Raw genomic sequence first — 128,838 nt, forward strand, 5'->3', positions numbered from 1 at the left:
AGTAGCAGATTGTTTTTCGTCCGCAGTCCTTGCACCTCTCCTGTGGGGGGGGGGCTTATGGGGGAAACAGTTTGTGTGTTTTTTTATTTTTTGCATATACCCAGGCCTTATTGATGGCACGGAGGACGGAGGAAGAGGAGAGAAACCGTGGGCCATGCTTTTCATACATGTGGGAGGATTCTGGGAGATGACTGGAGGTTACCATACATGTCCTGCATGCAGGGTTGCAAATAGGGACGGGGGAACTATAGACTTGCAATATTGAAAAGGTCTCTTCTCTGCATCACAGCCCGCCTCGATGTCACACAAACAGTCTTGTTGATCTTTCTGGAGCCAAAAAGAGAGGCGGGGGGAGGTGGGGGAGGATGGGGGGGGGGGGTATTGCTTTTTCTGCTTCTATTTCAGTCCAATCTGATCCTTAGAAAAAAAAAAAAATCTTTCTTTTCCCACTTTTAAGACAAAAATCATCTCTCTCTGAATTAAGACAGTCATTTGAAATGTCAGACGGTTCAATAAGACTTCTGACCTGCAGGTGCTGTTGCACCAGAGAAAAAAAGTCTACGCAGACTAAGTGATCCCACGTGCCCACCTGACAGGTGAGCGTGTACAGAAGTTTAGCCAAAACATATTTAAGACTCGACAATGCTCACAAGGATTACTTTTGTGCGCATCTAATGCGTTATTTGTTTGCTTGTGTTATTGAAGTCTTTGTCAAAGGGAATAACTGTAAACAAAATACAAAAACGCAGAAAAAAAACATATATATATATATATATAATAAATTAATGCAACAAGGATGCTTAGGTGGGATTGTGTAATTCAGAGTCTATGCTACAAATCGTCCAGTCTCTCACATGAAGAACTCGGCCTGTTTCCCGGACGGATCTCTCGTGTTCGCGGCTCCGCCGACAGAGTAGGTCCGGCTGGCCAGCTTCTCGTACTTCTCCTTGTAAAGATCCCTCTCCTTGGCGAGGCGCACCACGTCCTGCTTCAGCTGCTCCACCTGGGTCTGCAGGCTGCACTTCTCCGTCTCCAGCATGTGCCTCTGCTGCACGCGTTTGAAGCGGCAGGACTGCGCGTAGCCGCGGTTCTTCAGGGTGCGCCGCTTCTGCTTCAGGCGGATCACCTCCTCCTTGCTGAAGCCCCGCAGTTGCCGGTTCAGCTCCCGAACCGTCATGCTGACCAGCTGCTCGTCCGAGAAGCGGTCCTCCAGGCGCGCGTGGTGGCCGTGGTGGTGATGGTGGTGGTGGTGGCCCTGGTGGTGGTGGTGCGCAGCCGAGGCCGCGGACAGGTCATCCCCGACCGCGTACTGCTGCCCGCGGAAGCCCTCGTAGGCCTGGTGGTGGTGGTGGTGGTGGTGCGCGTTCCCGATGAGGGCCTCCACCGCGTCCTCCGGGGTCAGGTTGAGCGCCTCGGGGTTGATGTGGTGCTGGTAGCTGGGGATCCAGTACAGGTCCTCCAGCTGCGGCTTGCCCGCGCCGCCGCCGCTGTGATTGTTGTTGCCCCCGCCGTTGCTGCTGTTGCTGCCGCCGCTGCTGCTGTTGATGCCGCTGCTGGTGAGGCTCTGGTTGGGCTGCGCGCCCGGGCTCGGGGCGCAGAAGCTCGGCGACGAAGGCACGGACGAGCAGGGGGTGCTGATCGGGGTGGAGGACAGGGAGCCCGACGGGAGGCGGTGGCAGTAGCGCTCGGCCTCCGGGGGCTCCTTCTTCACCTCGAACTTCATGAGGTCAAAGTCGTTGACGTACTCGATCGCCAGAGGGCTGTTCGGCAGCTCCGCGCTCATGGCCAGGTCGGTAGCCATGTCAGTCCATGCGACGACTCCTGCCCTCACAGCCAAACCGACGGCGGGCTGCCCTCTCGGATACAGATTGCGAAGAGTAATAACAGCCTGTACGGTGTGTATGTATGTGCGTGTATATATATAGACACGTGCACAGAGCTGCTGCAGGTCCGGCGGGTGGGAGGAGAAACTTATTAAGGCTGCTCGTCCCAACTTCTATAAATAGTGGCGTGAATATACGTATGCATGTACATGAACTTGTACACCTGCCAGTTTGCCTCCGCTCGCTGCTCTTGTTGACAACGTATCCCCAGGTCAAATGCACGCAGCTTTAATACCAGGAGGAGCCCCCCCGGGGGTCGGCTGAAACTCGAGCGCGCGGTGAATTTGGAGACACCAACCTGTCTTGTCCTCGGTCACCCCTGCAGCCCCCCTACTTGCCTCCTTGTGATTGACTGTCCTCGGTTTCTAATCGGTCGAGTGACTCGAACAGACCCCTGTCTCCTCCGCTCGCTGTGTTGTTATAAATATTTTCCAAGCATCCTTCTTCGCCCTCCCGCTTTTTATAGGCTACAACTTGATCATCAAGTCCAGAAGCAGAGGGGGAAGGGGGGGCTGAAATCACTGCAGCATGGCATCGGATTGAAAGTTTCTCACACAATCAGATCACAGCGCACAGTGTGCGACAGGCGTGCGTAAAAAGTGTGCCAGAAAAAAAAAAAGAAATGTCCCAGGAATCCAAAAATAAAAAAATTAAAATGGAATGACATAAGTTTTCAAAGTTCACATGCATCTGAGATGAATCAGAAGTTGCAGGTAGTGCTCCTACTTTGAGAGACAGGAGAGTGCGGTCCCTCCCCCTGTTGTGGTGCTCGGTCCAGATATTGTATTCAAAGCAGCGGATTACTGACAGCTTCGGTCCCCACGGTCCTGGTCCCCCCTCACCGGGGCGCTCTGTTGACCTCACGTGTTGATGTGTGTAATATTATGCAAGAGGTGATAAATTCCAGTTGGTTTTCTCTCTAACTGCCCCCCCCCTTACTTTTCTAAGAGCTTCACGGTGCGAGCAGAAAGTGACACTGAGACGCTGCGAGGCAAATGTGCTCTTATAAAGACGGCGTGGCCCGCGACCCTCCTACACAGAGGTGCGGCGGGCCAATGGGAGGAGATCACAGCATTTGCGTTCTCCTATAGCAAAGGCTCCGCTCGGGCACCGGGCCGTCCGAGCGGAGCCGAGCGGAGCCGAAGGGAGCGCGCAGGCAAGGGGAGAACAGGTGCAGCAGATCCCCCCCTCTAGTGACCGAGCACATGCTACTGCACGGTCCCGAGTAAGATGAGAGCTCCGGTGGTTTACCCAGAGAAAGAAATGTTTACTCGGAAACAGAGAAACCGTTTTCACCGTTTCAGAACTGCGTGTCAGGTGCGTAATAAGGATGGGTTTAGTGTTTAGGCTACAGCACGAGGGGGAAAAAAAATGACTCCAAGGCTGTTCATTTATGGTATTTATCAATGAATCAATTCATAGGGACTTAGAAGTGAATATATTTGATATATATTTGAGTATTACGCACCTTGAAACCCTTTTAATCTTTTATTCCAATTCTGTATTTAATCATCTATGTTAGAAGCTTTTCTATGTTATCACGGTCCACACATTATAAAAAGTTGTATTGCAAATTCAAGTATTATAAACTTATCATAAGCTCATGCAATATTTAACTTATGTAAGGAAACTTTTTCAGAAAGTTACATAAATCCAGGTTATTGTTTTTATTTGCAGTAATATGTTCTGGATTATATGACCAACTGATTCAATCAAATGTACACATTTGACCCCTTTAAAAAAAGGAACCACTGAGGTCAAATGAAACCGTGATCGTGGCCGGGGTGGGTCAGTGGGTAGAGCAGGCGCACACATGTTTAGAGGTTCATGTCTCGACGCAGAGGTCCAGGGTTCGACTACGAGCTATGACGATTTCCTGCATGTCTCTCTCTCCCCCCCCCCCTCTCGCCTATAGCTGTCCGGTCATTAAAGGCGGAAAAGGCCCAAAAAATAATCTTAATCTAAAAATGAATAATGAATTGGCCAAATATGCATGCCACATGAAAAGGAGTAGCTGTCACTAATGTGGTCCTGTATAGTAATATAAGAACAAGCTATGTAGGCTACAGCAAATATATACAAATCTGTTATAAACTTGTTAAAGATGAACAATCCTACTAGAGCCCGCAGGTCGAGCTGTTACTGGAACTGTAGCCTGCTGTACCACCAGAAGCGTAAATGTAAAACCGTTATTAATGTGAACGTATTAAGGCAAAAGATTAAACGTGGCTCCAAAATCAACCACGTTGCGCCTTATTAGCTTTATTAAAAACAGCTTAATGTATCTATCGGACTCATCGAGGTCTCTGAGAGGAAGCCCGAGGAGGATTCTGACACCACAAACTACCAGATCTATCAATGCGGATCGATTTAAGGCCGCGCGCCCCTTCTGCCAAAAATCAATCGGCATTTCCGCGAGGCTGAGGAGGCCGCGCTGTGGCTGCGCGCGGGTTAAGTATGATTGGATAGTCCTGGCGGTGGTCTCCGGGCTTTTCATTAGCAATTAACCACAGATCGCATCCCGTCTCATCTCCGCGGATCGACGGGTAATTAAGAGAGAGAGAGAGAGAGAGAGAGAGAGAGAGAGAGAGAAAACAGAGAGAGAGAGAGAGACAGAGAGATAGAGAGAAAGAGAGAGAGACAGAGACATAGAGAGAAAGAGAGAGAGATGGAGAGTCAGAGAGACAGAGAGAGACACCGAGAGTGAGAGAGAGAGAAAGACAGAGATGGAGAGATTTTTTTTTCATTTTTACAAAAACACTTTATTTACATATTTATAATTTGTACAATTTCACAACTAAATAAAGTGCTAATGCATTCAAATCTCCGTTTGTTTAACAATAACATCATCCAGTAAAAACCACCTCTTCGTTAACAACAGAACAAACTATATCATTTAAAAGCATCGGTGTCTCCCATGTGTTAATAAAATCCGAAGAGATGGAGAGAGAGATGGAGACAGATGGAGAGAGAGAGATGGAGAGAGAGAGATGGAGAGAGAGATAGATGGAGAGAGATGGAAAGAGAGACGGAGAGAGAGATGGAGAGAGAAAGATGGAGAGATGGAGAGAGATGGAGAGAGAGAGCTGGAGAGAGAGATAGATGGAGAGAGATGAAAAGAGAGACGGAGAGAGAGATGGAGAGAGAAAGATGGAGAGATATGGAGAGATGGAGAGAGATAGATGGAGAGAGCGAGAGAGAGATGGAGAGAGTGAGAGAGCCAGAGAGAGATGGAGATGGAGAGAGTGAGAGAGAGATGGAGAGAGAAAGATGGAGAGATATGGAGAGATGGAGAGAGAGAGATAGATGGAGAGAGCGAGAGAGAGATGGAGAGAGTGAGAGAGCGAGAGATGGAGATGGAGAGAGTGAGAGAGCGAGAGATGGAGATGGAGAGAGTGAGAGAGAGAGAAACAGAGAGAGAGAGAGAGACAGAGAGAAGGACAGAGGTTTGGATTGAAGCGGAAGCTTGAGCAGGATGTTGATGGTACCATGGGACACGGCTGCACCTGACCCATTCAGCCTTTTCAGCAGCCCCAGAGTCCCATCCACCCACCGACATAGGAGTGATATATCTGCGTTATAAAACGCCTATCTGCGGGGACAGTAAGTTTAAGTTGGTCAGATGTGAACAGGAAAACCTTGCACAGCTGCTGAGCTTAACTTCCAGTCCGAAATGGCCATGAAATACGCGCCACCCCCCCCTCCCACCCACCACCCCCCGCTCCTCAAATCTGCTGGCGAGGATGAAAAGAAGAGTAGCCTATAGAGATGAAGGGACGGAAATCATATCGAGGTATTTTAAGTTTAGGTGCGCTAAGTCATAAAGAGGGGGGTATTTTTTTTTTTAAATCAAATAAGCAGGAGCTGGCCCTCGAACGCCAAGCTAAGCAGTCTGCATTGAAACGCCACCTTTAAGAAGATCTGCTGTGGTCCATTCATTGTCAGGGGAAGGGGAGTGTCTGCGGCCGAGGGCTCGAGGCATACATTTTTTGAAGTCAGGGTTTCCATTGTGCCTTTCCACATTGGGACTTCGCTGCAAGTGCAGTTCTACCGATTTAAGCAAAAACGGACATCAGCAAGGTGGAGGATCGACGGCGAGCTTTGAGCCAAAGGTAGCCAGCATCCCCTCCCGAAACCAAAGAGGGGACCGGCTCCACCGAGGTGGCTCAGGGTTATCTGAGGCCTGGAGGGTTTTTTTTTGTCCCTGGCGTTAAGTCACTAATGCCGCTGTGGAGGAATCAGCTTTAATTGTGTGCAGGGATGTGACACGCGCGCACGTATGCATGCATGCATGTGCACGGACGAGCGAAGCTAACAGGAAGGCTTAGTTTAGAAAGCAGGAGTTTCACCACATGTAGGAGGCCTCGCCTGAATAGAAATCACGTTTGTTCGCCGGGGCGATGAAAAGCTTTCAAAGAAGCAGGGAATGTGACGGCACAGAATCTGGGCTGAAAGGAGGCAATGTAGAAAAGTAAACTTAACTGGTGTATCACACGACGGGGTGTTACTTTTGGTAGTTTTGACCACCGTTTGTTTTGGTGAGGACAGCACTCACCGAAGATCAGGGAACAGGGTGACAGTAAAGCTGGGGACGGAGCCGAAGACTACGTGGAACCTACAAAGACTGGACGACAACAAAGGGCAAGTTCCCACCATCGCACACAGATGGGTTCAGCCTCGACTGTCAGAAAAGGAAACAACTAAGTAACACAAAGACAACAGGGTGATTTGTAGGGGGTGGGACGCAGAAACCCATTCTTCATAAAGACTATCTCTTTTATTTATACTGCAGTCCACTCAGAAAGAGGAAAGACACGAAGGGGAAATGGGAAACTTGGATGAGATCTCTTTATATAGGCTACACAGGGTTCAACGTTAAGTTTAGGGCTGCAACTAACGATTATTTTCATAGTCGATTAATCTGTTGATTATTTTCTCGATTAATCGATTAGTTGTTTGGGCTATAAAATGTCAGAAAATGGTGAAAAATGTGGATCGGTTTTTCCCAAAAGCCCAAGACGACGTCCTCAAATGTCTTGTTTTGTCCACAACTCAAAGATATTCAGTTTACTGTCACAGTATGAAGAAACTAGAACATACTCACATTTAACAAGCTGGAATCAAAGAATTTTTACTTTTGTCTTAATAAAAATTACTCAAACCGACAAATCGATTATCAAAATAGTTGGCGATTAATTTAAAAGTTGAGAACTAATTGATTAATTGTTGCAGCTCTAGTTAAAACATGTACTAGGTTCTCCAGTCAGTGGCACTGGCCCAGATCTGGAGTTGGTCTCCGGGGCGCTGTGATTGGCTGCCCACTGCTCCCTTGAGAGATGGGTTAAATGCAGAGAATGAATTTCGCTCCATGTATGTGTATGACAATAAAGTACCTTTACCTTTTTACTGGCCCCTAACAAACTGTGGAGGAGAGGTTGTCGGCAGGCCCTCTTAGCTACCATGCAAGCGAGATGCTGCTTGCTTTTTATCGTGGCACTCCGGCATTTGTTTTCTGAATGAATAAGCTTCTTAAAAATAAAAATAATGATCCTCGGACTCAAGCTCGTGGCAAACTTCCCAAAAACTGTAGTTTGTTTTTCATCGACACCCTCTACTGCCACCCGAGAAAACTCACAGCTCGCACGCAGCCATCATCGTCTTCTTCTTCTTCTTCTTCTAACAAGACAAGACGCAGTCACGTGTCACTAGCGCCAGCTCAACTCTTGATTGGTCAACGGCACGTTCAAGTCAAATCATTCAACAAGCATTCTCCGATGTGGGCGAAGGGGGCAGGAGAACCATAGCGTTATTTATGATACGACGATTGGGAAAAATTGTTATTGAAACTTTTCTTTTAACCACTTGCCAGAAGGGGCAAGTTGGTTGTTATATTTACTTGCCGACGTGGCGTTTTAATTACCCCGGGGCCATCGGGCCAACCCTTATTGTTGAACCCTGATACAGTTTATGGATGAGGTGGAGAGATGGGGTCAGCCCTATGTTCCCACAGCCCTATGTTCCCACATCCAAAGGGTCCCACAGCCCTATGTTCCCACATCCAAAGGGTCCCACAGCCCTATGTTCCCACATCCAAAGGGTCCCACAGCCCTATGTTCCCAACATTTCTAAGAATTTTTTTTCACTGAAAATGAGGCCCTATGTTCCCACATTTCTAGGGTCAGGGGTTAGGGTCAAAATAAAGATAAAATCTGATACAAATTCATGAAAAAGCAAATGTGGGAACATAGGGCCTAATTTTGGAAAAAAATCTTAGAAATGTGGGAACATTGGGCTATGGGGACATAGGCACACTCCCAGAGAGATAAGGAAAAGACGGGCTGTAAACTGTGCAGAGGTCTGGAGGAGAGAGAGGTGGACTTCAGGTGAACTGTTTTTGATCAGTTTAGGTTTTACATGTGTTGTTAAAGGTACTGATTCTAAAATAAGAAAATCACAGGGGGTTTGGGATAAATCCTTGTGGGTCTGTACTGGTCCGATGGGGGTTAACCCTTGTGTTGTCCTCAGGTTTAAATATGACCCATTTTTCAACAAAAAATATATATATATCTCAGAAATATAGGGTTCTTTCAACCGAATTGCCCCCAAAATGACACGGATGCATGCATGTAACGTTGTGTGCAACCCATGCACAACTCTTTGCAGGTAAAATGAATGATTACTTTCATTGAGTTTTGGGTGTTTTATTAAATTTTATAGCATTTGAGAAAAAAATTTAATTCCTGGATGGGAGGAAAAACCAATCACAATTGTCTTGGGCGGCGGACAGAGCCACGGTGTCTCTGCAAAATAGCCTCTGGAAGGAACTTGTTTTGGTGGAACGTGTGTACGTTCAAAAGTAGTTTTAGTCGTGCAACAGAAAACTCCGATTGGACAGATAGTCTAGCTAGCTGTCTGGATTTACCCTGCAGAGATCTGAGGAGCAGTTAACCATAGTCCTCAGAAATCCACCGGAGTTTAAACACACGCACACAAACCGGTCTTTAACAGACTCTCCAACACACACACTCTCACACAAACACACACGATGAAGAATCACAGTTGACCTTTCTTTTTGTCTCTCCGAATCTCCGTGGACAGATGATTTCTCTCCTTCTGTCTTCTCTCCGTCTCGTGCGCTTTTACTAAAAATTGAAATATTGATCTTAATTAGAGTTTGCCGAGCTCAGCAGCTCGCGTTGAGGGTTTTAGACAAGAGGCTGCAGACATCTGTCTAAGGCACTTACGCCTTCAGCGCAGGAGTGGAGCAACGTGGGTGAAGAGGAGGAGGAGGAAGGGGGGAAAAAAAAAACGTGTGGTGAGAAGAGTGATGGCTCCCTGTCTCCTGCCTTTTCTGAGAAACATGTCGAGCTCTCCATCTCCGCTCGCTGCTGTCAATACATCTGAGAGAAGAGAATTGAACAGTCGCCAACACACACACACACACACACACACACACACACACACACACACACACACACACACACACACACACACACACACACACACACACACACACACACACACACACACACACACACAGTATGTATTCAAGTGGCAGTATGTGACCATCTCTACATGAACTAAAGTTCTCCAAGTTGCTGCACAATCCTCAAGCCACTAATCTCTCTCGTGTGTTAGAGGTCAGGTTCACAATAATGCTGATGCATTTGGAAATGCATGCACTACACAAGCATTTTTATTCTTCAAAAGGAGCTTTGTGAAAACAAACTGGATCTTACTACTACTTCCAAAAGTAATGAAAAACTAAAAGGACAGAACAGACCTCGGTCAAGGCCACCCAAATGAAAATGAAGTTGTGTATCCTCCCTGGGACTCGGATCCGCTCCAAACGGTAATGGGTTCTTCCTTGGCCCATGCTTCGTCCTTCCACCAAGTTTCATGAATATCTGGCAAGGGGTTTTTCCGTAATCCTGCTAACAGACAAACCGAACTGAACCGACTGCTTTCTTTCTGAGAGTGAGATGAGAGGATTGATGTCAGTCTCGTATCCGGATGTGTAGCCTAACTTAACTTATCGCATAAAGACTGGAAGCAAGGGGAAACCGCTAGCTCTGTAAAAACGTGAGACGATACACCTACCAACGACAAAAAAAATCAGCTGTGAGCAGTTATTGTGTGCAGCTTCCTTACTGTAAGTCCTCATAGGGATGTTGCCAGGTTTGACACCATAGTCCCTGCACACAGAGCAAAAACCAAAACTTCACAGAGCTGGAAACTAGCCTTTAACACGGTTGGACGCCAGACTGACACGTAAACTTATGCATTAGGGTGGACGTAACATCACAAACAGATGTGCCAAAACCATAGACTGTATATGAAGAATAGCCATAGCATTGGTGACGTCACCCATTGGTTTGTGGACTGCCATGTTGGCGCCAGGAGTTAGCATTTTGGCCGTCGCCATCTTGGTATTTTGGAGCCAGAAGTGACCTTATTTAGGCAAAAGAGCAGAGCTGGGGAGAATGGTCAAAGTTTAAGATGAAAACACGTACAACACCCTAAAACTATTTCAGGTGTATTTTAATGTACACGGTGTCATGGTTAGCATCGCTAAGGCTGCCTTGAGACTGCCTGCATCGGCCGGCCGACAAAAACGCAGGTCTTTTTATTCATTTTGAATGGGGGAAGTGCGTTTAGGCTGCGGCAAATCGCCACGCAAAAAAAAAGTTAAGACCGACCATAGACTGTATAATATTAATGGACAGCGCATGTGTGGAGGAGCTGCTTACACTCTACGTTAGGTTACACACTTTCACTGGCAATCACGTCATAGCCACGCCCTAAAACACCCCCTGCTTTATCGCCGATTTTAAAATCAACGAGCCCATAACTCTAAAAATGATCATTCTGTGTTGCAGAAGACTCAAAACTAGCAATTGAGACCATAAACTCATTATGAAGATGTTTACTGAGGTAATAAATCAAGAGAGAAGTGGGTCACTTTCTCATAGACTTCTACAGAAACAGACCTCCTTTTGCAACCGCACATGTCGACCCCTGCTGGAATTCAGATAGAATTCAGGATTAAGGCACTTCCGCATTTGCAGCATTTCGCCGAACCGGATGCATTGTTCATTAATATTAACAGTCTATGAGACCGACTCAACTTCTGGAGAAACACAACCCCACGTCATGCTGCGGTGGCCAATCATGTAACTGGAGATCTAGTCTCGCTTTGCCAGACCATCCACACACAGAGGAGGGTCTGGCTAGTCCACACAGCATCCCGGGATGGGAGGAAAACATGCTCTGGTTTATTGGCATTTTTTTAAACCAATCAGAATCGTTTTGGGCGGCACTAAGCTCTGCACGGAGCCGCTACAAAATAGTTGTGCGAGAGAAAACCGTTGTCTACATCCATGGAGAACACAACAGATTGGACAGATAGTCTAGCTAGCTGTCTGGATTTACCCTGCAGAGATCTGAGGAGCAGTTAACCATAGTCCTCAGAAATCCAGCGGAGTTTAGAACACCAACACAAAGAAAGCGAAAGGTAACGAAAAATATATGCATCCGGAGGAATTTCCTGTGGCACCGGAGCAATCCCGGAAGTGGAACGTCGTGGCTATAGACTAGCGGCGAGTGTTTTGAGCTATGGTTTGAAGCGATAGGAGAGTCCCGTAAAGGAAACAGAAAAACCTCACTGTCTTCATCACTGCCACAACAAAGTTTTAAAACACTATGAGGGTAAAAAACCCGAATCACAAGCACTGAACTTGTAATAGCCGAATGTTTCCTCACTATGTCTCGCTCGTTTCCTTTCTTTCTCTCTCTCTACTGTGAAATGAAGCTGCCTTCAAGTGCGGTCCGATAGGTCGATTCTAACGTTTCATTGAGACTCTCCCACCCGCTGGACAACCCCAAATCGCGGATCGCTTTTCGTGGTCTGAATGCCCCGTAAACCTCGGTCCTGACTGACAGGTCCTAAAGCATCCCCTACTTTATCGTGTATTTTAAAATAAATGGGACTATATTTTGTAATATGAACATCATGCTGTATTGAGGAAGACTTGAACGATTGAGACCATAAACTCATCAACTGAGAAGTAGGCCCATTTTCCCCATAGACTTCTTATGGATGGAGCCAGTAGAGTCGCCCCCTGCTGGACATTAGATAGAATGCAGCTTTAAGGCACTTCAGCATTGGCTTCACTTTTCAGGCACAGAAGCTGTCGCTTGGTCAACACACAGAAACACACACGCACACACAAACAAACACACACAAACACACGAGCACATCTGTAAATATACAAGGAGGCAGTACATATACATGTTTGTGTATCGTGTAGTCCTAGCTGTGTATTAAGGTCATGTTGCTCGACTGCCCCCCCCACCACCACCACCGAGTGTGTCACGCTGCTTGTTTGTCGCCGTGACAACGCCTCAGTTAAACAGTGTGGTAATGCTGTAAATATGAGGATCTGCACACAAACACACTCACACACACACTCACTTACACACACACACACACACACTCAAACACACACACTCTCTCACACACACACACACACACACACACACACACACACACACACACACACACACACACACACACACACACACACACACACACACACACACACAAACAAACAGTGTATTAATAGTTTTATTAGCAGAGGTCTGTACTCTGTGGATGAGTTGCTTATTCCATCATCCTCTCTGTTCCACTACACTGATGGCCATTTAGATCACAGAGATGAAGAGAAATAATCAGCAGGGAAATAATAAAGACAAAGGAAGGATGGAGGTAAGCGTGGAGAGCTATAAAGTTATAAAGCGTGTTTGTATGATGGTTGTACATGTCAAAGAGGGTCCTACTGATGACTTTACCCTCCACGGTCAAACACCACAGCACTAGAAAATCTAGTAAATTGACTTCCAAGTTCCAATGAACTTTTCATGTTTAATTATGATAACTGTAAAATCTTCATTTTCTTCCTTTTGGGCAAAAAACTACATTGTAAGTTACTGCTTTTATCTTGGGTTACACCACATTAAAAGGAACACGCCGACTTATCGGGACTTTGTCTTATTCATCGCATCCCCCAGAGTTAGATAAGTCCATACATACCCTTCTCATCTCCTTGCGTGTTGTAGCTCTGTCCGACGGCCCCACCACTAGCCTAGCTTAGCACAGATCCTGGAGGTAACCGGTTCCAACTAGCCTCCCAAAAAGTGACAAAATAATGCCAACATGTTCCTATTTACATGTTGTGATTTGTAGAGTCACAGCGTGTACAAATAACAAGGTCACATGAGACACAGCCATCTTCTAACAGTAAACAAACTGGGAACTATATTCTCAGAAAGGCGAAGCACTGCTACTCTCTGCTACTTGGGCGGAGTGATTTGCTCGCAGCCCCTGAGAAGCCCCGTGGTGAGGAGCAGAGAGTACCAGCGGTGCTTTTCAGGTGTTGCGCTAATCAAACACCTTTAACCAACACGTCAATCCATATATGAATCAGCTCCGTGCAGTGTAGGATAACAGGTGGCAAATGTGCTATACGCCAATAAATTAATTATTAAATAAAAAAAATATGTTTTAGGAGGAGAATTAGTGTCCCCATTCGGACTGGATTCATTTCTCGAGGGGAGGTGGGGGGGGATTTTAACATTACACGTCAGTGATCTGGGGTGTGTGTTTGAGTAAATTGTCTCTCCGACCCCGGTAGGGTTAGTGCGATTTTCAGAAAAAAAAAACTTGCTGTAACTTTTGTGTGAACATGGAAGAAGTCAAAATGTTTTTCCTAATCACATAGATGGAAACATATTAAAGGGGAACTATGCAGGTTTTTTAGCTTAATTTACCTTAACTGAACAGCTTCGGAGTCATTGGAATGGTTATATGCCTTTTTTCTGGTTGAATGGTGGTCGTCTCGCTTCCCCCTAGCGCCTGTGAGCGGAAAAACCACCCTTGCAACTTTCGGCTGGCAAGCCGGCGGCCTCAGCATCAGGAAGTATCGCGTGATATCAGGTCTCGCGATGTAACAAATTGCTTCACGGCACTGCACACATACGCCCATTCAGGAACCGGCTAACAAGGTAGCGATTTTTCACACAATCGTCATGGCTGAGCCGGCAAAAAAAGAAGCAGAAAGCTAGGAAACCGAGAAAGAGGAAACGGCAGACTGACCGAGCGAGGAGTCAGACAAAAGTAAACATCGGACCTGCTTTTTCAGAATGGCGAGAACTGAGACAAACGGAAGCCTGCTAATCCGATGCTGACCTGGCGTTCTCGCTGTTGCACTTGTAAGCATCTTTAAATCAGAAACTTTATCTGCCACAGAGTTTCCAGTCAGCTTGATGTTGGCAAACGCAAGTTGCTTCTACTCGGACAGCGTTCTAAGGCCATTGTAGGAAAAAAGAATAATGTTACGGACCCGGGAGAGAAGGGTAATATTTCGAGAAAAACCTCAGTGGACATGGCTCTGTGCGTTCGCTGGCTTCTTTGAAAACAAATGCACATGACCAGAGGGAGAAGATGGGAGGGGGGAGAGTCGCCAACAAGTGTTTACGACAGTGTTGCCAAATATCTATTCCGAAGCTGTAGGGGGAGCTCTATAGAGAAACCTGAGAGCAAAAAGCAAGAAAAAATTGCCAAAACTGCATAGCGCCTCTTTAATGCCAAAGTATAGTATTTGGGAAGTGTAAGCCATAAGGAGAGTAAGAGCTCATCAAGCAGAGGAGAGAAAATATGTTTTCAAATTAACAGTTTCGTTCACTTTTAAGGTACATGAAGTAAACATTTCCAGACTCTCCAAGCTGTTGTTATCACATCCTGGGATTGTTACATTTCAAATATTAAAAGATCGTTGGTTTAACATGTGTGATTGTGTAGATGGAATACCAGATTATTATTTCAATTAGCATATTTCTAACCTTAAAAATCTTGTGATCTGCAAGTGTCTTTAACATTTCAAGTGTTAATTGTAAAAATAAATGTTAGGACTAGGGTTGGGTACCGAGACACGCTGCTAATACGGCACCGGTGCCTTAGCGAGCGGTATCTACCGGACCCAATAGCAACGCGGATTTCGGTGCCTCATTTCGGTGCCACCGTTAATGCCTGCGCTTGTCTCTGATGCTCCGAAACGGACGTTAGCCTACCGTTAGCTAGCAGCTGGGTTAAACACAGTTAAAATGCTGACAGCTCCACGGTGTAAAAGTGGGACTGTATTTCACTGTAGAGGATTCCAACAGCGGGACATTAAGCAGTGTGCAGCTTAGCAGTCGGAAAAACAACACAGATGGTGCGTTCACTTGAAACTGGTAGCCTCGCGGTGCATTCAAAGTTATTGTAAAATACCCTTTTCCCATCTGGTGCTTGTTTATGTAGTTCAACAGCAATTTACTGGTGAAATACGTTATTGTTATAAGGCATAGTGATAACTATATTATTTAATCATTTCATTTTGACCATATGGCCTTAGCAATAAACTGTCGCTGACTGTTGTTTAGTACCCTTCTTTTTTTTTTTTTTTTTTAGAACTGTTTCTTTACCGTTTAAAAGTATCGCTTTAGCACCGGTATCGGAAAAACCCCAAACAATACCCAACCCTAGTTAGGAAATAAAATTCACCCATCTGGGATTATAAAGTCTAATTTGTCTAATAATAGACTAATTTCGGTGTGTGTGCACAGTTTATCAAGTCACATGCACACACACACACTCGCAGCATGGTGAGGATGAAGTCACAGTCCGCTTGTGTGTCTAGGCCTCCAGGCTTTAAAGTGAGGGGCACTGCTGCTCCTGTCACCACCTTCCAAATGAAAACTCTCACAAACACGCTCGGCTAATGTGACGACACCGCCGCTCCCCAACAGAAACGTATAAACACTCTCACAGCACTGACTTCACATGTCAAAGAAGAGGCCGTCAAAACGACACACAGTAAGAGTTAAGATATTTTATTTGTCTTTTTAAAAATGTACAAAACCTGATGAGGAAAAACAAATCTGTACTGTAAACACCCGGATTGATAATGTAAAACAGATGTATATAGTATAGGTATAGAAAAATAAAACTTTCAAAGCCCTGAGTGAAGAAATTCAGACACAGATACACCTGTCAGGACAAACCTGGAGCACTGAAATCATCGACCATCGAGCGTTTTCCACGTCCAGTGCTGCGGCTCTCTGTAGTCTCACAGCCGAGGCTTGATCTGCAGCTTTTTCTCTACCGAGGGAAAAGAAAAAATTAAAAATTAAAAGAAAAAGTATTGGAAGAGATGAAATGAACAAAAAGACAAGCGGGGTGTGTGTGTGTGTGTGTGTGTGTGTGTGTGTGTGTGTGTGTGTTCAATCATGTGTAACGGACACAGATCTTCTGTGTGTCAAATCGTGCTGAAATGCTGAGTGATGACATCTCAGCTGATGAGTAAATGAGGAAGAGAACAGGACAACAGGGACGGATCAAGGTGTGTGTGTGTACAGAAATTGTGTGTGTGTGTGTTTGTGTCTGTGTGAAAGATGGCAGTCTGGCAGTGATACATTGCGTCTGAGCTAATTTATGCAAAGTGAGGAGAAGCTTGTTTGGCTGAGTTCCACCTGTAATGAGGCTCTGGGCGCTGCAGTGTGTTACTGAAGGACCACAGTGTCATTAGTAATACTTAAAAGCACAAACCAACCGGACAGAGCGGCTGGAGGGACAGCGAAATGATCACGTGTGTGTGTGTGTGTGTGTGTGTTTGAGAGTATGTGTCTCACAGGGAGAGAACGTGTAAACCAAAAACGTAAAAAGTAACGCTGCAGCCTGCCAGCTCCAACTCGGTCGGGTTCAGAGGTGGAAAGTAACAAAGTACAATTAGTCTTAAAAAGAAAAAGAAAAAGATGCACGATAGAGCTGTAATGGGGCCTTAAAAGTTAGGCCCGACAAGGCCCGACAAGGCCCGACAAGGCCCGAGCCCGACCCAAGCCCAACGAGTACATTTTGATTGACGGCTTTTTAAAAGCCCGAACCCGTTTACAGCCCGACATTATTCAAATGTGCGCGTGCACAGCTCTTTTGCCTTTTGTCAAAGAATGAGTCATTTATAATTTTTTTAACATAATTTATTCATGATTAACGGAGGCTATAGGCCACCTGGAAGAGTCCAAAGTTTTCCACACCTCAGACTTTGCTTTCTTTGCCGGTGCAACCAAAACGTAATCGCCAGAGGCCGGCCTCCGTTTCACCTCCTCAGCATCCATTTTCTTTCAAGATTATTTTTTGGGCATTTCAGCCTTTATTTTTGATAGGACAGCAGAAGACATGAAAGGGGAAAGAGAGGGGGAAATGACATGCAGCAAAAGGCCGCAAGTCGGAGTCGAACCCGGGCCTGCTGCATCGAGGAGTAAACCTCTATATATGGGCGCCCGCTCTACCAACTGAGCTATCCCGGCGCCCTTCAGCATCCATTTTCGCGCTAATCGAAATGCATCACCTGACCGCTCATTTACTGCGCAACCCGGAGCGCAAGCCCGAGCCCGTGTAAAATGATAGAAATTAAGACAGGCAAAGATCGTCAGCTCTAATGCACGGACCTCAGCTGTCTTTTTCTTGATTTCTTTTCCACAACTCTTTAAATAGTGCTATTGTTCAACCACTTTCTTCTTGGCTGAGGCGATTTCAATCTGTAACAACACATCTCCATCTGTCGAGCTGAAATAACACTCATCTGAAAGTAAGAGATGAGCCGGCGAGATAGGCATTTGCAATTGATGTTCTGTCATCAGAATAACAAGGTGCATAAGTGGCCAAGAGTATTAAGCCATGTGATATATTCAAAAGTTTAACAGAGAGACAAAAATGGAGCACTCATGTTGTCATACAGTAGTTTTTCTTTGAAGGCTTCTGTATGTTTCCGTGTCTTTATAGATTTTTTTTCCCCAATTAAAATGTCATTGTATGAAAAAGATTAAATAAAATTACAATTACTCATGTCTGTACTTCTCCTTTTTAAAGTAGTTTTTTATGTGTGCTCTTACTTAAGTGTGTTTTGTTTGAAGTATTGTAATTCATACCGAGTTAAAAAAGAAAATGTAAATGCTTGGAAAAAAATCGCGCCCCAGGAACCCTTACGTCACTGCAGTGAATGATGGCAAGGATGGGCAGTTTGTGCTCACTAACCCTAAAATCACAAGCAGGATGGAGACGGACAGGTCAGACACAAGTGGTGCAGACCAAGCTAAAAGCAAAACGCCGTTAAATTCTGACGAAGATGAACTTGAATGAAAAGCATTTTACTAAACTATACAAATGTCTTTCTAACTACCACTGCAAAGCATTATTTAACGGTACCTCTACATGTCAGTTTTTATAAGTTGCTAGTTTGGTCTCTCTGGGGAAACACAGCTTACACTGCATTATAAAGCTGTTGCCTTTCTTGCACTTGAAGCCGAAGTATGGGCAGGCGTTCCCATACTTCGGCTTCAAGGGCAAGAAAGGCAACAGCTTTATAATGCAGTTCAAGCTGTGTTTGCCCAGAGCAACATGGCATCATGACTTTGCGTAAACATACACGCCACTTTCCTAAAGCCAAATGGCGTGCTATCTGTACGCATTTTGAGCTATCCACGTGTATGTCTACTTTGTACACAGTGAATGTAAACATACAAACCATGTGGCGTCGCAAGAATGTGCCGTGCAATCGCGAGAACGTCACGCGTGTAAAAAAAAAAGTAAAAAAAAGGTTGGGTTTAGGAAAAGGCTTTAGTAACACAAAAACACCCATCCGCCACCCCGACCAACCTCCTTTTGCGGACCTCCGTCCTTTCATACTACTCGCTACGGCGAAAATTCACACATATTGTAGGTCAATGGCGGACAAACGGTGTTGATAAACACGCTAAAAAGCAATTATGCGTCTTGATAACACGCCAAAATGGCATAAGAATTGGCGTGTCATACATACGCCACTTTATGATTTCAGTCTGCCCAGAGAGACCCAACTAGCAACTTATAAAAACTGACATGAAACATGGGCAAGCATGTAGAGCTAATTGTAAATAATACTTGGACCAGTTTTTATTGTTTAAGAAAAAAGCTTTTGCTCTAATTAGCCCAAAAGACATCGGTGCATGCTGGTAGACACTACACCTGCGATACAATTAAAGACCTAAAAGTGTATGATTCTGTCAAAGAAAGAGTGAGAACATCCGGGAAACGCTGGGTGACGTGGTGCACAGGTGAAAGGGATTATGTGTTGCTGTGCAGTGCCAGCCAGCCAGACAGCATGCATGTGTGTGGAGCAGGTGGATGGTCGAGCCTGGTGGGGAGGAGGTTGGAGGGGAGGGGAGGGGCAGCCTCTCTTCTAATCCTCTATCTGTCAAGTCTGTCAACAGAGAGCTCAGCTGTGCCTCCGTCCGGCCTAAAAGCTAAATATTATTACCTCTGTCCTCGGAGCATTACTCCTCCCCTGAGCATCATCGCTCTACAGCCCGGCTCTGATCATCATTATCTGTCTGCGGCTCAGACCAATCACCACTCCCCATTCTCACGAAACCCCCCAGGAATGATCCTGTGGCTTTCATGACAAACATGATCCTTCCGCAAAACATCTCTGGACAATATGCCAGACGGTCAGCACATTTGCACTAAGTAAAGCACAGTTAGTCCTCTTAAGGAACATTTCATTTGTTGACAACCTAATTTTCCCACTTTTTCCCCCCCATAATTCCTCCTCCTAGGGCTGCACGATATGAGGAAAAAATGCGATAACGTTGGATATCACAATAAATGTATTACTTGCGATAAGTAAAACGACTATTAAAGTTAATTTTAGTATAATTGAAGTTCTGCCTTTCGGCGGCTTTCAGTATTCTGCTAAAATACAACACATTTCTTGTTGAATTTGAAACAAATGAAAGGAAATCATTTCTCAGATTCTTTTATTGAAGAAAAAAAAAAAAGAAAGACATTTTAAAGTGCAGTTTTCTACTGATATTTTCTTTCAACTAACAAAAAAATCTCATGAATCTTTCGCGATATGTCGCAGCCTTTCACGATGTGTATATTGCGCCAGTTGATATTGCGATGACGATAAAAAAAATTAAAAACTATTTATTGTGCAGCCCTAATTCCTATCAATTAAAACATTTTAGTTGCCAAATCTAAATCTCTAAAGATGTGGAGTCCAAAAAAGGCATAATTGGCAGCTGTCAGATCATCAAACATGTTGTAAACAAATCCCATATTTACCAAATTAGGTAAACTGCTGATTTGGAAGTGGAATTAAATGTGGTCCTAATGTCATAAACCCTAATGCACAGAAAATAAGTGACATCGTAATATTGTAATATGGTAAGTGGTGTCTTTTCCTGGTTTTAAAGGCTGCATTACAGTAAAGTGATGTCATTTTCTGAACTTACCAGACTGTTGTAACTGTTCTATTATTTGCCTTTACCCACTCAGTCATTATATCCACATTATTGATGATTATTTATCAAAACTCTCATCGTCTAAATATTTTGTGAAAGCTACAATAGTCAACACTACAATATCGTTGCGGTATCGATATCGAGGTATTTGATTTTCTCCATATATCGCCCTGCCCTACCTTGACTACTTTCTTTTTTCTTTTTCTCATGAAGTCTGCAAAACTTAATAGATGTTTACAATGGACAGATGTTTACAACAGAACAAACTTTATACTTTTTGTATTTGGTCTTAAAAACCTGTGCAACATGACCGCAGTTTGGTTTTGTGTTGCGCCACGGGACTCCGCGCTGCTCTAGGTTTGTCGGGTCATGTATTTTCGTACCTTTAACCTGCCAGGTCTCAGCCGGCAGCGTGTCCGGTGCGTCGGCCTCCTCTGGGGAGCTGGAGAGGGAGATGAAGGACGGCAGAGCCAGAGGACCTCGGGTGGGCGTCACTGGAGCTGCCTGAGAGCCCTGCGGCATGACGACAGACAGGCGGGGCCTAGAGGAGAGAAGAAACATTAGACAGAACGCTTGAGGATATTGATAAATAAAATGAATTTAAATCACGGTTCAACGCTAAGGGTTTTTTCACTTGTCCTGTTGGGCAAGTAAAAAAAAAAAAGAAATTCTACTTGCCAAAAGTCAAATTTTACTGGCCGCTATACAATTCTCCCCGCTACCCCCCAGTCAAAAAGCATCAAAAATGTAAAAAAAAAAAAAAACAGCTTAAATTTTTTTTTTTAAATGCCAAAAGCGTTGAAAACAGCGCCACAAAAAAGCTAAATGTAAAAAGCGTAAAATAATAAATAAAAACCTCTACAAGCGCCAAGCACTGACTCAATTCTTGATTGGTCAATGGCACATTCAAATCACTTAAGCATTCTCCGACACGGGCAAGAGAACGATAACGTTACATATGATAGGATGATGCTCGAAGGTTGAACCCTGCAATTTAATGATGATTCTTGTCAACTAAGAGTCTGCTTCCCTGACCTCTTAGAGGGCTCCTTGGTTCGGGCTCTCTTGGCTGAGGGGGTGGCCGTGGCGGTGTTGCTGGCGCTCCGTTTGGCTCGTTGGCGGTGCTGCAGCTTGCAGCGGGCTCCTCGAGGGCAGGACGCCGTCTTAGAGAAGTCTGGACACACCAGAGTGTGTTTCTTCTTACACTGGTGGTCAGAGACATGGGAAGATATGAAGAAATGTACGGCTGGAAGTCACTTACTGCTCGTCACGGAGCTACACAGGCTGGGTTTATGGCGGCTGATGGCTCTGAGGCCATTTTTACCGGACAAGGTGCAGCCAATAGAACAAAACAGTGTTCCCTCATGATCATGGCTTTCTCCAAAATGACTAATTCAAAATTGGATGTGTAGTGCCTTTTAAAGCCACAGATCTAAACGTTCACATGTTTAAACCTTAATGGGACGCTCTAGAAAAGATAATGCTCTTTCTTGTATTCCCTCAAAGAGATGAAATGGGTTTTTTTCTGTATTGAGTAGTGCTCTAATGATCTCACCACACAAAAGTTAAGGACTTGTGTGGCAGCATTTCAAATAAGCAAAGGAGGACATATCCTGATTTACGTACTTGATATTCTGTCCCGTTATTCCATCCACTCTTTTGTAAGTTAGGACTTCCAAGAGACTCTCTTTCATCACCCTCTCCTTTAACACGCAAGTTGAGCAAGTGTGGGTCACAGTTAGCGTCATTCTGGCGAGCATTGTGCCATGAGAGAGCGAGCTTTCACATGCATGTTTGCAACCGAGTGTGTATGACAGTGTAATACGGGTGTAAATTGGTCGCTTCATTCTCCACGAGATCCGATCCCTCCCACCTGTCAGAAAAGCTAATTATATTCACTCTGGGGTGCAGGCAGCGAGGAGTGTGTGTGTGTGTGGGGATATTGAGATCGATTACCAGGAACACTATGGACTATGGGTCTACTCTCTCTGGAGCCCAGCAGCCCTGACTCGCTGCCACCAGAGCCTCTCTCATCGCCCTCACACCCATGTTCCTGCACCCCTGGGTGCCAGGGCAGCCCGGGGTCAGCTCGCTGTCAAATGTTTCTCCGGATCATCTTATAGGGCTGCGGTTTTGACACAACGTTTTTACTCAACATATCGGATCTGCTGCAGGTGTCAGTAACGTTCATCGTCTTATATTTGGTGTCTGACATCACTGCTGAACCTGTCAGGTCCACATAGGGCCGAAATATAGACTCATATTCTTCATTTGTTTGAGTTGTGTTGTGGACATTTTCACGTGATTTATCTCCCAATTCTTTTTTAACCATTTATGCGTTAGTGAAAAATGTCCATCATGAGTTCTCAGAGCTGACGATATCTTCAGACAAAAATCTAAATGTTATAAATCCACATTGGAGAAATTGGAACAGAGAATGTTTGGCTTTTTTTGCTTGATGAATGACTTAAATTATGAATAACATAAAATAATAAAAATCTAAATTCTTGATTCACTTTTTTTATGTAGCATAAAGTTTTTTTCATCTAATTGAACAACCAAAAGCAAAAAGTACTTTACATTTTTCCCTGAATTCTTTTGAAAAAAGTGACAGTAGCTTTTTGATGTCCTATTTATTACCAGGCAGTGGAGAGAGTGTCCACTTTTAAATGTATTGGCACCACCATATGTCAGTCCCTGAAGTGGTGGGTCAACACCAACCTCATTATAAACAAAGCCCACCAGAGGCTTCCCTTTCTGCGCCAGCTCAGGAAGTTTGGTGTAGCCAGGGATGCAATGCTCCAATTTTACAGAGCCACGGTGGAAAGCGTGCTAGTCTCCTCCATCGCTGTTTGGTACGGTAACTCCACCTCTTCAGAGAGGAAGCAGTTGGAGAAGGTGGTGCTCACCGCATCCAAAATTATAGGACATGCCATCACATCTGTAGCCTCCATCTACCCCACGCGGACCAGCCATAAAGCGCAAAAAGTGTTAGACGACCCCTCCCACCCTCTTCCAACTACTGCCCTGTGGAAAGAGAGTTCAAAGTCTCAGGGGCAAAACATCCCGCTTTTGTAGCAGTACTTAACCTGCCACTATTAGGCTCCTTAAAAGGAACACGCCGACTTATCGGTACTTTGTCTTATTCATCGCATCCCCCAGAGTTAGATAAGTCCATACATACCCTTCTCATCTCCGTGCGTGTCGTAACTCTGTCTGACACACCCACCGCTAGCCTAGCTTAGCACAGATCCTGGAGGTAACCGGCTCCATCTAGCCTACTGCTCCCAATAAGTGACAAAATAACGCCAACATGTTCCTATTTACATGTTGTGATTTGTATAGTCACAGTGTGTACAAATAACAAGGTCACATGAGACACAGCCATCTTCTAACTGTATATAAACTGGGAACTATATTCTCATAAAGCGAAGCATTGCTACTCTCTGCTCGGGGCTTCTCCGGTGCTGTAAGCATATCACTCCGCCTAAGTAGTTGAAGTAGCACTGGTTCTCCTTTCTGAGAATATAGTTCCCAGTTTATATCTAACTCTGGAGGTTACGGTGAATAAGACAATGTCCCAATAAGTTGGCATGTTCCTTTAATGCTCAGGCAACTTGCAGAGTAAACCTGTACTAAATGCACCTAATTCTAATGCACTTTATAGACTACACAATACACTTCATGGGAAGTTGCAATAGCACAAGGTCATTACAGCTTTTTACTGGTTTTAACGGTTGTCTATGTGATTGTCTGTGTATGCATTACCTTTTTTAACCTGATTGGCACCAAGACAAATTCCAATCAACTGTGTTGACATGGCAATAAAGTACTGAACTTTAACTATTTCCATCAGGACTGCGGCGCTGAGTCTAACATAACTGTGATCCTGACTTCTGCTTATAAATGTTTTATAAAACTTCACTTTCTGTGATAAAGACACTTTACGTGCATTAAACTGAGCATTTCTTATCAACAGGCACACTGGCTGACCAATCAGACATTTTTAGGCACTTTTTTTTAATCACAGTCGTGGCTGCAGACCTGCATATGTTTTTTTCTGTGGAAAGACAAATCCTGTATTTAGATTGCAAGCTGATGTGTTCTTCTTAATATTATAATGATACAATTCACTTTAATTTATGTGTGGCTTTAATAAAAGCGTTGATTTGATGTTAAAAAAAACGTGTTTTTCTGTTCATTTGATTGCATCCTTTCAAAGATCGATGTGTAGTCGTGGATTACAATTATGATCTCAGTATTGAGCTTAATTATTATGATAACCATATTAATCATTTTAGCCATAACCGTGAGGCCAAAATGACCATGCAGTCCATTGTGACGTGTAACAACTACACAATATTCCATGTTACATTGCAAACCTAAACGCATTGTAATATACTGTATAGCAACATCATGCTCATCCTATGTATTCTTTCACATATCACTCAAGTCAAGACTACCTCCGAACCTACTTTGACTTCAAGAGAAAAGTGTGATGACGGGACAACAGAAGTTAACAAAGCCGAAGCACTTTCAGTGTGAGAAACAGAAAGTGTATGAGAAATTGACTGTAAAAGCTCAGTCTGCTCCATACATCCTCATTTTCATAAAAAGACAGACAGAGAGAGAGAGAGAGAGAGAGAGAGAGAGAGAGAGAGAGAGAGAGAGAGAGAGAGCGCGAGCTGGGAAATGGGAGGAATAAGCTAAAGTGGACAGAACATCTTTATCCCACCCCAAGTTAACAATTTTCCACTTGATTTAAGGAATGCAGGGATGTCTCTGGGGCCTATTAGAGAGCTCTCTGCTGGGCCAAAAACAGGAGGAGTCAGCACATTTAACAAGAGGCTAAGAGAATGAGCAAAAGAAGCAAAAGAGAAAGAGGGAGAGGGAGGGTAGGAGATGGAAAAGAAGGCAAAATAAAAAAGGACCTCACATGCATTTACATCTTGGGCATAAAGCCGACACTCACGTCTAGAGCAACTTACAGTGAGTAGAACAGGATTATAAATGAGCTTGGGTTGCTGGAGTATTAACATAGAGGGGGTAATGTTAAGAAAATGAAAGTTCACACTGTTACTACTATCTTAGGTCGTGTTCAGACCGACATCAGCAAAAAACATTGCAGCCTCCTTTTCTCATTTATTTGAGATGAGAACACTGTGTTGATGCAGTGGGGATGGGACACAAATGGATCCTTTGAATAGCTGTAACATCATCCAGCAGCTTTTGCAGCAATGCAAAGCAACGTCATTGGGGAACGCACCATCATGGCCAACCACGTATGTGCAAGCAAACATTTCAGTTAGAAATCTTTGTAACCATAACTGTAAAATGTTTACTGCATGCTTCATACAGACATGAAAAAGTGGTCAAGTTACTGTAGCCTGGGACAAGTTACTGTAGCCTGGGACAAGTTATAGTCTGGGACAAGTTACTGTAGCCTGGGACAAGTTACTGTTCCCCGGACTAAGTTACTGTAGCCCGGGACAAGTTATAGTCTGGGACAAGTTACTGTAGCACGGGACAAGTTATAGTCTGGGACAAGTTACTGTAGCTCGGGACAAGTTATAGTCTGGGACAAGTTACTGTAGCCCGGGACAAGTTATAGTCTGGGACAACTGACTGTAACCAGGGAAAAGTTACTGTAGCCCGGGACAAGTTACTGTAGCCCGGGACAACTGACTGTAGCCCGGGACAAGTTATTGTAGCCCAGGACAAGCTACTGTAGCCTGGGACAAGTTATTGTAGCCCAGGACAAGCTACTGTAGCCTGGGACAAGTTATAGTCTGGGACAAGTTACTGTTCCCCAGAGTAAGTTACTGTAGCCCGGGACAAGTTATAGTCTGGGACAAGTTACTGTAGCCCGGACAAGTTATAGTCTGGGACAAGTTACTGTAGCCCGGGACAAGTTATAGTCTGGGACAAGTTACTGTAGCCCGGGACAAGTTATAGTCTGGGACAACTGACTGTAACCAGGGAAAAGTTACTGTAGCCCGGGACAAGTTACTGTAGCCCGGGACAAGTTATAGTCTGGGACAAGTTACTGTTCCCCAGAGTAAGTTACTGTAGCCCGGGACAAGTTATAGTCTGGGACAAGTTACTGTAGCCCGGGACAAGTTATAGTCTGGGACAAGTTACTGTAGCCCGGGACAAGTTATAGTCTGGGACAACTGACTGTAACCAGGGAAAAGTTACTGTAGCCCGGGACAAGTTACTGTAGCCCGGGACAAGTTACTGTAACCTGGGACGTGTCAATCCAGGGAACAAATTTGATAAAATTGCTGTGTTTCTGCAGATAGCAATGTCGGGGGAATAGGACAGTGGCCGTTCCTGAGTTAACGCATGTCAAGATGCTGCTAGTGTTTCCCTTCAAAAAAGAAATCAAAAAAGTATAAGACAGGAAAGTGCAGGTTTTACAGGAAGAAAAATTGATCTTTTCTGGTCTGTCGCCTCGTCTTCTATTGAAAGCTGAATTTGAACATGTAAAAGAGAATGAAGCTACCACTATGTTTTGTACCTGCATGGCAGGAGTAACTCTCAGTAGTTATGTGCGTGCCCGTGTGCATTTCCAAAACAGTTTGTTTAAAACTGTCTCATCACACGCTTGGAATACAAAAGGGCTGAGAGATTTAGGGCCAACTGTTAGTCGGACCTAAATCTCCTAAAAATGTAAAGGTGAAGTTTAGTTTTGAGGTGAACAAATAAAGAGAAACTGCGTTAAAAAGGGTAAAACCACAGATTAATTTGGCTAAATAGCCAATCAGGCCGCTCTCTAATACCGACACTGACACTGTTACAACATGCTGAATCAGTAGCCATTGATGAGAGCCAATAAGAGATGACGCTCTGATGGCTGACTGTCGGCTTATCGTGTCAGGAACCTGGGATAAAAATGGACCTGATACAGGAGCCACATTTGAGGTAATGAAGAAAAAAAAAAAAAAAAAAAGGGGGAAATAATTAAAAACGTGTGGAGTAAAGAAATGAGAGGGACAATTAGGAAGGCAGAGACAGATCCTGTGAGGTGGAGGATGAGCGGGAGACAAAAGCCAGGAGGAGGCAGGAGGAGGATGGAGGAGAGGAGCAGACTTAACCCCTGAGCTGCTGGAGTGTCTGCCTGCCTGGCCCATAGTGCCATCCTCAGCAGTTTTCCCATCTATAATTACTGCCTGCTATCCATCATAGAGCCACCAGAGCCTCACAGCACAGCGCTCCATAAACACACACACACACACACACACACACACACACACACACACACACACACACACACACACACACACACACACACACACACACACACACACACACACACACACACACACACACACACAAACATACACACACAGGGGGAAAATCACAGACCTAAGCACTTCAGCTAATAGAATAAATATTAATATCCCTTTTGTTTTCTATATCCTCATTTCCCCATACACTATTTAAATGAGGTCTGACAGTGTGAAAAAGCATCTGTTTCACACTCCACGCTCAAAAAGAAGCAGAGAAAGGAGGAGAGAGGGGGGAGACAAAGGGAGGTAAAAACACAGTAAGGGGGGAGCAAGGGAGGGTGTGCTTGAGGTGGATGCGGGGACAATGTGTGTGTGTGTGTGTGTGTGTGTGTGTGTGTGTGTTTGTGGGGACTCGGGTGTCCTCAGTAATGTGTAGGTGGCTCTCTGTTACCCATCAGGCCTGCAATGTGTCACTCAGACACTACAGTTATGCCATTATGGACTGCCACCCCCTGCAGCTGTTGCTGCCTGTGTGCCACTGTGTGTGTGTGTGTGTGTGTGTGTGTGTGTGTGTGTGTGTGTGTGCGTGTGTGCGTGTGTGTGCGTGTGTGTGTGTGTAGGGAAGATTGGTTACCAAACTTACTTGTTTACCTGAGCCTCAGTTTAACTTCAGAGGAACTGTATACATGTTAGACAATGTAATTAAAGGTTAAAGTGAACTACACGGCTTAGACAAAGAACTTTACGGTCAAGTAATGACGACAACACAGTGCTGAACTTCGCCAGGTGTTTCTGGGGGCATGTTCGTGGGGGAACAGGGAGTGTAGTATAGTATATACAGTGCCTTGCGAAAGTATTCGGCCCCCTTGAACTTTTCGACCTTTTGCCACATTTCAGGCCTCAAACATAAAGATATAAAACTGTATTTTTTTGTGAAGAAACAACAACAAGTGGGACACAATCATGAAGTGGAACGAAATTTATTGGATATTTCAAACCTTTTAAACAAATAAAAAACGGAAATATTGGGCGTGCAAAATTATTCAGCCCCCTTAAGTTAATACTTTGTAGCGCCACCTTTTGCTGCGATTACAGCTGTAAGTGGCTTGGGGTATGTCTCTATCAGTTTTGCACATCGAGAGACTGACATTTTTGCCCATTCCTCCTTGCAAAACAGCTCGAGCTCAGTGAGGTTGGATGGAGAGCGTTTGTGAACAGCAGTTTTCAGTTCTTTCCACAGATTCTCGATTGGATTCAGGTCTGGACTTTGACTTGGCCATTCTAACACCTGGATATGTTTATTTGTGAACCATTCCATTGTAGATTTTGCTTTATGTTTTGGATCATTGTCTTGTTGGAAGACAAATCTCCGTCCCAGTCTCAGGTCTTTTGCAGACTCCATCAGGTTTTCTTCCAGAATGGTCCTTTATTTGGCTCCATCCATCTTCCCATCAATTTTAACCATCTTCCCTGTCCCTGCTGAAGAAAAGCAGGCCCGAACCATGATGCTGCCACCACCATGTTTGACAGTGGGGATGGTGTGTTCAGGGTGATGAGCGGTGTTGCTTTTACGCCAAACATAACGTTTTGCATTGTTGCCAAAAAGTTCGATTTTGGTTTCATCTGACCACAGCACCTTCTTCCATGTTTGGTGTGTCTCCCAGGTGGCTTTTGGCAAACTTTAAACGACACTTTTTATGGATATCTTTAAGATATGGCTTTCTTCTTGCCACTCTTCCATAAAGGCCAGATTTGTGCAGTATACGACTGATTGTTGTCCTATGGACAGAGTCTCCCACCTCAGCTGTAGATCTCTGCAGTTCATCCAGAGTGATCATGGGCCTCTTGGCTGCATCTCTGATCAGTCTTCTCATTGTATGAGCTGAAAGTTTAGAGGGACGGCCGGGTCTTCGTAGATTTGTAGTGGTCTGATACTCCTTCCATTTCAATATTATCGCTTGCACAGTGCTCCTTGGGATGTTTAAAGCTTGGGAAATCTTTTTGTATCCAAATCCGGCTTTAAACCTCTCCACAACAGTATCTCGGACCTGCCTGGTGTGTTCCTTGTTCTTCATGATGCTCTCTGCGCTTTACACGGACCTCTGAGACTATCACAGAGCAGGTGCATTTATACGGAGACTTGATTACACACAGCTGGATTCTATTTATCATCATTAGTCATTTAGGTCAACATTGGATCATTCAGAGATCCTCACTGAACTTCTGGAGAGAGTTTGCTGCACTGAAAGTAAAGGGGCTGAATAATTTTGCACGCCCACTTTTTCAGTTTTTTATTTGTTAAAAAAGTTTGAAATAGCCAATGAATTTCGTTCCACTTCATAATTGGGACCCACTTGTTGTTGATTCTTCACAAAAAATTACAGTTTTATATCTTTATGTTTGAGGCCTGAAATGTGGCAAAAGGTCGAAACGTTCAAGGGGGCCGAATACTTTCGCAAGGCACTGTAAGTATAGTCTTTTCTTCAAGACGCATAGAATATTGTAATGGTATTGTAATTGGGCAGCAGTAGCTCAGGCCGTGCGGACGCGGCTTGGCCCCGAGGGTCGCCGGTTTAAGTCCCCATACAGCTCAAGGTGAGAAAATAACCTACAACATGGGCGAGGAAAAGACAGCAGGCAAGCAGAGAGAAGTGAAAGGTTACTTTATTTGGTGCTTTGTCATTCCTTGTAATTCTGTATTTTAGAAGAGCAAGTTCTAGACCTCCAGTTGTAGACGTGACAACCAGAGATCATTAATACAATGTGATGTCATCATAATGTGTCCTGTCTGGATGTGATGATCTGTTTTAATGTACCACTTCTAAGAGCAGTTCTTTTTTTTTTTTTTTTTTTTTACATGCAAACCAAAGACACATTTCTGGTCTTTTTTTAAGATGGGGGCTTTATCCTTTATTGTGTAAAGACAGTGGATAGATATGAAAGGGGGAGAGAGATGGGGGATGACACACAGCAAAAGGGCAGCGGGTCGGATTGGAACCCTGCGCCGCTGCAGGACTCAGCCAACGTGGGGCTCCCACTGGTTGAGCTAGAGCCCGCCCCCCCAAAAAAGTATTTTCTATTCTATTCTATTCTTGTGTAGGGCTGAAACTATCGATTATTTTTATTGTTGATTAATCTGTAGATTATTTTCTCCATTAATCGATTGGTTGTTTGGTTTGCAAAATTTCAGAAAATGGTGAAAAAATGTCAATCAGTGTTTCCCAAAGCCCAATATGACGTCTTGTTTTGTCCACAACTCAAAGATATTGGGTCCTATTTAAACAAAATAAGTGCACGGCATGAAGCGCATGGCGAAGTTGTGTTTAAGGCGTGTACAAATCCACTTTTGCTAGTTTAACGGCGGGAAAAAGGGTCTGTGCGCCGGGCACATGGTAAAAAGGGTTGTACTTAGTGTCTTCATTAATCATAGGTGTGTTTTGGTCGTAACATGCAATCAACCAATCACAGTGTCATCTCCCATTCTCTTTAAAAGACAAGCGCATTTGAACTAGGGGTGGGATGGGGCCGAATTTTTCTGTCCGAGCCCGGCCTGCGTCCGACAGAACCGTAGCCGAAACCGGCTCGAGCCCGACAGGCATCAAGAGATTTATGTCCGAGCCAGGCCCGGCACCGTTAAAATCAAAAAAAAAATTTCATACTAATGACATGTAGGCTACGTGTAGGCACTCAGAAACAGATGAGCGAATCAGCACAGTGAGCGCGCACACGGGGCAACAAGCGCACGTTACGCTGCATGGCGGAATTCCCGGTCCTCTTGCTGTCATATTTCACGATAACTCCGCAACCCCTACATTGAACATAACCAACAGGTTCATCACTATCGGCCTTGACAACTATGTGGAAATACTTCCACACAGTAGACTTTCCTTCATTTTCAGTGGTTTTAAAATCTCCTGAGGCCAACTTCTTTTTAACATCTTCCATCGTTGCGCTCTGAGCGCTCAATGCGCTGCGGCATGCAGTCTGCCTGATATGCACGCGTTTCGTTGTCAATTAAAGCTATAAACACATTTCCGCAATTCTGCACACAGGAAGACGGATGTTACGTTAATATTTTAAATTTATTTTAATCACAAAAGCGAACCTTTGCATCAAGTGAAACAGGCCCATTACATAATAAGCGGTTTTAAATTTTAAATGTCCAATGCCTTAGGCTACCGCGCTGATGTGACCGTCCGAGCCCTGCCCGAACTCGTCCATTATTTCTAAATATCTGTCCGAACCCGGCCCGGCCCGTCGGGACCCGTCAGGCTCGGGTCGGGTATCCCAGCCTTTGTTTGGACCTTAGAGCATTGCTATTATGAAGGAGGATTTGCTGAGCAGGAAGGAGAGATGTTCAGGAGAAGAACCTGATCTGCTCGTGCGTGAAGTGAAAGCCCGCTAGCAGATCATATCATAATACTATTTCACATTGTAATATACTATCTTTTGCATGTGTGTGTGCGCTGCTGTGCGTCCCTGTGTTTGTAACAAGCATAGTGTGCGTGCGCTGTGCACGAGCCTAGGCACACTTTACTAATGCGCTGTTAAAATAACAATGAAATGCTGCGTTATTGACTTTAGACCAGGTTTTTGTTGGTCAGTGGCGCGATCACTTCCCGCTGCCTCAAGATAGCGATACGCCAAGAATGCACCTGAACACACCTCGCTGTAAGACCAGCACGGCCATGGGCGCACAGATGGGCGCAGGTGCATTTGCCATTTAAACGACGCGGGCGCTGGATGGGAAATTGACAACTGTGTCGGTAAACTGAAACTAGCAAAGACACTTGCATCGGGCTTTGCGCTGCAGCTTTAAGAAGATGGAATCAGAGAATTCTTTTTGACTCAAACCGATGAATCGATTATCCAAATAGTTGGTGAGATAGAAGTAGTTGACAACTAATCGATTAATCTATTAATCTTTGCAGTCTATTCTTGTGTTCATGTTGTTTGCTTTGGCTGGATATAAGAGTGCTCATACAGTACGGTCATAATGAGCCTGCCTCAGATTGACTGTCTTTGGTGTGTTTGTGTGGTACCTTCTCTCCCTCAGGACAGTAGCCTTTGACAAAGTCCTCACACACTTCAGCTTTGCGGGACACGTAGACGTGACTGTAGGGACAGTCGCTGTTGTTACAGATTCCCTTCAGGAAGTAGGAACATACCGGCATCTAGAGAGAGTCAGACACAAATAAGGAAGCCATTTGAACCTGAGACACTGTTCATAGCACTCGACAAAGACAGGGTGAAAAGAGGCGTCCTATCAAACATTTAGTGCATTCTACAAAATGAAACATTTAAATCAGAACATACAGAGCCCTACATGGGGGAATTGGAATACATAATCCCCTTTTGTCATGTCAAAATATAATTATAAATCTGGCTTGTGTTGGTGGGGTTGAAGCTGCCCATAACTTTGTGATTATTGGCAAAATGTCCAAAAAGAGACTGAATTGATTTTGGGTATCAATTTGAATCGAGCACTTTTGTTCCTTGGCATTCTTCCTGAAGACATATCAGAGAAGAAATTGGGATTTGCATCGGACGGCAAAAAAAGAAAGAAATGTGTTTTGTCGTGGAGGAGATGACACCGATACGCCACTTAAAAACAGTGTTTCTGTTTCCTTTACACATTTTATTTTCCATTTTGTTTGTGTTCTCCATCAAGACCGCCTCCCCACGAGCTGTCCAATCAAAAAGAAACCAATGTAAAGAAAGAACACGACACGGAGAGATTACATCAGATTACACCAGTTTGTTAACAGACACGCGGTCCTAAAACCACCGCCATGTACCAAGTTCAGACATGTCCCGCGTGCCAAGCAATCCGTCACACTGAGCAGTTAAATGACCTTAATTGCGGTTGACAGCGGCAGAGTGAGAGTGAATGTGTGTGTCGGGACAGCACGTGTGCGGTGTGTGTGTGTCTGTGTGCAGAGAGATCTACTGTTTGGTGTGCGGGGGGGCGAGTCTTGTGGATGCCGGTCTAAATATACCTCAGAGGGAGTTCGGTGAAGAAAGATGGGGGAAGGCGCAGCGTGAGTGGGACTCCTCCTTGTTGGGACGGGATCAGTTCTACCCAATTAACTGCTACAGAAATATTTATCCAGGCTGCAGCTTGTCCAGCTCACATGTTGCGTTTATGTGCTCTGGATGTGTGCACAGCCCGGGCCAGTGGTGGAGGGAGGGGGAATGGGGGGTGTCCCCCGTCGGTGTGTGTGTTGTGTGTGGGGGTAATGCTAGGGGATTAGGCTCAGGGGGTGTCTGGTTTAGAGGTATTTGTGGTAGTGTGGGGGCAGGAGGGTGGGGTGCAGGACTGAAGATTCTGGCTCACCTATCCTCACTAGTGCCCGGATTAGGTTTGGAGGCCTGATGCCCCCCCCCCTTAAAATCAACCCCACTTCTATCCCAAGACCCCCATACAGTTCTGTTTAAGGGCTCCACGTGTAATAAGAGCAGGAGTATCCTGTGGAGGGATGGGCCAAATGGGGTGAGAGGGAGGCTGTTGGAGAGGTGGCATTACAAACAGACAGCTGGGCTCTCAGCACTTACAGGCAGCACTGTGACAACTGACGCAGGTGCAGGGCATTGTGTGTGTGTGTGTGTGTCTGCGCGTGTGTGTGTGGAGGGTGAGGCAGAGCACCTGTTCTAGGCTTGTTTGTCTTAAGGGAAAAGAAAAAAGAAAAAAAAGCTTTCCCTTTTTAAGTGGCTACACTTTCCCCTAGACTAGCAAGAGTGCTGGCACACGCACGCGTGCACACACACAAAATATCAATATGATTAGTTGTTGAGATATTCAAGATCGGGTTTCATTTTGCTGTATTTTCAAACCAGTCCGACACCCGTTCTGCACTCACACATTTGATTAGTTTTTTTTTTCTCTCAGCAGTGCACACTCACACAGCTACACACTTTGACATGATGAGCGAGGGGAAAGCAATACACCTGCTGGTCTGTAGATTGAACAGGTGACCCTCAGTCACCAGCTCTAACCTCCAGGCTGCCCGTCTACCCGTAAGAAACAGAATCAGATTTATTGCCAAAGTAAGTTTTCACTTGTATGGAATTTGCCTCGGTGTGTTTGGTGCATACGATACATCAAATGAAATAAAGAATAAACAATAGAGCAAAGTACTGCAACAGTTAAGGAAATAAATAAAGAACATACATTTTAAAACATAAAAATATGTAAAAGACAATGTAACAAATATGTACACTATTACGGTTTTAAGGCTGTACGGTTTTGTGCAGTGTGCAAAATATTCTTCTTTTTGGGCTTTTCCGCCCTTTAATTGACAGGACAGCTAGGTGAGAAAGGGGAGAGAGAGGGGGGAAGACATGCAGGAAATCGTCACAGGTGGGACTCAAACCCCGGACCTCTGCGTCGAGGCATAAGCCTCTCAGTATATGTGCGGCTGCTCTACCCACTGAGCCAACCCGGCCACTCAATGTGCGCAAAATATTAATCTGAATGTGCAAATGTTCAAAGTATACTATATATAATATGTGCAATGGTCAGGGATAGTGTACCAGTATGTGTATTAATGTAACATGAAGTGAGTGTGTGTGTGTGGGGGTGTGGGGGTTGAGAGTCTGTCAGTGGGGGTCACCGGGCCTTGTTGATGAGGCCCACTGCAGCCGGGAGCCCCTCTCTGAACCCTGCATCAGGACAAGTCTGCCTCACTCCTTCCTGTATCATGGAAAAAGGAGCCGTGCCAAGAACACAAATAGGATCCACGATGACTGTCCCTAATAGTGGGTCACCCTATACCTACATACGCATTGTACCCGGCCCTGGCCTATAAAACACTATGTTGTGGAAACATAAGTGTGCGTGTGGGAGCACCTTACCTTCTCCTTAGCCAACTTATGGGAGAATGGGCAGGTCCCGTCTGCCTGCTTGCACGTTCCTCGCAGAAACCTGCACAGAAACAATGGGAAAAAGAAGTCTGACAACGCAGAAACTAATACAGAGGCAAAGTGATAAGAGCTGCTGGTTTTTGGAAATGTTTTTATGTGCGTTTTAACTTGCCATTTGAAAGTTTTTGTTTTGTTTTAATGATATCTTCAATGTACCTCAACAGAGAAACACAGGCGTCTCATGTAGAATCATAGACTGTAAAAAGAATGGAACATTTTTCCAGGGCTGAAAAGTAAAGCCAATACGGAAGTGCCTTAACCCTTGTGTTGACTTCGGGTCAAATTGACCCGTTTTCAATTTTTGTTTTATATCAGAAAATATGGGACGTAGAAATAAGCGCTGAAAATGTGTAGAAGAAAAGCAAAAACAAACTGTGAAAAAAAGGCGTCAAAAACGTCGAAAAAAAGTTTTTTTCAATGTTGACGGGAAGACAACACAAGGGTTAAATCTGCATTCTATCTAGTTTCCAGCAGGGGGCGACTCTACTGGTTGCAAAAAAAGAAAAACAAAGTCTGTTTCTATTGAAGTCTATTTATTAACTCGGTAAACATTTTCCTAACAAGTTTATGGTCTCAATCGCCAGTTTTAAGTCTTCTTCAATACAGTATAATAATAATTTTGTAAATTATGGTCCCATTTCTTTTAGATGATAAATATAGACGATAAAGCTATAGGACCTGTCAATCAGGACAGAGGCTTAGCAATGCTAACCGTGGCCCTGTGTACATTAAAATATCCGTCAACTTGTTTTTGGGGCGTTGTTCACGTTTTTGTCTTAAAATTTGACCCTCTCACAGTGTGTTTTTACTGGTGTGTTTAATTGGAACATTTGATTGCCAAAAAATGTCTTTCATTCTGATCAGAGTTAGGGGTGCATGACATATCGACTCAATATCGTTATCGCAATATCACATGGTGCAATATTATATCGAAAGAGTCGCAATAAGTATGCAATATTTTGTTTATTTTCTTTTTATTTATTTATTTATTCATGTTGGACCAGTCCAGTCAGTTGAAATAAACCTTGTGTTTTAAGAAAACTTGTTTTATTTGTTATTCTATTTTCATGCGTTTTCCCGTAACTTTTGTAATTTTACATATGTTTAAAACTGTCGAAATTAATAACAAACCGCAATATTCATAATCGATATTGCAATATCAGATTTTGTCAATATCGTGCAACCCTGAGTTCTGCCAACCAAGCTAGCAGCGTTAGCTGGTAACCTAAGGGAAAGTCTGCCGATTTTCAACAAGCTACGGGTACTGCTGGTTGAAAATCAGCAACTTCCCCTCTTTAGAGTTTAGCGCAGCGCCATTGCAACCGCAAACCCTGGCTTGGCAGCACCATCCTACTTGGCTCCACCCTCTCGTCAAAAATCATCACATCCGGTTGCAAAAAAACTAGATTCATAATCTCAAAGTGACCTGATTTGAACCCCTGAATATATATGTTTCCAAGTGTACCAAGTGTAATCTAGTAGCTTCGCACAAAAAATCTTAAGCCTAAGGGTCGGATGTTTGGTACCAGAATACTCTTTGGAGCCATAGTTACCTGACTTTAAAGCCCCCACTCAATAGAGTGTTTGGCTTCCCGTTTCCTCGCTTAGATGTTTGAACGTCTCTGTACAGCATGATGCGAGTTAGAAACTGGCAGGCTGTTTTCCCATTCATCTGCTGATGGAGGAAACCTTCCCTGTGCTCGTCTTAAATCTCATTTTAACACATGTACATGCCTTTTGTGACATCACGACGCCACGGAAGCCAATCGCGGTCCAGTATGCCAATCACTAGACCATGACTGTGGAAACCTGAAGCATCGTTCTCAGTAAAGTCAAGCCATGTTGTGTCCAGCAGCTCAACGTTTGAAATCCACAACATATGGCATATTCATAGATTCTGGATTTTTAACGGACAAAGAAGGAGTAGATACATTTTTAACTTTAATGTATTTTAAAAAGGAAAAACAAGAAATGCAATATTGTTTAAAAAAAAAAAAAAAGTCTTCTTCAAGATCCCCTCTAGACATGTTTTGTGTACACAGACATGTTGATTTTACATTTACGGTTTAACGCAGCTGCTTATCTGAACAGAAACTCAAATCTCACCATATTTTTGCGACGATATTATAGGGTTGAGTATATTTTTGAGCTTTCACAAAATTAACACAATGAGAGTTTTGACAAATGATCAGAAATAACGTGGATATAATGATTAAGAGGGTAAAAGCAAATAATAAAACTGCAAGAACAGTCTGGTAAGTTCAGAAAACTGCATCACTTTACTGTAATGCAGCCTTTAAAACCAGAAAAAGCAACACCTATGCCATATTACGATATCCAAACTAAGACAATATCTAGTCTCATATCACGATATCGATATATTGCCCAGCCCTACACTTGACGCCCAAAATTACACTTCACAACTCTATTGGTACAGTGGCAATGGAAGATTGTCCGTGTTTACCGAGGACCGAAGACCAGAACATCTCCCCACCCCGAGCCTTCACATATTACAAAATCAAATCACATGTTCTTGTTTGTTGCCTGACTGTTACCTGGTGCAGACGGCAACCTTGTCTGGGTCGTGGATGTAGGGACAGCTGTTGCCACGGTTACACTTGCCGAAGCGGTTGTAGTACATGCAGTACTGCTTCTGCTGCTTCTTCTGATGAGCATGTCTGATTATGGCTAGGCTCCGCTGGACTGCGCGGCTTGTTTTTAGAAAACACAGACAAACCACAGGTATCCACAAATCAATAACAAGCAGCTTGTAGTAACCAAAGAGGACAAATTGTGCCTGGATAAAAGTTTCAACTGTCACCCCTGTGAAGTGCCGCGGGGAAATGTATCTGCCATATGCTAATTTTAATCTTAAAAGATTACTTCAGGCTTTACAGCCCTCAGTTGACAGTGATGAAAGGCAGTTAATGTTGGGAGAGAGGAGGATCAGATGTAAAAGTCTTGGCTGGATTTGATTTCATGATGGTGTTGTATGAAGAGAGCCAGCAGGATGGCCGCCATATAACATTTTTAAAAAGTTGTATATGTATGCAGAAATGCCCCCACTACTTGGTCTCAAGTGCTTCTGATGAGAACAGATTTAGACGGGTTGGTGGTGTGAACAGCTTACCTGGCTAAATGACGAGGGCTGAAGGGTCGGGTGGAAGCAGGACTCGTGGATGAGACCTGTGCGCTGCTGAAAGACCTTCCTAAATGTGGAGAGAAGGGTAATGTGAGCAATTTGAATTAAACCTAAAAAAGGCATCCTGTGTTCTGTACTCTCTTACAATAATCTCCACAGTAAATTTAACAAAACTGGTGAAGCAATTAACTCCTAAAAGCTCTGACACACCGGCGCGACGGCCGACCTTCGGCAGAGAAGGCGGTCGGACTGACCGCCTCCCCGAGCTGGTCAAAAAAAGTGCCTCGGAACACACCGAAGCGACGTCGACTCGAGCGTACGTTCTGCGCGTAATACGTCTCCATAACAGCAAGCTGCGCTAATCTGTATTGTCGCCCCAAAAAATGGAAACCGGCAGCTGATTGGACGAACGCGTCACGTGGCTCTGGCTGCTCCCAGATTTTACAACCGGGCATACGATGAGACTACGATCTCGTATTTTACGAAGATAGTTCACCGAAACGTGTTTCTGAAAACATTTTAAGCGAGAAATAGGCCGTGCAGTTGCTGAATCTGTCTTCATTTCAGATCGACAAAGGTCAGTTTACAAGATTTTGGTCAGATTTTGAGAGGCTTTTCGTTGCGCCCATCCCGCTCGTAATTTCCGGGTTAGCGCTCCACCAATCAGATTGGCCATTGAGTCCAATGTGTGTGCATTAAGTGAAGTATTCAAAGCATAGTCAATAATTTTAACTAACACTAATTTGCAGCTGTGCATGTTTTTACACTTTGCCTTTATTACCAATATGACACAATATCCAGGAGCAATTTGAGCAAGCCCTACAATGTATCAACTCCTCCTAAGGGACTTATGTTGTGAAATGTTACCACAAAATTACAAGCAATTAGTTTGGCATGGTGATGAAGACATGGATGTGTGTTATCTAACCCCAGTCTCTTCTAAAATAAATAAATAAATCAAAAACGATATAACTAATTAGATATGACAGAAGTGAAGCTGTCTGAGTGTGTGTTTGTGCGGCCAGATTCAATAACAACCTGACATGTGCCTGGTTATTTATACGGTGGTGGTTTGACACATTGGTGCCAAAGTCAAACGTGACGTTCAAAACACTATGTACCCAAAGCTGTGCACAAACACTGGAGGGGAAGGTAGGTGTGTGTGTGTGTGTGTGTGTGTGTGTGTGTGTGTGTGTGTGTGTGTGTGTGTGCGTGCGTGCGTGCGTGAAGGGTTATTGGAGGCCATGAGTGAGAGGAGTTGAGAAGAGGACAAGGAGACGAGCAGGTTGACGTTACGGATGACAGTTGATCTTATTCGGACCTCTAATTTTTTTTTTTTTTTTTTTGGGGGGTAGAGTGGTTAAGGCGGAAAAAAATGGCTCCAGATCAAGAACAAAGGTGAAGCTCGCAGAGGGGAAGATATAAAAATCCTACTTGGAAGACACCTGAGGTGTGTTTCTGCAGGGGGGCATGGACGTGTTTGTTGGGATGCCGGTCACGGGTCTAACAGATTGGAGGGCTTAAATTTCACCTGCAGGTGTAGTTGCTACAGAATGTGTATGAGAGAGAGCGAGAGAAGTGTGATGTAGCTAGAGGCAGATCCGGGCTTTAATCTGCACCGTCCAGTTCTCCGGACCCTCCCCCTCTCTGCTCTGACAGATGACAACTTTATTATTTCAGATGGCAAATCCAGCTAGCTCCTGTAAGTCTATTAGAGAGCATGTGGGCAGAGCCGCAGCCACAAACATGAATAAACACTCCTTTATCACCTCGGGGGTGCACAGACTTTCTGGCCTGCACTCGCAATCCATGTCCAGAATGTGGCTGGGCACTAAACCGCAAATATTTGGTACAGACTATCAAATGCTAGTATTAAATTATCAGGTTCATACTGCTGTTTGCTTATTCTTTGGTCAGACAGATGCTGAAATTTACAGTACTGGGGGGGTGGAATTGTTGGGTCTCTGTAAATTATAGAGTGTGGTCCAGACCTACTCTATCAGTAAAGTGTCCTGAGATACCTCCTGTTTGACACTACCAATACAAGTGAAATAAATTTTAACTAATTAGGAGCAGTGGGCAGCCATAGTCCAGCGCCCAGTTGTAATGTCAGTACATAAGTAAAGGGCACTGGCAGGAGTTACCCAGCATGCATGCGTTTATGGTGGGAGGAAACCCGAGCACCCGGGGGAAACCCACGCAAACATCCACTGAGCCACCGTGCCTCTTGATGAGTATTGAAATTTAAAATTGTCCACGCCTTAGCCGTGAATGATCACAGTCCTGTAATTGTCGTCTTTCATGGAGAAAGAGCGAGAAGATGAAAAAGGAATGAGCTCGGGGGTTGACACCGGAATTTAACACCTTGGCTAGGGTCACCCCGAGGTCACAGGTGACCTTTGTTGATATAAATACTCGACCTGCGCGAGCGTGACATGGAATATATTCAGCGTGAAACGCTGCCTCTGGCGGTCAGTAAGGATGATATAGAACTAGTCGTAGTGCCACAAGTCAACTGTGGGCCTGCACGCCCAAAAAATCTGGACAGTCAAGAGTTTTCAAAAGTCCATTACAGTGACGGTCAGAGCACCTGTTCGGTTGATGGACATGTTGGACGCCACGGTGCGGGACAGCTTATTGGCTGACACCCGGAACAGGGACCCACGAATCCAGCACATGCTGCTTCCTCTCCAGTGCTGATTGGCTGACGGGTGTCGGTCGTGGGGAGCTCGCAGACGGCTCTGAAGGAAACTCCTGAGAGGAAGAGGCACAGAAGATGAAAAACAGATGGAGCTAAATAAATTAAATGAGGGATAAGAAAATAGCTTTGGAACTCCTATTAAAATAAACTTAAAAGTTATATATTCACTTAAAAAGGACAATTGTGTTTTATTACAACTTTGAACGATTAGAATGTGGGCTGTTTAATCAAATTTGTATCACGAGTACTATTTTGGCTCCTAACGATCACAAAAACAATAACAATGTAATCGAGAAAAACGATTACGTTTTGCATGTAAACTCTTATTTTGTCTTGTGTTCACTGGGTTTTTAATTCAATAATTGCAAATCTTGAATTAAATTAATTAAATCTTTCCAAAAGTCAATGAGTAATCCTGTTAAATAATCATGATTTCAGTATTTCTTTCCCCCACAATCGAGCTGCCCTAATTAGAATTATTCACTCGGTTTAGAAAATGTGTGAAACATGCCGTGCCATTCTCTGAGGTGGGATAATATTATCTGCTCATCCCTCCCTCAGTTCCACCCCTCTTTTGCCTGTCTTCCCTCAAGCTCTTTCACTACATCTCCCCTCCTCACTTTGTTTCCCATCCTCTAGTCTCCCTCCTCCCTCCCTCTCCCTCCTCCCTCTCCCTCCCATGTCACAGCACTCTGTTAAATTGCTCCTCTAATGGAAAGGACGGCGGTGTGGAAATGGAGAGAATTGAAAAGAGGAGAGGAGGAAATCAATGAGATAATAGGCAGGGCAGGGGGCCAGAGCAGCGAGGTTGGCCCCTACACCGGAGAGAAGAGACCACACACACACACACACACACACACACACACACACACACACACACACACACACACACACACACACACACACACACACACACACACACACACACACACACACCTGCTACAGTATGTACAGTACACACAATCACAGGGCCTCTACACACATGCTCACCATTCAGAAGTCACTCGGTAGACTTGTGTATGTGTGGGGCGGCTGTACGTGCGATCCGGCAGTGTGTATGAGGCTGCTGGGTGGTGGTGGGGCGGTGCAGGGGTTATGGCGATAAATTGCGCTGTCCTGTCACTTCTATTTGGGGCGGATTGGGGCTGCTGTGCAGTGTGCCGCTGGAGGTAATTTGCTGCCGTATTTCAGATGGGCTGGAAATGGGTTTAGAGCGAGAGTTCATGCCTCCCATTACAGAGAAAAAGAGAGGGTTACCCCGAATGCACAGCGCGCACCAAACAACTGACACGGACGCTTAACACGCTGCCGCCGGCGGAGAGCTGCTGCACTGCTGCAAATAAGTAAAAAAATAAGAGCGAATATCAGCCATCAGCTGCGTTTACGTACACGGTCTACCTGACTGCGCGCCATAACTCAGCGGCGCAGACACTCAGTTTCACCGATACAAGATCAGTGGCTGCCCTACACAGGGCAACTGCAGCCAGGGGAGCTGTAATGGAGGCTAATGTTGGAGCGCTGACTGCCACCCAGGGAGGCTTAAACAAGGACCGCGCGGCCTGGGGAGCCACAATGGAGGTTAATGGGGATATGACATGAACAGTTAACACAGACGGCAGTTAACCCTGACACAGGGGTGCAGTCTGGGGGTGACCGAGACCCAGACCCAGTCTGTTGGGATGTGTTCTCACTGGGTTCGTATGTTGGAGTCTGAACATCAGAGTGATTGTCCTGCTGATCAGGCTCACACATTTGTGTTTACTAGTGTTTCAATTTCAAATAAATGTCAAAATCAAAATTCAAAATGCAGTTGTTCATCATTGTCGCCAGGTATTGTTGATGGCAGTTGTTTTATGCTATTGTTCGACATATTTGCCATGAGTAACGCCTCTGCGAAGATACACGTAAACAACTGTGGGTCGCAGAAGAAGCTTGTAGACGAGCCAACACAAACGAGGCTCAATGTGTTATGCAGCTCTGCACGTCAAACACATCGACTGGTTAATCCAACTTCATGTTGGGAGGAAAGGGTCAAAACCACACTGGAACTGAACAGAACACGCAGGGATTATATACAAAATGTGAACAACAGGGGCGTAGTGCTATTTTTTGGGAGTACCAGAGCATACCTATGTTAAATTGTGGCTCGTTACGAAGGTTGTTTACCCACTGTTGCTACGGAGGCAAGTTTTCATACATTAGTCAACTATACCTGTAAAATAAGAAGGATGTTTTGCTGCCTTGTCATCTTTACTTTACTATAGACTGAGAAGAAAATAATTGAATTCACATTGCCGCTCAAATGCTACTGCCGGCAGATACTGGCAACTGTTACGGTGGAATGTTTTCGTGAATCAGTCAACACAACTTCGCCTTTTTGAGAATATAGTTCCCAGTATGTATACGGTTAGAAGATGGCTGTGTGTCATGTGACCTTGTTATTTGTACACGCTGTGACTATACAAATCACAACATGTAAGTAGGAACATGTGGCGTTATTTTATCACTGTAGGCTAGTTGGAGCTGGTTACCTCCAGGATCTGTGCTAAGCTAGGATACTAGGGGTGTGCAAAAAAAATCGATTCAAATTCATAGGTCAGTCAGTCTATATGTATGTATGTGTATATATATATACATATATATACACACTGTATGTATATGTATGTATGTGTATATATATATACACACACACATACATACATACACACACAGTACAGGCCAAAAGTTTGGACACACCTCATTCAATGCGTTTTCTTTATTTTCAGGACTATTTACATTGTAGATTCTCACTGAAGGCATCAAAACTATGAATGAACACATATGGAATTATGTACTTAACATAAAAGTGTGAAATAACTGAAAACATGTCTTATATTTTAGATTCCTCAAAGTAGCCACCCTTTGCTTTTTTGACAGCGCTGCAAACCCTTGGTGTTCTCTCAATGAGCTTCATGAGGTAGTCACCTGAAATGGTTTTCACTTCACAGGTGTGCCCTGTCAGGGTTAATTAGTGGAATTTTTTCCCTTATTAATAGGGTTGGGACCATCAGTTGTGTTGTGCAGAAGTCAGGTTGATACACAGCCGACAGCCCTATTGGACAACTGCTAGAATTCATATTACGGCAAGAACCAATCAGCTAAGTAAAAAGAAACGAGTGGCCATCATTACTTTAACAAATGAAGGTCAGTCAGTCCGGAAAATTGCGAAAACTTTGAATGTGTCCCCAAGTGCAGTCGCAAAAACCATCAAGCGCAACAACGAAACTGGCTCACATGAGGACCGCCCCAGGAAAGGAAGACCAAGAGTCACCTCTGCTGCTGAGGATAATTTCATCCGAGTCACTAGCCTCAGAAATCGCAAGTTAACAGCAGCTCAGATTAGAGACCAGATGAATGCCACACAGAGTTCTAGCAGCAGACACATCTCTAGAACAACTGTTAAAAGGAGACTGCAAATCAGGCCTTCATTGTCAAGTAGCTGCTAGCAGAGGCAACAAGCAGAAGAGGTTTGTTTGGGCCAAGAAACACAAGGAATGGACATTAGACCAGTGGAAATATGTGCTTTGGTCTGATGAGATGAAATTTGAGATCTTTGGTTCCAACCGCCGTGTCTTTGTGCGACGCAGAAAAGGTGAACGGATGGATTCTACATGCCTGGTTCCCACCGTGAAGCATGGAGGAGGAGGTGTGATGGTGTGGGGGTGCTTTGCTGGTGACACTGTTGGGGATTTATTCAAAATTGAAGGCATACTGAACCAGCATGGCTACCACAGCATCCTGCAGCGACATGCCATCCCATCCCATCCGGTTTGCGTTTAGTTGGACCATCATTTATTTTTCAACAGGACAATGACCCCAAATACACCTCCAGGCTGTGTAAGGGCTATTTGACCAAGAAGGAGAGTGATGGAGTGCTGCACCAGATGACCTGGCCTCCACAGTCACCGGACCTGAACCCAGTCGAGATGTTTTGGGGTGAGCAGGACCGCAGAGTGAAGGCAAAAGGGCCAACAAGTGCTAAGCATCTCTGGGAACTCTTTCAAGACTGTTGGAAAATTTCAGGTGACTACCTCTTGAAGCTCATCAAGAGAATGCCAAGAGTGTACAAAGCAGTAATCAGAGCAAAGGGTGGCTACTTTGAAGAAACTAGAATATAAGACATGTTTTCAGTTATTTCACACTTTTTTGTTAAGTACATAATTCCACATGTGGTCATTCATAGTTTTGATGCCTTCAGTGAGAATCTACAATGTAAATAGTCATGAAAATAAAAAGGAAACGCATTGAATGAGAAGGTGTGTCCAAACTTTTGGCCTGTACTGTATATATATATATATATATATATATATATATATATATATATATATATATATATAAAATATATATATATATATATATATATATATATATATTTTTTAATGTCTACTGCAATAACATGGGAAAAGTATCTTCATTTACATACTGTGAATCGTTTTTGAATCAAAAATCGTTTTTTGAATTGAATCTTGAGCCTGAAAATCGTTATCGAATCGTGACATTTTCTGAATCGTGCACCCTTGGGGCATACGGTGAATAAGTCGATGTGCACCTTTAAATGTCAATATGACAATTTTGACCATTACATTTGTTTTCATATTTTTCATTTTATGTCTTGCATGACATACATTTGAGTGATTATTGGATCTGTAAGTGCTTTAAAAAAAAAGTGAATTTTAACGGGATTATGCGAACTGAGAATATTCTATGCCCTCACTTGGTGAAAATAAAGTGGTGGAGCGTCATTCCAGCGCCCTCCGGCAGCACTACATCCCTGCTGTAAAAGCAAACAGACATGTGAAAGTAAAAAGTCAAAATAAACTGCCAGGTTCAAAGCACTGGTAACATGAAGAAAATAAGCACATATTAAATACAACCGTAAACACAGTGTTTTTATTTATTGGACTTTTTCAGTCAATGTGTGCTGTAAGCCTCATTTGTGCACAAATTAAGTTCTCAGACTTCTGTCAGACTGTACATACAGCAACGGGAATGAATTTCACCCTCAGGCTGAACACCATTAGTGAAAACTGCGTCTGTAGGAGCAGATTACCCTCACAATAAGGTAATGTGGCGGTAATGAGAAAGGGGGTGAGGAAGGACAGAACAGAACGAAAAGGGTGGAAGCACCATAAAACCCAAACCATCACAAAAGTAATAACATCAGTTCAAAAGGAGTCAGTGTGTTTTTTTCTCTCTCCGTCTCCAGACTCTCCTTGGCCTGTTCCCAGTGATGACCTTGACCTGCAGAGGGATATCTGTTATCAGAGACCCAACAGGCCCATCTGATGCACAAATCCTCCACAGCTGGACAACCAGGTGGGGGGGGGGGCCCTTTCAATGTTAAACACGTGCTGTACACTAGGGGTGTGAATCTTCACTGGTCTCACGATTTGATTATGATTATCCTGTCAACGATATGAATCGATTTGACATCCCGATTACTCACAACACGTCATCTCCTCTATATTATTACATATTGCTCCACGTGGTTTTCATCAACAAATTCAAGCAGTAAGATGTATATGAACTCCCCTTTTTATTGTATCTGATCTTTTAAAAAATTAAAAAAATTAAAAAAAAGACACTTCCTGAATGTAGCGGAGTCTGAACACAACGGACAAAAGGCAAAAACTAAAACAAGCGGCGACGGAAAATCAACAAGTAACATCGGTACGCAATATTCAATTATGGTCTGTCACTGCGTCGATGCAGCATCGTCTGAGGTCCGCATCGCTGTGAATCGACGCAGTGATTCGTTTCAACGCCCCTACCCCTGCACACCAGGGGTGGGAATCACCAGAGGCGTCACGATACAGTACGATATCACGATACTTACGTCACGATACGATATGTTTGTGATATATTGCAATTTATTACCTCTATTCCCAACTTCAAATCTTTCCCAATTTCAAATGAAGTCCCCAAAAGGAAACTTTGTCAACATCTGTTTTAACTTAAAAGATACATTTCTCTGTTGGTTCATCTCACTTAAATTTTATTGAATGGGAAAATGGGATTGTCAAGCAGACAAACTGACCAACACATATACGATAAAAGATCGATACTTGGCGTCTGTGTATCGATACAGTATTGCCACGGAAAATATCGTGATACTATGCTGTATCGATTTTTTCCCCCACCCCTACTGTACACTGCTGCCTTCCTTTTTGCTACAAGGGCTGAGGGACACGTCCATACAGTCATACAAACTGCTATACTATTTACAGCTGCACTAATAATATGTTCTATATTAACACGGGATAAAACATGTAGTTCAAAATGGATCACTCATAGTTAGGAGCCCATGTGGAACTATCACCACTTTCAGCCTCTATTAGCTCTTTCTTTTGGTTTTAAAGTGCTCATATTATGCTTTTTTTGGCTTTTTCCCTCTTTCCTTTATTGTGTTATATCTCTTTTTTGTGCATGTTATAGGTTTAAAATGGGAAAAAGCCCAAAGTCCACCCCAAAGGGACTTACCATCTCAAACAGAAAACACTGTTCACAAACTGCTCCAAACAGCTCTGTTGTAGTCCAGCCTTTACTTCAGAGACAAACGTGCGTTGCTTTGTAACACACGTTATAATGCTCACCTAGCTGCTAGCGTGGCATGCCCTCATACTCTGCTTCTGACTGGCTAGTAGTCCTTACCTAGGTACTGTCAGGGCACGCCCTCATACTCTGCTTCTGATTAGCTAGTAGTCCTTACCTAGGTACTGTCAGGGCACGCCCTCATACTCTGCTTCTGATTAGCTAGTAGTCCTTACCTAGGTACTGTCAGGGCATGCCCTCATACTCTGCTTCTGACTGGCTAGTAGTCCTTACCTAGGTACTGTCAGGGCACGCCCTCATACTCTGCTTCTGACTGGCTAGTAGTCCTTACCTAGGTACTGAGCATGTGCGACTCCCAACAAAGATGGAACAGAAGTGAGATGCCTCACTCTGTAGTTACAAGAGAGAGCTCAACACACAGGGTGAAAAGAGGAGCTGCAGCAATGTGTAGTACAACAAAAATATGGTGTTTTTTGAAAATTAAACCATGTAAACTCATTCTGGTACAACCCCTAAATACAATTATGAACCTGAAAATGAGCATAATATGAGCACTTTAAAGGTCCCATGGCATGAAAATTTCATTTTGAGGTTTTTAAACATTAATACGAGTTCCCCCAGCCTGCCTATGGTCCCCCAGTGGCTAGAAATGGCGATAGGTGTAAACCGAGCCCTGGGTATCCTGCTCTGCCTTTGAGAAAATGAAAGCTCAGATGGGCCGATCTGGAATCTTCTCCTTATGAGGTCATAAGGGGAAAGGTTACCTCCCCTTTCTCTGCTTTGCCCGCCCAGAGAATTTGGCCCACCCATGAGAGAGAGAGAGACATCATGGCTTTGAAACGAGCAAAGTGGCAGTTGGTCAAGGCTACATTATGATCAGTTCATTATCAATTAATCCCAAAGACTTTTGCTTACTTATAGCCTATTCATAATTTGGTCTATTAATTTTGGTCTTCTTATTTCTTATGTCCGAGTCCGAACAAAAGATATTCAAATTACAATGGTATATTAAAGAGAAAAGAAGCTCATCACGTTAGATAAGCTGAAAGCAGAGAATGTTTGGCATTTTTGCTTTTTGTCAATTGATTTATCAACTAACTCTGCCCTGAAGTAAAATCAATGTACATTATGATTTATTTAGCTGGGTTGTAAGACATAAAGACAACGACTGGAGGTTGCAGTAAAAGAACATTAATTCCCCAAAAAGAAAAGGTAAAAAATGTCGAGAAAAGAAAGAAATAACGGAGGGGGCAAGGGCATGCAGAAACTCCCCTGTGACTAGTCTGCATACGTATGCACATAAGTGTGTGTGTGTGTGTGTGCGTGCGTGCAACTGCTCTGACCATGCGATGCACAGATAAAAGGAGAGGGCGATTCAGCACTACGGGCGCTGTTGATGAATGATCCGACTTTTGTTTTAGTGACAGGGAAGAATTTGGAGGGTCGCGCGACTGCTCCGAATAATGCTGCCCTTGTCCATTTGTCTGCAACCCAAGCATTAGTAAGCTCATATTGGGGAAACAGTTACCCTTGAAACGGAGCGCAGCAAAAACAGTCGTCTGGCTAATTCCAGCGGTAAGGACCGCTGCTCTTCTTTAGGCACTTAAAGGAATCCAGAGCAGTGTCATTACGCATCACAATCCTATCAAATCCAACCTGAAGGGAGCCGACTGTAATGAGCAAAACCCTTTCTTAGGGCTGAAAATCACCTTAAGAAGCAAGACCAGAGAGTATTTGTGTAGCGTACAGTGTGAACAGCAGCAGAGCAGGATCACAACAGACGAGCGCAGGTGACGGGTAGATGACTAATGTGATAAGTAATGAGTAAATGAATGAATTGGGGTATAAAAAAGGGGATGAATGAGGGAGTGAATGCAGGAAAAGGAGGAGCGAAGTGAAGAAGAGGGAGCGCTGCTTCACTTTATTGCCCAGTCTCCTACATCCTGTACTGATCGATACTAAAGCACTAAAGGAGATGAGCGCCTGGACAGAAGAGAGAGAGAGAGAGAGAGAGAGAGAGAGAGAGAGAGAGAGAGAGAGAGAGTGTGTGTGTGTGTGTGTGTGTGTGTACACCCAAAAATAGTATACTTATTTGCGGGTGGAGGGTCCCCTCCATGTTGGGGGTTTTAACATTTATGCAAGGTAGAAAAAGACAGACTCAAGTAGAAGCCAAGAAATTAGGGTATATAATAATTAGATGATTTCAAACGTGCGATTACACATGTACGATGTAACAACAACAAACATCCTATTATATCTTATTTAATAGAAAGAGAGAAAACAAAAACAAAGAACAGCAACAGAGCAAACACATGGGAATAGAAAATGAAAGAAGGGAAAGCGGAGAGAGAAATAGGGAGGGTGTGAGAGGGACGAAGGGAGGGCCGGGCTGTAATTTATCCTTCAGTGTGCATGCTTTACGGCTTTCTTAATTCAACTCCTGCTACTATTAATGGAGTTAATGTTGAGATTATATCTATTTTCTGGTGGCGGGGGCTGAAATACTGCAGCCGATTCCCTCGCTCCTTCAAACTGCTGCCCGGCGCTAAATCACCCGCCGCGCTCGTTATGGCTGAAAACAGGTAGGAGCACAGCATGCTGGGTAGCGAAACCTCTCTTCCTATGGGCCTGGATGCGGGAAATGTTGGAAAGCGCGGTGTGAAAATGTTATTTTATTTTCCTCTCGTTTTGAGCTTGCAAACATTTACCATTTTGTGAGATACTGTATATTAAATAGTTATCAAATGGGTACAGAAAATATTATTATTAAAGCATAAAAATGTCACTCAGAGCCTCTCAGTTGTTGATCATCTTAAAAAAAATCTTAAAAGTTAGATTTTCAATTTAACTTTAAAAGTGATAATCACCATAGTCTTACTTTAGGCATTATAACTAATATAATGTCATTCCAAATCCATACAGGCTACCCAGAACCGCTGGACCACCATGCAAGGCTGGATCTGGTTGTTTTTTTGTGTGTGAGGGGTTCAGCTATGTGCAGGCACAGAGATAAGAGCTTAGAACATATGAGGACAGGGATCAGTGGGTCTGATAGGCCAAAGATGAAGAGCAGCACTCACAGTGGTTAAGAGCAGAGAATATGAGCTCATGCTCCACTCAATAGCTTCAAACAGATAAAAGTGGAGGGCCTTTGGAGTTTAACAGATAGATAAGCATGAGAAAGGAGTACATGGGTGGGTGAGGGGGGAGGGGGAGGGAGGACGGGGGGTAATCCACCATCCCTGGAGACCCGACCTGTCCCCCTCCCTCCCTATCTCTTTCCTCACTTCTACACACTTGGTGATATTTCACAAGATGTCACGGGGCTCAAATTGAAAATCCCTTGATGAATCAATATTTACTGCAGCAGCTAAATGAATAGTAATAAGTCACCAGAGGCTGAGTCCAGATTCGGTCCTGGCCCCCCTCTGTCTCACCAAATCTGGATTACACAAATGAGCCGACACACACTCGCAAAACACAAACGCACAAAAGCACACAAATGCTTTAATTAGAAACCGCTAACCAAACATACGCAACCCAAAGACGACGTAAAGAGCAGGTTCATCCTAATTACAAAAGAAGACAAACATTTGCACTCAACGCAGCAGTAAGTGTTATTCTTACGTGCTGATGTTTTGGGATATCTGCCTCGGAGATTTTTATGCAACTGCAATATAATGGGAGTGGGTGGAATTTAGTTTTATTGTGGTGCTCACAAGTGGACTGGGAATCAATTAAGATAGATGCATAGATGCACCGAATTCAGGATTCGGCTTCGGCCAGATATTGGGCATTTTGACGGGGTTTGGTTTCTGCCGAACCTTAGAATTTCTTTCCACCGAACCGAACCCTACGCTTGCACTACGCGCGCTATGCTGGTCGATGTAATGACGCCGCCGTTGATTACGGGAAGGTGTTTACGTAGGTGGAGCGTTCAATGCAGTAGGCTGTGAGAAAGTGGAAATGGAACTGGTGAGCAGAAAAAATTGTTGTTTGGCAGTACTTTCAGTCAAAAGAAGGCCGTTCAAGTCCAGCTACATGTTCAATTTGCAATGCCGATTTGTCTCGTGGTGGCGAGGACCCTAAACAATACACAACATCGCTGCTGTTACAACATTTGGTTATGTAACATCCGAAAGAATACGAGCTGTGCATGAAGGAATCTACAGACAGCAGCCAAAACGCAGCAAGTTCAGGTAAATAAAATGAAAAATACACTGCTGTGGACGTTGTTTACTTCATTAATGTGTTTACGGTGTTAATGGACTGAGGATGGGAGTAGGTTTCGGGTATTCGGTTTTGGATTCGGTGGATCCCTAGTTAAAGGATCAAAATTTGGGTCAAACCATTCTGAATTAATTAGAGACGTCCCGGCCTACAAATCGTATCAAAAGAGTGGGATTCATAGACTTAATCCTCGCAAAAAAAAAAATCACACTCTAAATCATTCTAATTTTAATATTTTTCAATGAAAACGAGAATAATGATACGAAAATGATCATTCGCTCCAATATCGTGAATCAATCGGTCAAAATAACCGCAATTAGATATTTCCCTCTTATCGTGCGGCCCTGCTTTCAACCCATGTGTAGTTTATGTGTGACAGTCTAGTCGTACCAAAGTCAGCTTCCAGGAAGAGCTTCCTGTTAATTCTCTACACATTAACAGATCATCAAACCCAACCACAACAACCTGGTTAGAGCGTTCATACCAAACAGTATGGAACCCCTGCAGGGAAAAAAAAGCTCAACACCACTTTATTGCATTGTGTCTTTTTTTAAATTGTGATACAGCCATGAATAAGGTATTAAATGAATGTTTGTAACCCAATAATGACCTCCTCATAAACAATAATTAACTCACTGCCCTCAGATGACCTCATCACCCACGGAGACTACAGCTGCTTTAATCAACTTGATGAATTGCCATTTGACTAACCTACTGTCGTGTAGCAGATTTTCATAATTGAATGAGTGTGCGACATCCTTTGTTCAAATGTTTATAGTTCATTAGGTAAAATGAAAGGGACAATGATGGAAGCAAGGAAAGCTTTTTGGAGTCATGGCTTGATGCAACTGTCCGAGTGATAACGGGCCCTATCTTGCACCCGGCGCAGCGCAAAGCCCGACGCAAGTGTCTTTGCTAGTTTAAGAGCAACGCAGTTGTCAATATCCCATCCAGCGCCCACGTTGTTTAAATAGCAAATGTACCTGTGCCTATCTGGGCGCCCATAGGCGTGCTGGTCTTACAGGGAGGTGTGTTCAGGTGCATTCTTGGCGTATCGCTATCTTGAGGCAGCGGGAAGTGATCGCGTCACTGACCAACAAAAACCTGGTCTAAAGTCAATAACGCAGCATTTCATTGTTATTTGGACAGCGCCTAGGCTTGTCGACAGCGCCTAGGATTGTGGACAGCGCGCGCACACTATGCACGTGACACACAGGGACGGGCAGCAGCACACACATATGCAACAAGATTAAAAATAAAAATATTACAATGGGAAATAGTATTATGATATGATCTGCTAGCGGGCTTTCACTTCACACACGATCAGATCAGTTTCTTCTCCTGAACATCTCTCCTTCCTGCTCAGCAAATTGTCCATCATAATAGCAATGCTCCAAGGTCCAAACGCGCCTTGCTTTTAAAAGGGAATGGGAGATGATCTCTGATTGGTTGATTGCATGTTACGCCCAAAACACACCTATGATTAATGAAGACACTACGTACAACCCTTTAGAACCATGCGCCCGGCGCACGGACCCTTTTTCTGCCGTCAAACCAGCAAAAGTGGATTGCACCACGCCCTAAACGCACCTGCACCAGGCGCTTCACGCTGTGCGCTTAGGTCGTGAAAATAGGGCCCCCAGTATCATTATGTAGATGATAGATAAAAAGAAGGAAATGATCGAGTATGAGACGGGGAACAACTGAAGGGAGGGGAAAGAAAGAGATGTTTCTCTCTTTCTGTATCTGTATCCCTGCTGGTGTAAATTAATGTGAGGAGCACAGTGGTGTAAATGGTTTATTCTCTGGGTTATCTACTGTGTAAAAATGAGCGTCATAAATTTCTAACCTCTTCCACTCATGCTGCACATGACAGTGACATTAAAGACACTGCTCTGCACTGAAGGATATTAGAAATTGGGACACATTAAAGGCAGACCTGCAGGTGGTGTGTGTGTGTGTGTGTGTGTGTGTCTGTCGTTAATGTGGACTACCTGGCAGACTGGATCCTCTTGGCTCTCCAGGAGAGGGCGGGGTTGTAGTGGAGGGTGTGTGCGGTGCTGGAGCTCGGGCGGGTCACCATCTTGTAGCGGGTCCTGAACACCCGCTGGGGGGAGGCGGCGGGACCTGAGGACAGCAACGTTCGCAGATCAGTATGAAATTCTGCGCATTAAAATCTGATCGCACACACAGAAACAATAGTTAAGGCCGGCTACACACTGGCTGCGTGGCGTTTCTGTTGCGTGGCGGCCGTGTGGATTGTTCTATGTCTTTACACACCAGAAACGTGTCTGACGCGGCGCTGCTGCTGCTAGCCTTGTCTGGACACACGGATGTTTCCCATTGATAAACTGAAATACCAGGTTAAACATAAATATATACGGATATGATTACAGCAAAGACAACGTCAGCAGTATTGACGGCAAAATAGGCTACAGAATATTTCGTTCTGTATTGACAGGTGCAATATTAGAAAATGGATTTTCTTTTTAATTACATTTACATCTGCATTTATATCAAAACCTAGAGACTTTCAAACATCAACATGTCATTTATTAATATGTATTTGTGTCTAAATGACATATAAACATCTTTTCCTATTCTATTTTGCCTGGAAACGCTTCCAACATGCTTGCGTGTCGCGTGAAAAACAGGCGTCTGTTCTATTTCCGTACGCGTGCGTTTTGTGGCCTTCGGCTACGCCACGCAGACGTGTGTCCTCCGCGCACGGCGGTGTAAGCTCTAACCTGTTAACATGGGAGCCGAAATATGAACGGACACGCCACGCAGCTGACACGCTCACGCCAGGCAGCTGGTGTGTAGCGGGCCTGAGCGTCCAGTCAGTATGTGAACAAACGCACGTAGTATACACATCACTGTGAGCGCATACAACTGTGCATACACACACAAGTTTATCTGAGGACTCTGGCAGGTGTGCTCTTTAATAAGCCTCACATATAAAAATGAGGGGGAATAACAAAGGCAGAATTTTTATGAGCCTAATAAATCATATCCTCTGTCTCTTTCCTCGCTGCCTTCATCCCTCCTGCCTGGCCTCGCTCCCTCATCCTCGCTTTAAGTCTCATTCGTTATAACATTTTACAGATCCATCAGAAGAGGCGCAAGGGTAGAGAGATTGGAATAAGGAAAAAAAAAAAAAAAAAAAAAAAAAGAGGGCAAGTGTTTTTATTTATTTATTTATTTGGCTGTGTATCCATCACGTTGTTTTATGATGGCCTACGCTGGCTGAAGTACTCGCACAAAGAATAGAATTTGCATCGTGGGCTTTCTAAATCCCCGTTCACATCGGTTCAAAGACCAAAGACTACATGGGCCAAGAGGCTCTCTGCTGAGGTCCGAAACGCAGGACAACCGAGGAGAATTGAAGAGGTTTGGGTCAAAGACAAAGTTGAGAGAAAGTTCAGTTTACCTTAATGAAGGCATTCACACTTTTTACTTCTACCACTCAGAATTTGCCTCGACTATTCTGAGCAATATTCCTATAGGGCTCATGGTGCAAAAAAACCCGCCCCATAAAATTATGACAACATGACATACATATCCACATAGCTCTTCAACTTTTTCTATTGTGGTCACTATATCAAATACATTCATTTTTCATTATTCAGTCTTTAAAAGGTCCAGTGTGTAACGTGTTTAGTTGTTATCAAAAATCTGTGTTGCCCGTTCACAAACTTGTCCTTCTTGTGAATATTTACCACCACCATCAATTCCAAGTATACCTACTGGCTTGAAATTTTACATTTGCGTTTGCATGAACTGGTGGTAGACGCTCCATATTCATGAGCCATCTTGAAACACGTTAGCCGCGTTTTCGCGGTCAAATGATAAACTCACAGGTGCTGCTAACGCTGCTAATGGGTATCGCTGCTTGCTGGCCCCGGCAAGTTTGAAGAAGGAAAAATGGAGGACCACACGTATTCAAAATCCAGATTTCAGGAACAGAAGTCTTCTTCTTCTTCGTCCAGAAAAAAATAAAAAAGGATATTGAAAAGAGCAAGAGACTGGCTTTTTGAAGCGTGAAGGCTACCGTAGCTGGAATACGCTCTTTGAACTGCGTGGTGCGAGAGAGTTGATTGCGATATATGATCTCAACGCCAGATGGGAGAAATTCCTACACATTGGACCTTCTTTTAAATTGGTCTTACCTGGCTGAGTGAATGAAGTCTGCCTAGCCTGTGGGTTTGATTACAACCTGTCTGACTGCTTGACCCATCGGGCATCTTTTTTGTTTTAGGGATGTCACCATGTTACCAGATGTCAGCAGTTTACTTGGCGTCTACAAAATTATTCTTACCGACAGACCTAGTGGCCAAACTGACAGAAATAGAGAGAGATACAATAAACCGAGAAACAGACGTGATTAAAAGCATTTTGGAACATTGCATTTGTAGAAAGCCTTTTGTAAATTAATTTGCCAAAAGCTGCATCTTACTTCACGAAAATGTAAAAACCTTCCACTACAACAGCCTGAAAAGCAAGATTTAATGAAACATGAATTAGTTCCTCACCCCCCTCCCCACCCCAAAAAAAAAATCCCATCTTGCATGTCATTATCTCTACTACCTCTTCCACTTGTACCAATCATTCACTGTGGTGGTCAGGGACAGCACTCTGTCTTCCTAATGAGTAGAGAAAAGACAGAGTGAAGAGAGGTGTGAAAGAGGGATAAAGAATGAGTTTATGCACCCGATGAGGAGCTCATTTCCTATCACCTCTTTCACAAGTCTTTAATTGCCAATTGCCAGGATTGTGGCCGTTTTAATTAGCGTCCAATAACACGCCGTGACCACAAGGACTGCGGTGACAAACAATAAAATGATTTGATTTCCACTTCTACACATTCCACTCCTCCCCCCACTCACTCTTGCCCCCCCCCCCCCCCCCCCAGGCGCTGGTTTCATTTGTCAGCCAGGATGCAGCTCTGGATCAGCTGGAGAATTCATCTCAGACAAACGTTTATAGTTGAACAAATCACTGCGAGCTGGAGGGGCTGCCGAAATACTGACTGCAAGTTTAGGACACACAGACACACACTCAGGCAAATGCACACATGACATGTATGAAGGTTCTATATGGCAGTGTTGTAGTACTCGAGATCGGTCTTGGCCTCGAGTCCACTTTGAAGGTTTAAGATTAAGATGAATTTATTTGCCATAGTTCCTTGTGTACTTACATTCCTAAAGAAAATGAAAAGACTGTTCTCCACCAGCCACTTGCAGTGCAACAGGAAAAGAAAACAATCATACAGACGTACCTAAGAAAACATACATAGACTAAAACATATAAAACCAGATGAAAAAAACATTTAAACTAAAGTTTAAACATTGGACGGTACGGTGTGTTAAAGTACTGTAGTATGTAGTTAGCAGGGCAGTGTGTTAAAGTGTTATTGTGCTCAACACAGCATATGTAAAGTGGCGACGTGCATTTAGTACAGTCCTTTTGGATCAGAGTCTCGGTCTTGTCTTGGTCTCAGATAAAGAGGACTCTGAATCTTAAAGGTGCTCTAAGTGATGTCACGCGTTCTTTAGGCTACAACATTTTTTGTCACATACAGCAAACATCTCCTCACTATCCACTAGCTGCCTGTCCCCTGAACACACTGTAAAAAAAAAAACAGCCCAGGCTCCACAAACGGCAACAAAAACAAACTGCGCCAACCTGCACCACCAAACATAACAAACCGTCTTCCGGCCAATAACCGACAAGAAGGAGTTGGGGGTGGGGGTTGGGGGGTTAGTGGGCGGAAGGGAGGGGGAGGGAACGGAGAGCTAGCCAATACTTGACTTCACCCAACATCGCTTAGATGTCCGTGTAACGCTTATCAGTTACATTTTCTAAGCACAAACGGACATTTGGAAAAACTGAAAAATGGGTTCAAATATCATATTTTTCATTTTTTTCCGCCTTGACAAATAAAAAAAATGTGATCTTTAACCTGTTTTTCCAATTTTCTGTTTTTATTCAGAGTATCAGAAATTTTGAAAATTACAAAATTGCGTCTGGGCTCCAATTATTCAATACTGCGATGGTATTCCCCCCCCCCCACACACACAAACACACACACACTCTAAACCATCAGATGCAAGCACCTCTGACCCCAAAGTCTATAATTTTTTTCATTTTGGTCCATATGCAGTTAATGACCTGCATATTCCGCAAAGTAGAGGGAGAGAATACCATTGCAGTATTGAATAATCGGAGCTCAGACGCAATTTTGTAATTTTCTCAATTTCTGATCCTAAGAAAACTATGAAAATAAGATCCAAGTTGGGATGAACTGGAATCTTCTAAGGCCAGTGGTGATTTCAAACAAATAAAACTATCTTCAGAAACAATACAGTTATTAATATTGGGTTACCGATTTCAACCATATCTCTAGTTATGTGGGTGAAAAGGGTGTGTGTTGGGTTAAGAAAGAGAAACATAGTAAAAGGAAGGAGACACAGCACAAGAGAGAGAGAGAGAGCGGAGCGAAACACAAAAGTATATGGGCGCCGGTGGGGGGTTGGGGGTGGACAGGATTAGTTGCCTGGCTTGTAGTCACTTTTTCTCCCAAAATCCATCCGTATTGCAGTCAGAGCTATTTGGGCGTCTTGGCAGATGACAAATAGGGCTTGTCAAAGGTGCTGCCACGATTCCCACCCTGCAACCTCGTACACCCCCCCCCAGCCCCTCACATCCTCCCCCTGCATCCCTAGCCTGCGCCTCAATCTGCCTCGAAACCCTTCGGACCAACATCATGACACCCGCAATGTCCATGACGCTGTCACACAGCTGTTCCGCCTTGGCTACTATTTAATGACATCTATAGTAAGCTGTAGTTGGTGGGGTTTTCCTTAGAGTGTGTGTGTGTATCCCTCAGTGTGTGTGTGTGTGTGTGTGTGTGTGTGTGTGTCAGCAGGGATGGATGGACGGTGTTGCTCTGATTGTAAACCACTGCAGGTTGTGTTGGTTGAGTGGCTCTGGGAGCAATGGGGTCTCAATCTTCTACCATAGGACCATGACCAATGAGCATGTGAACACACACACACGCTCACACACAAACACACACTTACTCACACACACATATACACCTGGGGTCTCAATCTTCCCCTAATAGACCTTTGACAGTGGCCTGCCTTGCAATGTGGGGGGAGCGTGCAAAGTGGCGCCCTGTGCTGCGAAGACAGCGTTTGCAGACGCACGCAGCTCGCACGGCGTCTATCCATCTCTCGCTGACTTGCTGCTGTGAACCCACAGATAATCTACTCTAGTCGCCATGCGCTGCAAACGTTGCTCCTTGTGCGAGTAGCCTGCCTTCCAGCCTCAGAGCCACATTAAAGGGTCGGTTCAACATATTTTCCCACCTGCTGTGGATCTAGCCATGCAGATAGTTTTGGTCTTTATTGGCTCAAGTTTAGAGATCTCTGTTTCTGTAATGCTATACAATACAATAAGGGTGAGTGGAGTTTGTTTGTGATGCTCACACCTAGGGATGCACCGCTCCAATCTGCCAGATCAGTATCAGCGCCTGATTAAGCAGATATAGATACATATCAGCCACTTGACCAAACCACATGAATTAACATTAAAAAGAATTTCCCTTTTTTTTTTTTTACATTAATATGCTGGGGGACTGTGGGACTGGCTCTAGTGGCTGTAATTCTGCACCAGGGCTGAATTTCGGGAAAGAGACTTCAGATTAGGGGACCACTAAGGTCTATATAAAAGAGACTTCAGATACAGTATTAGGGGACCACTAAGGTCTATATAAAAGAGACTTCAGATACAGTATTAGGGGACCACTAAGGTCTATATAAAAGAGACTTCAGATACAGTATTAGGGGACCACTAAGGTCTATATAAAAGAGACTTCAGATACAGTACTAGGGGACCCCCTAAGGTCTATATAAAAGAGACTTCAGATACAGTATTAGGGGACCACTAAGGTCTATATAAAAGAGACTTCAGATACAGTATTAGGGGACCACTAAGGTCTATATAAAAGAGACTTCAGATACAGTATTAGGGGACCACTAAGGTCTATATAAAAGAGACTTCAGATACAGTACTAGGGGACCACTAAGGTCTATATAAAAGAGACTTCAGATACAGTATTAGGGGACCACTAAGGTCTATATAAAAGAGACTTCAGATACAGTATTAGGGGACCACTAAGGTCTATATAAAAGAGACTTCAGATACAGTATTAGGGGACCACTAAGGTCTATATAAAAGAGACTTCAGATACAGTACTAGGGGACCACTAAGGTCTATATAAAAGAGACTTCAGATACAGTATTAGGGGACCACTAAGGTCTATATAAAAGAGACTTCAGATACAGTATTAGGGGACCACTAAGGTCTATATAAAAGAGACTTCAGATAAAGTATTAGGGGACCACTAAGGTCTATATAAAAGAGACTTCAGATAAAGTATTAGGGGACCACTAAGGTCTATATAAAAGCATCCAAAGTGCAACATGTCATGGGACCTTTAAATAGTTTTTGTCAGAGCTGCAACTAACAATTTTGTTTTCATTATTATTGATAAATCTCCTGATTGTTTTCTCAAAGAATTGTTTTACAACCTGTCCAACTGTCTCAGTACATCTGTTTCCATTCACCTCCACTGTAAAAACGGTAGAAGCAGAAGGCAAATAAAACCACAACAATCTGCTTTGCTAGAAACCGCTCAATTCAGTTTTGGTGAACCAACCATTTTAAAACAAAATCAAATGTTATTTTATTTCTCATTTATCCTCTCTATGATATATATATATAAAAACGTGGCTGATCCTCTTCTGTTAGTCCGACTGAGGAATGCACTCAAAACCTGTGACAAATCACTACTGTACATGCTGCTTTATCAACATAAAACGGCAAATGTACAGTGACACTCCCAGATCCACTTATGTGATATAAGTGGATCTGAACCAGAGTCCCATCCCTAAGATGACTGAGCCTTGTCTAAGTGGCGTGGACTAGACTTTGAGTAAAGTTGGCAGCCACTTCACAGCTTTGATACGTCAACGCGCTCTCTCTCTCTCTCTCTCTCAGCCCTCTGACTGGGGCTACTGACAGGCCACTGCACCACACCCCCGCCCCATCCTCAGTCATCTTAAGGATCCCGCCAGTGATCCCCCTTCCATACCTGACGGCTAATTCCAGGGAACAGCGGTCTCCGTCTGCCCCCTCACTGGCACAACCCGATGGATAATAAATCTTGTTATTGACAGCGACTGTTCCCCCTGCCACCCAATGCTCCTGTCCCCTGGGGCTCATCTCCTGACACCCGCTGCTCCGGCGCTCTGACGGGCGCCATGCTAACATCAGACTTAACAAGGGAGTTACCACAATTTAATAACCTGCTGGAAGCCAGCGTGGTTATGATAATATGATCTCCGCGTGTTTGACACCCAGTGATACTTTCTGAAAGAGTTTGATGCCCCAAAACCTGCCAACAGGGAACTGCTTGCCATGGTTTTAAAAAAATACTGCATCCTGTAACTCATTGGAGAACATCATGTACTCCTAGAGTATAGTACTAGAATGTGAGCTTTGCAGGAGATGTTGCATGTGAATCAGTCTTAACATTTTGTTTCAGGAAAATTGAGATCAATGCAGGAGGCATTACTGCATGTAAACCCTCCTAGTGTTCCTCTTTTTTTCCCAAGATGCTAGACGAGGTCATTGGATTCCCTGCTGCAGGATGTGGATCCAATTATAATTCCTGACCTGCTGTCGGACAAAATGTTTGTGCAATTAATGTGTCATGTAGCGGCTTGGTACGTACGCAACTAGTGCACTTCTGGACCATTTTGGTCAGAATTACATTGCTAGGAAATAGCTTGGGTCCAAGTTTAGTTCCTGTTAGCTGCTGACATTTAATAACGTGTCGCACCAGATGGTTTGTTAACACAGAACCATCTGGGAAGCCGTCGCTGGAAACCGTTTGGAAAATGCCAGCACTTTCAAAAAAAATACCTGGCAGGTGATTGGATGAAGCATCGGTCTATCACGTCCGCCACTGTTGTTTTGACCGAACAGTTGTGTGTTGTGGAGCTTTACGTTACTTTACACACATCCTTTAGGCAATACTAGGGCTGCACGATATGACCCGATAAAATCCAGAATAATTGCACATTTCACCTTGATAACAATAAATGAACAATAATAAAAACATTTTGTGATTTGTTTGTTTTTTGTCCTCATAGTTCATTGGCAATACTGTAAATAAGCTCAAATATTGAAGGTGAGATATTTTTTTCTAATTCAAAAGTGCTTATTTTTGTTATTTTAAAAGAATTGAAGGAAACGCCCAGACGGGAACTATTAGGGCTATTTATTGAAAATGTATAAAATTGAAATGAAAGCCCACATTGCTTGAAATGAAAATGTCTTGTGAAATAAGTCACATTTTAGTTTTGTAAAACATTATCGGAAATTATCGCCATGGGAAAAATATGTCAATAACAGCTACAGAATTTCGATGTCGATATATTTTCGATTAAACGTCCAGCCCTAGGTAATTCTGCATATTATGACCTTAGTTCATTCCTGTAGACTAAAAACAGAACTGCCTTCAGGGAACTGGTGTAAATGTAAGTGTGATTACAGACAGATGGTTTAACATTAATCAATTGCTCTTCAGTTCTATACGGTGTCATGACCAAATTAACAGACGCCAGAGAATAAACTGCTATATTCGGGCTGGGTTTGGTTACTGCTCTGTCGGACGCGGGCCGGGCTCAGACAGAAAAATGGGGCCCGATCCGCACTCCAGGCTCAATCACTGTGTATTTGGATAAAGAGTTGACACAGACTGATGGCTGCGTGGGGCCACAAACTGATGGCTGTGTGGGGCCACGTACTGACACAGAAGGCCCCTGGTGTGTCACCTTTCAGCCAGTGTGCTGGCGATGTCACCGCAGAGAGGCGTTTTCAAAAGGGAAGTGTATGTTTTGGGTAGGAGGAGGGTGGTGGTGGTAGTAATGATTGGGGGGGGGGGCTACTGGCTTGTGGCCTTGTCCATCATCACAGTGGAGCCATCAGCTGTAACATACCAGCTGACCCAGGGAACCTCAGGCTGACCCGGGGAGGGGGAATTCTTCCACTCAGCCTCACACACAGGCGAACACAAACACAAATGCATGCTGGTAGGTTGTGACTATGGCCATTATACATGTGTTAATGAACATGATACCGATACTATTTAATAGAAATAACTAGGTATTAGAGGTCTACAAAAACATCATTTTAGAAATCATTTCAGCTAGTGTGAAGTAGGACGGTATCGGTTGAAATTCGTAATACCAGTGCCACTACACCTAACCCCGAAGATCCCACAAACTCTGTGGTGTGTCTCAAATCGCGCACTTCTGTACTTATACTAACTATTTGAGTACACTCAAAATGTCACTCGTCGAAGTGTGGTAAATGCAGTGCACTACAAGTACCCGGATGGTGCACTCATAACGGTGAAAAAGTTGAGTGTGGATCGATGGACACTTTCCACACTCAACGGCGCGCCATCTCGACTAATGAGCGGAAGGGCGGAGCTAACAAGGGAAAAATAAAAATTTTAGATAAAAAATTTGAAATAACGAAAAACTCGTAGCCGCAGACCCAAATGTAAGTTCAACATTAGTCTTTTTGCTATATTTGTTTAACATATACGCAAACCTGTTTATGTATGTGTGGTTAATTTTGCAGTCAGTGATGATTTTTACCGCTAAATTATAACGTTTATTTGTACCGTAATTTGACGCGCTATTAAGCTAGCTTTAGCTAACCTTAGCTAGCTAACAGCGCGAGTTACCGGTACTTCTATACTCTTTGGTTTAACCACTGGCAAATAAGTTATAACCTAGCTAACGTTAATGTGTTGTGGTATACCGGTTGTTGTTTTAAACTACCGTCCTCACTGTAGACGAATTTTAGCGTTAGATGTGTGATCTGGTAAATATACATGCTGCAGCGGTTAGTAGTACTGTTACAGTATGTTAATGTATGCTATGCTATGTTATACGTATTAACAGTGCTGTTTCTGTCCTGATCTGACTTATATAATCGTTAGGGACACGGACAATGCTGCCAACTTGAGGGAAGTCCTCGTCTGCTGGAAGGCGAACCAATCTGGGGAGGAGAGAGAGGATTTCCCTGCTTGATTTCTTGTGGACAGCACAGTGCACTGTCAGTGTGCAAAGGCTCTGGCTAAACCACGATCAGATGCCTCCGCTGGCGAGCCAAAAGAGGAAGACAAGGGCCTCGATGACGGGTCCCACGCGTGCCGAGGATGTACCGTTAAAGGATCCCCTGGAGAGTCTGAAGTCCACCCTCATATCACTTTCCCCAGCAAAATACAGGGCCAGCAATGAATAGAACAATAGGATCTATTTAAATGTCTATTGGATTGCCTCTGCTTTCACTCTTGTATTGTCACTGTAATTAATAGCTATTGCAATAAACACCCTTTATATAAACATATAATATGACTATTTTCTATTATTATTCATTATATGTCAGTTGGACACCATTTTAATTGCTCCAATTTTTTTTACAATGAATTAAGAGCAAAAGTATGAATATCATCATACCTGGATGTTTACGGTTGCATAAAACAGAGGGCAAAAACAAGCAACAATAAAAACCATCACATTCATTTTGATGAACAAGGCAGAAATGTATGGTGACACCAGGTGGTGAGAATGCTCTGCCCTGGGTATAATTCACAATTTCACAGAAGAAGAAGGAGGAGGACTGAGATGTTTTGATCGTCACTTCCGGTAAGTACATAAGGCAGTGCGCGATTTGAGACAATACTCCCCCGTCAAATTTTACGCACTATGCAAGTAAGTACATAGTGTACGAAGTGCACTTCCCTTAGTGCACTACGGGAAGTGCGCGATTTGAGACACACTGTTATTCTTACATTTCTATTGGTGTCAGTCTTTATGCTAAGCTAGGCTAATCACCTCCTGTCTTTAACCTCATGCATGAGGGTGATACTGATCTCCTCATCTATGTATTTCCCAAAATGGCCAATATCACTTTAACAATAGAATCACTTAAATCTTTAATGTTGGGTGCACAGCCCTTCAAAAATAAATATATAATCTAAATCAAAAGATAAAATAATGTCCACATGTTAAGAGCACAATCCACGTCTAAGTATTTTTCCAATTGTTGAACAATATGCAAGGAGACTTGACAACATCCTTGATGAATAATTTAATGATAATAGCCCCTATATGTGTTTTTCCAGAGTAGCCATATGCTCCTGTAGCCATAAAGCGCATCAATAACGTAAATAAGACATGATGAAAACATACATTTCCTATGAACTCAACCTTGACCCTGAACCCAACCCGGACAGCTGACAAAATCTGTTGTGGTGATCAGGAATCCATCAGGTTGGGAATCGGCGCAAACAGTTCATGTGTGTCCCATGACATGTGTGTCAAGCACACAGTGTCGTGTTTGGTCCAAGGGATGACTGTGGCTGTCAATCAGCAGATTCCATTAGACGCATCAAGAGGAAGAGCCTGGGGCTTTGTCCACTTAAGGACTGCGATTATTACATACGTTATATGTGCATCTGTTTGTGAGAGTGAAAAGCTTGGGGAGGGGGTAAGCGTGTCTCACAAAACCTTTTCCAAGTGTGACTGGGGAACTTCAAGGTTAAGTGACTGCAACCCTAAAGGGCAACACAAGATTCCACAAGGGACGTGAACCTCTGCCCCGAGCGATACACGTCAAGACCCCCAAGCAAGTAAGCTGCCCTGGGAGCAGGGGTGGGGTGGGGTGTGTTGGCGGCAGAAAAACAGCAGACTGTGAGTGAGAGAGGGCAAAGAAAGGGGAAGACATATGGACATAAGAGTAGGCTATCAATGGGTCTGAGGAGTTTTTTTAAATTATTATTCTGATTTAGTTTATTTTTTTTTAAATGTTATATTGACTATGACACAGAAGTCTTTACAAGGTCTGAGAATGGAAACGGAAACTGTCAGTGATATCTTGTTGTTGTCGTCGTATTTACCTTTTTAGTTTTCTAAATGTATTTATCTAAGTTTAATTTTGTTTTGTTTTTCCAATTCATTCATTCAGTCATTCACTTAGCTATTTCATTATTTCAACACGACTGATACTACCAGCCAATTTTCAGGTTATCACAGATGTATCAACTCGGTGGATATGACAGATCTCATGCTACAAAAAATGGCAAAGATATGTTAAAGCTCATTTAGAAACAGCTTGGCCATTACATGATTTGGCCACCAAAAAGTTTATTTTTTAACTACAACTCTCAGTACAAACTGTATCTTGGTAACAATTCTTTAATACCCAGATTTAAGGGGTCCTTAATAATAGTTAATACGTTGGTTTAAAATATGTATGTATGTATGTATGTATGTATGTATATATATAGTTTGTTTTTAAATGATTAAATGTCGATATCGGTATCAGCTTTAAAAGTGTACTTTCGGTGGAGCTCTAGTGAATTCTTCACCTGCCATCAGACTTGTACTGCTCTGAACTGTGTTTGGAATTTGTTGACAAGAGTTGTTGTTACACCCAGAAATAGTGTCTTGGATATCTTGGTTGACAACATTCTTGCACTGGAATAAAGTAATATTGAGAAAGAGGAGCTGGTTGACTTTTATCATACTGAGTGATGGGTTGAAGACACATGCAGGACCCTGCAGTGCTGTATGTGAGTTCCCACACACGCGCACCCCCACCCCCACCCCCACACACACACGGAGCAGAGGTGGCTCAGTGGTGTAGATTTAAACCAGGACTGAGCTTCTGGTTGCAGATGCCAGCGTGGTACACATCCATCATCCTGCTGATTCTTTTGGGCCAGTGAGTGATGGACCCCAGTCAGCCGGTCGAACACCCTCAACTTCTGTTTCAGCTACTGAGTGAGAGACAAGGAGGTGGTGTACAAGCCCCCGGGGGGCACCCCCTACTGGCCCCCCCTACTGACACAAGCATGTGTCAGTGTTAAGAGGACGGAGGTGGGGGGAGGGCTACGGGAGTGTCGAAAATGATGGCGCTGCCCATACAGAGTATTGAGGTGTTCCATACACTCGACGAGGTACATCTTTCTGGGGATGAAGGTAAAGGTGCTGACACAACAGGCAGACGGCCAAGAACTAGTGGCCTCATGTCGCCTCACACCTCCTGTGTCTTGGGCAAAACGTTGTACTTAAACACACCGTAAAGACAACGTTCAGCGCCTGCGTAAGAGGAAATAACTCTCCATGTCAGCAGGCGGAGTTAATGTATTTGTCAAACAAAAAAGGAAACCAGATATATAAACAGTTGCTAGAACAGTGGACGATGAGAAGATCCTTCTGTGTAAACCCTCTTGACTTAAGTCGTGGGATTGCTTTCCTTACTACCACTTATTTTCTTTTCTGTATACACACAGAAAAGAAAATAAGCGGTAGTATATGTCATGAAATGTTTTAATATTGTCTGATTAAATCTTGTTTTGGACCCCAGGAAGACTAGCTGGTCGTCTAGGTGTCAGCTAATGGGGATCCTTATAATAAATATAAATGTTCTCGTGCACTAATTCGCTCAAGCTGAACAGTTGTTTAGAGAGATTCCTCTCACCGACGCAACATGTTGAATTGGCCGAAAAAGGAGCCAACAATTAGCCTAGAAATCTAGACGCACCCTAGCGGCAGCAAATGTATTTTGCAGCCAGGGGGGGTCTAGGCACTCTCCGTTGGCTTGCGAGCTGGAAAAAACAAATTTTGGTCAGGCCAATCACATCGTGTATAGAGTCGGTGGGCGGGATTATGGCTGCTGCTGGTGGGAACAGCGGTCTTCTGGAAGACTTGAAGTTAGGATTTTCTTTGAGAAAAGAACAAAGAACGGCACTGAAATCATTCTTAAAAAAGGAAGATGTGTTCGGAGTTTTGCCGACCGGATACGGCAAAAGTTTAATCTATCATCTAGCTCTGCTACCTTCTTCGTTGCTCTGCCTGGTTGTAACGCTATCCTATTACGTGCAGAGGGAATTTGAAAGTCAACCGTTTATCCCGTAAACTCATGAAAGCTGTACCGTACGCTGGCTGTGTGAAAGACGGTACCGTACGCTGGCTGTGTGAAAGACGGTACCGTACGCTGGCTGTGTGAAAGACGGTACTGTACGCTGGCTGTGTGAAAGACTGTACCGTACGCTGGCTGTGTGAAAGACGGTACCGTACGCTGGCTGTGTGAAAGACGGTACCGTACGCTGGCTGTGTGAAAGCTGTACCGTACGCTGGCTGTGTGAAAGACAGTACCGTACGCTGGCTGTGTGAAAGCTGTACCGTACGCTGGCTGTGTGAAAGCTGTACCGTACGCTGGCTGTGTGAAAGCTGTACCGTACGCTGGCTGTGTGAAAGACGGTAGCGTACGCTGGCTGTGTGAAAGACGGTAGCGTACGCTGGCTGTGTGAAAGACGGTACCGTACGCTGGCTGTGTGAAAGACTGTACCGTACGCTGGCTGTGTGAAAGACGGTACCGTACGCTGGCTGTGTGAAAGACGGTACCGTACGCTGGCTGTGTGAAAGACGGTACCGTACGCTGGCTGTGTGAAAGACGGTACCGTACACTGGCTGTGTGAAAGACGGTACCGTACGCTGGCTGTGTGAAAGACGGTACCGTACGCTGGCTGTGTGAAAGACGGTACCGTACGCTGGCTGTGTGAAAGACGGTACCGTACGCTGGCTGTGTGAAAGACGGTACCGTACGCTGGCTGTGTGGTGACGCCAGGCTTCAAAGCAACGGGCTGTGGGGTCCAAAATACTGACATTTTCCTTTTTGTAAATCACGCTCTCCGTGCCCTCTCCACTCCACACCATAACAGAAAGTTGAAACTAAAAGAAAACCCTGAAAGAAAAGTGACATGACGCTGCCTCTTTAGCTTTACATTACTCACTGAGGTGGTCTGATCAGCTCCTTTTTACTGGTCCCTATAGCCTATACGGAAATTGGAAAAAAAGAGCTTTTATGTTAACAGCTTCTTTTGATTGCAATAATTAACCTGTGCAGTCACTCGTTGTCCTTATTTGGTTTATTTAAGAATGCTGTTTTCTTATCTCAAACCCAAATTGATTGGTGTCTTGTTATTGCGTGATCACTTTTACTTTGTGTGCTTCTTTGTGGCTATACTGTGGATGTAATCCTTTACTCTTAGTTGTTTGTTTTATACAGTAGTAGATTGCTGGTTGTTCCATTCTTATTGTCAGCGTTTTGCTATTGTAGCTGACATTTTCTTTTCCTTTTGTTTTTGTGTTCTAATGGGACGCCATCCAAAAGCAATATAGATATGTGTGTGTATGTGTCTATATATTAGCCCTCTGTTTTTGTTGCTTTTACTCTTGCTACAGTAATGACAGCATTTGACGGAAGCATTAGGACAAGAAAGTGTCCTTCTCGTCTCATAACTGTAAAGGTTTGCATGTCAAATAATTTATGGAGTATAGATTTACAGATGACCCTTTGAAATGGCATTGCTATTTGACCTTTGAGTCTCCATGTAATGAAGAGTGCCTTCTGGAATAACTACAGAACTTGTGTCTGACAGTTCACTCTGGCCAGGGGCCATGGTCAGCTCAGTGACAGGGGGGCCCGGCTCTTGACATGGCAGTGCATTGACCAGGTGGAAAGTGAGGGTTCAGGGGCTAAAGGTCGGGAGGGAGAAAGGGGGACAACGGCGTAATAAGGGACAGTCAGGTCACTTGTCGGCTTGGCCGCTAATCTGGTGAGGGCAGGGGGCCACTCGCCACTTTCCAATCCTTTAGAAGACCAGCAGGTGCTCTAAGGAAGACAGGCTCCAAATAAACACTTTCCAAATTCCTCTTCTACGTCAACAGCTGTCCATTTTTTGGTTGCTTTCTGCTCACACCAAACTATCCTCTCTTTAGACTCAGTATTGGACTCTTTCTGCAATAACTCAGTGATGTTATTCTCCACTTCTACATGTTTGTCCTTAGCTCTGTCTGCCCTTCTCTTGTGCAGTATCCTCACCTACCCACAGCCCCCTTATTCCATGGTGGCATTCTGGGTGCAGCTGCCAGGGCCTAATTGGTCCCTTTGGGCCATGGAAGAGCTGGCAGTAGCCCGCTAAATTGCTGATCGTAACCAGGAGAAGCGGGCATCTGCTCGGAGCGGACACCGCTGCTGAACCGCTGGCATGGTCCGCTCACAAACACAGAGGCATATGTACTAATAAAAGGTCCTTCAAAGTCAGGGCGGCTGAAAGCCTCAGTTCAATAACTTTAAGAGTAGACTAATAAAAGTCAAGTCATCCGCTACAAAAAACATATGGCATTTATCGTATCTTCACACGTTCAGATTACTGAAGTGAAAATGTAGAAAAAAATGGAACTACTTCATGCATGATGTCATAACATGGCTTCAGAAAATAATGACAGATTCTTTTCTATATCAAGTCCAGCTATTAGATTATGACCTGCCAATAATTCTCCACACAGTATGTATTTAAAAAAAAAAAAAAAAGTTGAATAATTTAGCACTGCCTTTTATTAAAGGTTAAAGGTGTCTTGTCATTCACAGAGAAATTAAATTTGTCATCTGCATTTAAACCATCCCACAGACCCTTTGCAAACACGTGACCCCGACCACGTGACGCCATGCCATGACGGACGGCAGAATCTCCGGAAGCACAAGCTGAACAGTGTAGTAGACGAGCGGGAAGTTTCATTAGTTTTGATCAGTTTAAAATAAATAACACTAAAATAATAATAAAAAATTAAATAAACTATTAAAAAATAATAAATAAACTGTAATAATAATACTACTACTATCTTCTTCTTTATGGCTTCTTCTATTGAACTTGATTCTATTGAAGTTGTCGTGCCGTTATCGGTCGAGGTAGGGGATCTGGTAGGTGCTCACAAAGAGCGGTATTTGGAGAAGTTGGAGATTGCATGATTGGATACCGACCCTTATCTTCTTCCTCCCTCCGTTTTCATGGACCTCATTAAAATCACCAAGTCTGCCCGTCTTCAGTCCACACGATCTGTACCTCTGTGGTAAACGGGGTATCCCCATACACTGGTGCTGATCTCAAAGCTTTTAACCACATGGAGGATTATGGTGTTTAATAACACCGAGCCAGTTAGCTGCCCTCTGAGCCAAGCCAGCTAGCAATCACCTGTTGAGTCGGCAGCCAGCAGCAGAGACAAACTCCAACGGACGGGACGCAGCGCTCCACAAAATAAACTAAATATTGCATACTTATCGCAACACTTTCGATATAATATTGCGCAACGTGATATCGCGATAACGATATTGAGTCGATATATGACTGTCAGTTGAAATAAATTTGAATTTTATTTGTTACGAATCTATTTTGATGAGTTTTCCCATAACTTTTGTAATTTGACATATGTTTAAAAATATCAAAATTAATATCGATATCGCAACATTCATAATCAATATTGCAATATCACATTTTGTCAATATCGTGCAAGCCCAGTATGTATGTATGTATGTATGTATGTATGTATGTATGTATATATAATTATTGTTCTGTTGACATCACTCAGATCCAAGGGAATTAGTTATACAATCCCCATCATTGTGGTAATTCAACACACGTTGCTCCAAACGTGTTATTTTATATGTACAAACTAAATAAAGCAGGAATGCACTGACAGACGAGCCTGGATGTTAGAGAGATAACTGTAGTGCAGTATGGTAATCCTCTCGAAAATACACAAGGGGCTCTAACCTCTAGGACGCCCGGTATCCCGTGCACACATGCAGGCATACAGTAAGATGGGCTGCTATAAACTGGGGGAGTTAGCAGGATCTAATGTATCTGTGCAAGAGCCGGAGACAGAAACAGAATGAAAGTATGCAGCCTCTTTATTTCATTATATGACCTGACCTTTTAGTTTTGTCATAGTATAATGTGATGGACATGGAGTATATATACATGACATAAAAGACATGGGACTTGATAGCTTTCACATGACTTATAGCACATCATAGATTTTTGCCTACATGGACATCTCCTATGTCTGCTGAATGGATACTTTTTTGATTAAGATGGCACACTAAATAGTTCTCACTTATTTTCGTCATACATTTAGTTGTCTTTTATATATTGTTAGATCTACAGACTTGCGCATGTTAGTTTGTCCCTGAAAATATGCTGTTTCTGTGGTATGTCTGTATACTAAAGAGGGATAAGTAAATTAAAGAGTGATGTAATTTATCTTAGCTTTTTGTTCTTCTGCTTTTTCATGATTGTCCTTTTTATTTGGAGTATTAGACCAGAACGTAGATATCTAAAGGGTCTGATGGTCAACAGTGGGAATCATTTTAAATGGGAAAAGAAAAGAAAAATCATCAAACATGAAAAAACAAAAACCATTAACATTGTGGTTTTCCTTACTTTCACTAGCTCACACTGCTTTTAATTTTCTCTGTTTGCATTCGAGTTTATATTGTTAATGGCAGCTATTTGGCAATCAGTCCAGCATTACTGTCATCAACAAGACGGTCAATGATATCAGTGTGTGTCACCACGGAGACAGAGTGAAGTATTTAACAGCTAAGCCCCCCAAAAAAAAAGACAGGACACAAATTAACCACACACACACCACAGACATACACACATGTGGCACGCACACGTACACACAGAGAGAGAAACCTCCCGGACAGGAGACGAATTAACCACTTCCCACAGAGCAATTCACTAGGGAATAGGGGACAGTAAACGGCAAATGATCAATATAGCATTCTTCAGGAGCGCCCACACAATATTAGCCCCACATGTAGATACATTTGACCACATAAACATATCCCAACATGTGTGTTAATCCTGTGCATTAACACACTACTTTAGACCCAAATGAGGACAGTTTGATGCTGCTCTTCCTGTGTGACTGAGGAAGTCTTCGCTTTGTGATGCTCTTGGCCCCGTTAGACAAGTGGTTTTGTTTTTCTTTTTCTTTCTTACTCTTCTTTAACTCTGAAGCTACAATGACAGGAGACAAACTAGCTATTTCCCCCAGAGCAACTCACCGGGGACAGCAGAAAATGAACTGCCCCAGATCAATACTATACTCTCTTTCACAGTCACTCTGTGCTCTCCTCCACAGATACACAGCAGTGTGTAAGGAAAAAGACACTTAAGGTTTGAGTCAGAATTTCAGAAAGAGAAATAAGAGAGAGAGTGTCTGCATGCACTACGTTAAAAAAGTTAATTAGAAAAAGTGCATCTGTGCGAGTATTTTAAACCACTGGTGAGAACTCTGGACACTGACGAAGACGCACGTATCCCATGGAACTATTCCTATGAATGTTTATATTCATTACACAGCCTGGCTATTTGTCATACTGTGGTTAAGGTCAACCTGCTTACATGCAGCTTAAATACGCTGCAACTCAACATCCCAGCTTCCATAAAGAAACCAATTCACCTTGAGCAACATGCCTACAAATAAAAAGATCCACCAACAGAATATAAAAAAAACGCTATGTTATTGTTAACACTAATAATTACCTCATGTTCTGTCCACTCCATTTATTACTCTTTGCAGGTTATACTGCATATGATATGTAATGCTGTCAAGATTTGTCTGTATGATGCATAAGATCTTTTGTTTGCTGGATGTAATTTAAATGTATTCTGCTTCTTGCAGTTGCTTTTATCACTATTGCTTACCTGGTCCCTTTATTGTAATATTTGTGCATGCCTGGTGTGCTTTGCTGTACGCTGTTTGCCCTAAGAGTCCTAGTTACTACATCCCAGCATTTATACAGACTGTCTATTTTTGCATATTGTATTATTACTGATCTACATCACTTCCTAGACCACCATTTGCACTAAATGTATTGTCTCTTCTCTACATTCAGCATTTATATTACTGCTTACTGTGTTATTACCGATCTACGTCACTTAATAGACCGCAACTTGCACTAACTGTATTTTGACTCTTCACTACACTTCAGCATTTATCTAGACTGCCTATTCATATACACTGTGTTACACCTGATCTACTTCACTAACTAGACCACTAGACTAACTGTTTATTGACTCTTTACACCATCTCAGCATTGATATAGACTCTCTGTTCATGTATATCGCACATCCATCGACTTACTTACACCTCACTATGTGCCGGCATTTGTAATGTCCACTTATTCTGCACTTTATGTAGCATTTTGTATTCTGTATTCTTGTACTGTATTGAATGTGAAACTATTTGTTGTCTTGCACGCCCACGCTTTTCTTGGCCGTTGCAAATGAGAACCTGTTCTCAAGGGCCTACCTGGTTAAAAGTACTCTAAGCGATGTCATGCGTTTTTTAGGCTACAACATTTTTTGTCACATACAGCAAACGTCTCCTCACTATCCGCGAGCTGCCTGTCCCCTGAACACACGCCAACAAAAACAAAGTGGCCAACCTAGACCACAAAAACATAAACCGTCTTCCAGCGTTTAGCCAATAACCAACAAGAAGGATTTTGGGGTGGGGGTTGCGGGGGGTTAGTTCGCTGAAGCACGGGGGAGAGCGGACGGGATGAGGAGGAGGGAGGGGGCGAGCTAGTATCGTTTGAAAATACTTTGAACGTCAACAAGAATAACGTAAAAGTTTGAAAGCCATCTTTTTTTAATCAAACCTAAGACTTTTTTGTTAGATAGGCAGGGATTTCTATATCATTTGTCAGTAAGTCAAACATTTTTTAATAATCTGTGACTGAAACAGAACCAGCTGAATGGCAGGCAGGAATACATCACTTTTAACTGTGTCACACTGCCTTAAAATGATGTTTCTTGGTCATCATTTTCCAAACTTTTTCATGAAATAAAGTTAAGGGTCAAGCTGAATTCAGAAAATCAGTTAACAGGGTTGCCAATAATTTAAGATGCCGACACAAAGAACATCTCTGAAAATATGTACATGCATACGTGTCCAATATGTACACCTGCATTTTTGAGTTAAGCTGACGCTGATGTGAACAGGGGAAGGAGTTCACCAGTTGCTCAGGTTGCTGAGCCAGCAGTGAACATGTGCAGAGCCCCCTCTGCAGCTCACTGACAGGAATGCAACAGTAGGATCTGCTGGCGCTCATGCACGTGTGCTCACAGGTGCAGATGTGTGTTTAAATGTGTGTGTGCATACGTGGGTGCGTGCGTGTGTGTGTGCGTGCGTGCATGTGCGCGTGTCAGTCCTGAATGTGGTTGTACACCCTGACCCAGTCACAGGTAGTACTGGCCCCTGGTTCAGGGGTTTTCTCGCCAAGTGTGGGAAATAAACATTTAGACTGTATATTATATAAGATTATTTCATGTATTGAGTTTGATGAAGAGTAATGTGCGTTAGGTCAACTGAAAGACAAGAGTCTCAAAGGATCATGTTTTCCTGACAAATGGTTAGGAGGAGATAACACGGGGTATTGTCAAACACATTATGATGACTTGTGATTTCAGGAAGGCCTCAGGAAACTGCATTGCTAAACTAAACAGTCATGAGTTGGGCGCCCGGGTAGCTCAGTTGGTAGAGCAGGCGCCCATACAAAGAAGTTTACTCCTCGGCGCAGCGGGCCAGGGTTCGACTCCGACCTGCGGCCCTTTGCTGCATGTCATTCCCCCCTCTCTCTCCTCTTTCATTTCTTCAGATGTCCTGTCAATAAAGGCCTAAAAATGCCCTAAAAATAATAATAAAAAATAAAAAAACATTGTCATGAGTTTAGCATTTCTTCCATGTTTCACTTGAGGATATTTAAGGAAAAAGATTCTGAATGTCTAGAGAGGACTGCATTGAGATGCCATGCAGCATTACAAAAAGACTTGAGTCATCACACCAGTGACTCTTTTTTTTTTTAAGAGAACAGGAATCCAGACAAACAGTAGGATCTGCAAGTGCTCATGCACGTGTGCATGCAATACATACACAGGTGTGTGTCCTCATCTGGCGGTACACCCTGACCCACTAACAGGCGAGTATAAATAGTACTGGCTCCCTTTTCTGGGTTTTCCAGCCAAGTCTCTGCTGACCTAAGAAGAGGTGATGGAATCGAGACCAGCAGCCGTCTCCGGGCTCCGTGCTGCGGCCTGCCGCCGTCTGCTGTCGCCCAATGAGGGACCACAGTCAAACCAGTTATCACTGCCAGCAGACTCTAACCACTGATACCCTACCTTACCACCAGCCAAGCTTTAAATTTAAAACAGATCAACTAATCATCAAGACACCATCAAATGAAAATTCATGTTTTACTGTTGTTCAGCTGTGATGTGGTGTGGCGCTGAAATGATTAGTTGATTAAAGCAGATCAGAACCGCAAGTCTTAATGCTTAATTGGGATTTTTTTCTCAGATCCAATTTTTTGTTTGGCTGTTCACATGACCTTTTAAAATGTGGCCTATATCAGATTCCAGTGTGAATTGTGTGCGGTTTCGAACCGACCCGCATGCGCAAAAGAACAGTAACAATGACATCAGACGCAGCACGCTGTTGCACTAAAGTTAGGGAGGTTATGGAGGGAGTAAGCATTTTCGCTTTTATTTCAAAAATGTTTGTGTAATGGCAGCCGTGACATTAATGAGCAGAGAGAAAGAGAGCCAAATTTGCTATTTTGGCCTTTTGCGGGGTTATGGCTGCAAATTGACTACAGAGGTCTGTGTGGATGCAGAGACAAAGCCAGGAGTGGTGGGACTGCGTTGTGAATAGCTTCACAGAGACGCAGTTTATTCAAAACGCAACTTTTGATTATCTCTGTCAGATTGATGTAAAAGTTGCATTATATCCGCCTTGGTTGTTCACACTGTGGCCGCATTGAAGAAGAATAAAAAATTAAAATTAAAAATAACTGGACCTGGGTCTGATTCAGGACCACATATGGAAGTGGTCTAAATCTGATTTGAAAAACAAATCAGATCTGGGCAAGATTTGAGTGTTCACACTACTTCTGAAGAAGTCTGACCTCGTCACTTGAACCCAAAAACAGAAAAAAACCTCAGATTTGGGCCACTTTTGCCTGCAGTCTGAACGTAGCCAAAGTGACAGTAGCCAGTCGTATACATGTGCCAACAGAGCACTGTGACTCCTGGAACGTTCAGCTTCAGTCAGTTCGATCAGAATGCAGGGCCAAAGTGTTGAGCCTCAATTACAACACCAAAGACGATCAACAAAATCCTCCATTTTTTTTTTTTACCTGTATTACCAGTTATTGATATCACAGCTAGAGTTCATAGTCTGAGCACTTCACCCATCGCTGCTAACCCCCTCTCCATGCCAACCCTGCTGGCATGACGCCTGCTGGAAGGGACCACAGCTCCCAGCGCCGGAGTTGCCATACCAAAACGCTCACACCTCCGCTACCACGAATGCCAACGGCGCTAATGCCAACTCACTGACAGTCACGTCGAAGCCACAGTGCTACTGTAAATCATACGAGGCGTTTCAACTGGGAGTGTAGGGGGACGACTTCATGCTGTGATTACGGATACACACAGACACACACAAACACACTTCTTCCAACCACACACAGAGTCGAGGACTCAATTACTCTGCTTCTGTTCTGAGCAAATCTCACTAATTAAATAGGTGAAGCATTAATTATTCAAAGAGAGAGAGAGACCCTTGACGAGGAGCCTGATTAGCACTTATCTTAAAGCCCTTTAAAAGAGCGTAGTGACTGACAAACACAAACAATCATCCATTACTAAATACCACAACACAACCGAGGGCCTGGGGGGGGGTGGGGGGGGGGGCGGGACTGAGGGTAAGAGTGGGGGAGGTTGATTAGGTGTGCGATTGAGGAGCAGGGGAGAAACAGATTAATGAAATAGAGAGAGAAGGACAAATGAAAAGGATAATTCCACTTTTTTTATATTTTCATAGTTTAGACAAATTGTACTCGCCAGACTAATTGCTGAGGTCTGGGAACACAGATCTTAGATCTCCTAAAATAAAAGTTCAACGGGACAACAAATATGAGCTGCCAAACAACCAGCACCTTATCTAAACCACTTCATTTAGCAGGAAAACTAACAAGTAAACAAACCTAAAATATGGGGAAGAATCGTTTATCGGTGTTTTAAGCCCCCGAAATAGGGCTGCATTGTTAAGAGTGCATGTCGGAGAACGAATGTATTTTAGGTGCATTATTTACATGCTTAAGTAATCACACTGCATTAAGATAATTTAATTAATAGTGGGTTTATTGTTATTTGCTACAGAATGCTTAGCCTATATGTCAAGATAAAAGTTGGCCTATATAGTAACTCATAAAATACAGTTCAATCACAACTGAAAATATGCCTCGTGTGTGTGTGTGTGTGTGAGAATAGAGGTGAATAAATATATTAGTATGTGTCGCAGCAAAGTGTCAGTTCCGTTTCGTGTGTTCGGCCCTGCCCCCACTGCTAAAAAAACATCCTAAGGCCCCGTCCACACGTACCAAAACGATCTTTTTTTTACCCGTCTTCCCTGGATTCGTTTCAAGAATAGTTGCGTCCAAACGAATCCACTTGTAAATGACTCAATACGCTACTTCATATGCCAGGCCTATAGGCGGCGCTGTTTCTGCTACAGAAATTCACAAAAAAACCGAGAAGAAGAGCATAGTCACTTCCACTTCCCATCATAACATGACTAGCTAGATTATCATTTTCTCTTAATACATCCGTGGACTATAATAACTTTCACCACTGCTCATTTTATAAAGGCTGCCGCAAGAAAATGTGTCTTTGTTTACGTTGTATAATGTGCTGTTGGATTGCTTTTTATTTTTGCATGATTGCAGCGCGCTAGCAGCGAGCTAACGTTAGCGCGCTAACGTTCGCTAGCTCTAACATCGGCAGTCAAACATCAATGATCCATGAAGGATGTCTTTTTAATCATCTATAAGTTTTTCTTGCAGTAGCCTTTCTACAATAAGCCGTGGTAAAAGTTACTATAATCCGTTCAAGGAGTTGATAAGCAGACAGATTAGCTAGCTAGTTGATAAGTTACCTACTTCCACTTTATAAACAGATAGCCATAGCAGCTAACGTTAACGTTACTTCGCTGCTGGAGCGGTCAGCTGCTTTAGCGATGTTTAACGTTGGCTACATAATTTTAGCAATATATCTTGTGTAGAATCCAGAGGGAAGGGTCAGGGAGCAGAGTATTTAGATGAAGTGAGCTGGTTTGACCATGGAGATGGGACATGCTCGCTTTGGGGTGTGGCGATGACATCATCGATACGGATCCGTATTTACCATCCATACGAAGCCAAACGAGAGCCGTTTTCAGATTTTTTCACCCTGAGACCTGGTTTCAAAAAAGTGCGTTTTCAGGCAGTGCGTTTGCAGGATTCGTCTGGACGGTCGGCCCAAACGATGCAAAACATGTGCGTTTGCACAAAAAAACGTTTCCGTGTGGACGGCCCCTAAAGGAAACACTGCGTTTGGGTGATCATTTTGCTGTTGCCACCATCTTAGTTCTCTATGATATAAGTATGGCTTACCTGGGGATGTGTTTAAAACCTGTGGGATTGTCCGATTGCTCAAATTGCGCAAAGTTCACTACATTCTTTCAAGATTTAAACTGCATTACAATGTTAAGATGTACAAGTGTGCTTCTTGCAACAAAACAATATTTACATGATGCTGGCTACCAAACAATGGCTGCACGATATGAGGAAAATATGCAATTGCGATTCTTTTGACGGATATTGCGATTGCGATATGATTCACGATTTTGGAGGGAATGATCATTTTTGGATCATTATTCTCATTGAAAAAAAAAAATTGTGTTTCCTTTTTATTTTCATGACTATTTACATTGTAGATTCTCACTGAAGGCATCAAAACTATGAATGAACACATATGGAATAATGTACTTAACAAAAAAGTGTGAAATAACTGAAAACATGTCTTATATTTTAGATTCTTCAAAGTAGCCACCCTTTGCTTTTTTATTAATAAGGGAAAAACTTCCACTAATTAACCCTGACAAAGCACACCTGTGAAGGTAAAACCATTTCAGGTGACTACCTCATGAAGCTCATTGAGAGAACACCAAGGGTTTGCAGAGTTATCAAAAAAAGCAAAGGGTGGCTACTTTGAAGAATCTAAAATATAAGACATGTTTTCAGTTATTTCACACTTTTTTGTTAAGTATATAATTCCATATGTGTTCATTCATAGTTTTGATGCCTTCAGTGAGAATCTACAATGTAAATAGTCATGAAAATAAAGGAAACACATTGAATGAGAAGGTGTGTCCAAACTTTTGGCCTGTACTGTATATATATAAAATGTTTAAATGATTAGTGATTTATGCGAGAATCTATACCAAACAAAGATTTTTTTCATTAGTCTGTAGGATATGATGTGTAGGATGGAACGTCTCTGCAGCCGCCCCTGCGATTTGGATATTGCGATTTTGATAAAATTGCGATTAATTGTGCAGCCCTACTACAAACTATAAAAAAAAATCTGGAATTATCCTTTAAAGAGACCAAGAAAGAGTGGCTGACAGGACCAATCAATCATTCAGTTTACACCTGTGCATCGTGTCTCTGTTGAAGAATCTGCTCCACATTTGTTCCCAACACCGACAACATTATCACTAATGGTTAAATCTGGGGGACACCTGTAGGGAGGTTATGGTGGGCTTAAGAAGCCTACCCTCTGTCTGCAAGCAGAGGGGTCAGGGACATAAGGGAAAGTCTGCATGCCAATCATGGCTGGAGGCACACAGTTAAAAACCTGGGGGGCCCCAAGAGAGTGGACAAAACTTAACTTTCCCCATGGGAGGGACACAGATGCAAAGGAGAGAAAGGAAAGGAGGGGATGAGTGTTGTCCAAGAGGAAAAGAGGTACTTAAATGGGAGGGAAAGCAGTAGTGGGGACTGGAGATAGTAGAGGGTCACTGAATAACTCAACAAGACCAGAATAGACTTGGGGGGTTCGGGTGACCAGTCCGGTATGACTGAAATGGAAAGTTGGAATGGCTGAGAAAAAAAAAAAAAGGCAAGATGATAAGGGGTCAGGTTTCTCCTCAGCCTGGGGCCTTGACCTGGGGTTGGGATGGAGACCCAGATGGAGTAGGCGGGCGGGAGCGCGTAAGATTGAAAGTGGGACAGAAAGATGGAGATAAAAAAAGATAAGAGCTTATGATCATAAAACCTGAGTACTGAGCAAGAAGGGATTATCAGTTCACATGACCATACAAAATTCACTAGCATTACAGGAATATGGGTCTTGGCCCCTACTTGGCTCCACCAGCACACTGAGACTTGCAGCCAAGACATTCATTAGGGAAATACATTTAATCCCTGTGGACAGAGAGGAAGTAGAGCGATAGAGTGATGGTGCTGGGGAGCAATCACAGAATGTGACTGCGGATAGAAGACCAGAAAGAGGAATAGTGTAGAGAGAAACGTGTGGAATGTATTGAGAACAGCTTGGGTACTGTGTGTAGTACGTGGGCGTGTGTGTGGTCAGTGTGACCTCTGCAGTGCTGGCAAAACAACATACATCTACTGCCTAAACATTCATGGCCCTTTTCAAGCACTGATGCAGGGTTTCTGCAGGTTTCACCAAGTCAAATTTAAGACTTTTTGAGACCATTATGAATGAAATTTAAAAAGGTGCTCTAAGTGATGTCACGCGTTTTTTAGGCTATGACATTTTTTGTCACATACAGCAAACATCTCCTCACTATCTGCTAGCTGCCTGTCCCCTGAACACACTGTAAAAAACATCTCCTCACTATCTGCTAGCTGTCTGTCCCCTGAACACACTGTAAAAAAACATCTCACTATCTGCTAGCTGTCTGTCCCCTGAACACACTGTAAAAAACATCTCCTCACTATCTGCTAGCTGCCTGTCCCCTGAACACACTGTAAAAGACATCTCCTCACTATCTGCTAGCTGCCTGTCCCCTGAACACACTGTAAAAAAACACCTCCACACTATCTGCTAGCTGCCTGTCCTCTGAACACACTGTAAAAAACATCTCCTCACTATCTGCTAGCTGCCTGTCCCCTGAACACACTGTAAAAAAAAACGCGGTCTCTGTAGATAGCCCAGGCTCCACAAATGGCAAGAAAAACAAACTGCGCCAACCTGCCCCACCAAACATAACAGTCTTCCAGCGTTCCAGCCAATAACCGATGAGAAGGATTTGGGGGTGGGGGTTGGGGGGTTAGTGCACGGAAGCACGGAAGGGAGGGGACGGGATGAGGAGGAGGGAGGGGCGAGCTAGCCTCGTTTTGTTTGAAAATACTTCGAATGTCAACAAGAAGTGATGTCACCCAACATTGCATAGAGCACCTTTAAGACCTTTATCACAACATCAACTAAGGCCTAAATTCAGTTCTCTTTCAAGCCAAGTATTGCTAAACTTGCACTTCCCCATAGCTGAAGAATAAAATCTGTTTAATGTCTGTGGTACAATCCGAAAGAGACTCACGCCAATAACACGAAAGCTGATTGGCTGCAATATAAGTTGCATGTTGGTCTCATTTGTAGTCGTAATACAGCGAAATTATATTTGGACTAGCGAAAGAAAGAACTACAACACCACAGAATAAATTTTTAAAAAAAAGAGCATTAGAGGTAGCGTTGCATGGACGCAGAAAAAAAAAGACCCGTTTAAAATTATTTAAGACCTAGAACACAATACTTCAGCGAATTTAAGACTTTTTAAGGCCTAAAATGCATGGCGCTTTTGGAGAAACGGCTTAAGTCGATGAATAAAAAAAAAAATATTTAACACTTAACAGTTATTTTTTCTGTTGAACAATCAGATGAAAACAAGAGGAACCAGACTTGTAAGCAAGTCAAAATGTTTCTGCAAGCCAAGAGAGAATGTCATGATAAAGGGCATCAGGCATGAAATATTGCAATCGATATTGGCTACATGGTTAAGTTCTTCTTTTTAAACTTTTTTTGAAATTGTGGTTTAAGATAAGTAATAAGTTATTTTTCGTTAAATATTCAAATGTTAAAACTGCGAGAAAAAAAAAGATCCACACAACTGTGTGGTTGTGATTTGATAAGAATATATTAACACTAGCAAAAAAAAAGCCAAGAACATGGCCAAAAATGTGTGTTCATGTAGGTAACCGTAGCTCAGAGTAAGAATCTAGGTAAGAAAGTTCATTACTTTATTGAGATTTTCATGGCCTTTGAGTCACAAATTGTCCCTTATTAGTCAGCTAGAATGAAATCCCCTACCAAAAAGGAAAACATGGAGCAGTCTAGCTCCAAAGGAACTGGAATTTCTGATGACTGCTTTACATTAATCCTCACTTCAACTCTGGCTCTGTAAAACTCATACAGAGGTTCCAAAGACAAGCCCTTAAAATTATGCGATTAAACAGAACAATTTATAACCCTTCTAGAAGTCCTCAACAAAAACAATCCCAATGTTAACAGCCATGCTCAGTGCCCAGATAACACTGCCCTGGCCATAATGACCAACCAGTGTTCAACCCCCATCCCATCAGTCATACTATCCCTTCTGTACCATGTGTCCATGTCCGTGTGTGTGGGACATAATTAACATGCCAAGCGCTCCTCAGACTCTTTGCTCCTCTTCCCACGTAAACGACAAACCCCCCAATGATTATTATGGTAACACGTCAGTGTGTGCAGACATATGGAGGGGAGCTGGGGGAGATAGGGTTACTGTCATAGGGACAGGGGGGAGGGCACAGCAGGGTGAGGGGCTGGGCGGTTATACCAGCCTGCTTCCCAGCTGACAAAAGGTGAAGATTTATGGAGTAGCTCCTAATGGCCTCGTACTTTCCCCTCCCTGTTACCAGAATGCAACACAACAAGACCATAACTGCACATGACTGACCCACACTGATTGATACAATTAGAGAAACAGTTTAAGAATTAACAGAGCTTAGATCTTGCTCTGTGACTATGTTGAGTTTAGTGTAATTTCAACATTGGATACTTTTAAGGATTTGAATCATTACTTGAACTGTGTACATAACATTACACCAGTGGTTCTCAAACAAGGGGCCTGGGGACCACCAGGGGTCCTTGATTTTGGTCATGGGTATTCATACACTTTCTGTAATAAAACTTTTAAAGCAAAAGTCCTATCAGATGGGGGACCCTGGGATGGCTATCCCCAGACCAAGCTCAATCTTTTAAGACTGAACATTAGTCTGGGGAGTCTGCTCTGTATTTTCTACTGCACAAGAGGCGTGATCATCGGGCATAGTTCAAATGACTCTGTACGCAATTGGATAGTCCCTCAACCAATCAGACCAACGATCCGGGTGACGTAGCAGCGACAGCGGCATCAACTGGTTGCTGCGCTTCGGTGGCCGCCATGTTGAATGTAAACAAAAAGCTGCTTGGTCGCTTCTCTATCGTCATCGTGTTAAACCCGCCAATAGCGCGCCAGGTGGATAAGCCAGTTTGTGATTGGTCCCCGCAGATTTGTGACGGAAGCAGGATAGGTAAACGTACAGGTTTCCAGCCTGAGCTGCAGGGTGAAATCAAATCGCCGGCAGATCGGGCTGGGTTCACCCAGTCTAGGTCCGCGGTGTATTGTGTGTCAGTTTAGGGGTCCTTGACATGGAAAAGTTTGGGAACCACTGAATTACACCACAGTCTGTAGGCAGAAGACAAAGTAATGAGGAATTGGGCATTTGTCTGTTTAAACATTGGAAACTGCCATTATTGTCAGGATTCATACCCCATAGCCAAAGATGGCAATGTACTCAACCCCAGCAAAGCCATTTACCAATAAATGACACCGGCATTGCCTGCCATGTGTTCTCAAATAATTAGTAAGGCTTTGCCTGCGTCCTGTTAGGTTTCTGATTTATTCACACAGCCTGGCACATGGGCCACTCCTCTGGATACCAAGAAAACATTTACCCCCTTAACTGGGAAGGAGTCAGTCATCTCAGGCTAAAGTTTCTGGACTCAATAGTATTGATGACACATTTCAACACTTGCCGCTCACCCCTCACGCATTCGAGGGATAAAAACTCTCCTCACAACCCCTCAGGATGGCAAACAGCACTATGAGCTCATCTTGGAGTTCTGTCAAAAATATATCAAAGACTGTTGGAACATCTTGAACCATATAAAACAGGTTTTTTTTCTTAATGAAAATATGTGAAACACTTAAGCAATTTGAAACGTTTTCAACAGACGTTATTCCAGTCATTTGACCAGGTTTAGTGTGTTCACTAATCTTTGTGTGGGTCCTTGAGGCCAGCAAGGTCCATCTGCATGTTGATCTCGAAAGAGTCTGAACTTTAATTATGGCCAGTTGACAGTTTGATGGGAGTCCATGGAAGGAGGAGGGGTCTTACAATACAGATGGTTATGAGTTACTGTTATGTGGACATACTGTATACAGGGGTCTGATCACTGGCCTGCACTGCTCCCTGGGTCCTAAGAGGTTAATCAAAATGCCAAGCGTTACTGTGCACCGCGTCAGAGAGCTATACTGAGCCCATCCTGCACAAGATACCATCTATCATGAGAAACTGAATCATTCACGCAACCAAATAGCCATACTGTTTATAGCAGGCACAAAGATATATGCATGCAGGGGTTGAAGCTACTTTTTCCTCCTGAATGCTAAAACATACGCAGAAAACAAACAAAAACTTGTGTACCTCTCCTACTCTGTCTGCAGTGGCAACGGTAGTTTCTGCTTAAATCATTATGGTAATGCAACAATTCTGGATGTTTGATTTGTTTGCAGGTTTGTGGGCGCATGTGTCCTGCAGACGGTGTGTGTGTGTGTGTGTGTGTGTGTGTGTGTGTGTGTGTGTGTGTGTGTGAGACAAATGGTGACAGATATAAAGAGAAAGAAAGAGAAAGGACACCACAGACAGAGACACAAGACAGAAAGAGAGGACACAGGTCCACCTGTCAGACACAGAGAGCCTGAGAAATTGAAAAGGAATGAGCAGAACGCCAGTGTGTGCACGGTTGAGTGTGTGCGTGCGGTTTTGCGTTCGGTTAAGGTCCGCACAGTGCAAATGCGTGTGTGTTGTTCGACTGATAATACTATGGGAGCACTGGAGAATGGCATTCAGAGAACGGTATGTAGAAAGACAGCTGATGGGAGAATCTCTCTCTCTCTCTCTCTCTCTCCTCTCTCTCACACACACACACACACACACACACACACACACACACACTTGACCAATAAAAAGTTCTGAAAATAATCCGTATACACGTACATTAGCTATCGAGTGACACTTCCAGTATGCACATAACTACACCAGCTGTGGACTGTGATGTCCAAACAAACAAACAAATAAATAGGGAGTTCATTTCCTCTATAAGCTGCCTCTGGGTGTGTGTGTGTGTGTGTGTGTGTGTGTGTGTGTGTGTGTGTGTGTGTGTGTGTGTGTGTGTGTTTGTGGGAGAGCGCAGGACAAGTGGCTGTGGTGTGAAGGAAAAGTGGGAGAAACTGGAGCAAGTGTGAACCAAATAATGATGCAAAGAAACAAACAAAAATAAAACAAGCGTGTGTAGTGCCAAGCTGCAGTCAAAAAAGGGACAGCCTGGGCTTTAGAGGGCAGTCCAAAGACCAACTCGTTGGCAGTGATATATAGCGATCTTTGCGTTTTCATATTCATATCATCATCAAAAATGTAATGTCTTTATGCCAACAAATATTGCTATATTCTTACTTCCTGGACAATAACATGGGTATCGAAGGTTTGCCTACTAACAAGGTTTAAGAACTTGAAATGTTTAAATGATGACCTACTGATGATACTCCAAGACTCCGATTAGCAAGGCTGAGAGAAGATTAACACAAGTCAAAGACAGCAGAGAACTCACAATGTGCAACTGTAAGGTTGTAATGTAGCAACAGCAGAGGTAGAAGTACATAAATAGGTCTGCACGGACGGCAATGCCAAAACAGGTTTCCCCTCTGTGCAGGTGCAGCCGGTAAATCAAATGTTCATTTAAATGCACTTTCATTGTTCTATCACAGTTTGGGGTAAACCGTCACTTCCCTCCATGTTTAATAATGCACTACTCTTGTCTGATTTTTTGAAAGTCAAAAAGGTGGGCCTAAACTTCATTTAGGTCAGCAGTGCATGGTGTAAATGGCCAGATGGCAATGTAATCATCTGCTGTAATGACGGCCTGAGTCCTACAGTATTAGACTGTTGGCATATTTACTTAAAAAGGAAGTTGGTCTTAAAGAAGGCAAGTCGACATTTATATGTATGTGCAAATTAAAATGGTATCTTAACATCTCATTTGTGGTTGCATCATGTGTCGTACATACAGTACTGTGTAGCCTATATGCATAGCACTGGAGAGAGTGGCAAATGTCAGAGCGAGCAGGACCCCGATGCAGAGCAGCACTTGTGATTTATGGGTGAAATAAATGGGATCACTGTAGGCACGGTAACGGGATCCCTGAAGGGGGTGGGGGCGGAGGGGGATTATTTAGGGGTGGTAATGGGCTCCATGGTATCAGGGGGGGGGGCAGCACGTTGGTAAGCTGATGCTGAGAGCAAAGGTGTAAGAGAGTCACTCCTACTACAACACACAAACAATCTGAGAGAGTGTGTGTGTGTGTGTGTGTGTGTGTGTGTGTGTGTGTGTGTGTGTGTGTGTGTGTGTGTGTGTGTGTGTGTGTGTGTGTTTTTATGATTTATGTCAACAGGGCTGGGGACCAGCTGAGCAGTAAAACTCGAGTAGCCAGTGGGTACCCACTTCTAAATACTATCGCACCAACAATCACTTCACCCTCAGCCGTGACAGTTGCAATGTAAACAGTCAAATGATGGCGTTCATGTTACGAAGACATCTACAAAAGGAAAGTGCACCTGCACATATTTGATTAATTAGAATCAACGGCACAGGCCCTTACAAGGATAAATGATAAACTGACTTCCAAAAACTGTGAGTTGTAAAAATTGCAGAGCTCTAGGTGCATGCGTTTAAAAAAAAACTGTGTCTTAAAGGGATAGTTGAGATCTTTTGAAGTGGTGTTGTGTGAGCTACTTCTCCATAGTCAGTGTGTTAGCTAAAGGAGACGGCGGTCAGCTCGCCCCCAGTTTGGAGAAGGAGGCAGGAGTACAGACATGGAAGCTAAGCAATGTCCTGCTGTGGATTATCGAGAACACAATCAGCAGACCCACCGATAGAGAAAATAATCATTATTTGCAGCCGAGAGTTATAAGTTGCCATGCTGTGATATTAGACTTTGACGCGAGTGTGATTTGCTGATGCTCATTTTACATTAGCTCTCTAAATTTTAGTTTTCAGAAAAGTGATTTATAAATTCGGATGAACTCTCATCACATTAAAGTTCAGACCTAGAATAAGATTATACAGAAAAAAATGCCTGCAGTCTGCAAAGTGATATGCAGTACTGGGCTAAAAAAAAAAAAAGTCACGAGGCATATTAGCGGAGCGGTGAAGACAGCCACGGAGAGGAAAAAGCCTGAGTGAGACTGGATGAGAGATGGTGAGGGAGGAAAGAAACCGGAGTGAGATAGAGACCTAAAACGCTCCAGAAGCCTGTCACATGGGGCTTGAAGCCGCACAGCTCAGCACTCTTCCTCTCTGTGTTCTGTCCGCTCCTGACATTTATCTGCTTTATTAGATTATCTGGGCTACATGGCTGTCTCCAGGCCCATGCAAGCACACACACACGCAAAACACATATATAGCTATATACATTCACACACACCTCTGGATTCATTACAGCCCTAACTGCTTACTTAGGTTTATGCCCGCTTTAAATTAAACCACAGATAAGCGAGCACCTCAGAAAACAGGACCCCTAACGCGGAGAGGAGAGGCTAAAGCTGGCCATTGAGGAGGAAATTAAGAAACATTGTTTGGTAGTGTATTATCACGCATGTGTGAGTGGCCCTAAGGTTTGTTTGTTTTTTTAACGGGCTCATCTATATGGACTCTGCTTCCCATCATTAGTAATTCAATTTGCTCTTTATTAGCGGCTCTTATCGGAAGCACAGACGGCTACGGGCAGCTTTCCTCACTCCATCTTCCCCCTGCGCTCACCCCCTGCTCCACCTTTCCCGTGTCTCGGATTCTGAAAGCCCGTCTTTAATTAGCGACGCGTGTGTTCCTGCTGTGGGCCATTCAGGGTCTCCGCACGACATAGAATACACGGAGAAATGATGAAGAGGAGGGGAAAAGGGGGGGGGGGCAGGGACGTTGGTGGTGAGAGGATGCATAGAAAAAGTTAAAGAATCAGAAAAAGAGAAGCAGACTGATAGACGCAGAGCCATGGGGACGAATAAAGCCTAATGTTAATAGTGATGGCTTTTCTAATGTCTTCTGACTTCATTGAGTATGGGAGATTGCACCAAGATGGGCATGAGGCGTGTAGGGTACACGCAGTATGACCGGAGCGTTGGAGGGGCAAGAGGAAAGGGGGTGCGGTGGGACTGTAAAAACAATGATTGCTTTCCATCAGGTTAAGCCTATATTCTACAGTTCGTTAAAACAATCCAATTTGCAAAAGGATAATTATGCATTAGCTCCTTTTTATCTACTGGAGGGAGAGCGGTGCCTGGGCTTGATAGCAGCGACGCCGCCTGCCTCCACCTCTGCAAATTACTCGCTATCGGCACTTGTTCGCCATCACGGCTGAATTGGGCAATCAATTAACCTCGCCCCTCCTCCTCTTTAGAGTGTGCCTGTTAAGCCTCTCCAGTGACAGCCGGCAACACAAAGCCCCGACAAGGACTACATGGGTGTGAGCTGCTGCCCTCTACTGGAGATGGACCGAACAGCAGCTGTCAGAGCCACAGCTGAAGGGCCAACTACTTGTTCGGTTTGTCCCGATTCCATAATGCATACCAATTACAAGCAGGTTTTAGGTATGTGGTGTTAACACTGAAAACATAAAAGTATACAAGTATGCGGTAAAAAAAAGCTTGATTTGTGAGTGCTGTTGACATTTTAAGTGGATTAGCTAAAATGAATTGCAGATGGAGGTAAAAACAGCTCCAAGAATATCTTGGAATATATTCAGAAATATTTAAGGCTTTTAAATATATAAAGATTTATTTTATTTTTTTACAAAATGGTAAAATACACCGATTTCTTGTGAAATGACTGCTAAAACAATGTACTACGACAATACGTTTATACAGTAGTACATACTATATTCTACTAATATGAAGTGGGCAGTAGCCTGAGTACACAGGTTGTGCATAACTGACACAAGCACTGAAGGACACATGATGCCAAAGTAGAAAGAAAATGAAGTCAACTAAAGCAATAAACTGACCCCGAAACTCCACGGATCGGCTCCGCTGCGTGTCGGCTCCGTGCTCCGCCATCCTTCAATACCCACCAGCTCCGGATTTGTTGCGGCACGGCTGTGGCCATGACTGACAGCTGTAGTCACGAGGACCCACAAGTTCTTGCGAATTGACGTAGAATAGAACCACAAAACCAACAACAGTTTGTTTCCATCCAGAGGAGTAGAGGGGAAACAGCTCTGTGCTGTGTTTTCAAGGTGTAGTGCAGGGAAATATGATGCGCCGTGAGCATGGTGTATTTTATTTTGAAAATTTACCGGATGTTTTATTTTGTTTCTGTGCTTGACTTCCTGTCCCGCACAATCTGCCGTGTGCTGAATTACTGCGGAGCTCTCCGGCGTCCGGCAAAACTAGAAGCTCTGCGTATCTGCTCCGGAGGGCTGCGGACCGCCGGAGCTGGGACGCAGTCGGTTCCGCAATCAGTGGAAATACACACACTGACTTTAATGGAAACCTATTGACTCCGCCGCCGTTCCAGAGCGGATCCACAGATTGGAAATTGGGGGTGAGACGCAAAAAACCATGTAAGAATCCACGGAAAATCTCTTAGTGTTTTCAATTTGCTGGAAGTAAAACCACTATTAAGTATTGTTTAGAAGACTTGACCCAAAGATCTCTCTGCTGGGCACATCAAACCTTTAACGGCGTGTTTAAATTCCTCTGTGCTGACTTTGATGCATTAAACACAGTGAGACTTGGTGATGTTTTGGGGTGGGGCTTGTGGATATAAGAGATTGACTGAACGTGCTGTAGCAACGTCCTTTTCAACATCAATCTAATAAAAACATGGAACAAGTCATGCATATGATCCTGTCATCAGGTAAGAGGCAAAATAAAGGCCGACCTCACAGATAGCAAGACTCCAACACAATCACATAGATTAACAAAATACCAGAAAGGAGCACCCAACATGACGTTTGGCAGAGAGCACAGAGTAACAGAAGGCAGCATCGCCTTGATTGGATTTGGGCCACACTTGCAGTGGGAAATCTAGTGGACATGGATGTGTGCTAAGGGCCTGTGTCCATATCACATTTTCCTCTGGCAGTAAAGCGCTGTGCAAGGGTTGGAAAAGTTCAGTGATTTTTAACTAGAAGCGCTCGGAGAGCCCGCACAAAAAAAAAAAATCAGAGCGCTCTGAAAAAAAGACGCTGAGTGCAGCGCCTTTTCTCTGCGTACACTCTCTGGCGCTAAGAAATACGCGCTTTATATGGACACTTAGCAATGCACTAATCACTAGACTTACTGTGACTAAAATCTCACAAGATCCTGCAGGACCTGAGAATGAAATGGTGATATAAAGTTTTTGAATGCTTGATGGCCAGTAGGCGTGTTATTGGCCAAAACACCATAGCACCACCAAATAGCCGTAGAGGGTAATTCTTATTAACTAAGTAGTGGGTGAGAATTTGAACTGGATGGTCGCTGAGATCCACATGCTTCGGGGAGAGACCACGGACAACACAGTCGTAACCCAACTAGCCAAATAAGTTCGATATGTTCCCTCTTAACTAGGGCTGTGTACTGGCAAGAATCTGGCGGTATGATACATATCACGTTACATGGGTCACGATTCAATATATCGCAATATATTTTGATACTGTGCGTAAGGCGATATATTTTAAAAACTAATATTTTTAAAAAGACATGATGTGCATAAAAGTCAAATAAGTTTACTTTAGGTAAACAATTCAGTAGACAGAAAATCAAACTGCCAGTATGGGATTGTGGTTCCCAGGTTCTTAGTGAGCTAATGTTTATATGCTAAAGTAGGCCAAAGTTCAGCCATAGCTACGTTGTTAGCTTCTAGCAAGAAGTCAGGCACTGTTAGGCACTGTTAGGCAAGGACACTAGTGGTGTGTCTCAGCATAGCCATCTAGCAGTAGGGGGTTTAAACACAACATAAACTTGAACACTGTCTTACATGAATATATATACTGTATATTGCAATTTTGAAAATCAATACAGTATTGTGAAATACAATATTGCGATACTCAAGTGTATCGATTTTTCCTTACACCCCTACTCTTAACGGTGTTATGTTATCTTCCATGGATGAGCATTTGGTTTGACAGCTCATTAGAGCTACTGGTCATGGTAAACTCATGACAGATAAACTGTATAAAATAAATGCTCTTAATGAAGACAATATATCATGAGACATTTCTAAAAACTAATGGTTTTCTAAGAAGAATGCACATCACATGTCAGTCAGCCTGACATTTATTTCATTTGTAAAGGAGAACATAACATGGATTTTCTGCATTTTCTGCTTTTGGTCTGTTTTGCTGGAAATGGATGTGATGTCAGCGGTACCGTACAAACAGAAAATATCTAGGTGAATCATTGGTAAAAATAAATAAATACAAAATATCGATTCTAGGGAAAAGAATTGATTTAAAAAATCGGCGCAAAGAAAATCACGATACATAAGATTCATCGATTGTTTTTCCCACCCCTGCTATATACTATAATGCTTCTTACTTGTCCTTGATGAGGTGGGGGAGAGCCGCCTCAGCTTGTGTCTACCAAAAGACACCAGCTCCCTGGAGGGGGTCCTTCGGACTCCTATGGGACTCCTGGTGGAGCTGTGCATCCGACCCCGCGGGGAGTACCTCACTGCTGACGGGCTGGTCCCCTTCTCTGAACCGCCTCCACTGTGGTCACAGGACAGCGGGCAAAGGAGAACAGTGTAATCAGTAATTCACTAGAGCACATACATGTGTCCAACTTAGGGCCCGCGGGCCAAACCCGGCCCCTCGCAGGTTTTAGTCCGGCCAAGTTAGGTTCACAATACATTTATTTTATTTATTTATTTTTACGATCATTTTTGGGGCATTTTAGCCTTTAATAGACAGGACAGCTGTAGACAGGAAAGGGGGGAGAGAGGGGGAAGACACGCAGCAAATGGCCGCAGGTCGGACTCGAACCCTGAGTCGCTGCGTCAAGGACTGAGCCTCTGCACATGGGCACCTGCTCTACTAGGTGAACTATCCGGGCGCCCAGGTTCACAATACATTTAATCTAGTTGTGCGCCAAACCAAAAGAGACAGGAAAGTGTTTTTTCAAACAGCAATTACACAACACTCAGAGCAGAATATGTCCGATTTGACGACACTCTCCCACAGAGAGTCTTCATATTCAGGCTGAGAAACAGATTGCTGTGAGTCGGCTGTGTGGTAGCCTACTTTTGAAATTGTATTCGTTGTTTTGTTTGATTTGCTAAACTCTATGATTGCTAAGGAACTTCTTTGCTGACCTTTGTAGGGCAAACGTAAAAAGAAAAAAGCGACATGCAGCAATACAGTCAAAGATATTTGACTTTTCTTAATAAAAACATAAACAATACTTGTCTGGTCCTCGATGGGATTTTCATTTCCCAGAGTGGCCCTTAGTGAAAGTGAGTTGGACACCCCTGCACAAGAGGCTACTATTAAGCCAATGATATTGAGAAAATTCTATTTAATTAAAGTATTCTGCCATACTTTGCTGCCACCATCTGGCAAAAGACAGCAACTGAAGAACTAAAGAAATTGGAATAAAGAATAGGAATTGAAATGTAATGGAAGTGTATTGTTGTATTGTTGTAAGGGTTGTATGACCCACAATTTTGTTTGCTGTGTATGCATATTTTAGTTTTTTTCTGTAATAATAAGATATTGTGAAGTAGGGGCAAGACTACAGTGGCACTCAAAGTTGACTAAAAAGAAGAATAAAAAAATGAATGCCTTAATTTAAAAAATGAGGAAAAATCCAACCTTTAAAGACCAATTTTCTTGGTATGTATGGTATGGTGAAGAGTATGTGATGATGTGGGGCCATTTTAATTCCAAATGCCAAGGGAACTTTATCAGGATGCATAGTATCCTGGATCCATGAAATAACTGGTCTTTAATAATAAGAATCTGCCTGCCTCTATGGGAATTTAACATAGCGGTGTGTATACTTACGCCCCTGTATTTTAAGGAAGAACATTTATTTATTTACGATACATTATTCAATCACAAAGAAAATTGGTGTCCTTAAAGGTCGGATTTTTCCTCATTTTTTAATTAAGGCATTAAGATCAATTTCTAAAAGAGGATTTTTTTAATTCCACTTTTTAGTCAACTTTAGCATGGGTTCATAAACTCATGAGTGCCACTGTATATATGCATTACTTTGGTAAAATCGGATTGTTTTGTCTATGTTTGTTTCTTTTCTTTTATACTGTTTTCTTGTCTTTTCCAACACACTGTTGATTGATGGAGATAAATACAAATCAAATCAAATCGAAAAGAACATATGTGGAGAAGGTGTCAGAGCACAACGTAAACTAGAAGAAAATCAGATCATTATCGTTACTACTACTTACCCACTAGCAGACCTCCTAATGATTTTCATCCTGCTGCGGAGCTTGAACCCAGAAGGGGAGGAGGAGGGCATGAAGGAGCTACGTTGGCTCACAGTTGGCGAAGCAACTCCTTTCACTCCTTTGTTGCTTTTTTCTGACGTCCAGTGGAAGGCAGATCTACGACGGGCCACCGTTGTCCCTCCCGCCGCTGCCGCGGAGGTACTCGGGCCCCCAGCCTTCCAGCGGTAGCAGCTACTGGTTGAGGAGTTGGTAGAGGAACCCGCAATTCCCTTTCTCATCTTAGCAGAGGGAGTGGAGGCTGCTCTGAGTTTCTTGGTAACCTCGCCCTTCTCCAGAGCTCTCTGCGAAGGAGCCAGGGCTTTGGGCGATGGAGACTTTCGAGGGACTTTAGCTTGGGCTCCAGCGGAGGAGGAGACCCATCTGTACTTGGAGGTCTTGGGGGCCACACTGATCGAGCTTAGCTTTCGGGGTAGCTTCTTGCCAGGCGTTCTCTTGTTTGTGCATAACGGCGAGCTTCCACTGGCAACTCCAGCTTTTGAGACTGACGCCGGGACAACAGCCACGGCTTTGCCTTTGGGTGAGGAAACAGGGCTAGCTTGTGGAGGGTCCACCCCTCCCACGTTGCGGCTCTTTACCCAAGTGAACTTGGATTTTTTCAAAACAGACACGCTGACTTGGCCCCGGCTGGTGTGAGACGTGGGTTTGATGGAGGGTTGTTTTGGTACTTTAGACACAGAAAGAGGTGGTGCGGTATTACCAGCCATGAAAACTGCCGGAGTAGTAATAGTTGGTTTACTCTCAGTGCCGGTTTTGCTTGACAGGGAAGGTTTGATCAGTGCTGGAGGGCTGCTCTGCAAACTGGTCGAGGCGTCGGCCCGAAGTGAAGACAGCGCTACTGAATAACCACTGACTCGGTTTTCTGGCAAGACGTCATGGCTGCTTTCAGTCCTCCCCTGAAGATCTTGAGTCCGTCCATGAAGCGGTTCACATTGGGCAGTAGTAGTGCCTGTTGAGCTTGAATCTCCTGTTCCACCTTCATACTGAGATACAGCCGCTCCGGTCTTTCTAACAGTATCTGCGTTTTCTTTCTTTGCCGCAACTCTCCCTGCGATACTGTTTGTATGTCCCTCTCTCTTCTGCTGAGGGATCCCTGATGATGTTGTGATTCTAGCACTGTCTTCTCCTCTGCTGTTGCTGGGCAGTGAGGTGCTGTAAGATACACCGTGGGACTGGGAATTCTTGTTGCTCAGCGAGTACGTTTTCCTCCAGCTTCCATGGCTCGGAGGAGCATACAGTCCCCCTCTGGAGCTGCGAGGATGGGCGACAGATGTGCCGTGAGCTCTGCCTCTGGCTGACGTTGGAGCTTCTGGATGCCTCTGCTCATCTCCTGCAAACGGGGTGTCGCCATGGACACTCTTATGTTCATTGATGAGATCTGGGAAATTAAAAACAGGAGTCATTTAGTTGTACAATCCCATACAGAGGGATGAACAACAAGAAAACAGAAACCATGTAAGAGTGTCGGTTTACCCAGCAAAATATATTTCTCACTTCACTTTAATTGCATTTGGTCATGTAGATAGTGTTGATTTAGTTTGAAGATATAGTTAGAAAATATATATTGAGTGGATGCTTACAACATTAAACAAATCCCATGTTAAATAAAAAGAAATCAGTGTCCCTGTACCTTTTATATCTATTATTGTTTTAATTCATGTTGTAACTTTTTTGTGTCATTATGGGAAATGACCGCTCTAACGTTACACTACTGTTCTCTTAACTGATCTCATCTCATCTCGGAGCAACAAGGCCCGAGGGCCAAATCCGGCCCCTCACAGGTTTTGATCCGGGCCACATTTCAATTTAGATTCTCAATAAATTCAGGCCCACCTACTTTTTGTCGCTTTTTTCAAAATTTTTGGTGCCTTTTCTAGCAGTTTATGCACTATTTTCAATGCTTTAGGCACTTTGTTCTAACGTTTTTGACGCTTTACTCAATGTTTTGCCACTTTTTCAGAGTGTTTTGGCACCTTTTATGATGTTTTTGGCACCTTTTGAGATGTTTTTGTCACTTTTCAGACAATTTTGACGCTTTTTTTTCTGCCTTTTTCTGCGCTTTATTCAACATATTTGTCGCTGGCTGAGGAACTTTTTGGGGGCTTCATGAGGACCCAAAATGTAAGTGTGAAGACTACAGTATATGAGACATGCAGTAATAATTTCTCTTAAATAAAAGCATGTCGATAAACTCTACGTGTCCGGCCCTTGATGTGATCCTCATTTTCCAGTGTGGCCCCCTGGGAAACTGAGTTTGACACCCCTGATCTACGATAAGGAGCACTGAAGCTGTTCTGGCGTACTGTAATGGAACAACTGTCATTGTCACCCAGCAGTTGCGTTACTATGTACTCTACACTGGGGCATATGTCGTTAGCTAAATACAGCCAGGTGTAACGTCAAGTGGAAAAACGGTTTTCTGTAACGTGAAGAATAGCTAGCTAATTTGTTGGCCGAACCGACCATTAGTTAACCGTTAACGTTATTCCTCACAGTTGAATCATTAACGTTAGCTAAGCTAATCTGTTGACAGCGAACAAGTTATTTACTTCCAATGCAAAATGAATACAGAATATATCAGCTAACTAAAGCTATGTATCTAAGGTTATAGCTACATGTCGTATATCATGAAGGGTAGAAAAAGGCACCAGCGTCTCTCCGGAGACGTGTGAGCAGTTCGTACTGGAGGCAAAGCTAACGGTTAGCCTAACGTTCATTTTGGAACCCTTCAAAACGCGTGCCCCCATCCACACGACAGCTCTGAATGTAAAAAGCGTAACCATTAAAAACGTTTTCTAAACCGGCTGTTTCCAAATGAACCGACAACATTTAACGAGAGAGGTTTACTTTGCAGAAGTTCAATTTGCCTCTTCAGTGCTTCTCTCTCTTCCATGTTTACAACTGAATCGTTTGGTCATCAAACTACGACGAAAATATGCGCTTTCGGATGACGTATTTTATACAGACCAATCACAGAACGAGGTCTGCGATGACTAGAGTTTTCAAAAAAAACCTGAGTCTTGTCTTACAGGTCAGAATTACATTTGAGTGGCATGTGGTATATGCAGTAACATTTTTTATTTTATTTGACAGGATTAATTGGTAGGCTTTTATAGACACTCAAGGTGTTCAATATTAGTTTAACAAATAAGACATTTTGAATTCTTTCTTTTTTTCAATTAGGACCATGCTTATTGACACATTAACTTCAGGCTACGGGTCGTTTCTAAATGTATTTTTTTCAGATGACTGTTTTTATTTATTTTTTGTTTTACATTTGTATTCATCACAAAGTCAATTGTCTGTCAATCAAGACAAGTCACTTCTTTGCCAGAAAGCAGTTCCAGTAAAAACTGTTTAACAAACTAATTTTAGTAATTGGGTGCACTGTTGTACAGAAGACAAGTTGCTGGTGTGTATTTTTTAAATATTGTTTAAATATTTGTATTAACTAATTCTCCTCCACTCTATTTGTTGGGGTCATGCAGATATCACAGAGAAAAATATAAACCTCAGCACCGAAACTATCTGCATGGATATATACCACGAAGTGTTAGGTAAGTGAGAAACCTTTATATCGATACACTAGCTTTTTGTACTTATATAACCATAGACAGTATATAAGTATATAACAGGATTTACGCATGGATGTGTGACTAAACCTTCTTGTTGGATGCCTGTAAGACAGTACGGAGGGCCTAATTGAACCATTACATAGCAAACGACCTGCTGCTGGATGTCAACTGATTTGAAAACAACAAACTTCGTCACTTTAAAATATTCCTAACATTTAGCTAATGACCCGTTTTGAAAAAGTACGTTATTGGCAGCAAGCCAAACATTTCTAAAGTCATTTCTATTGGAAGAGCATGAAACGCCAGTGACGCCGCTGTGAAATGAAATGAAAGGGGAAGTAAAACTTAACGCAGCTGGTTTGGACATAAGCCCAGAAGAGCGAAGATTAAACAGAAAGCAAACTCTAAACTTGCTACACAACTGAAGGCAAGGCTAACTTTGTCACGAATGTTTGAGAGTGTATGGGGAAACAACCCGAACTATTGTCGGTTAAGGTTGTTCGAATTACGTTACTTTCAACGTTTGTTATGATTTCGACGGTTATAACGACAGTTAGCTAATGTTAGTTCAGTGCTGTAGCTAGTTAGCGGGCTAGCTTGAGTGTTGTTTACAAAATTGATAATAGGCTTATTGTTATTGTAGTAACACTTATACGTACATTGTGTGTGTGTGTGTGTGTGTGTGTACAGTATTCTGCTCAGCAACATGACGTCAACAAAAAAACTGTACTTCATCATAACAAGAAAACCTGAATTCCCGGGACACATCAGTGCTGGCCGCATATGCTACATCAGTGAGTACAAGCACAGATCATCACTCAGAACAAGCTCTCGTTCGCCCATAAAGTTGCCCGTCTTCGTCATGGGCTCATGTTCAGTAATAGATTATGACCTAGAGGTGAGTAGCATGGAGGAGCTGAGTGCAGAGGAAGCAGAGTTGTTGCTAGCCCTGTCTGAGGATGCGGAGAGGCTGAAGTGGTTCAACGAGAGAGATGCTCTTCGAGCAGCAAAAGGACTCGCTGTGGGTACTGAAGTGACTGTGGAAGAAGGAGGAGGGAAGCTTCGAGGCATCCTTCGCTACATTGGAAGACTTACAGAGCCAACATATTCTGCTCCCTTATCAGGAACGTTCTTCGGCATTGAACTGCAGGTGGGACTTTAAAAGTGTGTTGGTGAAACTAAAATCCGAAAAATACATTTTATTTACTGCTTTCCCCTTACTGGTATCTGTCCATGCTCATAGCGTTTGCTCCGGTTTTGAGGTATGCATTTCTGATATTGCCTACACTGTGGAGGTGAATGGAATTGAGTTTGTGGTGTCCACAGAAATTAAAACATACAGTTACATTTGGTGTTTCTTCTTCTGCCCCTAGGGAGAAGACAAAAGGAAGGTGAAGACGGATGGGTCCTACCAAAATAAAACCTTCTCCTGTAAAAAAGATTGTGACATTTTTGTCCCATTCTCCAGAGTCAGGCCTTTGGTGCCCAGCTCCTTGTCACCCTCCATGCCTGCGCACTCACAAACCGAAGAGCTCAATCCTGGAGATAGAGTCACTTACTTTGTCAATGATACATGTCGGCATGGAATGGTTGTGGATGTGTTGCTAAATGTTGTCCGGATCTCTACGGTAAGTAATATATGCATGAAACAAATCCAAATATATAAATAAAATAGTATCACAAAATGAAATGGGGTGTTTCGGTCCTTTTAAATTATGTTTTAAAATGCACCCAATGCTTGGTGCGCTACTCCTCTGGTAAATAAAACATACCAGTCATGTGTACTAATTGCTAATATTTGACCAATTGTGTTTGCTGCTCTCAGTTATTATTGTAATGAGAAAATTACCTTATTAAAAAGGTATTAAAAGTATTCAAATGTAAATGAATTAATCTGGCATCCTGGCATTGTTCAAACGACATATTCTGTGACTCAGACTTTGTCTTTTTTCACAGTTGCTCTTTCTGGCATCTTTTGTATAAGGCGATGCTTATAATTCTCATATCTGCACATACTACTTGTTTGGGATTAGCCATCAAACACCATGTTGTCGCAGTTTATATGCTCCTACTCATCTTTGAGTTCTCTTATACCACCAAACCTTCCAATTTGAAATTAGTCACTTCCTTCAGTACAAAGTTAGCAGTTCCAGTACATTTATAATTTATCTTTGTTGGTGTTTTCAGGACAAAGATGAGAATGGAAAGAGAGGGGGCGAAGTTGACATTCCGCTGGAGTCGGTTTTTAAGGGGGAGGTGCCTGCAGGTTTGAGCAACTCTTGACATGATGACGTGTAAAGCTATTACCTGCATTTGTAAGAAATCTAACCCAAATACATTCCTCACTGTAGAGCCAGAGAGCATGGATGTTGATACACCCCCGGTGGAACCAAACACTGATGATCTGTACTTGGATCTGAGTGTGAACTCTTTGGTGGAGGTGACCTTAGCCAAAGGCAGTTCATATGGAATCATCCGCTGGATCGGCAGTCTGCCTACTCGGCAGGAAACCATGGCTGGACTTGAGCTGGTAATATATACTAACGTTTTACTGTGGAGATTAAAATCTATGGATATGGAAAAATGACCTCAGTGGGCTCAGTTTTCTGCAACAGGTCATTGTTTATAGATTTTTTCCTTTCATTTAATCTTATATGTAATAACATTTTTCATCTGTGTGTATATCTGTCTCCAGGAGGAAGACAGTGGAGTGAGTGATGGTACCTTTAAAAATGAGCGTTTCTTCAATTGTCCCCCCAAAAGGGCTCTGTTTGTGAAGCTTAGTTCCTGCCGTCCTGACCCACGATTTCAGAGCACATCAGCCAATCACAGCGAAAGGATGCCAAAACAGGAAGACGCAGGTGAGAACAACACAGATCCGCTCGTTCAGTTTAATATTGACCATATCCTTCACAGTTTTGTTATGTTGTTGTGTGCTGTGTTCTTATAAAGGACAATTCTAAGTCAGTTAATGCCCCCTTGTGGAAACAGTGATGCTGTAGTCCAGTGGCTCCCAAACTTTTCCATGTCAAGGACCCCTAAACTGACACCCAGTAGACCACGGACCTAGCCTGACTATCACCAGACCAAGCTCAATATTTTTAAGATTGAACATTAGTCTGGGTAGTCTGCTCTGTATTTTCTACTGCACAAGAGGCGTGATCATCGGGCATAGTTCAAATGACTCTGTACGCAATTGGATAGTCCCTCAACCAATCAGACCAACGATCCAGATGACGTAGCATCGACAGCGGCATCAACGGGTTGCTGCGATTCGGTGGGCGCCATGTTGAATGTAAACAAAAAGCTGCTCCGCAGATTTGTAACGGAAGCAGGATAGGTAAACGTACAGGTTTCCAGCCTAAGCTGCAGGGCGAAATCAAATCGCCGGCAGATCGGGCTGTGTTTACCCAGTCTACCACGGCCCCCCCATTTGATAAGATTTTGTCCCAGGGTCCCCCAGCTGACAGGAATTTTGTTTTATTACAGAAAGTGTATGAGACCCATGCCCAAAATACTTCTATCTTCTGTTACTTATGGATGGAATTATGGTGAAAAATAAATGTTGCCCCTATTGCTGGGGACCCACTAGAATCCCACTGGGACCTATTTTTTTATTTTAATATAATGAAATATCTTCAAGAAAAATATGTCCGCTCAGATACATTTTATAAACAAAAATACGAAGAAACATTACTAAGAGGGAATAACACTGTATGGCCAAAAGTATGAATACCTGCACAGTTGCACATTACACCCACACGTGAAAGTTGAACGTGTCCTTCCAAAACCAGCGGGGTTGAGGTCAGTCGAATTCCTCCACACCACCCAGCCCCAGACCAAAAATACACTTCAGTGTGTAGACCCGGGTGTTTACAAATGTTTGACAATGCAGTAAATACAGTAATGGATGTTTATTGTTTCTCTAACAACCGTACAAGAGGCGACACATTAGCAATCATCACCAGCTGCACATGCATATTATGTGTTATTTTTTCATTTATTTATTACATGGACAGTGCATATTAATAAACATTTCCGTCACTATGCCAGAGTTAGCCAGAAGGCTATTTTTCATCTGCAGTCCCTAGACAGGTGGTAAAAGTCACCCTAAAAGAAAGTAAAATTACATATAGGTTATGGTTTTAAGTGTTTTACATACATAATGATTTACTGTGTGTGTGTGTGTGTGTGTGTGTGTGTGTGTGTGTGTGTGTGTGTGTGTGTGTGTGTGTGTGTGTGTGTGTGTGTGTGTGTGTGTGTGTGTGTGTGTGTGTGTGTTACTTTAGAGAGAGAGGTAGAGCACAGTGCGGGGAAGCTGGAGACTGTTCCTCCAATCAGCACCGAGCAGGTTAACCAGATTTTGCTTGGACGAATGAAGGGGATCCAAGGCCACTGCAACTCCTGCTACATGGATGCTGCCCTCTTCAGGTCAGGATGGGGGACATATGACAATAAATAATGCGCATTTGAAGGTCTTTTTAGGATTTCAGCTGGTTTTATCACATTTACTATACAAATCACATGTATGTTACACTCACCTAAAGGATTATTAGGAACACTTGTTAAATTTCTTGTTAATGCAATTATCTAATCAACCAATTACACGGCAGCTGCTTCAGTGCATTTAGGGCTGTGGTCCAGGTCTAGACAATCTCCTCAACTCCAAACTGAATGTCAGAATGGGAAAGAAAGGTGATCTAAGCAACTTTGAGCGTGGCATGGTTGTTGGTGCCAGACGGGCTGGTCTGAGTATTTCACAATCTGCTCAGTTACTGGGATATTCACACACAACCATTTCTAGGGTTTAGAAAGAATGGTCTGAAAAAGGAAAAACCTCCAGTATGCTGCAGTCCTGGGGGGCCAAAATGCCTTGTTGATGCTAGAAGTCAGAGGAGAATGGGCCAAGTGATTCAAGCTGATAGAAGATCAACTTTGACTCAAATAACCACTCGTTACAACCGAGGTATGCAGCGAAGCATTTGTAAAGCCACAACACGAACAACCTTGCGGCGGATGGGCTACACCAGCAGAAGACCCCACCGGGTACCACTCATCTCCACTAAAAATAGGAAAATGAGGCTACAATTTGCACAAGCTCACCAAAATTGAACAGTGGAAGACTGTCAAGAAGACTGCCTGGTCTGATGAGTCTCAATTTCTGTTGAGACATTCAGGTGGTAGAGTCAGAATTTGGCATAAACAGAATGAGAACATGGATCCGTCATGCCTTGTTACCACCGGGCGGGCAGGCTGGTGGTGGTGTAATGGTGTGGGGATCACTATGGGCCAACATTTCTAAAGAATGCTTCCAGCACCTTGTTGAATCAATGCCACAAAGAATTAAGGCAGTTCTGAAGGATAAAGGGGGTCAAACACAGTATTAGTATGGTGACCCTAATAATCCTTTAGGGGAGTGTACATTATTATAGACAACTATCCAAATCACATCAATACAATATGTTTTAGACAGATGTGAATTTCTGTATGTTGTAGAATTCAACGTGCAAAGACTTCACACCTGCGTCAGTTGATAGACTGACCATATTTTTTGGACCAGTAACACTACAGTCAGTGGGAATACACTCGCAAACGGGGACCATTTTTGCATTCAAGGATGCATCGGTGTCAAATGTTTGAGATTCATCTGCTGAACAGTAGCCCAAGCAACTCAAGCTAATTCACATGGTAATTTAAACTGAGTCGGTTTCTTTTTTTAGTCTTCTGGATTTTGTTCACAACCCAGCTCATGAAGGCAGGGTTTTTCTGGCTGTAAATTATACATTTAAAAATGCGGAGTATCCCTGAAATGAATGCTGTATTATTTACTGTACTTAATTACCATTCTCAAGCTAGTTTCAGATCTCGGCAAGTGTATTTTTTATAGCACGCTGAGAGCAATAGAAACTGGCTGTTGGCAATGTATGAAACCAAATTTAAAACGTATTCATTTTGCCGTAACTCTTGTTTCTGCCTGTGCTTTCAGCTTGTTTTCCTGCTCCTCTGTGTTGGACTCCATGCTGTTTAAATCAACAGAACCTCAAGATGCCCCGATTCAGAACACATTGCTCCATGACATTGTTAATCCCCTCCGCAGGTGTGTGCTTTTATGTATTTTGCGAAACACAGAATTCTTTTTGTGGTCATTTTAGGGCCGGGTATCGTTCAAAAAACGTTGATACCGTGACATTGATAGCGGTTTCTGAACAATACTTTTTTTCAATTGCAGTTTTTAAAAATCCATTTATACAAAAAAAAAGAAATAAGACCATTACACATTACCTTACAGTTTTGTGTTTTTTATACCGATGTGACGCACACTTTTTTCAAGCCTCTCAAAACCCAACAGCAAACACACGTGAGCCCCGTCTCTGTGTGTGACGTAGAGTCTTTCCTGCAAGGAACGTGTAGACAGCAAATCATCCGCATTATTAGATCTTGGTAGTAGGGCTGCACAATATATCGTATTTTTATCTTCATCGCAATATTAACTGGCGCAGTATACACATCGCGAAAGGCTGCAACATATCGTGATAGACACAAAACAGATTCTTTGTGTTAGTTGAAAGAAAATATCAGAAAACTGCACTTTAAAATGTAATTGTCACTTTTTTTTTTAGTAGTGCCTTTTATATTCAATATAGTGTTCAATTTGTCCATAAAAGAACATTGAAAATTATTTCGTTTCATTTGTTTTAAATTGAACAAGCAATTTGTTGTATTGTAGGAGAATGCTGAAAGCAGCATAAATGCAGAACTGAGTACACTTTAATATCTGTTTATATATCGCCAGTAATATCGTTATCGCGATATCAACCAGCCTTACTTGGTAGAAACATGCTCCATGCCTATTGGCTCACTTACGCTGATGAGTTTTACTTGTCAGGAATTGGAACTGGTATTGAATAACAAGGCATTTTTAGATATTATGAAGGCAATTCGGTTGGTGCCTCGAAGTAGCCAAGTTGGGTGTCGAACCTTATGTAATTTAATAATGTATACATACTCTCATGCACGTTCTTTGCAGTAAGGGCTTTGTGGAAGGGCGGCACATCATGAAGCTCCGGAAACAGCTGCAGAACCACGGCTACAGTCACTCCTTCACCACGGATGAGAAGGGTCAGTTTCATCTGGAATCTTTCAAACAGCTGATTTGGGTTTTAGCGGGACGGTTGATGTGACTGTTCTCTTTCAGATCCAGAGGAGTTCCTTACTGTCATCATGCACCACATCCTCGCACTGGATCCTCTACTCAAACTGTACAGCTACACCAACGCTGCGTACCTATACTTACCGCATAGCTTGAATACAAGGAACGTTTTAAGGAAGTTCCATTCACGCTGCCCATTTCTCTCCCTCTCCCGTTTAGCTCAGCGGCCGGTAAAGTGCAGGAGAGTTACTGCTATCAGATCTTCCTGGACCAGAACCACAGCCTGGTGCTGCCGACAGTCCAGCAGCTGCTGGAGCATTCCTTCCACACGGCAGGACTCAAGCTGGCAGAGGTGAGATCCCGGGGATTTCTGTTACACTCTTCTTAAAACAGTAATGCCAGTTAACCACATTTGATGTAACAGTTAGCTTTAGTAGCGGCGTTAGTCTATATCCACGACGTTCCACTTCCGGAATTGCTCCGGGGACGCCGGAAATTCCGCCAGATGTCCCTCTTTTGGGCCGGGTGTCCGTTACCTTCCTCTTTCTTTGTGTTGGTGTTCTAAACTCCGGTGGATTTGTGAGGACTATGGTTAACTACTCCTCAGATCTCTGCAGGGTAAATCCAGACAGCTAGCTAGACTATCTGTCCAATCGGAGTTTTCTGTCGCACGACTAAAACTACTTTTGAACGTACACATTGTACATTGAACGTAGATGATTGCGATTGGTTTGAAGAAATGCCAATAAACCAGAGCACGTTTTTCTCCCATCCTCCTCCGCAGCATTGCGGAGGATGGTCTAGCAGTGCGAGAGTAGTAGTGGCATGATGCTTCACAAAGAGTTCACATATTTAAAAATTTACCTTTTTAAATAATCATATTATGATTATGAGTTTATAATGCTATTAAAATAAAACAGCCTAATCTTTGCATTTTTTGAAGCTGTAACGAGCAAATTGGTTTGCTATTTAAAACATTTGTAGAACAACTGCTTAGGAAATAACTAGAGATGCACAGATTACAACTTTCTAGGCCGATTCCGATTTTCTTTGAGTTAGGCCAGCCGATACAGATTTTAGCCAATTCCGATTTCATTTTTTCTAACCACTTCACAGCACACGCAAATATTTATTTTCTATCTTTTCTTTAATAGAACATTTTGCACAGAACATAGAACATGTTTTGAACAGATAATGGATCACTATAAAATAGAACTATATAAATTACTCCTTGTGTGGGAAATTCACACACATCTAAAGTGCAATGTTAGAACCATTTCCTTCTTTTCACATCCAACAAAAAAAAAATTTGATTTTGATTTTTGGCATCGTCCCTCCACACCCTACTTTCTCCTTGCATGTGTTGCATAGTGCTAACTTGTTATCTTCTGCACACACGCTGAAGAATGTCCAAACAGCTGGCATGTTGCAGGTTAATTCACGAGGTTCCCTACATGCGCGAGAATAGCGCGGACACGCGCTTCACACCGCGAGCGGGGACGCACGGCGGAAAAGTTGAGAGAAAGGAAAAAGAGAGCGTGCTGTCGCGTCCGTGTGTGCGTGCGTCCTTGAGAACTGTAACTCGTCTAACTTATGTTGTCAGTTAATTGTAGCGTTGACCGGCATGAAATCGGCACATGTCAGACTGACCTGCCGGTCGCCGGTCATGGCCAAGCACGTGAAAACCGGCCAATTCCGGTCACCGGCCGGTCTATCGGTGCATCTCTAGAAATAACCAGTTAATCAACTATTTGTTTCAGTAGCAAAATATTCCTAGATTGAATGGCTAGTGTTTCTGCTGCTATGTCAACTCAAGTGATGCTAATCTGTGTAGTAAATATCTAACTCGTTTTCTCCATCCTTTTGGTCAGGAAATGTTTTTTTTTTAATCTGATGCTTTCCTTTGATCCTCCACCAGAGGTCTCTGTTGGACAGTTTTCTCGGGCCTGGAATGAGTTGATTTTTGTGTGTTCTGTCTGTGCGGTGTGTGAGCGTCTTTTTTTCCCCCCCCCATTGTCAAATCATTGCAGGTGCCATCCTGCCTCATCCTCCAGATGCCTCGCTTTGGGAAGAAATTCAAGATGTTTGATAAGATCATTCCCTCTCTGGAGCTGGACATCACTGACCTCCTCTCTGAAGGTACTGACACACACACACACACACACACACACACACACGAAATGGACTCTGGGAATACAACATGTGGTGTGTGTGTGTGTTCAGGTCCTCAGCAGTGCATGCTGTGTGGAAACTTGGCCCAGATAGAGTGCCCCGACTGTTTCACAGATCCTCTTTTCAGCCGGACGGGATTCAAAATCTTTTGCAAGACGTGTTCATCTCAGGTGCGGTTTGTATCACTGTCTGGAGCCCAGAGTCATTTTTCTCTTTCTTGTCTTTGTCTTTAGCATAACTCCATGCTCGTTGAGTATTGAGGGTATGGGTTGGCACTTTCACATGTAGTACAACTAGGGCTGCAAATAAAGATTATTTTCATCGTTGATTAATCTGTCTTATTATTTTCTTGATTAATCAGTTAGTTGTTTGGTCTAGAAAATGTCAGAAAATGGTGAATCAGTGTTCCCCAAATAGCCCAAGATGACGTCCTCAAATGTCTTGTTTATGTCCACAACTCAAAGATATTCAGTTTACTGTCACAGAGGAGAGAAGAGACTAGAACTTATTCACGTTTAAGAAGCTTGAATCAGAGAATCTTTTTTGACTCGAAACAATTAATCGATTATCAAAATAGTTGGCAAATAATAGAATTGATTAATACGGTGGCCGACAGCGACAAAACGCCCTGCAACTTAATGGAACACACGCAAATAGATAAAACCTAAGGAAATTAAGAAAACCTCTTCATCAATTTGACAACATATGCGCAGCATTTAGCAAACGCGCTGCAAATATAGAAACGATGCAAAAAGAAAAGCAGTGTGCAGTGCGTTTGCCCCTGTCGGCCACCGTAGAGTAATCTTTGCAGATGTAAATAGAAGCCACCTCATCACCACTTCACCAGCTCTGAAAAAAAGAAAAGAAAATATGGCTCAATTCTTTGTGATTCTGTTTCTCCGGCTCAATCTGTTGTTGCAGAAAGTGGTTCCCACCTATTAGAGTGTTTTGTTACAGTTTGTGAAAGCACACGAGCACATGCTGGCCCAAAATGAAACGTGTCATTAGACGCGGCCCTAACTGCACGTGTTTTTGTTCCAGGTGCACTCTCATCCTCAGCGCCGGTCCCATAGGCCAGCTGCTCTGGACATCCCCGAGGGTTACTCGGGCCGCGGCACGCCTCACTCTCTGATCCGAGACAAGCTGGAGCTGTTCGCTGTGCTCTGCATCGAGACCAGCCACTACGTGTCCTTCATCAAACACGGTCGCAGCAGCCAAGACTGGATCTTCTTCGACAGCATGGCCGACAGACAAGGTGAGCCGCCGGCTTTTGTATGCGTTAGCTGTGTTCGAAACGGTTTCCCTATCACGGATATAGTGCACTATATAGTGTGCGTTTGCCATTTTGGAGTGGCGTTCAAATTCTCAGCGGTTAATATCATTCACTATTTAGGGCCGCACAATATATTGTTTTCTTTATCGTCATCGCAATATGAACTTGCGCACAAAAGGCTGCAACATATCACGAAAGATGCTCAGAGATTGTTTGCGTTAGTTGAAAGAAAACATCAGTAGAAAACTGCACTTCACTGTCACTTTTTTTCAGTGCTGCCTATTATATTCAATTCTATGTTCAATACGTTCAATAAAAGAACAATGGAAATTATTTCCTTTCATTTGTTTTAAATTCAACAAGCAATTTGTTGTATTTTAGCAGAATACTGAAAGCAGCAGACCTGAGTCCACTTTAATATCTGTTTATTTATAGCAAGTAATATCGTTATTATATATTTTCCTCATATCATGCTACTTCATAGTTCACTATAAAATACTTAAATGGACATACGATGTACCCTACATTTTACCCCTGTATACCACAATGCAACACAGGCGTGTTTTCCCAGAGGAGAAGAAGCAATAGGACCCGCGAAAACTGAAAAGGAGAAATGGACTAGGCTTTCATTCATAAAAAGTCTAGTAAAAGCCTTTCCCGTGTTTGACATGTTAGTGGCCTAGCTTTTGAACGTTGTTAAACTGGGTATCGTTAAAAACTATGCAATACCAGTTCCTAAACAACACTTTTTTTTTTATACCAATTTTATAAAACAAAAAGAAATGACATTACACAAAAACTTTGTTTGTATTTTTGTTTTTCCTGCGCGTCTCTACGACGTGTCACGTTAGACAGCCAATCACAAACCTGATTAGATCTTGGTAGAAGCATGCTGCTTGTTTATTGGCTCACTGACGCTGATGTGATGTACTCCTTAGGTATTGAAATTGGGTATTGAATGACAAGGCATTATCGATACTTGATGCTTAAGAGGCAATTCAGTCGGTGGCTAAAAAGTATTGAATTCGGTACCCAGCCCTAGTTGTAGGACGTGTTACAACTATTTTTGTTTCAGTTTGTTAACATGATGCTGGGCGCGTGCCACTTCCGTCACACAAATTTCTAGCGTCCAGTGACGCAACAATGTTGAGGACGTTTTTAGTGTAGTGTCTGAAATCTCGTTTGGGCATTCCCTATTTAGTTCACTTTCTTATAAACACTCTGGGCCCTATCTTGTACCCGGCGCAGCGCAAACCCCGATGCAAGTGTCTTTGCTAGTTTAAGACCGACGCAGTTGTCAATTTCCCGTCCAGCGCTCGCAAATGCACCTGCGCCCATCTGTGCCCCCATGGGCGTGCTGGTCTTACAGGGAGGTGTGTTCAGGTGCATTTTGGGCGTATTGCTATCTTGAGGCAGTGGAAAATGATTGCGCCATTGACCAACAAAAGCCTGGTCTAAAGTCAGTAACGCAGCATTTGATTGTTATATTAACAGCACATTAGTAAAGTACGCCTAGGCTCGTGCACAGCGCGCACACACTATGCTTGTTATACACACAGGGAAGCGCAGCAGCACACACACATGCAGAAGATTACAAATAACATATTACGGTGCAAATCCTCCATCATAATAGCAATGTGCCAAGGTCCAAACGCGCCTGGCTTTTAAAGGGAATGGGAGAGGACACTCTGATTCGTTTATTGCATGTTACACCCAAAACACACCTATGATTAATGAAGACTCTAAGAACAACCCTTATGAACCATGCCCCCGGCCCCTTTTTTCCGCCGTGAAACTAGCAAAAGTGGATTTGGACACGCCCTAAACACACCTGCGCCAGGCAATTCACGGCGTGCGCTTAGATCGTTAAAATAGGGCCCTCTATATGGAATAGTGAGTAAGTGAGTGAATGAGGGAACGGTTTCTATCACAGCTATTGTCTCATCACATGCATGTTTTACACCTGTACTCAGTGGCTCGGTGGTTGTGTGTTGTGTTCAGGGGAGAGAGACGGCTTCAACATCCCGGAGGTTCGCGCCTGCCCCGAGGTCGGCACGTACCTGGAAATGTCTCCGGCGGAGCTGGCCAATCAGGTGCCTCGAGACATGAAAGGCGTGGCCAAACGTCTCTTTTGTGACGCCTACATGTACCTGTACCAGAGCACAAACATGTGTCTCTATCGCTGAGCGGACGCAGCCCCGCAGCTTACTCTATGCACAAAATGTAAATTGGGGATAAAAAATATGTTTTGCCTTTGCTGTCCATGTAATTTCCTTTTGTGGGTTAGTTTGCTATTCTTTTATGAATGTGTGGAAGTACATACGTGATGCTTAAAAAATGTGTATATATAGTTTTTCTGCCCTGGTGCTGGGAAAGTATTATCAGGCTTAAATAATTTATAACAATATTGTTTTACTTTAAGAAAAAGTACAAACTGAGGTTGCGTGCTCAACCATTTTGCACTATTAAGACAAGAAATTGACAATCACTTACGTGTTAGAAGGACAAAAGTTGCACTGTGATATATGTAGTTTACTGCTTCCTCTTGGTGTTTGATAATTATCTTTAAAAGTTATACTTACAATTTTTATACTGAGAGTAAATGAGTGTTGCAGATAAAATAATAATGATTTCAGAGTGGCCTGTTGTAATGAATGAAACTTAACAGTAATATTATAAAAACAATGTTATTAATTTCTTCAGTAAGCATTGTACCTTTTAATGTTTTTTTTCTTACTAATAAGGGTTCAGGCTGGACCGGTTGCTTTATATATTTCTGTAGAATTTGTTCCTATTATTTTTAAGGTTGAATATGAAAATGCTCTTTTGTATCGCTCAGCATCTTAACTGACGTGATGTTTGGGATAAAGTTGGGAAAACTGCACTCAAATGGCTACGTAGAGGTCAAGGCTAAACTTTTCCATTTATACTGTACGTTTATTGCAACTGGTTCTGATATACAAGACAATACAATTAGTTATTGTAATAAAAACGTATCCCCAGTCCTGCACACATCACGTGTTTTTATTGAAAGAGCAGGTGATACATTTCTATTTATAGATGCATAGCTATTTTTGGTTTGTAGGAAAACCACAAAAAGGCAAAATCCTAAAAGAATATTTGATGTTCTGATATATAAAGAATCGGCGCTGCTTTATTTATCATTCTCTCAGGAGTCTTTCAGCATGCAACTGTGCCCACTTAAAACCAGGGTCATACTTTGGACTTAATTATTTCCAAGGACTTTACTATCTGTGCTAATGTTGCATCATTAGATCCCTTTGTTTAACAGCAGATATCTTCCTGATGGAGCCAAACTTCTTACACTTTTTATATCATTATTTTAGGTACAAAACTTCAGAAAAGCTCCCTTATTGTAAATTAATCGCAAATCAAACTTTAAAAGTACTGTAGCAACTCTGGATTTCTAAAATTCTTTGTTTAAATGTATTATTTTTTTACTTAAATGAGAAGATCTGACTTCATCACACCAGTCCTCAGATCTCTGATTTGAGACTTTCTGTCAATTTTACTTCAAATGCTTCATTTTCAAATCTGTTTCTGCAAGTCCAGACTGGAAAGCAAAACCGGGAGGTTTCAAACATGAAACAAAGGTCAGCAACTTTTCCAAATGGCTCCGTTTTAGGAGCTCGGAAACGCCTGAGTAGTGTGGATGCAAGGCGCAAACGTTGCAAAAGATATGCGTATTGGTGTGGATGTGGCCTTAGTGTTTCCTTTTGAAAGCAGGAAATTAAAGCTATAGTGCGTCCCCCATGAGGAATTCTAAGTTATGAGAACAAAATTGTCGGCGCGTCCACATGATGCAAGCCTTCGGTGATTGCGCACCTCCTCCACCACATCTCCACGCAGTTGCTAGCAGGAGGACAGGGGTATTAAAAAACATGATGGACTCTTCAGAAGAGGTCATTATCTTCACTTGATTTTGGCTGATAGCCTTAATTAGCTTTGTAGCAACTCATTTGGCAATGGCTTGAATGTAACGGACTTTCATTAATATAAAAAAGTTACGCACTAAAGCAGGGATCTTCAACAAGGGGTCTGGTACCCTTAGGGGGCCCTCCAAATAAGTGTTAATTAAAAAGTCCCAACATGAATCCAACAAATTATTAGCAAATATAAATCCCCACTGATGATAGGCTCACTGGCCTATAGGTAAGGTAGTCACTAAGGCAGGGGTGTGAAACTCAATTTCACTAAGGGCCACACTGGAAATGACGATCACAATAAGGGCCAGACATGTTGAGTTTATTGACATGCTTTTATTTAACAAAAAAAGTCAATTAACTTTGTATTATTGCATGTCTCATATAGCTTTCTCCCATACAGTTTGGTTAACATAAATCAATAAAAAAGTCGGCAAAAACGTTTGTTAGCCATTGTAGAATTTAGCAAGTCATGAAAAACAAACGTTACATTTTTAAAAGCATCTGCCACCTGGCCGACTCACAACAACCTGTTTTACAGCCTGAATATTAAAAAAACACTTCTGGTCAGCAAATCAGTCAAATTCTGCACGGCAGTGTCGCATAATTACAGTATGATACAGTATTGGTTTGGTGCACAACTAGTCGGGTCATAATTAGCTATGTACTTTAATTGAAATGTGGGCCGGATCAAAATTTGCAAGGGGCCGGATTTGACCCCCGGGCCTTGAGTTTGACACACGTGCACTAAGGTAAACCATCCACAGATACAGTTAATCCTCAGGATCCACTGTGCCACATGTATGTTTTAACATTTATAAAATCATGCCAACAATTATTATAGGCTATTTTAATAGCTTAGTATTCTATGCAAAAAAGGTATGTGTAAAGGCTTTAGGCCGCCCTACACGTTATTGTAGGCCCAGTTTATTATGCAACTTCATTTTATACAACATGTAGTAGGGGTTCCCTGCTCCATCTCTCTCAGTTAGGGGGTCCCTGGCTTAAAAAACATTGAAGACCCCTGCACTAAAGCTTTACCGTGTTGCACAATTCATAGGCTTACAGTCCCATTCATAACCTTGCTGAAATGAGAAACACAACAAAACGCTGATTTGTCGGCTTTGAAGTGGGCTTCGGTGTCACGCCAACCTCATCTTGATCAGTCCAGCGTTGCACGCACTACAGCTTCACGTGATGGGAATACACACCAAGGGTGATTACATTAAAGTGTACATCCTTTTAGCCCTCACTCTTTCCGTCTCATCCTTCTTTTTCTCCAAACGATGCCTCAGTGGATATTTGTCTTCATTGCGGATGCTTTTGATCCTGCTGTCCACCGTGTTTCCCCCCCTCCGTCTTGCTGTGATCAGCTCTGCGGATGACCTCTACACTAGTTTGGAGTGCTGCGCTGTGCTCTGCTCAGTGATGACTTTGGTTCTTTTTTAATACACCCGAGGGCACGGTCGGCTTCAGCGAGCCGAGCAGCCTTGTCTTCGTCTACGGCCCTGCAACTCAACAAAGCAGCCTCCCTTTTAATCTGACAGGCTCAGCATTTTCAAGCATATTCATCATTATGCAAAAAAAAAAAAAAAAGTCCAGATTCTGCACGTGTGTGTTTACATAAAGGGGAGAGTTGTGCTTGTCTGAGCAGTATAGTTGAACTTCTCCTGGGTTTGTTGAAAGAAGATAATGTCTGCATAATAAAACACAGAGCCCAAAGCGGCGGACCTTTCTCCACATCAAAGTCAACGTAACATTTCGAATCTCGCTACTTTGGAGAAAATGAAAAAAAAAATGTTTTCATTGAATGTGCAGACAGTCTGGAGTTAGTCTGTGCCGTCGCCCTGATACAGTGACACACACGACTTGTTGTAGATGAAATCATTCAACTTTGACTTAGCTATGAATGAATAGAATAAACAAAACAGAAATGAAAAGACACAAAAGTAGTTCACTATGAAAAGAGAAAAAGTGAGAATGAGCAAAATAAATAAATAATCTTGTCCGAAAGAGAGTAGGAGGAAGTCAAATGCTTTTCGGGTCCTATACCCTTTAATGAGGCTACAAAATAACCCTTATCAAAGTGTTTTCAATCCATCTTTCTCAATATGCTACCATGCAACCTTGTTGTAACAGAAAACATTGTCAAAATCCCAAAACGTGCAGATCAATCAATTGATCGAGTTATTATTCCATCATTTCCTAATTAAATCATTTATGTATGTACCATCCTTGAGCTACGTTCCATCAAGTATATTCATCTAGCACAATTCAATTCTAAATAGATCAGAACAACAAGTAATACAAAATACAAACATCAAAAAATTTATGAAAAGGGACTCATACAATACCAAGAATAATATCGCAAACAACAAACATAAATACATACAGTACATACGCTGTGAAAAGTGCTCAGTTGTATCAACTTAAAATAACAAGCGAACTAGTTGCATGAATTGATTTGAGTTTTAACAACTCTTTCTGGATTGTGCTGCCAATGTAACAATAATAGTTGAGGGTACAAAAATTAATTTGTCCCTCCAACTCATTCTCAAGTTTGTATAACAGCTGATATCACCGGGCAATAATAATTCAATCAGGAGAGACTTCGTTTGCAGATATGCAAAGATATTTATTGGACAACTGTATGATATTGAATGTACAAAGTCTTTTGGAGATTGGACTCCATCGAATTAATAATCTTCTTAAAGGGGTAGGAAATAGGAACATAACCCCCCCGATGGAGTCCAGACACTGGTGGCGGCGGCGAAGAGACCAGAGACCGGACCGAAGAGGCAACGGAGCGGTCAGCCGGGAGAAACACAACGACCGGAGGCGGCAGGGGAGGAGGAGGAGGGTCGAGCGCTTTGCCTGAAACGACAGCTGACAGCACAGGGAGAGAACAGATTTAAAGCAGAGTTGTAAGGCTGTGATTGGCCCTTGAATCTCGTGGCCAAGTCTGATTGGTTTAACTGACAGCGTCACTTCTTGAACAGCTGATTTGATTTAAGAATGAGTAGTGATTGGGTTAATGACGTCTTCCTGAAAGAATTTGCGCTGAGCTTCATTAGTCAGAACAACGCAATGTTTCAAGTCCCTTGGACAAAATATACATTTTTTGTTGACACAACATGAAATAGCATGTATTGCTGACAAAAAAAAATGAAAAACCTTTTTTTACAGTGTACACACGCACGCAAACAGTTGGATGAATAAATTACTGACTCCAGGCCATGAATGACTTCAAATCACTTATTGATTTATAGTCATTTGGAGACCATCACACATACAGAATACAAGCATAATGGCTAAGCCTAAAAACTTAAAGCGTAACGCTCGCCAAAATGCATCCTAGGGTATTTTTGTGAATGTACGTGAGTCAAACTTTAGTTTAAAAGCATAATTTGGACCGAATCGCCACTTTTAAGATTCACCGTATTCTCGTTTTTGGGTCAAATGGCCTTTTGAATGGGAGAGCTAGGGGCACTCTCCGGCCGCAGCCATTTTGTCAGTCAAAAACAATTGATTTCCAAATGCAACGTAACAGGGAGGAGAGTAAAGACGGAAAGCTCCTAAAGCTTAGTTCAATATAAATGCACGGATAAGTCGTTGTTTTGTAGTTATTGAAAAAAAATATTGACCTTGTAGTTGAAAAAGGAGCCTCATATGGAGTCCGTTCATTCGCATTCGGATACCGACTCGTTTTGACTGCCGAGGTGGTAGTGGCCGGAAACAACAAGAGCTACGGTGAGTTGTTCAAAACCTTTTTTTGTAAATCTGTGTACACAAAGAATGTTGTCAATGCTTAGGTTAAGGTGTAGAGCTCCTGTTCATACTTGAAGCAAAGTTTCATGTTGTGTCGAGCCTTATTAGTATTTAGAAAATTGCTATTTTGAGACTAGCAAGAGAGTGCCCCTAGCTCTCCCATTCAAAAGGCCATTTGACCCAAAAAGGAGAATACGGTGAATCTTAAAAGTGGCGATTCGGTCCTAATTATGCTTTTAAACTGAAGTTTGACTCACGTACATTCACAAAAATACCCTAGGATACATTTTGGCGAGAGTTACGCTTTAAAGCCACTGAGGGGCTGCTATATGGACATGAACCAACCAACCAACCAACCAAACAGTCTATGGCTAGTAAACTAACCTACTGTTGAAATCATAGACTCCAATAGTCGTGGCGTTTTGATGTTCATTTATTGATCACAATGGTCTTCGGTTGGAACGTGCAAGAATCCATGTGTCCATTAAGCGGCATCAACAAAGATTTGCATATCCACATGTGTGTAGCTATTTGATGCGGTCAGAAACTATTTGTGCTGGGGCGGCCTCTAGCTCACCCAGTAAGAGCGTTCGCCCCATGTCGGCTGAGTCCTGCAGCGGCACGGGTTTGAATCCAACCTGCTGCCCTTTGCTGCGTGTCATCCCCCATCTCTCTCCCCCTTTCCTGCCTATCCACTGTCTCTACTACTAATAAAACAGGTAAAAGCCCCCCCCAAAATAATATGGTGCTGTAGGTAGGATTGTGAAGATCCAGGACTTTGGATATCATGGATTGACAAAATCAGTCCCTCCCCCCTTTCCGCTAAAGCCCAAAACGGTCCCCCGACAAGGGAGAATGAATGCGTGTGCATGAGCAGTGATTGACACGCAGTTAGACACACCCCCGGCCCTGATTGGTGCATCTGAACAGGGAGCGGTGGATTTTTGCAAATCACACTACAGGCTGTAGGTGGTGCCAGAGGAGCCAGCTTTTTTTAAATGACCCGCTTCATGTAGTTCTACTGGAATTTAGGCTCAGTTTCAGCAAATATGACAGAAAGTTAGTTTTATAAGTCTTACCTACTGCACTTTTAACCAATGCCACCTTCAGGCTAACATCTGATTTGAACCCAAACCATCTTTTTCCAAACGTTGCTAGGCCTATGTAGGCTAGTTTTGGTGCCTGCCTTAACATAACCAAACTGTGACGAGTTTTTTAACTTGAGCGTCACGTGCCTAACCGGAAGTAAAGTAACGTCTGATTTTAACCCAAACCACAATATTTTTGTAAACTGAACTAAGTAGTTTGTGCCTAAACCTAACCAGTGTTTCACAACGTTAAAGACTCTTTTAAAATTGCGACCTTTAACCTGCAAAATTAACGCGACCAATGTTCTGTTTTACATTTGATCTATCTCCGCCACCTGTGGGTCGCATTAGAGCAGATGTCGTCTCACTTTGCCAGACCTTCCTCCACAGCACTGCGGAGGAAGGTCTGGCTAGTCCACACAGCATTCTGGGATGGGAGAAAAACATGCTCTGGTTTATTGGCATTTGTTTAAACCAATCACAATCGTCTTGGGCAGTGCTAAGCACTGGAAAAAGCCGTGGTGCCTCTGCAAAATAGCCTCGGGAAGGAACTTGTTTTGGTGGAACATGTGTACATTCAAAAGTTGTTTGTCGTGCTACAGAATACTCAGATTGGACAGATAGTCTAGCTAGCTGTCTGGATTTACCCTGCAGAGATCTGTGCAAAGCATAAATCGACCGGGTTTTAAAATGCAGACACAAAGAAAGCGGAAGGTAACGGATATCCGGCCTAAATGAGTAAAAAAAAAGTGGAACATCAAGGATATAAACTAGAGCGGATATGACAAACTCAAGGCCCCTCGCAAATTTTGATTCGTGTGACGTGTGTAGGGCGAAAGAAAGAGGACCCAAATGCAGAGGGAGGCAGGCAGGCAGGAGATGGTTGAACTCAGGGATTTAATATAACAAAAAAACGGCAGTACAAAGACTGGAAAACTCACAAAATAAAAACTGATGAGCAAAACACAGGCAGGAGCAAACTGATACACACAGGAACAGGCACAGGGAAGCAACACAAGACAATCTAACAAGAAACAAAGGGAACACAGAGGCTAAATACATGAGGTGATGAGTAAATCAGGAAAAGGTGAGACAACAGGTGAAACACATCAGGGCGGGGCAGGACAATCAACCAAAGAGGGAAAACACAGGAAGTAAAATGGACAAGACGAGACAGAAAACAGACTATCAAAATAAAACAGGAAGCAGAACATAAACAGGGAAATGCACGACAGAAAAATACACCACTAAATACACACAGACCACAATACACAAAACCGGATACATCAACACAACAGGGAACAGAAATATACAGAATGAATATACAAACACAGGAAACATACAGAAATCAATAATACACGCAACAGAAATGAACCAACAGGTAACAGAAATGTCCATAGCCATCACAATTCGGCCCTCATATCAATTTAGATACACAATCAATTTTGGCCCGCCTAGTGGTGCGCCAAACCAAAAAAAAAAAGTTTTTTAAACTGAAATTACGCGACACTCAAAGCAGAAAATTGGCAAATTTGCCGACTTTGAGACTCAGAAATTCTTACAGAATCAGAGGAGTTTGCATATTCAGGTTGTTGTGAGTCAGCTGAATGGCAGCCTACTTTTAATAATGTAATTAATTATTTTTGCTTGATTTGCTGAATTCTATGATGGCTAAGGAACTTTTTTGCTGACTTTTTTTTATGGCTTTGTGTGAACCAGACTGTAAGTGAGAAGGTTATATAAGACACAAAATAATAAGGTCAAAAATATTAAAATTTTTCAATTAAATAAAAGCATGTCAATAAACCATTCATGTCTGGCCCTTGATGGGATTCTCATTTTCCAGTGTGGCCCCTTAGTGAAACATCTGTATTAGAGGATAGGGAACAAAGGAGCCATATTGTTGTATGGTTTGGAGGGCTGGTTGGCCGAGGGCTACACCCTGAAGAAGACTAAACTACAAACTAAAAACAGAAGTGTTCAGAGTGCCACAAAATAGTGAATCAATGTCAGAACTAACAGTCTATGGTCAGAACACATTATCTTAATGACTGTAGGGGTGTCTGCTGAAGCCATAAACAAACCAGAATATATAGGCATATATATATATATCAAGATACACACATATACATTCATAAATGACAAAGATTGTTCCAATGCATCTGTTAATGTCATGCAGAGGGAGGCAAACTGGCAGACGTTGAAAAACTACACTCATATAACACTAATAATACCTCTGCTGATCACTACAAATATGAAATACTGCTCTGCAATACGCTGTGTGTCCTTGTTATCCATTTCAGATCTGAAGACACTCATCTTGGCTGTGTGCAGTCAGGAAGCTTCCGACAGGAAAGGGAACAAATGCTATCAGTCCTGATGGACTGGAAGTCAGGGTGACGTCTTTCTGCTGGCGTCAACCCAGATTCTGATAAATCAACCCAGATTTACAAGAGACGTGCTGTTCAGGTAAACGTCAAAGTCACAAAGCAACTCTCTCATTCTGTTTTATAAAGGCAATTACTTGCAATACTTCCAATTCCATGGTAACAAATTGACATATGCCAGCCTGTTCTCATGAACCATACTTTCGAAAGCTACGAAAAGATAGGCACTGTAATTCGAATAATTTCCACGTTTTGTTTCGCTGTATCCACCACATTGACTGCTGCCGTTTAAGAACACAGCTGGCCACGCAGAGAGGAGTTTGGGGTGGATGGGTGGGCATTAACACGCAGGACTGTCAGGCCAGGGAGCGGAGTTCGCATCCCGGGGAAAACAAAATACTTTCACCTGGAAATGTGTGTTTCTTGGGAGTGTTTTAATACAAACCACAAGGTTTTCCTAAACTTAACTAGTCGTTTCGGTGCCTAAACTTTACTTTCCTCGCCACATTACGCTCACTTTTTCTTGCCTAAACTTAGCTCGCGGTGCTCTGTACCCGGCTTACAGTCACCTATTCTCGGTAGGGATGCACCAAATCTAGATTTTTGGGGTTCGGCCGAATACCGAATCCACTGGTTAAGATTCTGCTGAAACCGAATACCGAATCCTACTCCCATCCTCAGTCCATTAACACAGTTAACACATTAATGAAGTAAACAATGTCCCTACCTCTAAAATAATTAAATGTAACAACTTAAAGTCGAATTCACACGTTCTTTTCACATCGTAGGAAAGCACATCGCTATCGCCAGATGACAAATTTCCGCTAACCAGTGTATGATGAAGGCATGGTGGGTGGGTGAAATTAGAAAGCTAACGTTAGCTAACGAGCAGCAACCGGCCGTTCGGTCGCTCTGCTCCCACTGTAGGGAGACCGTTAACACAAGTGTTTAGTTGTGACTGTCCTTCCTTTGCCGTACCTGAAGTTGCTGCATTTTGGCTGCTGTCTGTAGATTCCTTCATGCACAACTCGTATTTTTTGGGATGTTTTATACGCAAATGTTCTAACGACGGTGATGTTGTGTATTGTTTAGGGTCCTCGCCACCGTGAGACAAATCGGCATTGCAAATTGAACATGTAGCTGGACTTGAATGACCTTCTTCTGACTGAAAGTACTGCCAAACAACACTTTTTCTGCTCCCGAGTTCCATTTCCACTTTCTCACAGCCTACTGCATTGAACGCTCCACCTACGTAAACACCTTCCTGTAATCAACGGCGGCGTCATTACGTTGACCAGCGTAGCGCGCGTAGTGCAAGCGTAGGGTTCGGTTCGGTGGAAAGACATTTTTAAGGTTCGGCAGAAACCCAACCCCGTCAAAAAGCCCAATATTCGGCCGAATCCGAAGCCGAATCCTGAATTCGGTGCATCCCTAATTCGGACCATGCAGAGCACCGTAGCCGGTGTCCCAGAGCTCTGTAGCGGCTAAACACATCTACTAACTGCCACTGATACGACCGAGCTGTGACGGGGGTCTTAAACAGCTAGCAACTGCTGATTTACAAATACCACCTTGATTGTTTGGAATAGGCCAAGATTAAACACAGGAATAACTAGAGTAATTCATTATGCAACAAAGAAATACATAATAGATATATTTAAAATATATATGAATACATTTCATTTTTTTCTTCTTCTGCCTCTTTCCTTTTAATAACCCATTTGCATTTAAAGGGTCACATGTGAATTAAAGCTTTTTATAGACATCTCTATTCTGCTCTAAGTCCACTTTTAATCAATTCAGATACATAGAAAAGTTCCTCTTCTCCCATGAGAAGAAAGGCTTTTATTGCTCCCCTCTCCACCCTGCAAGAATTACAACTTTCATAGCCATATGCTCGTTCAATTACTTATCAGCATTAGTGCTCGTAAATTTGTCATTAAAGCACACATGCGGGGCCTAATACAGTTGTCTTTACAGGGGTTTGTGTGGCTTACGTCTCTAGAGTGTGAAATTAATTTGCAGAAGAGTGGATGAGGGTGATCTTTGGGTATTATTTAAAATTTGTATGTCATCTGCACCTGTGGGACTGTGATCTATACTTCTATCATGAAGGGCATATCACTCCCAGACTGTCACACGAAGTAGTCACAAAGGGGGCAGCTGGCCAATGTTAAATCTGCATAATTTAGCACCGGAAAAGGTTAACTCCCGTCTCATGTGCAGCTTCAAACATATCTCCCAGAGTAGTTTATATTTCCATGTTCTCCTTTATACTTCAGCCAAGAACGCAGCGACAGCTGAGACATGTGACGGGAGTGAAGTTGACACGTGGATGAGCAAGACTGAGAAATGAAAAAGTCTCAAAAGAAGTTGGCTGCATGATGAAGCCCCAATGATAAATAACCCTAATGATAAATAATAATCATAAATCATGTCCGTCTGTTGTCGTGCTCAGAGAGAAGCGGCCCGGGGGACCGCAGCTGATGTATCCGTCACAATAAACAGAGATGAGTTTACCCATAATGGGCCCACGAGACGTAGCTTTTAGTGAGAAACCACTGATCGATCCCCCACCGGCTGCAGGTTTTCTGTTAATCTCCTACGTTGTGTACCACATGCGTGCTGCAGTCACTGATTTGCAACCTTAATATTGGCACTTTGAGGGAAATGCATTCGCCTCCCGAAAGCTCCATTTATGTCTTTACCGCAGATCCACAGCTGCACAAACATGTCCTTACCGTGCTGTGCTGTGAGGAAACAACTCTCACGACTGGAAAAAAGGGAAGTTCTCCGCGCTTCTGCAGACCACAATAATCCGGTGCAACCAAGGCAGGACACAACAGTATAAAATAGCAAAAAATCTGAGTCTCTGATGAAGATGTGATCTTACAGCGAAACTTTAGTCACTGTTATGCACCTTAACTAATAAAACCCATTAAGTAAGAAGACATCTGTGTTGCACCGGCAAATTTTTTGCTATTTTAAACTCTCACGACTGATATGTGACATCTGCCAAATGTCAGTGTCACATGTAGAAAGCATTCAGAGAACACAGACGCCTGACTGTGTTGTACAGAAACATGTTTGGAAGTTTTTGGCCACACTATAGCGGCATGGCTTCGTGCAGAGCAACGTCGATGGCAAACCATTTTGGTTCAGACTAAAATATTTCAACCATTATAAGAAGGCCTGCCGTGACATTTTGCACAGACATTCAAGGTGCCCAGAGGATACATCCTACTGACTTTGGTCATCCCTTGACTTTTTATCTAGCGCCATCATGAGGTTGACATTTGTAATTCGGAGTACAATATCTTGACAACTATTGAAAGGAATAACGGAAAGTTTGCTACAGATGTTGGTCTCTAGAAGATACGTTTTTTTGTTGATCCCTTTAATGTTCAACGAGCAACATCATGGAGGTTAAAAATTGTTTTTCAATTTGGGAGCTGAAAATGTCTTAACAATTCTACATCAAACTAAAGATAAGATAAAAATAAATTAATGAATAAAAAAATAAATTGTCAACGGGAAGGCTGATGTTGCCTCTAGTCTCGCCAGACCTTCCTCCACAGCGCTGCGGAGGAAGGTTTGCCTAGTGAGTCCAAACAGCATTCCGAAATGGGAGAAAAACATGCTCTAGTTTACTGGCATTTCTTTAAACCAATCACAATTGTCTTGGGCGGCGCTAAGCGTCAGACGAAGCCCTGGTGCTGCTGCAAAATAGCCTCGGGAAGGAACGTGTTTTGGTGGAACACGTGTACGTTCAACCAAAGTGGAAAAAAAGTTGCTTTAGTCGTGCAACAGAAAACTCTGATTGGACAGATAGTCTAGCTAGCTGTCTGGATTTACCCTGCAGAGATCTGAGGAGCAGTTAACCATAGTCCTCAGAAATCTACCGGAGTTTAGAACGCCAACACAAAGAAAGAGGAAAGTGACGGACATCCGGCCGAAAAGAAGGAAGAGGTACATCGTGGATATAGACTATAATGCCAGAAACAGGAGTTATAAGGGAAAAGGTATAAAGGGTTGTGTAAAGGACAGCATAGATGAAAACTAAAACATTTCTTTCCTATTTCAGGGCCAAACTTTTCTCCAAATGTCATGGAAATCTGTTAAGTAGTTTAGTTAAAGGGTAACTACTGTTTATTTTTTTTCAACCTGGACCCTATTTTATTATGTTTTTGTGTGTAAGTGACCGATAGGAACAACAATCTTTGAAATTGGTCCAGTATTAAGCGTGAGTGCTGTAACCGGCAGTCACAGAGTGACTGACAACATTATAGAAATGATCCCTTCAGAGATAGACCTTTTTAAAACCTCTTTGAGACCTTTCTGTTTAACCAGAAACAGCTCTGAAGTCGCTAGCACTAAACCCACCAGACTCCATTTAAAAAAAACAATACTTTTAGCGTGTATAGAGACAACATATTTTCACATGTAAATCGGTAAACTATCTGTTCATTTCAACCAAAACTAGAGTTGTGATGGTTGGAAAAGTGGAAAGATGACGTCTTTTCACATTTTTATTATTTTTCTGTCGACTTTGATTGAAATGTATTTTACCATGCTAAAATTACTGTTTATTTACATGGAATCTTGGCGCTTTAAGCGAACGCAATTTCGCAGATGTTTTATGTTTAAAAAAAGAATCTTACTCTTTAACAGAAAGGTCGACCTCCTTAGAAATCCTTTCCATAATGTTGTCAGACACTTAGAACATTAATCTGAGCCTGTCAGTGGCCAAACGAGCACTTTTGTGAAGGTGAATACTAGCTGCATAATGGCCCCATTAACTTACATTGTAGCTTGTTTCTCCGCTGCCGACTGCAGCAATCTCGTTTAATACTGGATCAATGTCAAAGATTGTTGTTCCCATCAGTCACTTAGACACAAAAACATAGGAAAATAGGGTCCAGGTTGAAAAAAACGGTAGTTACCCTTTAAGATATCCAGATAAGTATTATTCCAGACTTTTGAATCACTGCCCACATCTCAGATTTGTTGAGTAATTCAATGAATGAATGAAGTGAAACAAATCGGCAGTTTAAGTTGATTAAGAGGCTCAGTAACTAATAGATAAACCACCATAAACACAATAATTTACAGCGTAAATGTGCAAACAGCCTGAAATGGGGGTGGGGGGTTTGGGAATGATACTTCCTGGACACAAGAAATAAAGAATCACAAGTGTTTGGTATACTGTTGTGATGTTGTGAGCTGTTATGCACATTAACATATTGTGACATGCTCTTGAATTTGATGCTGCACCTTAAATAGCAAATCATCTTAATGAATGGCAGCCACCCTAATGGAAAGAATTGTGAACAGTGTTGACGTACTTGGAGATAATGATGACTAATGTGAGGCTCCTTAGTGTTCAATTACGGGACATCATCAGAAAGGGAGGAAACACGCACGGTTCGGCTCGCTCATCATATTAGACAGAGACCTCTGAAACTCTATGGCAACCGTAACCACACAGAAAGCTCAAATCTTTAGAGAAGCAACATGTAAACAGAAGAGATCAATGAGCCTCTCTGAAAATGCACGAGAGTCAAGCTTTAGATGAGGCTATAATCAGGAGGCAGCCATCTGTCTCCAACCGTATATGCTCATTAAACCCTGCTTACAAGAGACGCTGAACGCAAGCCCTGGAAGAAGTATTCAGATCCTTTACCTACGTCAAAGTACTAATACCACACTGTAAAAATACTCCATTACAAGTAAAAGTCCTGCATTGAAAAGGTTACTTGAGCTAAAGTATGTAAGTATCCTCAGGACAATGTACTTGAAGTATTAAAAGTAAAAGTAGGCTACTCAATGCAGAAGGAATCCTCACATTTTAGAGACTGGAAACGATCCAAACTGTCACTCAACTAAGTGTTTACTCGTCCAGTCATTTCAACTTCAGACTTGCAGTTGGGTAGTTTGGGTAGTTTATGATAAAACATCGTATTTTATAAACTACATGTATTTTGTGTGGAAAACTCCTAACTTGTAAAGTAACTAGTAACTTCAACTGTCAGATCAATGTAGTGCAGAGTAAAAAGTTCAATATTTCTCTCTGAGATGTGGTTAAGTAGAAGTAGAAAGGTAGACTGGGTGAACCCAGCCCGATCTGCCGGCGATTTGATTTCACCCTGCAGCTCAGGCTGGAAACCTGTACGTTTACCTATCCTGCTGCCGTTACAAATCTGCGGGGACCAATCACAAACTGGCTTATCCACCTGGCGCGCTATTGGCGGGTTTAACACGATGACGATAGAGAAGCGACCAAGCAGCTTTTTGTTTACATTCAACATGGCGGCCACCGAAGCGCAGCAACCCGTTGATGCCGCTATCGCTGCTACGTCACCCGGATCGTTGGTCTGATTGGTTGAGGGACTATCCAATTGCGTACAGAGTCATTTGAACTATGCCCGTTGATCACGCCTCTTGTGCAGTAGAAACTACAGAGCAGACTCCCCAGACTAATGTTCAATCTTAAAAAGATTGAGCTTGGTCTGGTGATAGCCAGGCTAGTAGAAAGGGGCATGAAAAGAAAAGACTGTACTTGAGTAAATGTACTTAGTTACATTCCTGTGAGGCTGTAACACAAGAGTGGCTAAGGTACAGGGTTCACCGCAACAAGAGTCTTGTTTTATTGAGTGCCACAATCCCCGTTTTGGTTTTACTTTTATTTTGTGTACACTGGATCGCTAAAAAACATGTGGACAAATATTTAGAGATCAGAGTTTTTTTAAAAATGTTTTTAGTATACGGTTTTAAATTTTTTATTTCTATTTATTCTTTTTTGCTTGTTCATTTTACTGTTATTCGGTCTTATATTTAATAAGCTACAGTATGTGTCCCTGTTTGAGAGTTCAAAAGGAGGACCCAAAAGCAGGAGACCAGTCAGGCAAGGTCGGCAGAACAAAAAGCAAGCTTTCAGAAATATATGGCTGAATCCCATAGAAAACAAGATTACTAGAGAAACTCTGAGAGCCGGGAAGAAATGCAGACAAGCAGACACTGAGGCTCCGTTTACACGAAGGGAAGACGCAGATATTTTCCTGCGGCTTGGCCTCTCATTTACACGAAAACCCCGTTTTTATCACAGAAAACGATTATTTCGTGGAGTTTTTGGAAAACTTGGTTCACACGTTTGCATGTAAACTGAGACAAACGGAGGTTTAGGCAGCCGAGAGAGAGAAAGAGGACGTGATTGGTTGCTGTTGTTGCTATTGTCTGGATTCTGATTGGTTAATGTGGGCTTGAGCTTCTCGTTACACCGCCACCTACAGGTCTGGCGTGCTCTTGACGGCATTGACGGCATATATACACACATATAATACACATAAACGTATAAACATATACATATAAACAAACACTTTTCAGAAAATGGAGAGGTTGAAATGGAGAGGTTGAAATGTCTGTTTATGAAAATAGCCAGCCACGTGTAAACGTAGCATGAGACAAGAGAACGCTTCATATACTATACACACACACACACACAAACACACACACACACACACACACAACACACACACACACACACACACGGAAAGGAGGGCGGTAATGAGGGACAGGTGAAAGACATTAAGGGCGAGGCAGACAATCACAAAGGCGGGAAAACACAAGGCAGGAAGTAAAGAAAACATGGCACAAATTACGCCTACGCATCGAGGTGTTGACATGTGTCATGTCAGAAGAAACACCTCAATGCGTAGGCGTAATTTACAGGGGGATGGGGGGGGTTACAACCTGCCAACAATCAAAACTGGCCAGTGCAACCCCTCACCCCCAAATATCTAATAATAATTTCCTTTACATAATTAAAGAGATTTTCACCATAAATTGATGCAGAAAATACACAAATTCAAATTCACAAATTCACCAGAATGCAGGAAATTAAGTGTTTGATATGCTTAGAATTTCCGCCAATGTTGTATGCAACATTGTATGAACGCAACACAATTACATTGGTGGCAATCAGTGCAGCAGCAGTAAATACAAAATAAAAATAAGACAAAAAAAACAAAAGATACAAAACACAAGTTAAAAGGCATTTCTCATAGTACTAATGGGAGTCTTTGCTGAATTTTCTTTTTAAGTGTTATAGAGCTTTCATGACAGTAGTCCTTAGCAGCTACAGGTTGTGTTTGTGCATGGAGATGGGGGCTTAAATAAGCCTCAAACTATGGTGTTGTCATAGCCTGGATACCAGCTGAACTTAGCCCCGCCCACAGCATTTGAGGTCGGGAAGTTCGGTCTGGACTTGATCCGTTGTGGATCAACTATGCTCGAACCAGAGCTGTTCGGACCAATCAAATTGTCAGGGCGGGCTTTATACGATGACGGACAGATCCTAAACAGTAATGTAATCAACCACGTCACCAAAGAGCGCTTGGGTTGAATTCGTTTACAACAAAGATGGCTGCCATTGCGTCTGTTATAGAAGATATCGACAGCGCATTCATTTTAAAAGAGGAACAGAGAACCGGGATCGGAAAGATGTTTTTGCCGTCGTTCCTACGAGATTCAGCAAAAGTTTAATTTATCAGCTGGCCACGACGGTCACTAAGATCAACATACGTCACATACTCCGTTGCTCTGATTGGTTGTAGGTCTATCCGTTGCTCTGATTGGTTGTAGGTCTATCCGTTGCTCTGATTGGTTGTAGGTCTATCCGTTGCTC

At 43.0% G+C, this 128,838-nt stretch overlaps 3 protein-coding genes across 3 annotated transcripts; 1 reads left to right on the forward strand and 2 right to left on the reverse strand.

The window, feature by feature from the left end:
• Positions 1-360: 360 nt before the first annotated feature.
• Positions 361-2,870, reverse strand: mafaa (v-maf avian musculoaponeurotic fibrosarcoma oncogene homolog Aa). The gene has a single exon (XM_039812459.1). The coding sequence runs from the start codon at positions 1,799-1,801 to the stop codon at positions 851-853; it is 951 nt and encodes a 316-aa protein (XP_039668393.1). The 5' UTR covers positions 1,802-2,870; the 3' UTR covers positions 361-850.
• A 12,926-nt stretch (positions 2,871-15,796) lies between these two features.
• Positions 15,797-97,746, reverse strand: zc3h3 (zinc finger CCCH-type containing 3). Its single transcript, XM_039811796.1, has 12 exons — positions 97,646-97,746; positions 94,742-96,176; positions 92,872-93,044; positions 54,075-54,207; positions 41,149-41,312; positions 38,547-38,625; positions 37,972-38,127; positions 35,348-35,417; positions 32,536-32,667; positions 21,297-21,466; positions 20,645-20,802; positions 15,797-16,080 (listed from the first exon to the last, which is right to left on the reverse strand). The coding sequence occupies exons 1-12, from the start codon at positions 97,689-97,691 to the stop codon at positions 16,049-16,051; spliced, it is 2,748 nt and encodes a 915-aa protein (XP_039667730.1). The 5' UTR covers positions 97,692-97,746; the 3' UTR covers positions 15,797-16,048.
• Positions 97,747-98,501: 755 nt separating this feature from the next.
• On the forward strand, positions 98,502-111,980 carry cyldl (cylindromatosis (turban tumor syndrome), like). The gene is made up of 15 exons (XM_039811997.1): positions 98,502-98,800; positions 99,064-99,523; positions 99,747-100,001; positions 100,561-100,639; positions 100,725-100,903; positions 101,069-101,234; positions 102,663-102,804; positions 104,360-104,470; positions 105,401-105,492; positions 105,569-105,632; positions 105,743-105,875; positions 107,554-107,662; positions 107,747-107,865; positions 108,737-108,950; positions 110,970-111,980. Exons 2-15 carry the CDS (start codon positions 99,080-99,082, stop codon positions 111,152-111,154), a joined length of 2,292 nt encoding a protein of 763 aa, XP_039667931.1. The 5' UTR covers positions 98,502-98,800; positions 99,064-99,079; the 3' UTR covers positions 111,155-111,980.
• The last annotated feature ends 16,858 nt before the right edge of the window (positions 111,981-128,838 follow it).

This window comes from Perca fluviatilis, chromosome 9 (genome assembly GCF_010015445.1).
Source record: "Perca fluviatilis chromosome 9, GENO_Pfluv_1.0, whole genome shotgun sequence".
Lineage (NCBI taxonomy): Eukaryota > Metazoa > Chordata > Actinopteri > Perciformes > Percidae > Perca > Perca fluviatilis.

What these genes read in the sequence shown, in the direction of transcription:
- zc3h3 (XM_039811796.1), bottom strand. Translation starts at nt 97,691, where the DNA reads ATGGAAGAGAGAGAAGCACTGAAGAGGCAAATTGAACTTCTGCAAA. An exon ending in ATTAGGAGGTCTGCTAGTGG is followed by an intron (nt 93,045 to 94,741) that starts GTAAGTAGTAGT and finishes CTGTGACCACAG; the next exon opens with TGGAGGCGGTTCAGAGAAGG. An exon ending in CCCCACCTCATCAAGGACAA is followed by an intron (nt 54,208 to 92,871) that starts GTAAGAAGCATT and finishes TGCTGTCCTCAG; the next exon opens with GTCCCGCCGCCTCCCCCCAG.
- mafaa (XM_039812459.1), bottom strand. Translation starts at nt 1,801, where the DNA reads ATGGCTACCGACCTGGCCATGAGCGCGGAGCTGCCGAACAGCCCTCTG.
- cyldl (XM_039811997.1), top strand. Translation starts at nt 99,080, where the DNA reads ATGACGTCAACAAAAAAACTGTACTTCATCATAACAAGAAAACCTGAA. An exon ending in CTTCACCACGGATGAGAAGG is followed by an intron (nt 105,493 to 105,568) that starts GTCAGTTTCATC and finishes GTTCTCTTTCAG; the next exon opens with ATCCAGAGGAGTTCCTTACT. An exon ending in CAGGACTCAAGCTGGCAGAG is followed by an intron (nt 105,876 to 107,553) that starts GTGAGATCCCGG and finishes AAATCATTGCAG; the next exon opens with GTGCCATCCTGCCTCATCCT.